The 144,179-nt window shown below is 46.0% G+C and overlaps 2 protein-coding genes across 2 annotated transcripts; both read right to left on the bottom strand.

Moving 5' to 3' along the window:
• Positions 1–59,208: 59,208 nt before the first annotated feature.
• LOC121536387 (interphotoreceptor matrix proteoglycan 2-like) lies at positions 59,209–118,269 on the bottom strand. The gene is made up of 18 exons (XM_045206468.1): positions 117,999–118,269; positions 117,649–117,900; positions 99,541–99,707; positions 99,262–99,287; positions 99,080–99,112; positions 94,185–94,222; positions 92,541–92,752; positions 88,754–88,812; positions 75,567–75,802; positions 72,782–72,840; positions 68,296–70,089; positions 67,831–68,061; positions 67,438–67,657; positions 66,113–66,323; positions 63,447–63,635; positions 62,613–62,814; positions 60,545–60,624; positions 59,209–60,128 (listed from the first exon to the last, which is right to left on the bottom strand). The coding sequence occupies exons 1-18, from the start codon at positions 118,075–118,077 to the stop codon at positions 59,852–59,854; spliced, it is 4,365 nt and encodes a 1,454-aa protein (XP_045062403.1). The 5' UTR covers positions 118,078–118,269; the 3' UTR covers positions 59,209–59,851.
• Positions 118,270–127,161: 8,892 nt separating this feature from the next.
• LOC121536386 (sentrin-specific protease 7) lies at positions 127,162–142,268 on the bottom strand. Its single transcript, XM_045206467.1, has 23 exons — positions 141,959–142,268; positions 140,243–140,404; positions 140,049–140,120; positions 139,696–139,811; positions 136,935–137,180; positions 136,642–136,727; positions 136,181–136,329; positions 135,642–136,032; positions 134,970–135,100; positions 133,252–133,380; positions 132,950–132,983; positions 132,546–132,770; positions 131,293–131,720; positions 131,008–131,138; positions 130,261–130,377; positions 129,887–130,006; positions 129,227–129,319; positions 128,930–129,147; positions 128,350–128,408; positions 128,189–128,232; positions 128,002–128,070; positions 127,686–127,836; positions 127,162–127,425 (listed from the first exon to the last, which is right to left on the bottom strand). The coding sequence occupies exons 2-23, from the start codon at positions 140,303–140,305 to the stop codon at positions 127,261–127,263; spliced, it is 3,237 nt and encodes a 1,078-aa protein (XP_045062402.1). The 5' UTR covers positions 140,306–140,404; positions 141,959–142,268; the 3' UTR covers positions 127,162–127,260.
• Positions 142,269–144,179: the final 1,911 nt, after the last annotated feature.

The raw sequence follows: 144,179 nt of genomic DNA, 5'->3' as shown, positions 1-144,179 counted from the left end.
ACTGGGAAATTATATTGGAGGAGTGGCTTAGTGGGGAGTTACTCAATATTTTTAAGCTAATACAACTCAAATCTGGACCCCCTACAGGGTCACATTGACTCAGTTTTAGTAATGACTACAAAATAACTTTAAGTAACTGTACTCAGATATAATAAGTGCAATGGTTTAAAAAATTTTTTGTAATGGCAGCACATTGGGGTTTAAAGTGCAGAACAGGCAAAGTGTAAATACAGGACTAAGATCAACTCCTACTATGCCGGCTCTGATGCTCGACAGGGCGTGCAAACTATCAGAGATTACAAAGGGAAACCCAGCAGCGAGCCTACCAGATTAGCTAAATGTCTTCTATGCTCACTTCGAGGCAAGCAACACTGAACCATGCATGAGAGCACCAGCTGTTCCAGATGACTGTATGATCTCACTCTCCGTAGCTGATGTGAGTAAGACCTTTAAACAGGTTTAAACAACAACCTGACGACACAACGGTGGTAAGACTGATCACCAACGACAATGAGGCAGCCTATAGGGAGGAGGTCAGGGACCTGGCAGTGTGGTGCCAGGATAACAACCTCTCCCTCAATGTCTGCAAGAAAGGAGCTGATCAAGGACTACAGGAAATGGAGGGGTGAGCACGCCCCCATCCACATCGATGAGGCTGTAGTGGAGCGGGTCGAGAGCTTCAAGTTCCTCAGTGTCCACATCACTATGGAATTAACATGTTCCAAACATACCCAGACAGCTATGAAATGGACACGACAGCGCCTCTTCCCCTCAGGAGGCTGAAAATATTTGGCATGGGCCCTCAGATCCTCAAAAAGTTATACAGCTGCACCATTGAGAGCATCTTGACTGGTTTCATTACCGCTTGGTAAGGCAACTGCAAGGCACCCGACCTCAAAGCGCTACAGAGGGTGGTGAGTACAGCCCAGTACATCACTGGAGCTGAGCTCACTTCCGTCCAGGACCTCTATTACATTTACATTTTAGTCATTTAGCAGACGCTCTTATCCAGAGCGACTTACAGTTAGTGAGTGCATACATTATTTTTTCATTTTTTCATACTGGCCCCCCGTGGGAATCGAACCCACAACCCTGGCGTTGCAAGCACCATGCTCTACCAACTGAGCTACATCCCTGCTGGCCATTCCCTCCCCTACCCTGGACGACGCTGGGCCAATTGTGCGCCGCCCCTTGAGGTCTCCCGGTCGCGGCCGGCTACGACAGAGCCTGGATTCGAACCAGGATCTCTAGTGGCACAGCTAGCACTGCGATGCAGTGCCTTAGACCACTGCGCCACCAGGCGGTGTCAGAGGAAGGCCCCAAAAATTGTCAAAGACTCCAGCCACCCAAGCCATAGACTGTTCTCTCTACTACCGCACAGCAAGCGGTACCAGTGCACCAAGTCTGGAACCAACAGGACCCTGAACACTTTCAACCCCCAAGTGGTAAGACTGATAAACAAGACAGCAAAATAGCTAACTACCTGCATTGACCCTTTTTTGCACTAACTCTCTTGCACTGGACTCTACCCACACACTCACACTTACTTACACTGACACCCCAACACACACATACACACACACACACACTTTCATACTCACCACATACGCTCCTGCTACTGTCTATTATCTATCCTGTTGCCTAGTCACTTTACCCCTACCTACGGTTGAAGTCGAAAGTTGACATACACTTGGAGTCATTAAAACTATTTTTCCAACCACTCCACACATTTCTCGTTAACAAACTATAGTTTTGGCAAGTCGGTTAGGACATCTACTTTGTGCATGACACAAGTAATCTTTCCAACAATTGTTTACAGACAGATTATTTCACTTATAATTCACTGTATCACAATTCCAGTGGGTCAGAAGTTTACATACACTAAGTTGACTATGCCTTTAAACAGCTTGAAAAATTCCAGAAAATGATGTAATGGCTTTAGAAGCGTCTGATAGGCTAATTGACATAATTTGAGTCAATTGGAGGTGTACCTGTGGATGTATTTCAAGGCCTATCTTCAAACTCAGTGCCTCTTTGCTTGACAACATGGGAAAATCTAAAGAAATCAGCCAAGACCTCAGAAAAACATTGTAGACCTCCACAAGTCTGGTTCATCCTTGGGAGCAATTTCCAAATGCCTGAAGGTACCAAGTACATCTGTACAAACAATAGTATGCAAGTATAAACACCATGGAAACACGCAGCCGTCATACCGCTCAGGAAGGAGACGCGTTCTGTCTCCTAGAGATGAACGTACTTTGGTGCGAAAAGTGCAAATCAATCCCAGAACAACAGCAAAGGACCTTGTGAAGATGCTGGAGGAAACAGATACAAAAGTATCTATATCCACAGTAAAACGAGTCCTATATCGACATAACCTGAAAGGCCGCTCAGCAAGGAAGAAGCCACTGCTCCAAAACCGCCATAAAAATGCCAGACTACGGTTTGCAACTTCACATGGGGACAAAGATCGTACTTTTTGGAGAAATGCCCTCTGGTCTGATTAAACAAAAATAGAACTGTTTGGCCATAATGACCATCATTATGTTTGGAGGAAAAAGGGGATTACTTGCAAGCCGAAGAACACCATCCCAACAGTGAAGCACGGGGGGTGGCAGCATCATGCTGTGGGGGTGCTTTGCTGCAGGAGGGACTGGTGCACTTCACAAAATAGATGGCATCATGAGGAAGCAAAATTATGTGGATATATTGAAGCAACATCTCAAGACATCAGTCAGGAAGTTAAAGCTTGGTCGCAAATGGGTCTTCCAAATGGACAATGACCCCAAGCATACTTCCAAAGTTGTGGCAAACTGTTTTAAGGACCACAAAGTCAAGGTATTGGAGTGGCCATCACAAAGCCCTGACCTCAATCCTATAGAAAATGTGTGGGAAGAACTGAAAAAGTGTGTGCGAGCAAGGAGGCCTACAATCCTGACTCAGTTACACCAGCTCTGTCAGGAGGAATGGGCCAAAATTCACCCAACTTATTGTGGGAAGCTTGTAGAAGGCTACCCGGAAAGTTTGACCCAAGTTAAACAATTTAAAGGCAATGCTACCAAATACTAATTGAGTGTATGTAAACGTCTGACCCACTGGGAATGTGATGAAATAAATAAAAGCTGAAATAAATCATTTTCTCTACTATTATTCTTACATTTCACATTCTTAAAATAAAGTGGTGATCCTAACTGACCTAAGACAGGGAAGTTTTACTAGGATTAAATGTCAGAAATTGTAAAAAACTGAGTTTAAATGTATTTGGCTAAGGTGTATGTAAATCTCTGACTTCAACTGTACATAGCTACCTCAATTACCTCGTACCCCTGCACATCAACTCGGTACTGGTACTCCCTGCATAGTATATAGCCATGTTATTCCTATGTTATCTTTAACTCTGCATTAACCCTGCATTGTTGAAAGGGACCTATAGTGAAGCATTTCACTGTTAGTCTACACCTATTGTTCACCAAGCAGATGGTAAATAACATTAGATTTGATTTGTAGTCTAGTGACATTGGAACCCAATGGGAACCCAGCTCTCTCATGCACTGGTGACAATGGTGACACATTACTCCCGTCATAAGAACAGCTGGAATGGGTTGGAAGGAAAAGTGTCGTACTACACACGTCAGTTAGTCGTTGTGTATCAAAAGCTATGGGGAACAAGGAGGTTTCACGTATCGAAGCTCCAACTCTCTGTGAGATCGACTTTTGTGTCTTTAAAGGAACACAACTGAAATTGGTACCATGGCTATATGAAAGACCACAGGCAAGACCATCTTTCAAATCTGCTCCCTCAATGCTTCAAAGCAGTCAATATGAGGCCTTTCTCAGTACACAGGGGAATCCCTGTGAGATCATGTTGGAGAAATCAGCATACATCTGAAGGAAGAAAATACAATATTGGTTCTCTGACGTTTACTGTTCCTCGTTACATTTGTACACTTCAATGTGTTAGGAAAACAGCAATCCTCTTGAGGACAATAACATCCATCTATTTTCTCTCCATGACCAGCCTTATCTCTGGATACACAAACACAAGTTTGGTTTTGCTCTCTCTTTCTCTTCCATCTGGCAATGAAGTGAGTAAAGAATCATTGAGTGATGCTTTGACACAACGTGTTGGAGGGGGTGGGAAACCTGTGGTTAATATGTAACGAAACAGTGATCTACCTCAAGTCCAAAGCACCTGAAACACATCCATGATTCCTCAGCCCTGACTTCTTACAGGGTATATCCACCTCAAACCAAATCAAATCAAATGTTATTTGTCACATGCGCCGAATACAACAGGTAGACCTTACCGTGAAATGCTTACTTACTAGCACTTAACCAACAATGCAGTTCAAAAAATAGAGTTAAGAAAATATTTACTAAATAAACAAAAGTTAAAAATAAAATAAAAAGTACCGGTACCGAGTCAATGTGCGGGGGTACAGGTTTGACGAGGTAATTGAAGTAATATGTACATATAGGTAGGGGTAAAGTGACTATGCATAGATAATAAACAGCGAGTAGAAGCAGTGTAAAAACAAGGGGGGGTCAATGTAAATAGTCTGGGTGGCCATTTGATTAATTGTTCAGCAGTCTTATGGCTTGGGGGTAGAAGCTGTTAAGGAGCCTTTTGGACCTAGACTTGGCGCTCCGGTACCTGTGATCCCTCCTGTGTGGAAACACACACACACACACAGAGATAGAGACACACACAGACACACACACTGGGATCCCTCCTTTTCGTCTTACACACTGCAGGTGTTGCTTAGACAGACTGTGGGAAAGTCAACGCAAAGTTAGTTGACAGATGAATAAATAAAAAGACAACAACAAGAAGTTGAGGTGCCACAGGGAGAAAAGGTATTTAGTCAGTGCCAGCAGTCGTGGACATATCTGTAATGAGCATAAGTACAAGCCTGATTGCACTTAATTTGTGATATATCCAGTAATTTACCGGGTGCAATTATTATTATTATGTTGTTATTACTGAGATGGAGGAGGAAAAATACGCCTGGTGTTTCATATCACACACAACTGTCAATCTCTCAAAATACATCATATATTATTATCATAGACCTCTTTCTCATTTCTCTCTCTCTCTCTCTCTCTCTCTCTCTCTCTCTCTCTCTCTCTCTCTCTCTCTCTCTCTCTCTCTCTCTCTCTCTCTCTCTCTCTCTCTCTCTCTCTCTCTCTCTCTCTCTCTCTCTCTCTCTCTCTCTCTCTCTCTCTCTCTCTCTCTCTCTCTCTCCCTCCCTCCCTCCCTCCCTCCCTCCCTCCCTCCCTCCCTCCCCCCCTGCATTTCTCATTAAAATAGTTTCCAGCCATAGGGGTTTGAAACAGCTGGCCTCAGGTAGCACCTGCTGCAGTCACCACCAGACTGCAGTTTGGTTTCATCGCATTGGCCCCTGACTCCGGAGCTGGCCTCTCACCAAGCAGATTCCTTGAATTCTCTCTTTTCCACTCCACTGCAAAGAGCCGGGCTGCTATACTGCTGTTTTGTATGTGTTTTTGTTCCAAAACACACAAGAGATTGAATGAAATCACTCGGTGTGTAATAGTTGTGCATTTAGGGGAATTGGGGGCAATTGTCACCAAAATTATACAAAGGAAAAACAGAAGTGTATCACATTGTGGCGGGTGTAGGACTTACGCAACACTGGCCTATACAAATTATTTTAGGTTCTAGTTGGTCAAATTTGCAACCATTGTAAAATGGTTAAAAGCCTGACGGTCAACAGCATCTCTGTACTGTGACGTTTTGAAAAACTAGATATCACTGAGTGACGTGACATATTTCTAGTCAGTTGATCTGCCTCTTTGACACTGCCTCAGAACTCACTGTGTCACTGTAACTGTTCCCAGACCAGTGATAGAGTGGCTCGGTCCAGTCCAGGCAGTGATTGCAGGGGCCAATAAGGGGAGAGCAAGGGAGATATCCAGATCCAGCAGCAGGCACTGTTAGGCTATGGTTCAACCCAGCACTCAGAGAAAACAACACGACAAAGGGAGTGGAAGAAACAAAAATATTTAATCAAAGTTAAAATTGTCTTAGTCCAAAAACAACTGAAGTAAAGGAACAGAGTGGGCTAGTCGGCTCCGGAGGAAGGAGAGGCTGAGGCAGGCAGGCAGGCAGGCAGGCAGGCAGGCAGGCAGGCAGGCAGACCGACAGGCAGGAAGGCAGGCAGGTTGGGAGATATGTCCGAAACGCTCTGGTAAGAACAACGATCTGGCGCCGGTGGAGAGCCATGCCCAGGAATAAGTAGTGCAGGTTGATGAGAGAATAGGATGCAGCTGCGTAGGCAGGAATCACTGGAAACAACCCGCAGCTGCACAGGAGAGGCAGATCCTGAGCACGCCCCTGATCCACTCCAGACACACCCACATAAAGGGGACAAACACACATACAGATACAACAGAAAAGAAGGGACAAAACAAGGAGGAAGGGAAACAGAAAAGGGAGAGACAAGCTGCCCACATAACAGTACCCCCTCAATGGTCGCCACCTGGCGACCCACCAGGCCTGTCAGGGTTGTCGTGATGGAAGTCCGTGATCAGCTGAGGATCCAACACAAAACGCTTAGGGACCCAAGACCTCTCCTCTGGTCCATAACCTTCCCAATCGACTAGGTATTGGAGACCCCTACCCCGCCTCCGAGAGTCCAGGAGCCTACTGACGGTGTAGGCCGGATGGTCGTCAATGAGGCGAACAGGTGGAGGTGGATCAGCCGGCGGACACAAAAGGCTGGAGGACACAGGTTTCAGTTGGGAGACGTGGAAAGTAGGGTGTATCTTCATGGCTGAAGGCAACTTCAAACGAACCGCAGCGGGGTTAATGATGGACTCCACCACAAACGGACCCAGGTACCGAGGAGACAGCTTGCGTGATTTGGTACGAAGAGGTACGTTCTTAGATGACAGCCAAACCTCTTGACCAGGATGAAACACAGGTGCGGGAGTCCTGCTCCTATCCGCTGTTGTCTTGTTCCTGTCGGTGGTCCCGCAAGCAATGCTTCCCGAGCGTCGCTCCACACTCTCTGGCAGCGGCGGAGGTTCTCCTGAACCGAAGGAACAGCCAATTCCTTCTCCTGAGCAGGAAACAGAGGGGGTTGATAACCCATGGTAACCTCGAAGGGTGAAAGACCGGTGGCAGAGGCGGTGAGGGAGTTGTGGGCGTACTCTATCCAGGGCAGATGTTTGGCCCAGGATGATGGATGTTGAGCAGCCACACAACGAAGGGTTGCTTCGAGGTTTTGATAGGCTCTTTCTGTTTGACCGTTGGTCTGGGGATGAAACCCTGAGGACAGACTAACGGAAGCACCCAAAGCAGAACAGAAAACCTTCCAAACACGGGAAGTAAACTGTGGGCCTCTATCAGATACGATGTCCACAGGTATTCCATGGGGACGGAATACATGTTGGACTAGGAGGTCCGCTGTCTCACTGGCAGACGGTAATTTTGGTAATGCTATATAGTGGACAGATTTAGAGAATCTGTCCACAATGGTAAGTATAGTATCATTACCTTCAGACTTGGGTAGGCCGGTGACAAAATCCATGGCAATGTGGGACCAGGGACGGCTGGGAACTGGGAGGGGTAGCAGCAGCCCCGAAGGGGACTGATGGGAGGCTTTGCCCCGAGCACAGGTTGAACAGGCTGCCACAAAAGCCCGAACGTCAGTTTCCATTGAAGGCCACCAAAAATGTCTCCTAAGCAGCGTCAACGTGCGTCTCATCCCAGGGTGACCAGCAAAACGGGAGGTGTGAATCCACTGCAACACCTGAGACCGGACCGTCTCGGGAACAAAGAGTAGGTTGGGAGGTCCATCACCCGGTCCCGGGTCCGTGGCAAGTGCAGTCTTCACAAGAGACTCGATCTCCCACTGAACAGCCGCCACGACGCATGAGGAAGGCAGGACTGCCTCAGGCTTGCTGGTCTCCGAAGGGTCAGCAAACTGGCGGGACAAAGCATCTGGTTTAACATTTCTTGACCCCGGTCTGTATGTAAGAATAAAGTTAAACCTACTAAAAAACAGGGCCCATCTGGCTTGGCGTGAGTTGAGTCTCTTAGTGGCTTGGATGTAAGCCAAGTTTTTGTGGTCAGTCCAGACCACAAACGGCAGTTCAGCTCCATCCAGCCAGTGCCGCCATTCTTCCAGTGCAAGCTTGACCGCCAGCAGTTCCCGGTTTCCAACGTCGTAATTCCGTTCTGTGGGTGACAATTTCTTGGAGAAAAAAGCACAGGGGTGAAGCTTTTGGTCAGTGGGGGAGCGCTGGGAGAGGACTGCTCCCACACCTGAGTCCGACGCGTCCACCTCCACAACAAACTGCAGAGAGGTATTGGGGTGTATCAACACGGGGGAGGTGGAAAACAGTTCCTTCAAAACCCCTACCGCCTGCTCCGCCTCAGGGGACCACCGAAAAGGGACTTTAGGAGATGTGAGTCTTGTAAGGGTGCCACCACTCTACTAAAACCCTTAATGAATCTACGGTAGAAGTTAGCAAAGCCCAAAAATCGTTGAAGTTGCTTACGGGTGGTGGGTGTGGGCCATTCCGTCACTGCCCGGATCTTCTCGGGGGTCCGCCTTCACCTGCCCGCTCTCAATTATGAATCCAAGGAACGATGTAGACTGTTTGTGGAACTCACACTTCTCTGCTTTGACGTACAGCTTGTTCTCCAAGAGCCGTTGAAGGACTTGACGGACGTGTGACTCATGCTCCTCGGGTGACTTGGAAAAAACAAGAATATCATCCAGGTATACAAAGACAAAACGGTTAAAAAATCCCTAAGAACATCGTTCACCATGGCTTGGAAAACCGCAGGGGCATTTGAAAGCCCAAAGGGCATGACCAAATACTCAAAATGTCCCAGTGGAGTGTTGAAAGCGGTTTTCCACTCATCTCCCTTTCGGATTCGGACAAGGTGATAAGCATTCCTGAGGTCGAGCTTGGAAAACACTGTGGCGCCATGCAGAGGTTCAAAAGCTGAGTTGATGAGTGGAAGGGGATACTTGTTTTTAACAGTTATGTTGTTTAAACCCCTGAAATCGATACAGGGGCGTAACGACTTGTCCTTCTTTTCCACGAAAAAGAAACCTGCACCCAAAGGAGACGACGAGGACGGATTATGCCCGAGACCAGAGAATCACCAATGTACTGCTCCATTGCCTCTCTTTCCGGTCGGGACAGATTGTATAACCGACTAGAGGGCAAGGGAGCACCAGGAAGCAGTTCAATAGGGCAATCATAAGGCCTATGTGGTGGTAGAGACAGAGCCTTGTCCTTACTGAAAACCTCCGCTAAGTCATGGTATTCTTTGGGGACAGATGACAGATCAAGAGGAGCTGAGGGAGGAGTTGGGTTACACTTAGTGGGGGAACCGCTGACCTCAGGCACTCGGAATGGCAGTTAGTGCTCCAACTGAGAATGGTGTGACGTGTCCAATCAATTTGTGGGTTGTGAAGAGCCAACCAGGGGAAGCCAAGGATTAGGGAGGTAGCTGAGCCAGACATAACTCTTAGCTGAATGCTTTCACAGTGATTGCCAGAAATCACTAGGGAAACGGGGGTGGTTTGATGAGTTATCTCCGCGAGGAGGCGCCCATCAAGGGCTGTGACCCGAATGGGGGTAGGTAGTGGCTCCATGGGGATACGAGCTTGTGTAACGAACTGGTGGCTAATAAAGTTATCTTCTGCACCTGAGTCTATGAGAGCTGAGAGTGGCAGGGAATGACTCTGGAAACATAAGGTTACAGGTACTTGTAATCGGGGAATGATGGGTTCAGGATCTAACTCTGGGCTCGCAAGTAGACCCACCGTTACGAGCGAGCCTTGTCTTTTGGCCGCTTAGGGCATGTAGCCAGAATGTGTGTGGCGTCTCCACAGTACAGGCACTCACCCGCCTGGAGGCGCCGTTGCCGCTCTGCTGGAGGTAGTCGAGCTCGACCCACTTGCATAGGTTCCTCCTCTGTGCTCGGGATGGAATCAGGAACAAGAAGCTGCCGACTCCGGAGAGGAGAGACTCGAGTGGTTGAAGGCTGGGGAACTCGTCCTCCTAGATGTGGCCGATCGCCTCTCTCCCGACGCCTCTCCCGCAACCGATTGTCTAGCTTGATGGACAGGGAAACGAGAGAATGTAAATCATGTGGCTCATCACGAGCAGCCAGTTCATCCTTAATGGCTTCATTCAAACCGTTTAGAAATGCTCCTTGAAGTGCCACATTGTTCCACTTGGAGTCCGCTGCCAACGTCCAGAACTCAATAGAGTACTCTGCCACACTGTTAGAACCCTGCCTCAAATTAAAAAGTATCTTGGAGGAATTACCCACATGGTCAGGATGGTCAAAAACAGTCTTCAATTTAGCAGAGAAATCAGCAAAAAATCAATCCAGTCAAAGTTTGATCTGAGCACACAGCCTCAGCCCAAACCAGAGCTTTCCCTCTTAACAGCCCCAGAACATAATGTACCTTAGATGAATCAGTAGAAAACGACAGTGGTCTCTGCCGAAAAATCAAGTCACACTGAAGCAAAAATCCCCGGCACTTGTCCAATTCTCCATTGAACGGTTCAGGCGACGTGACAGGGGGTTCCCGACGGAACGAAGCCTGCCTAGTGTCCGAGGAAACAACTTGGGGTGCATCAAACTGGGGGTCAGAGAGAGATGGAGAACTGATAACAGACAATTTAGAGACGTGTGTAGTTAACTGAGTCACCTGGTTCAGCAGTTGATGATTATCTTCCACAAGAGTCCGAATCAACTGGTCATGCTGTCCAAGCAACGTTCCTTGAGCCTGGATAGCTTGTTGGAAGCTGTCTTTGTTTGCCCCGTGCTGTTTCTCTGTTGGGTCCATGGCCAGATCGTTCTGTTAGGCTATGGTTCAACCCAGCACTCAGAGAAAACAACACGACAAAGGGAGTGGAAGAAACAAAAATATTTAATCAAAGTTAAAATTGTCTTAGTCCAAAAACAACTGAAGTAAAGGAACAGAGTGGGCTAGTCGGCTCCGGAGGAAGGAGAGGCTGAGGCAGGCAGGCAGGCAGGCAGGCAGGCAGGCAGGCAGGCAGGCAGGCAGCACCGACAGGCAGGAAGGCAGGCAGGTTGGGAGATATGTCCGAAACGCTCTGGTAAGAACAACGATCTGGCGCCGGTGGAGAGCCATGCCCAGGAATAAGTAGTGCAGGTTGATGAGAGAATAGGATGCAGCTGCGTAGGCAGGAATCACTGGAAACAACCCGCAGCTGCACAGGAGAGGCAGATCCTGAGCACGCCCCCTGATCCACTCCAGACACACCCACATAAAGGGGACAAACACACATACAGATACAACAGAAAAAGAGGGGACAAAACAAGGAGGAAGGGAAACAGAAAAGGGAGAGACAAGCTGCCCACATAACAGGCACAGCGCTACAGACAGATCGGAGAAAGCAGCCAGGCATTCCAACTGCAATGGCGGTCCTTACCACCACATTCCCTACGAAGCTAATTTAATTCCTTAATCCACACACACACACACGCATGCACACACGCACGCACACACAGACACACAGTCACACACACCTCACATGACCAACAGGAGGGCACCACCAAAATGCATGATACACACGTAACAAAAAACAGCACTTCCAGGATACCCAGTGACCAGGGGTCTTCATTGAGGTAATACACACGTAACAAAAAACAGCACTTCCTCCAGGATACCCAGTGACCAGGGGTCTTCATTGAGGTAATACACAAGTAACAAAAAACAGCACTTCCTCCAGGATACCCAGTGACCAGGGGTCATTATTGAGGTGAAACCTATTTTTTACTTAACACTTATTTTTCTTAAAACTGCATTGCTGGTTAAGGTCTCACTGTAAGGTCTACACCTGTTGTATTCGGCACATGTGACAAATACAATTTGATTTGATATGATTTGATCAGCAATGTCTACTATAGCATTCCCGTTCTTGGACAGCCATCCAGACAGCCATCCAGACAGCCATCCAGACAGCCATCCAGACAGCCATCTAGACAACCATCCAGACAGCCATCTAGACAGCCATCCAGACAACCATCCAGACAGCCATCCAGACAGCCATCCAGACAGCCATCCAGAATCAGAAGTTGGGCATATGGTTGGCATTGTTCACGATGATGATGGTGATGATGGTGATGATAGTGCTGATGATGATGGTGATGATAGTGATGATGATGACGGTAATGATGATGATGATGATGATGGTAATGGTGTTGGTGATGATAGAGATGATGGTGATAGTGATTATGTTTATGGTGGGATGATGGTAATGATGATGGTGATGATGATGATGATGATTGTGAGGCTCCTTCACTAGACATTGGACTCTTTTCAATGTGTATGCAGTTATTTATTCAAGAGCAAATGTGTTTGTTGTGTTTTATTCATTCATTTACACTAGCGGTGCGTGGGTAAAATCACTGTGGAGGCCAAGCCAGAAAAGAAAGCCATATTACAACCTATGTGTTGTGAAATTTAAAGGCAATGTTTCCACTTTAGAGAAGACTGCAATCGCAGTAAACGCTGTATATGTCGGTGCAATCGGAAATTACCTTTACCTTTACGACTCTGAGGTCAGTATTCCTGTAGTTGGTCAACAAGTGATAACTGTTCACGAGCTGTGGTCGGGAGAGGTTGTGTTTTCTCTAGCAGGAGGTAAGCTTGGCTTCTTATATGGTGTTGAGTAAAGCTTAAACCATGTATTTAGATCGTAGGTAGGTAGTTGTAGTTAGGTATTTTAGGTAGTTTATTTAGGTAGTTATTTAGGTAGTTATTGTAGGTTTCCGTAGGTAATTATTGTAGGTAAGTATTGTTTACGGCGGAGCCCGGCGAAGCACGAGGCTAGCTAGCTAGCGGGTAGCTACTGGTAACGTTTAGCAACGGTGGAGAGTTGTTTCCAATGTTAATGTGCTAGCTAGCCAACGTTTAATTTTTTGTTGCGTTATGAAAGGAACTAGACACGGACACGAATTATCTGTTTAGTGTGTTAACACACTATTGGTAGTTTGTTGTAACCAAGTATTGGTGCTAAACTGTGTGTTATTGGATGCTAGCATGCTAGTTAGCTATGGCGTCATAGTTAGGCATCGTGGGCTGTTGTGGGTAGTTACTGTAGGTTAGCATTGTTTTTCAGCGGTGCCGGGTGTAGCACGAAGCTAGCTAGCTAGCCGTTCTTCAAACAAAGTCAACACAGTAGCCATTGCTAGCTAGCCAACACGACCAGCTAACTGTACTGTAGTAGCTAAATACAATATACTTGTGCTAGCTAGCCAACGTTTAATTATTGCTGTGTTATGAAAGGAACTAGACACGGACACGAATGATCTGTTTAGTGTGTTAACACACTATTGGTAGTTTGTTGTAACCAAGTATTGGTGCTAAACTGTGTGTTATTGGATGCTAGCTAGCTGAATAAAGTGGGTTGAGTCTATTCCTTTAAACATTGAACCGCTGTGGTTCACAACAATTCTGATTTCTAAAGGTGGAAGTTGGGAGAGTTTTTGTTCGGGTGGTTCAGTGAAACAATTATAGTTTCTGAGGTGGAAGTTTTGGTGAGGGAGGCCCTGCTCTCTCCTCTCCCAGATGTTTAGTTCATTTCATTCCGATCTCCTCTGCATTATTGTAGCCATTTGCTACAGCCTGTCAACTATGCCTCTGCCTATCCCTGTTCTCTCCTCTCTGCACAGGCTACACAAACGCCTCACACCGCGTGGCTGCTGCCTCTCTAGCCTGGTGGTCCCTGCACGCACCCCACACCTGGAGTTCCAGGTCTCAGGCAGCCTCTGGAACTGCCGTTCTGCTGCCAACAAAGCTGACTTCATCCCAGCCTATGCTAACCTCCAGTCCCTCGACTTCCTGGCGCTGACGGAAACATGGATTACCACTGAAAACACTGCTACTCCTACTGCTCTCTCCTCGTCTGACCATGTGTTCTCGCATACCCCGAGAGCATCTGGTCAGAGGGGTGGTGGCACAGGAATCCTCATCTCTCCCAAGTGGACATCCCCCCCCCCCAAAAAAAATAATGTGTAAAGTGGTTATCCCACTGGCTATAGGGTGAATGCACCAATTTGTGAGTCGCTCTGGATAAGAGCGTCTGCTAAATGACGTAAATGTGCCCTTGAGCAAGGCACTTAACCCTAATTGCTCCTGTAAGTCGCTCTGGATAAGAGCGTCTGCTAAATGACTAAAATGTAAATGTAAATTTCTATCGCAGAATCTGTAACGCTAAAGCGTTACAGATTGAATTGCCCTAAGTGTCTTAATTGTCTTTACTGTGTTTGGTTCAGTTTTGCATGGCCACACTTCAGGTGTACCTAATTATTTATTTCTCAAACCTGAGTATAAAACAGGTGTGTTCAATATGTTCTAGAGAGCCATGTCTGAAAGGTGAACGGTTGGTTTTTAGCACCTTTGAACTGCCAATCTGTCTGTTATTTTATATTGCTCTATTGGACAATAAATGAAGTATTTTTTTATGCCGTTTTATTCTTAGTCTACTTTTTAATATTTTAAGTGCACAAGGCGACGGCCGTCCTTGTCACGATGATGATGATGATAATGAAGATGACGGTTACAACAACAACAATGCATTACAGAACTACTAACGATGGTATCGAAGTGCTCTTTCTCACAGCAAAGCCCTGGCACATGCATATCCACTGGCACAGGTTCGCTCATTGTCCTGCTGTCTCTCTCTCTGTCTCACTCTCTCACATGAGCCAAGGCCCTCGGAGCCCCTTCCCTCTCCAGCTGCCCTCCCAGAGTGTCTGCTGATCCACAGAATGTCTTCCCTCTTCCACAGCACATGTTGTCTGTCTGTTCACAGGTTGGGCGGCTGTCACAACAGTGTGTAAACACAGTACTCACGCACACAGGATGAGGAGCAGGATCCCAGCGATCACATTCATTTCCACCGAGACAGAAAAGAGTTCAGGTGGGAAGAGCAGGAGCTTCTGTAAGCTGTTCTGACTGAGCAGAACCGACTGGACCTTGGCCTCAGCTCACATAATAGAGGACATGCAGCCTGTGTGCTAAACAAAACCTACTGTATCACACAGAGATGTAGTGAGAGCAGTGGAAGGGATACCCCACCCTAAAACGGGGGTACACCAGTTCAGAAGAGATATGGAAGGGCTGACCGCCAGCTTTAAGCTGAATACAGGGGAACTAGAGAGGGCAGTCAGACAGATAGTGTTGAAGGACTGGGCGGCAGCAAGGGGAAACTGGGTTCCCGGAGATGGGAACGTGCCGGTGTTAGAGTGGGAAGAGGGAGGGGCTTAGGGAGATAAATTGGCACAACTCTGTGATAATCTGAGAGAATATTATCACAGACATGCCGACTTCTCCAAAGTCCACGAGTGTAAGCAGGGAGACAGTGAGACTATTAGTCAATACCTAGAGAGACTGAGAGATGTGTTCAATGCAAACAGTGGGCTAATAGATCCAGGACCAGGGGCGGCACAAGAGGATCCGTATCATCAACAATTAAAAATAGCCTTTTTAAGCGGAATGAGGTCTGAAATTTCTCAAACAATAAAAAAGATCCTGATTGGCTGGGGCACAGCAACACTCATTGAGGTTAAAAGGTATGCTGTTCACCATGAGCAGAACGGAGAGAAAAGAGTTGTAAGAGAGACCTAAAGGGAGTTGAGTCATGCCAACTCTCAGGGAGATAGGAGGCCAGAACAAAGGGACAGTGTCCTGGAAATCACAGTCTGTGTTTTTTGTCAGTTCTGCTGGGAGTATATTTGATGAAGGGGATTTGTGTTGAATGGGAGGCTAGAGATTTCATAAAATAATAATTGGAATAATAATTATATATTAACTTGCTCACCCAAACGTAGACATACGTCAAGGGTGAGACATAATTAATATGGGTTTTCTGAATAAACTGACCAGAAGTAATGTGGTTAAAGACAAGTTATAATATTGTACAAAGCCAATGTAGGATTTCCATTAAGGAACGTCATTTTGTATCAGATGGTAAGACGACAGACCATTGTGATAGTAGTAGGATATATTTATCATTTTAATCACAGAGTGAATAAATCTGTCTTTATGAGTGTAAATGATCTGCTGGTATGTGTTGCTGGAACGGATACTACAGAGTATCTGGTTTGGGGATGTATAAGCGATGGTTTGAAACGTTTGCGTGGTAGTCATTTATTTATTTGTTTCTTTCATTGCCTAAGGGTTTGCTAGAGTAATGTCTATAAATAAATTGGATATTGATAATATGGACGTGTTCGGTGTTACTTGTAGCCTACTTAGAAAGGACAATTGCCTAGATGTGCTGTATTCTAAACAATTACAGTTTGGGGGTTTCATAAGAGGTGGCTATAATTTTAGTAAAAAAAAAAAAAAAAAGGTAATAGAAATTGGGTGATGAGAAATGTTGAATTGCATTGTTTAAGCAGGAATGGTATTACATTCATGATTTCTAGTTATGTGTATGCAAATATGTTATTCGTTTTTGGTGGTGTGTGGATAGAATTTACTAATGCCAGGATTTAGTAAACGAAGCAGAGGGTAATGTGAAGCAGATGTCTGAATAGTTTGTTTATACAACAGTGAGTTATGCAGACAGTTCACGTTGAACAATGGCAGATCGTTTTTACTATTAGGCTGATGGCGTAGTAAACATTTTTCGTAGGTTCTGGATTTATTAAACAATAGGTTTATATTTTAATAAATTAATGCAACAGGTTTAAATCAGTAGATTACTGGAAGGTGGTTATGGGCTTGTTATTTATAGGTTTAGTGAATTTAATGAAACGTGGAGTTATCCGATGTGTTCTGAGGGGGAGTTTTTTTTCTTTATTTCCCAGGACTGAGGAACATCCCATACATTATATGTTAAGGGACAGTAGGAGACAACGTATCAATTTTTTTTTTAAATAGATGCCTGGAATAAAATATAATTGCTTACTTATACGAAGTAAGGGATTATATTGGCAAATGAGTGAAATATGACATTAAGAAGGGTGACAGGAACAATACACGAGGAAACAGATATTTCCTATGTTCTTGATTACATTTTGCATTTTGGCCATTTGGCAGACGCTCTTATCCGGAGCGACTTACAGTTGGTGAGTGCATACATTTTCATACTGTAAAGAAAGGGGCAATCCTACGAGATAATGTCTGGCATAAGGATAAATTATTACATATATTAAAGTCACTGTTTTGATATGCGGAAATATTGACACATGGGTAAAGCAATGTGACAATAGGGGGGATGGTAGAGCAGGTTAGGAAACACTTTGTGGCCTTTGGTATAACGAATTACAAAAAAAAAAAAATTGTGTCATCTGTGCACAGAATAATCACCAAAATAGACAGAGAGCACCCCAGGGGGAATATCCCCCTGGCAAAATATCCAGTCCAGCAATTGGAAATTGATTTTATAGAGTTATAAAGGAGTGAAAGGAAGAAATTGGGTACAATGTCTGCCAATCATACTAATGACTATCCGAATAACACCAGATAAGAACGGATTGTCCCCCTTTGAGAAAGTGTTTGGAAGACCTTACAGAATGCCACAGTTGGCAGGACCAGAACAGGCAGACATAGAACTAGAGAATACACTAGCAGAACACATAAGAAAATTGTTCGTTAACCATACCTGTATGTCTAAGAATTTGTGTCCTATAGGAGAATTAAAGGAGAGGTGACTCATAGTATACAACCTGGAGACTGGGTGTGGATCCAATCATTGAGGAAAAAGGATTGAAAGCAGTCACACTGGGAGGGACCATACCAAGTCCTATTGGTAACTGCCTTCGCTATAAGAATAGCTGAGAGAGCCACTTGGGTCCACGTTACCCACTGCAAAAAGGTAGGCCCACATACCAACACCATTGAACACACACAGAGTTAAAGAGAAGAACTGACCCACTAGGGTTCGGGGATAAACTCTGTTAACGAAGAAACCCTACCCCGACCTTTCATCACTGTGGGGTGTTCGTAGAGGTGTGGGTATGGGAAAGTACCAGGCAGGTGGGTCAGGGACAGGATTGGGATGGCGGTTTTGGGGATTTTGGGGGACTCTGAGCTGCATAATCGTGTTAACCATATTATGGATTAATACAGGTCAACCTAAACAGGGAAATGATGAACAAAATAATACCAAGGCACTGATTCGATCTCGTAGAAATACTGAAACCAAGAAAGACTATTGGGGAAATGATTATTTTATAGTTATAGTCAGTTTAGGACAAGATGGGGGATTCAAGATACTATTCGACTTCTCCCATGAAGAGATAGGAGGTTTTGGGGGCTTTGAAAGTTAGGTCCTAGAAGTTATGGTAAATATATTTGCACTGGGGAACGCTTATGTCCTTGTGCAAAGGTGTTTAAACATACCTGGAGAACGTACTATGAGAATGGGATGGACGCAGTACACCGATGGAGAATTAAACAAACCCATGATAAATGTAAAACGGAACTGGTGATAACGGTAAAGTCAATGCCAGTACCTTCCTCACACCATCATCCGAGAGATAGATGAGCTACTAGGACCAGGACAGCTCACAGGTATGGCAGCCAATCAGACAACATTACCATTCAGTGGTTGGATAGCTGTAGAGTTCAAGCTGAACAGTTCAGGTGTTTCCAGTTCCCGTCTCCAAATACCAGTGCTTGTGTCAAGTGATCCTAATGTAGCAGAGGACCCTCATAGGTTTCAATGTGATAGAGGAGGTAATCAAAGGTCAACAAGAGCAGGGAACGACATCAGACAATGTGTGCACAACCAGTTTTGTAAGTGGGGCTTATGACATTGACTCATGTACAGCTAAGACTGTTATATCAGTCAGACAGTGAGGGGGCCGTCGTGAAAACAGGCAGACGGAAAACAGTTCTTACTCCAGGGCAAGCTACCACTGTTAGGTGTCGAACACACATACAGACTGAGAAAGAGACTATGTTGTTCACCCCTGATAGTATCTCACTTCATCTGCCTGAGGGTTTACACATACAGGAAGCGCTAATCACTATGAGAAAAGTTAATTCCTCCTCCATCCCAGTTTCTGTTGTTAACACCACCAAACACAGTGTCACACTAGGCCCGCGTGCTAGTTTGGGGCACATGCAGACTGTTAAGGAGGTGTACCCAGCAGCAGTGGAGCGCAAGGAGAAAAATCAGACACAGATACAGAAAAATGACACATGTGAGTCAGTACAGGAAGAAAACACAGCGACAACTGAAGAGCCTATCTCTACTACAGACAGCAAACATTGGGACCCTCCATTAGCTTTAGATCACCTGACCAGTGAACAACAGACCACTGCCAAAAGAATGCTCAGAGAACAGTGTAATACTTCTTCAAGGAATGAGGATGACATACAGTTGAAGTCGGAAGTTTACATACACTTAGGTTGGAGTCATTAAAACTCATTTTTCAACCACTCCACAAATTTCAAGTCGGTTAGGATATCTACTTTGTGCATGACACAAGTAATTTTTCCAACAATTGTTTACAGACAGATTATTTCACTTATAATTCACTGTATCACAATTCCAGTGGGTCAGAGGTTTACATACACTAAGTTGACTGTGCCTTTAAACAGCTTGGAAAATTCCAGAAAATGATGTCATGGCTTTAGAAGCTTCTGATAGACTAATTGACATCATTTGAGACAATTGGAGGTGTACCTGTTGATGTATTTCAAGGCCTACCTTCAAACTCAGTGCCTCCTTGCTTGACATCATGGGAAAATCAAAGGAAATCAGCCAATTTCCAAACACCTGAAGGTACGACGTTCATCTGTACAAACAATAGTACGCAAGTATAAACACCATGGGACCACGCAGCCGTCATACGGCTCATTCTGTCTCCTAGAGATGAACGTACTTTGGTGCGAAAAGTGCAAATCAATCCCAGAACAACAGCAAAGGACCTTGTGAAGATGCTGGAGGAAACAGGTACAAAAGTATTTATATCCACAGTAAAACGAGTCCTATATCGACATAACCTGAAAGGCCGCTCAGCAAGGAAGAAGCCACTGCTCCAAAACCGCCATAAAAAAGCCAGACTACGGTTTGCAACTGCACATGGGGACAAATATTGTACTGTTTGGAGAAATGTCCTCTGGTCTGATGAAACAAAAATAGAACTGTTTGGCCATAATGACCCTCGTTATGTTTGGAGGAAAAAGGGGGTACCTTGCAAGCCGCAGAACACCATCCCAACCGTGAAGCACGGGGGTGGCAGCATCATGCTGTGGGAGTGCTTTGCTGCAGGAGGGACTGGTGCACTTCACAAAATACATGGCATCATGAGAAAGGAAAATAATGTGGATATATTGAAGCAACATCTCAAGACATCAGTCAGGAAGTTAAAGCTTGGTCGCAAATGGGTCTTCCAAATGGACAATGACCCCAAGCATACTTCCAAAGTTGTGGCAAAATGGCTTAAGGACAACAAAGTCAAGATATTGGAGTGGCCATCACAAAGCCCTGACCTCAATCCTATAGAACATTTGTGGGCAGAACTGAAAAACCGTGTGTGAGCAAGGAGGCCTACAAACCTGACTCAGTTACACCAGCTCTGTCAGGAGGAATGGGCCAAAATTCACCCAACTTATTGTGGGAAGCTTGTGGAAGGCTACCCGAAACGTTTGACCCAAGTTAAACAATTTAAAGGGAATGCTACCAAATACTAACTGAGTGTATCACATTGAAAGACCTGAAACCCTGTACAAAATACTTACATCTCTGTGCCAGTGCACTAGGAGGTGAAGGAGTACCTGCAGGATTTAATCAACAGGGGCTGGATCACAAAATCAAAGTCACCCTACTCCTCACCCATTGTCTGTGTCAGAACAAAAGGCGGGCGTTTAAGAGTGTGCTGTGACTACAGAGAACTGAACCAGAAATCAGTACCAGACAGACACGCCATCCCTAGAATACAGGACATGCTAGACAGCCTCAGTGGCAGTTCCTGGTTCTCAGTGTTAGACCAGGGCAAAGCTTATCACCTGGGGTTCCTCGATGGAGAAAGCCCCCCTCTCACCACCCTGGGGCTTACAGTGGGGGAAAAAAGTATTTAGTCAGCCACCAATTGTGCAAGTTCTCCCACTTAAAAAGATGAGAGAGGCCTGTAATTTTCATCATAGGTACACGTCAACTATGACAGACAAAATGAGAAAAAAATATCCAGAAAATCACATTGTAGGATTTTTAATGAATTTATTTGCAAATGATGGTGGAAAATAAGTATTTGGTCAATAACAAAAGTTTCTCAATACTTTGTTATATACCCTTTGTTGGCAATGACACAGGTCAAACGTTTTCTGTAAGTCTTCACAAGGTTTTCACACACTGTTGCTGGTATTTTGGCCCATTCCTCCATGCAGATCTCCTCTAGAGCAGTGATGTTTTGGGGCTGTCGCTGGGCAACACCGACTTTCAACTCCCTCCAAAGATTTTCTATGGGGTTGAGATCTGGAGACTGGCTAGGCCACTCCAGGACCTTGAAATGATTCTTACGAAGCCACTCCTTCGTTGCCCGGGCGGTGTGTTTGGTATCATTGTCATGCTGAAAGACCCAGCCACGTTTCATCTTCAATGCCCTTGCTGATGGAAGGAGGTTTTCACTCAAAATCTCACGATACATGGCCCCATACATTCTTTCCTTTACACGGATCAGTCGTCCTGGTCCCTTTGCAGAAAAACAGCCCCAAAGCATGATGTTTCCACCCCCATGCTTCACAGTAGGTATGGTGTTCTTTGGATGCAACTCAGCATTCTTTGTCCTCCAAACACGACGAGTTGAGTTTTTACCAAAAAGTTCTATTTTGGTTTCATCTGACCATATGACATTCTCCCAATCCTCTTCTGGATCATCCAAATGCACTCTAGCAAACTTCAGACGGGCCTGGACATGTACTGGCTTAAGCAGGGGGACACTGCAGGATTTGAGTCCCTGGCAGCGTAGTGTGTTACTGATGGTAGGCTTTGTTACTTTGGTCCCAGCTCTCTGCAGGTCATTCACTAGGTCCCCCCGTGTGGTTCTGGGATTTTTGCTCACCGTTCTTGTGATCATTTTGACCCCACGGGGTGAGATCTTGCGTGGAGCCCCAGATCGAGGGGAGATTATCAGTGGTCTTGTATGTCTTCCATTTCCTATAATTGCTCCCACAGTTGATTTCTTCAAACCAAGCTGCTTACCTATTGCAGATTCAGTCTTCCCAGCCTGGTGCAGGTCTACAATTTTGTTTCTGGTGTCCTTTGACAGCTGTTTGGTCTTGGCCATAGTGGAGTTTGGAGTGTGACTGTTTGAGGTTGTGGACAGGTGTCTTTTATACTGATAACAAGTTCAAACAGGTGCCATTAATACAGGTAACGAGTGGAGGACAGAGGAGCCTCTTAAAGAAGAAGTTACAGGTCTGTGAGAGCCAGAAATCGTGCTTGTTTGTAGGTGACCAAATACTTATTATCCACCATAATTTGCAAATAAATTCATTAAAAATCCTACAATGGGATTTTCTGGAATTTTTTTCCTCAATTTGTCTGTCATAGTTGACGTGTACCTATGATGAAAATTACAGGCCTCTCTCATCTTTTTAAGTGGGAGAACTTGCACAATTGGTGGCTGACTAAATACTTTTTTTCCCCACTGTATATCAGGGGGCTTAGCTTTGTCTTCCTCTCCTCCTGGGGGAGTGTCTGTGGGGGAGTGTCTGTGGGGGAGTGTCTGTGAGGGAGTGTCTGTGGGGGAGCGTCTGTGGGGGAGCGTCTGTGGGGGAGCGTCTGTGGGGGAGCGTCTGTGCGGCCTGAGGGATGATATCTGTCAGCCATATCTAGACGACAACCTAGTTCACAGTCAGTCCTTTGATGAACATGTCAGACACATCCAAACAGTCCTACGTAGATACCAACAGCATGGCATCAAACTCACTTCTAAGAAATGTGAACTGTTCAGGGCAAAAGTGAGGTTCCTAGGCAAGATGGTGTCAAAAGACGGTTACACCATGGATGCAGCAGAGGTGGCTCCTGACCAGGCCTTGAAGGAGAGACACCCAGCTACAGTATGGGAAGTCAAAGCCAAGGCAAAAGCACGGAAAGCAGGAACAGAGGAGCACCAGGAAATATTAAACAACCTCGCCGACAGGCTGTCCAACCCTCCAGTGTTAGCCTACCCAGACTTCAACCAGCCTGTTGTCCTACACACTGACGCATCACAAGTAGAACTTGGAGCAGTGCTGTACCAGCGTCGAGAGGGAAAGTTGAGATGAATAGCCTATAGGTCCAGAACACTCACTCCTCCAGAGAAGAACTACAATCTACACTCGGGCAAGCTAGAGTTCCTGGTGCTGAAGTGGGCTATCTGTGATCATTTCAGAGACTACTTACTTGTTATGTGGGCAGCTTGTCTCTCCCTTTTCTGTTTCCCTTCCTCCTTGTTTTGTCCCCTCTGTCTGTTGTATCTGTATGTGTGTTTGTCCCCTTTATGTGGGTGTGTCTGGAGTGGATCAGGGGGCGTGCTCAGGATCTGCCTCTCCTGTGCAGCTGCGGGTTGTTTCCAGTGATTCCTGCCTACGCAGCTGCATCCTATTCTCTCATCAACCTGCACTACTAATTCCGGGGCATGGCTCTCCACCGGCGCCAGATCGTTGTTCTTACCAGAGCGTTCAGACATACCTCCCAAACCTGCCTGCCTTCCTGCCTGCCGGTCTGCCTGCCTGCCTGCCTGCCTGCCTCAGCCTCTCCTTCCTCCGGAGCCGACTAGCCCACTCTGTTCCTTTACTTCAGTTGTTTTTGGACTAAGACAATTTGAACTTTTATTAAAGTATTTTTGTTTCTTCCACTCCCTTTGTCGTGTTTGTTTCTCTGAGTGCTGGGTTGAACCATAGCCTAACAGAACGATCTGGCCATGGACCCAACAGAGAAACAGCACGGGGCAAACGAAGACAGCTTCCAACAAGCTATCCAGGCTCAAGGAACGTTGCTAGGACAGCATGACCAATTGATTCGGACTCTTTTGGAAGATAATCATCAACTGCTGAACCAGGTGACTCAGTTAACTACACAAGTCTCTAAATTGTCTGTTATCAGCTCTCCATCTCTCTTGTCCCTCAGTTTGATGCACCCCAAGTTGTTTCCTCTGACATTATGCAGGCTTCGTTCCATCGGGAACCCCCTGTCACGTCGCCTGAACCGTTCAATGGAGAATTGGACAAGTGCCGGGGATTTTTGCTTCAGTGTGACTTGATTTTTCGGCAGAGACCACTGTCGTTTTCTACTGATTCTTCTAAGGTACATTATGTTCTGGGGCTGTTAAGAGGGAGAGCTCTGGTTTGGGCTGAGTCCGTATGCTCAAATCAAACTTTGACTGGATTGACTTTCGCTGATTTTTCTGCTAAATTGAAGACTGTTTTTGACCATCCTGACCATGTGGGTAATTCCTCCAAGATACTTTTTAATTTGAGGCAGGGTTCTAACAGTGTGGCTGAGTACTCTATTGAGTTCTGGACTTTGGCAGCAGACTCCAAGTGGAACAATGTGGCACTTCAAGGAGCATTTCTAAACGGTTTGAATGAAGCTATTAAGGATGAACTGGCTGCTCGTGACGAGCCACATGATTTACATTCTCTCGTTTCCCTGTCCATTAAGCTAGACAACCGGTTGCGGGAGAGGCGTCGGGAGAGAGGCGGTCGGCCGCATCTAGGAGGACGAGTTCCCCAGCCTTCAACCACTCGAGTCTCGCCTCCCCGGAGCCGGCAGCTTCTTGTTCCTGATTCCATCCCGAGCACAGAGGAGGAACCTATGCAAGAGGGTCGAGCTCGACTACCTCCAGCAGAGCGGCAACGGCGCCTCCAGGCGGGTGAGTGCCTGTACTGTGGAGACGCCACACACCTTCTGGCTACATGCCCTAAGCGGCCAAAAGACAAGGCTCGCTCGTAACGGTGGGTCTACTTGCGAGCCCAGAGTTAGATCCTGAACCCATCATTCCCCGATTACAAGTACCTGTAACCTTACGTTTCCAGAGTCATTCCCTGCCACTCTCAGCTCTCATAGACTCAGGTGCAGAAGACAACTTTATTAGCCACCAGTTCGTTACACAAGCTCGTATCCCCATGGAGCCACTACCTACCCCCATTCGGGTCACAGCCCTTGATGGGCGCCTCCTCGCGGAGATAACTCATCAAACCACCCCCCGTTTCCCTAGTGATTTCTGGCAATCATTGTGAAAGCATTCAGCTAAGAGTTATGTCTGGCTCAGCTACCTCCCTTATCCTTGGCTTCCCCTGGTTGGCTCTTCACAACCCACAAATTGATTGGACACGTCACACCATTCTCAGTTGGAGCACTAACTGCCATTCAGAGTGCCTTAGGTCAGCGGTTCCCCCCACTAAGTGTAACCCAACTCATCCCTCAGCTCCTCTTGATCTGTCATCTGTCCCCAAAGAATACCATGACTTAGCGGAGGTTTTCAGTAAGGACAAGGCTCTGTCTCTACCACCACATAGGCCTTATGATTGCCCTATTGAACTGCTTCCTGGTGCTCCCTTGCCCTCTAGTCGCTTATACAATCTGTCCCGACCGGAAAGAGAGGCAATGGAGCAGTACATTGGTGATTCTCTGGTCTCGGGCATAATCCGTCCCTCGTCGTCTCCTTTGGGTGCAGGTTTCTTTTTCGTGGAAAAGAAGGACAAGTCGTTACGCCCCTGTATCGATTTCAGGGGTTTAAACAACATAACTGTTAAAAACAAGTATCCCCTTCCACTCATCAACTCTGCTTTTGAACCTCTGCATGGCGCCACAGTTTTCTCCAAGCTCGACCTCAGGAACGCTTATCACCTTGTCCGGATCCGAAAGGGAGATGAGTGGAAAACCGCTTTCAACACTCCACTGGGACATTTTGAGTATTTGGTCATGCCCTTTGGGCTCTCAAACGCCCCTGCTGTTTTCCAAGCCATGGTGAACGATGTTCTTAGGGATTTTTTGAACCGTTTTGTCTTTGTATACCTGGATGATATTCTTGTTTTTTCCCAAGTCACCCGAGGAGCATGAGTCACACGTCCGTCAAGTCCTTCAACGGCTCTTGGAGAACAAGCTGTACGTCAAAGCAGAGAAGTGTGAGTTCCACAAACAGTCTACATCGTTCCTTGGTTTCATCATTGAGAGCGGGCAGGTGAAGGCGGACCCCGAGAAGATCCGGGCAGTGACGGAATGGCCCATACCCACCACCCGTAAGCAACTTCAACGATTTTTGGGCTTTGCTAACTTCTACCGTAGGTTCATTAAGGGTTTTAGTAAAGTGGTGGCACCCCTTACTAGACTCACATCCCCTAAAGTCCCTTTTCTGTGGTCCCCTGAGGCGGAGCAGGCGGTAGGGGTTTTGAAGGAACTGTTTTCCACCTCCCCTGTGTTGATACACCCCAATACCTCTCTACAGTTTGTTGTGGAGGTGGACGCGTCGGACTCAGGTGTGGGAGCAGTCCTCTCCCAGCGCTCCCCCACTGACCAAAAGCTTCACCCCTGTGCTTTTTTCTCCAAGAAATTGTCACCCACAGAACGGAATTACGACGTTGGAAACCGAGAACTGCTGGCGGTCAAGCTAGCATTGGAAGAATGGCGGCACTGGCTGGATGGAGCTGAACTGCCGTTTGTGAGACCACAAAAACTTGGCTTACATCCAAGCCACTAAGAGACTCAACTCACGCCAAGCCAGATGGGCCCTGTTTTTTAGTAGGTTTAACTTTATTCTTACATACAGACCGGGGTCAAGAAATGTTAAACCAGATGCTTTGTCCCGCCAGTTTGCTGACCCTTCGGAGACCAGCGAGCCTGAGGCAGTCCTACCTTCCTCATGCGTCGTGGCGGCAGTACAGTGGGAGATCGAGTCTCTTGTGAAGACTGCACTTGCCACGGACCCGGGACCGGGTGATGGACCTCCCAACCTACTCTTTGTTCCCGAGACGGTCCGGTCTCAGGTGTTGCAGTGGATTCACACCTCCCGTTTTGCTGGTCACCCTGGGATGAGACGTACGTTGACGCTGCTTAGGAGACATTTTTGGTGGCCTTCAATGGAAACTGACGTTCGGGCTTTTGTGGCAGCCTGTTCAACCTGTGCTCGGGGCAAAGCCTCCCATCAGTCCCCTTCGGGGCTGCTGCTACCCCTCCCAGTTCCCAGCCGTCCCTGGTCCCACATAGCCATGGATTTTGTCACCGGCCTACCCAAGTCTGAAGGTAATGATACTATACTTACCATTGTGGACAGATTCTCTAAATCTGTTCACTATATTGCATTACCAAAATTACCGTCTGCCAGTGAGACAGCGGACCTCCTAGTCCAACATGTATTCCGTCCCCATGGAATACCTGTGGACATCGTATCTGATAGAGGCCCACAGTTTACTTCCCGGGTTTGGAAGGTTTTCTGTTCTGCTTTGGGTGCTTCCGTTAGTCTATCCTCAGGGTTTCATCCCCAGACCAACGGTCAAACAGAAAGAGCCAATCAAGACCTCGAAGCTACCCTTCGTTGTGTGGCTGCTCAACATCCATCATCCTGGGCCAAACATCTGCCTTGGATAGAGTACGCCCACAACTCCCTCACCACCTCTGCCACTGGTCTTTCACCCTTCGAAGTTACTATGGGTTATCAACCCCCTCTGTTTCCTGCTCAGGAGAAGGAATTGGCTGTTCCTTCGGTTCAGGAGAACCTCCGCCGCTGCCAGAGAGTGTGGCGCGACGCTCGGGAAGCGTTGCTTCGGACCACCGACAGGAACAAGATGACAGCGGATAGGAGCAGGACTCCGCACCTGTGTTTCATCCTGGTCAAGAGGTTTGGCTGTCGTCTAAGAACGTACCTCTTCGTACCAAATCACGCAAGCTGTCTCCTCGGTACCTGGGTCCGTTTGTGGTGGAGTCCATCATCAACCCCGCTGCGGTTCGTTTGAAGTTGCCTTCAGCCATGAAGATACACCCTACTTTCCACGTCTCCCAACTGAAACCTGTGTCCTCCAGCCTTTTGTGTCCGCCGGCTGATCCACCTCCACCTGTTCGCCTCATTGACGACCATCCGGCCTACACCGTCAGTAGGCTCCTGGACTCTCGGAGGCGGGGTAGGGGTCTCCAATACCTAGTCGATTGGGAAGGTTATGGACCAGAGGAGAGGTCTTGGGTCCCTAAGCGTTTTGTGTTGGATCCTCAGCTGATCACGGACTTCCATCACGGCAACCCTGACAGGCCTGGTGGGTCGCCAGGTGGCGACCATTGAGGGGGGGTACTGTTATGTGGGCAGCTTGTCTCTCCCTTTTCTGTTTCCCTTCCTCCTTGTTTTGTCCCCTCTGTCTGTTGTATCTGTATGTGTGTTTGTCCCCTTTATGTGGGTGTGTCTGGAGTGGATCAGGGGCGTGCTCAGGATCTGCCTCTCCTGTGCAGCTGCGGGTTGTTTCCAGTGATTCCTGCCTACGCAGCTGCATCCTATTCTCTCATCAACCTGCACTACTAATTCCGGGGCATGGTTCTCCACCGGCGCCAGATCGTTGTTCTTACCAGAGCGTTCAGACATACCTCCCAACCTGCCTGCCTTCCTGCCTGCCGGTCTGCCTGCCTGCCTGCCTGCCTGCCTCAGCCTCTCCTTCCTCCGGAGCCGACTAGCCCACTCTGTTCCTTTACTTCAGTTGTTTTTGGACTAAGACAATTTGAACTTTTATTAAAGTATTTTTGTTTCTTCCACTCCCTTTGTCGTGTTTGTTTCTCTGAGTGCTGGGTTGAACCATAGCCTAACATTACTCCACGCTCCTTCCTTTCATGAACCCTGCGTCCTGAGTCTGTTCCTGCCTGTGTTGCCGTTTTTCTGCTCTGAATCTCTTGTTTCCTGAAGGTTCCTGAACGCACCCTGTCCGGTTGCCGGGCGACGTTGCTAGGCGGGTGATCTCTCGATTACCCGCACCTGCTTCTCATCAGCTTCGGCACACCTGGTCCTGATCATCACCCCTTCATAAGCTCTGACCTGACATCCATTCCCTGCCGGATCGTTAGCCATGAACAGTATGTTTTGTCAGCGTATCAGCCTCTGAGTTACTAGCGTTAGTTTTGTTGTTTTGCACCTTGTTGGCCTGCCGTGTACTTACCTCCGTTTTTTTCTGTCTACAGTCATTCTCCCGGGACCTTCACCCAACCCCCTGCCTGGTTGTCGGCGGCTGCCGTGCCATCATTGGATCTGCCACTTCACCTCCACCAACTCATCTCCGCCGCCCGCTCCGTCTCCTGGATTACTCTGCATCTTTTTTGAATCTGTTAATAAATACTCACCTTCGTTCAACTCACCTCGTCCTGGTCTGCTTCTGGGTTCTGTCGTAGTGAACCGTGACAGAACGATCCGGCCAGAAATGAACCCAGCGGACCTGGATTATGTTCGCCATGCCATTACCCATCAGGAAAAGATGTTGGGACAACACAGCACGGCGCTACAGGAGATAGCGTTGTCGGTTCGGAACTTTTCTACCAGTCTGACGAAGATCCAGGCTCAGCTCAGTTTGCCGGTGGAGAATCCACCACCGGTTTCACCCCTCTCGCCTGCCGCTTCTGGAGCTGTGCCCTTCCGTGAGCCCAAGGTTCCGATGCCTGATAAGTATGAAGGGGATTTGGGAAGATGCCGTTCCTTTCTTATGCAGTGTGGATTAGTGTTCGATCTACAGCCCCACTCTTACGCCACAGACAAGGCTAGGATAGCCTTTGTTATTGAATTGCTGCGTGGTAGAGCCCTGGAGTGGGCTTCAGCCGTATGGGAACGACAGGACACCTGCATGGCGTCATACCAGGAGTTCACGGCAGAGATGAGGAAGCTGTTTGACCATCCAGTCCGAGGTAAGGACGCAGCTAAGCGCCTGTTTTCTCTTCGCCAAGGAGCTCGCAGAGTTGCCGACTTCGTAATCAAATTCAGGACTGGCTGTGGAGAGTGGGTGGAATGAAAAGTCATTGCAAGCAGCCTTTTATCAGGGGTTGTCGGAGCAACTCAAGGATGAGTTGATCTCCTATCCGGAGCCTAGTGACCTGGACAGTTTGGTAGCTTTGTCTATTCGGGTGGATAACAGAGTTCGAGAGAGAAGGAGGGAGAAGCAATGGGGCCCGTCCAATCAATCAGCTTCTCGTTCCCAGTCGGGTCAGGAGGTGGACCAGAACGCGTCGATCATTGTCCACCACACGGGATTAGTGGAGAGGTCCTGCCTCCAGATTCTGAACCCATGCATGTGGGGCGGCACGGGTTAACCAAGGAGGAGCGCCAACATACACGTGAGACCAACCGCTGCCTCTACTGTGGGAGTTCGGGACATTACATCTCCACTTGTTCCCAGCAGCCGTCAAACTGCCCGGCTCGCTAAGTTTGGGAGGACTTTTAGCGAGCCGGTTTCAACCTCTCAATACCCCTGTCAGACCCCGTTTCCCGGCTACCCTCATGAACAGGAATCAGAGTTTAGCGATTAACGCTTTCGTCGATTCAGGTGCCGATGGCAGCTTTATTGATGCCGACGTGGTGGAACAGCTGGGGCTTCCCAAGGAGCGATTACCGGAAGCCATTGAAGCTACCACTCTGAACGGCAGTAGTCTGGCACGTATCACGATGAGGACTGAACCGGTTAAGATGCTGTTGTCAGGGAATCATTCTGAGGTTATCTCATTCTTCATTCTGCCTTCTCCCCATGTTCCTCTGGTCCTTGGTTACCCCTGGCTGAAAGAACACAATCCCACGTTCGATTGGGTGACTGGCAAGGTAACTAGTTGGAGCATTGATTGTCATGCTAACTGCCTCAAGACTGCCTGTTCCCATTCTGTTCCCAGTCAGGTCATTGAGGCTAACCCCCAGATTTGTCCCTGGTTCCCGAAACATATCACGATTTGGGGGAAGTGTTCAGTAAGCAGAGGGCTCTGTCATTCCCTCCCCACCGACCATATGATTATGCCATAAACCTGTTCCCTGGAGCTGCCTATCCCAAGGGACGGTTATACAGCATCTCCCGACCTGAACGTGAGGCTTTGGAGACCTACATAAAAGAGTCCATAGCTGCTGGTCTCATTCGTCCCTCGTCATCACCCCTGGGGGCAGGATTCTTCTTTGTGAGTAAAAAGGATGGCTCTCTTCGACCTTGTATTGATTATCGGGGGTTGAATGATATCACGGTCAAGAACAAGTATCCCCTGCCCTTGATGAGCTCTGCTTTCGACTCCTTACAGGGTGCTACTGTGTTCACCAAGCTGGACCTACGCAATGCGTATCATCTGGTCCGGATCAGAGAGGGGGACGAGTGGTTGACTGGTTTCAATACACCGATGGGTCATTTCGAGTATCAGGTGATGCCGTTTGGACTGACCAATGCCCCAGCAGTGTTCCAGAGTATGGTGAATGATGTCCTGAGAGATATGATCGGTCTTTTTGTGTTCGTTTACCTGGATGACATTCTTATCTTCTCTAAGGAGCTTTCCAGCCACGTCCAGCATGTCAAGCAGGTTCTGCAGCGGTTGTTGGAGAATCACCTGTTTGTGAAGGCCGAGAAGTGTGAATTTCACGCCCACACTACATCCTTCCTCGGGTACATCATCTCCAGGGGAGAGATTAGGATGGACCAAGAGAAGGTTAGGGCGGTTCTGGATTGGGCCCAGCCCGGTACGAGATTGCAGCTCCAGAGGTTTCTGGGGTTTGCGAATTTCTATCGTAGATTTATCCGTGATTACAGCCGTGTGGCCGCTCCTTTAACTGCCCTGACTTCTAGTACCAGAACCTTCAGTTGGAATCCTGAGGCGGACCGAGCATTTCTGGATTTGAAGAGGCAATTCGCCAACGCTCCGATTCTCTTTCAACCTGACACTGCCCGTCAGTTTGTCGTTGAAGTGGATGCGTCTGATGTGGGGGTTGGCGCCATCCTGTCCCAGCGATGCTCCACTGACGGTAAACTCCATCCCTGCACCTACTACTCTCGTCGTCTTTCGTCTGCGGAGAGGAACTACGATGTGGGTAACCGGGAGCTCCTCGCGGTGAAACTTGCCTTGGAGGAGTGGCGCCACTGGTTGGAGGGGGCGGAGCAACCATTTGTTGTCTGGACTGACCACAAGAATCTTGCTTACGTGCAATCGGCTAAACGTCTCAACTCCCGTCAGGCCAGGTGGTCGTTGTTTTTTGGACACTTTAATTTTTCCTTGACGTTCCGACCGGGGTCTAAGAACGGCAAGGCGGACGCCTTGTCCCGGATGTTGTCCAAGACGGAGGAGAGTGGGGCCAAGACTGAGACGATTCTTCTCCGGAACCTTGTCGTGGGAGCCGTTATGTGGAGGATTGAGGAGGAGGTTATGGCGGCCCTTCGGACGCAGCCCGGCCCCGGTAACGGTCCACCCGGTCCGTTGTTTGTGCCTGAGTCGGTCCGTTCGGCTGTCCTCCAATGGTCCCACGCCAGCAAGATAGCTTGTCACCCTGGCGTGGCTCGGACGATGGCGCTTCTACGCAGACGATTTTGGTGGCCTGCCATGGGAGAAGATACTCGGAGGTTTGTTGCTGCCTGTTCAGTTTGTGCGCAGAACAAGAGTGCCAATCGGCCCAGCTCTGGACTTCTTCACCCCCTACCGATCCCCCGGCGACCATGGTCGCATCTGGCCCTGGACTTTGTCACTGGGTTACCCTCTTCTGAGGGGAACACGGTCATTCTGACTATTGTGGACAGATTCAGCAAGTTCGCCCACTTTGTGCCCATCTCCAAGCTTCCCTCTGCCTCTGAGACGTCCAAGATCCTGGTTAGGGAGGTTTTCAGGGTCCACGGATTGCCCAGTGACATAGTTTCCGACCGTGGCCCTCAGTTCACCTCTGCTGTCTGGAAATCCTTCTGTTTGTCCATTGGAGCTACAGTCAGTCTCACATCTGGATTTCACCCCCAATCTAATGGACAGGCGGAGAGAGCCAACCAGAAGATGGAATCCATGCTGCGCTGCCTTGTTTCCTCCAACCCCACCTCTTGGGTCTCTCAGTTGCGTTGGGTTTGCCCACAATACTCTCCCTACTTCTGCCACTGGGTTGTCTCCCTTCCAGTGCCTATACGGCTACCAACCCCCCTTGTTTCCTTCTCAGGAGAAGGATCTCTCGGTTCCCTCTGTCCAGGCCCACATTCGTCGTTGCCACCGGACCTGGCATCGGGCCAGAAAGGCCCTCCTTAGAGTTTCTGACCGGTATCAGCTCCAGGCGAATCGTCGCCGTATTCCAGCCCCCGCTTATGCCATCGGAGATAAGGTCTGGTTGGCTACACGGGACCTTCCTCTGCGGACTGAGTCAAGGAAACTGTCGCGAGGTTCATTGGTCCGTTTGTGGTGGAGAGAGTGATTAAGCCTGTTGTGGTTCGACTCAAGTTGCCTAGTACGCTCAGAGTCCATCCCACCTTCCATGTCTCCTGCCTCAAGCCTGTTCTCCTCAGCCCTCTGTTGCCCCCTCCGCCTCCTCCTCCTCCTCCTCGGATGATCGGAGGAGGTCCTGTCTACACGGTGTGCCGCATCATGGATTCCAGACGGCGGGGCCGGGGTTTCCAGTATCTCGTGGACTGGGAGGGGTATGGTCCTGAGGAGAGGAGTTGGATTCCTCGGCGTCAGATCCTTGATGCTGACCTCCTTCGTGACTTCTACCGCCTCCATCCTGGCGCTCCGGGTAGTCCGCCCGGTGGCGTTCGTCGGAGGGGGGGGGGGTACTGTCATGAAGTACTGTCATTAAGTCTCCCGAGTGGCGTAGTGGTCTAAGGCACTGCATCGCAGTGCTAGCTGTGCCACTAGAGATCCTGGTTCGAATCCAGGCTCTGTCGTAGCCGGCCGCGACCGGGAGACCCATGGGGCGGCGCATAATTGGCCCTGCGTCGTCCAGGGTAGGGGAGGGAATGGCCGGCAGGGATGTAGCTCAGTTGGTAGGGCATGGCGTTTGCAACGCCAGGGTTGTGGGTTCAATTCCCACGGGGGGCCAGTATGAAAAATAAAAAAAATTATGTATGCACTAACTGTAAGTCGCTCTGGATAAGAGCGTCTGCTAAATGACTAAAAATTTAATTTAATGTTAATGAACCCTGCGTCCTGAGTCTGTTCCTGCCTGTGTTGCCGTTTTTCTGCTCTGAATCTCCTGTTTCCTGAAGGTTCCTGAACGCACCCTGTCCGGTTGCCGGGCGACGTTGCTAGGCGGGTGATCTCTCGATTACCCGCACCTGCTTCTCATCAGCTTCGGCACACCTGGTCCTGATCATCACCCCTTCATAAGCTCTGACCTGACATCCATTCCCTGCCGGATCGTTAGCCATGAACAGTATGTTTTGTCAGCGTATCAGCCTCTGAGTTACTAGCGTTAGTTTTGTTGTTTTGCACCTTGTTGGCCTGCCGTGTACTTACCTCCGTTTTTTTCTGTCTACAGTCATTCTCCCGGGACCTTCACCCAACCCCTGCCTGGTTGTCGGCGGCTGCCGTGCCATCATTGGATCTGCCACTTCACCTCCACCAACTCATCTCCGCCGCCCGCTCCGTCTCCTGGATTACTCTGCATCTTTTTTGAATCTGTTAATAAATACTCACCTTCGTTCAACTCACCTCGTCCTGGTCTGCTTCTGGGTTCTGTCGTAGTGAACCGTGACACTTCCTTTGTGGCATATAAGTACAACAACCCCCTCATGTATGTGCTGACTACCACTAAGTTGAATGCAACAGGACAGAGGAGGGTTGCTGAATTGGCTGATTTCAACTTCACCATAAAGTACAGACCTGGAAAGGCAAACAGAGACACAAATCAAATCAAATCGTATTTGTCACATGCACAATTGGCCCAGCGTCGTCCAGGGTAGGGGAGGGAATGGCCGGCAGGGATGTAGCTCAGTTGGTAGAGCATGGCGTTTGCAACGCCAGGGTTGTGGGTTCGATTCCCACAGGGGGTTGGAAAAAAAATAATATATGCATTCACTAACTGTAAGTCGCTCTGGATAAGAGCGTCTGCTAAATGACTAAAATGTAAATGTAAAAAATAGACCTTAGTGTGAAATGCTTATTTACAAGCCCTTAACCAACAATGCAGTTTTAAGAAAATATTTACTAGATAGACTAAAGTAAAAAATAAAAAGTAACACAATAAAATAACATGACAATAACGAGGCTATATACAGGGGGTACCAGTACCGAGTCAATGTACGGGGGTACAGGTTAGTTGAAGTAATATGTACATGTAGGTAGGGGTAAAGTGACTATGCATAGATAATAAACAGCGAGTAGAAGCAGTGTAAAAACAAAGGGGGGGGGGGTTACAATGCAAATAGTCCGGGTGGCCATTTGATTAATTGTTCAATAGTCTTATGGCTTGGGGGTAGAAGCTGTTAAGGAGCCTTTTGGACCTAGACTTGGCGCTCCGGTACAGTTTGACGTGCGGTAGCAGAGAGAACAGTCTATGACTTGGGTGACTCGAGTCTTTGACAATTTTTTGGGCCTTCTTCTGACACAGATGGCCTTTTAAGGATGCCATTGGATATGGAGACGTTCATGACACAGTGTACAGAGGGAGTAAGTCACGACAAAGCCAGGTATCCTCATGCAGCAGGAAAAGCCTACTCCACTGTCCAGCTACATCACATTCAACGCCATTTCCAAGAACAAGCAGAGGCAGAGCGGCTACTCAGCACAGCCAATCTCCAGAGATGAGATACGGGAGGCTCAACAGGAAAATCCAGCGATCGGAAAAGTGTTGGAGTACAAGATGAGATACCAGAGGCCAAGCGAAATGTCATTCACACAGAGGACAGTGAAGTGAGAGCCTTGCTAGAGAATCAGGAAAACTAGAGATCAAACCAGATGGAACAATGCACAGGAGAAGTAATTTGGATTTCCTGGGAAAACACACCACGACCAGGGAAGAGAATTTGAAAACCAACTGTTACATCGACTGAAAGAGCTCTGTGGAATATAAGGGTCACACACATACTCTGTTTCACCCACAGGGGAACGGTCAAACTGAGAGATTTAATCGTACCCTTCACTCCATGCTCAAAACACTAACATACTCACCACATCCAATTACAAGAGGGCAACACAGGCAATGTTGAAAAGTAATCTTTAGACATGTTGTACTTTTCTTATATTTAGTTTTGAAATTGACTCAAACAAGCAGACAACAAAAAAATGGTGTTTGAAAAATGTCAACAACGGGTAACCAAGGCAACCACAGGTTGTTTTCCCCACAGACGGACGGGGTAACCAAAACAATGGAATTGCCATGGAAACGTGTTGGGGAAAGTCTCCTCATGGCCTCCCAGAAACAATAGGCTACATTTAGGCTATTGTTTATGTGTATTTTTTAAAACAAAAATCAGAGTATAAAGCTTGTATGGATGTCAACCCCAACACATGTTCATGTCATTGTTACCAATCAACTGCATTAAAGTAGAAAACGACTTTGACTATTATCAATGATTTCTGTATGCTAGCTATGCTAACCAGCTTATACGAACGGGAGTTAGCATTTAGTAATCCAGGAAACGCCTTTTGAAAATCACTTCTTCTAAACCTGATGTTATGCAGCAGAAACAGCCAAATATATCAAAATCGGACTTAGTAAGCACATTGTGGGCCTGACATAAGTCATGACAGATTTGACAAATATCCACTTTGTTAGATCAGATTTGTTGAATGAGCGCCAATCTGGTCAAGGGAACATCTGTGTTCCATTGATACCGCATCTATAGGGCCCTAAAACTATTATGTCAACAAGGGAGAAATACAACTTGAACTTGTACCCTAAAACTATTATGTCAACAAGGGAGAACTACAACTTGAACTTGTACACTAAAACTGTGACTTCACAAATGGAAAACAAATAATAATAATATATACAATTTCTATAGCGCTTTTCATAACAATCTCAAAGTGCTTCAAAAGCAAAAAACAAACAAGCAATACATCATCATGAGTAGCCTTGCTATAGTTAGCTAGGTCAACCAATAGAGGCCAAGTATTTGAGTGCATGCATCCTCCAAAGATGGAGAGGGACAGTTCATGGCTTGATCAGAGGAAGGTGGTCAGGGAGATGGTTGATGAAGATGGAGTCTGGTGATGATCTTGTAGAGGGCTTCTCTGGGAACAAGCCTGAGTCATGTAGCCACTGGACTTCTCCTCCTTCACAATGTATGGCACACCCACTTGGGTGATGCCTCAGAAGCTCTGGGCACCAGAAAGCTCACCAAATACAGTTCAGAGTAGTAGCCAGTCTTCCTCATTACGAGCCCTCTGCCTCAGCACTGCATTCCTCTTCTGCAACTTCCATTCCTCTCAAGCTTCAGGTGACTCTTCAATTGATGTTTTCAAAAGATCATGACCCAACAGCCAGTTGAATCCAAAAAGCTGGTACAGTGTCCAGCTGTATCATTCGAACAAAAACGATAAGCCAGCTAGCTAGCTAGCCAAGCCCAAAAGAGTTGACCTGCCAGTGTATCTGCAAATCTGTGGGTCAAACATGTAATAAAACTCAATGTTTTAAAAAACAAAACAGCTGATAAAGAAAACACTTAGAAACACTAAAAAATTACTAAATATGTACATATTTACAGGAGCTCTCTGCTTAGGTCGTTACTAGGGCACCGTGGCAACTAACGCAGGGGTAATGCACCTTTTAAAGGCATTGTTCCCGTGTTTGCTGAGACTGCATTCATGATAAACGCTGCATATGTTGGTTTTATCGGAAATTACCACATTGACGGCAAAGCGCGATCTGATTGAATTGCGGCCTTAAACTCTTAAGGGCTCTATTCAATAAGACCCTCAATAGTCGACATCCGCATAGCGGTTGTTTTGGCGGTGTCGGAGGTGGGACTACATTAGAGCTGTCAAATCAAAAGGCGTTTCCTGGATTTACAGTGGGGGAAAAAAGTATTTAGTCAGCCACCAATTGTGCAAGTTCTCCCACTTAAAAAGATGAGAGAGGCATGTAATTTTCATCATAGGTACACGTCAACTATGACAGACAAAATGAGAAAAAAAATCCAGTAAATCACATTGTAGGATTTTTTATGAATCTATTTGCAAATTATGGTGGAAAATAAGTATTTGGTCACCTACAAACAAGCAAGATTTCTGGCTCTCACAGACCTGTAACTTCTTCTTTAAGAGGCTCCTCTGTCCTCCACTCGTTACCTGTATTAATGGCACCTGTTTGAACTTGTTATCAGTATAAATGTAACGATCCCGGCAGTCTGAGTCGGGTCCTGTCTGTGGACTAGTTTTTATGTTCGTTATCTCCAGTTTCCCGAGGGTTCTGGAACGCTCCGGGGAGCTCTCTTGATTTCCGCACCTGCATCCCATCAGCAATCTGCACACCTGGTCCTGATCTTCACCCTTCTTAGGCTCTGGCCTAACATCCATTCCCTGCATGATCGTTAGCCATGAACAGTAGGTTTACCAGAGTATCAGTCTTAGAGCCTAGCGTTAGTTTTGTTGTTTTTGCACCTTGTTGGTTTGTTGCTTACTTACCCCCGTTTTGTTCCATCTGCAGTCACCCGTCCGGAACCTTCATCCAACCTCTGCCTGGTGGTCGGCGGCTGCCGACCCAGGATGGGATCAACCACTGCACCCCCCAACAACTAATCAACGCCGCCCGCTCTGTTCCCTGGATTATTCAGCATCACTCTTGAATTTGTAATAAACACTCACCTTCGTTTCAACTTACCTTGTCCTGGTCTGCTTCTGGGTTCTGGCTTAGCAACTCGTGACAGAACGATCCGGCCAGTAATGAACCCAGCGGACCTGGACTCTGTTCGCCATGCCATTACCCAGCAGGAGAAGATGTTGGGCCATCATAGCACGGTACTACAGGAGATCGCGTTGTCAGTTCGGAACCTTTCTACCGGTCTGACGGAGGTCCAGAACCAACGCAAGTGTCCGGTGGAGGATCCACTACCGGTTTCACCCATCTCGCCTGCCGCTTCTGGAAGCCGTGTCCTTCCGTGAGCCCAAGGTTCCGGCGCCGGATAAGTATGAGGGGAGCTGGGAAGATGCCGTTCCTTCCTTATGCAGTGTGGATTAGTGTTCGATCTACAGCCCTACTCTTATGCCACAGACAAGGCTAGGATAGCCTTTGTGATTGAGTTGCTGCGTGGTCGAGCGCTGGAGTGGGCTTCAGCCGTTTGGGAACGACAGGATCCCTGCATGGCTTCATACCAGGGGTTCACGGCCGAGATGAGGAAGCTCTTCGACCATTCCGTCCGAGGAGGGGATGCAGCTAGGCGCCTGTTTTCGCTTCGCCAAGGAACTCGCTTAGCGTGGCCGACTTCGTGATCGAGTTCAAGACGTTGGCTGTGGAGAGTGGGTGGAATGAGGAGGCTCTGCAAGCGGCCTTTTACCAGGGTCTGTCGGAGCAGCTCAAGGATGAGTTGATCTCCTATCCGGAGCCTAGTGACCTGGACAGCTTGGTAGCCTTGTCTATTCGGGTGGATAATCGAGTCCGAGAGCGAAGGAGGGAGAAGCAATGGGTTCCGTCCAACCGATCAGCTTCTCAGGTTCCAGTCGGGTCGTCAAACTGCGCGGCTCGCTAAAGTTGGGAGGACTTTTAGCGAGCCAGTTTCGACCTCTCAATACCTCTGTCAGACCCCGTTTCCCGGCTACCCTTATGAACAGGAATCAGAGCTTAGCGATTAACGCTTTTACTCGATTCAGGTGCCGATGGAAGCTTTCTAGATGCCGAGTTGGTGGAACAGCTGGGGCTTTCCAAGGAGCAATTGCCGGAAGCCATTGAAGCTACCACTCTGGACGGCAGTAGTCTGGCACGTATCACGATGAGGACTGAACCGGTTAAGATGCGGTTGTCGGGGAATCATTCTGAGATGATTTCATTCTTCATTCTGCCGTCTTCCCATGTTCCTCTGGTCCTTGGATACCCCTGGCTGAAGGAACACAATCCCACGTTCGATTGGGTGACGGGCAAGGTAACGAGTTGGAGCCTTGATTGTCATGCTAACTGTCTCAAGACTGCCTGCCCCCATTCGGTTCCCAGTCAGGTGATTGAGGCTAAACCCCCAGATTTGTCCCTGGTTCCCGAGACATATCACGATTTGGGGGAAGTTTTCAGTAAGCAGAAGGCTCTGTCACTCCCTCCCCACCGACCATATGATTGTGCCATCAACCTGTTCCCTGGAGCTGTCTACCCCAAGGGAAGGTTATACAGTATCTCCCGACCTGAACGTGAGGCTTTGGAGACCTACATCAAGGAGTCCCTAGCTGCTGGTCTCGTTCGTCCCTCGTCATCACCCCTGGGGCAGGATTCTTCTTTGTGGGTAAGAAGGATGGCTCTCTTCGACCGTGTATTGATTATCGGGGGTTGAATGACATCACGGTCAAGAACAAGTATCCCCTGCCCTTGATGAGTTCTGCCTTCGACTCCTTACAGGGTGCTACGGTGTTCACCAAGCTAGACCTACGCAATGCGTATCACATGGTCCGGATCAGAGAGGGGGACGAGTGGTTGACGGGTTTCAATACACCGATGGGTCACTCGAGTATCAGGTGATGCCGTTTGGACTGACCAATGCTCCAGCGGTATTCCAGAGTATGGTGAACAGCGTCCTGAGAGATATGATCGGTCTCTTTGTGTTTGTTTACCTGGATGACATTCTGATCTTCTCGAAGGAACCTTCCGACCACGTCCAGCATGTCCGGCAGGTTCTGCAGCGATTGTTGGAGAATCGCCTGTTCGTGAAGGCCGAGAAGTGCGAGTTTCACGCCCACACGACATCCTTTCTCGGGTACATCATCTCCAGGGGAGAGATTAGGATGGACCAGGAGAAGGTTAGAGCGGTTCTGGAATGGGCCCAGCCCGGTACGAGATTGCAGCTCCAGAGATTTTTGGGGTTTGCGAATTTCTACCGCAGATTCATCCGGGATTACAGCCGTGTGGCCGCTCCGTTAACTGCCTTGACTTCCAGTATCAGGACCTTCAAGTGGAATCCGGAGGCCGGATCGAGCGTTTCTGGATTTGAAGAGGCGATTCACCAACGCACCGATTCTCTCTCAACCGGACACGGCCCGTCAGTTCGTCGTTGAAGTGGGCCGCGTCTGATGTGGGAGTTGGCGCCATCCTGTCGCAGCGATGCTCCACGGACAGTAAACTCCATCCCTGCGCCTACTACTCTCGTCGCCTTTCGCCTGCGGAGAGGAATTACGATGTGGGTAACCGGGAGCTTCTCGCGGTGAAACTTGCCTTGGAGGAGTGGCGCCACTGGTTGGAGGGCGGAGCAACCGTTTATTGTCTGGACTGACCACAAGAATCTTGCTTACGTGCAATCGGCTAAACGTCTCAACTCCCGTCAGGCCAGGTGGGCGTTGTTTTTCGGACGATTCAAGTTTTCCCTGACGTTCCGACCTGGATCTAAGAACGGCAAGGCGGACGCCTTGTCCCGGATGTTCTCCAAGACGGAGGAGAGTGGGTCCAAGACCGAGACAATTCTTCCCCGGAACTGCGTCGTGGGAGCAGTTATGTGGAAGATTGAGGAGGAGGTGCTGGCGGCCCTTCGGACTCAGCCCGGTCCCGGTAACGGTCCACCCGGTCGGTTGTTTGTGCCTGAGCCGGTTCGTCCTGCTGTCCTCAAATGGTCCCACGCCAGCAAGATGGCTTGTCACCCTGGCGTGGCTCGGACAATGGCGTTTCTTCGCAGACGTTTTTGGTGGCCTGCCATGGCCGAGGATACTCGGGGTTATGTTGCTGCCTGTCCAGTGTGTGCGCAGAATAAGAGTACCAATCGGCCCAGCTCTGGACTACTTCACCCCCTTCCTATTCCCCGGCGACCATGGTCGCATCTGGCCCTGGACTTTGTCACTGGGTTGCCCGCTTCTGAGGGGAACACGGTCGTTCTGACTATCGTGGACAGATTCAGCAAGTTCGCCCACTTTGTGCCAATTGCCAAGCTTCCCTCTGCCTCGGAGACGTCCGAGATCCTGGTTAGGGAGGTTTTCAGGGTCCACGGGTTGCCCAGTGATATCGTTTCCGACCGTGGCCCTCAGTTTACCTCTGCTGTCTGGAAGTCCTTCTGTTTGGCCATTGGAGCTACAGTCAGTCTCACATCTGGTTTTCACCCCAATCTAATGGTCAGGCGGAGAGAGCCAACCAGAAGATGGAATCCACGCCTACGCTGCCTGGCCTCTTCCAACCCCACCTCCTGGGTCTCTCAGTTGCCTTGGGTTGAGTATGCCCACAATACTCTCCCTACATCTGCCACTGGGATGTCTCCCTTCCAGTGCCTGTATGGCTACCAACCTCCCTTGTTCCCTTCTCAGGAGAAGGAGCTCTCAGTGCCTTCTGTTCAGGTCCATATTCAGTCGTTGCCACCGGACCTGGCATCGGGCCAGAAAAGCACTCCTTAGAGTTTCGGACCGGTATCAGCTCCAGGCGAATCGTCGCCGGATCCCCGCTCCCACCTACACCATCGGAGATAGGGTCTGGTTGGCCACACGGGATCTTCCTTTACGGACTGAGTCTAGGAAGTTGTTACCGAAGTTCATTGGTCCGTTTGTGGTGGAGAAGGTGATCAATCCGGTGGCAGTTCGACTCAAACTCCCGAGGACGCTCAGAGTCCATCCCACCTTTCATGTCTCCTGCCTCAAGCCTGTTTTCTCAGTCCTCTGTTGCCTCCTCCGCCTCCTCCTCCTCCTCCTCGGATGATCGGAGGTGGTCCTGCCTACACGGTGCGTCGCATCATGGATTCCAGACGGCGGGGCCGGGGTTTCCAGTATCTCGTGGACTGGGAGGGGTATGGTCCTGAAGAGAGGAGTTGGATTCCGCGGCGACAGGTCCTAGATGCTGACCTCATCAGTGACTTCTACCGCCTCCATCCTGGCGCTCCGGGAGTCCGCCCGGTGGCGTTGTCGGAGGGGGGTACTGTAACGATCCCGGCAGTCTGAGTCGGGTCCTGTCTGTGGACTAGTTTTTATGTTCGTTATCTCCAGTTTCCCGAGGGTTCTGGAACGCTCCGGGGAGCTCTCTTGATTTCCGCACCTGCATCCCATCAGCAATCTGCACACCTGGTCCTGATCTTCACCCTTCTTAGGCTCTGGCCTAACATCCATTCCCTGCATGATCGTTAGCCATGAACAGTAGGTTTACCAGAGTATCAGTCTTAGAGCCTAGCGTTAGTTTTGTTGTTTTTGCACCTTGTTGGTTTGTTGCTTACTTACCCCCGTTTTGTTCCATCTGCAGTCACCCGTCCGGAACCTTCATCCAACCTCTGCCTGGTGGTCGGCGGCTGCCGACCCAGGATGGGATCAACCACTGCACCCCCAACAACTAATCAACGCCGCCCGCTCTGTTCCCTGGATTATTCAGCATCACTCTTGAATTTGTAATAAACACTCACCTTCGTTTCAACTTACCTTGTCCTGGTCTGCTTCTGGGTTCTGGCTTAGCAACTCGTGACAATAAAAGACACCTGTCCACAACCTCAAACAGTCACACTCCAAACTCCACTATGGCCAAGACCAAAGAGCTGTCAAAGAACACCAGAAACAAAATTGTAGACCTGCACCAGAATGGGAAGACTGAATCTGCAATAGGTAAGCAGCTTGGTTTGAAGAAATCAACTGTGGGAGCAATTATTAGGAAATGGAATACATACAAGACCACTGATAATCTCCCTCGATCTGGGGCTCCACGCAAGATCTCACCCCGTGGGGTCAAAATGATCACAAGAACGGTGAGTAAAAATCCCAGAACCACACGGGGGGACCTAGTGAATGACCTGCAGAGAGCTGGGACCAAAGTAACAAAGCCTACCATCAGTTACACACTACGCCGCCAGGGACTCAAATCCTGCACTGTATAGACGTGTCCCCCTGCTTAAGCCAGTACATGTCCAGGCCCGTCTGAAGTTTGCTAGAGTGCATTTGGATGATCCAGAAGAGGATTGGGAGAATGTCATATGGTCAGATGAAACCAAAATATAACTTTTTGGTAAAAACTCAACTCGTCGTGTTTGGAGGACAAAGAATGCTGAGTTGCATCCAAAGAACACCATACCTACTGTGAAGCATGGGGGTGGAAACATCATGCTTTGGGGCTGTTTTTCTGCAAAGGGACCAGGACGACTGATCCGTGTAAAGGAAAGAATGAATGGAGCCATGTATCGTGAGATTTTGAGTGAAAACCTCCTTCCATCAGCAAGGGCATTGAAGATGAAACGTGGCTGGGTCTTTCAGCATGACAATGATCCCAAACACACCGCCCGGGCAACGAAGGAGTGGCTTCGTAAGAAGCATTTCAAGGTCCTGGAGTGGCCTAGCCAGTCTCCAGATCTCAACCCCATAGAACATCTTTGGAGGGAGTTGAAAGTCCGTGTTGCCCAGCGACAGCCCCAAAACATCACTGCACTAGAGGAGATCTGCATGGAGGAATGAGCCAAAATACCAGCAACAGTGTGTGAAAACCTTGTGAAGACTTACAGAAAACGTTTGACCTGTGTCATTGCCAACAAAGGGTATATAACAAAGTATTGAGAAACTTTTGTTGTTGACCAAATACTTATTTTCCACCATAATTTGCAAATAAATTCATAAAAAATCCTACAATGTGATTTTCTGGATATTTTTTTCTCATTTTGTCTGTCATAGTTGACGTGTACCTATGATGAAAATTACAGGCCTCTCTCATCTTTTTAAGTGGGAGAACATGCACAATTGGTGGCTGACTAAATACTTTTTTTCCCCACTGTATACCTAAACCCAAAGATGTGATTTCATAGAGGGAGCGAGAGAAAACATGTGCATTGTCATGTCACAAAGGGGGAGAGAGAGAGAGAGAGAGAGAGAGAGAGGGGGAGAGAGAGAGAGAGAGAGAGAGAGAGAGAGAGAGAGAGAGAGGGAGAGAGAGAGAGAGAGAGAGAGAGAGAGAGAGAGAGCATTGGACATAGGCTTGTCCCTAAAGAGAGAAGTGGTACTGTACTGTAAACACATCCAAACTCACCCAGCCATTGAAAAATAACTTCCTTTCATATATTTTAGAGGCCTGATCCAGGACTGACCTGGACCTACTTGTCTCCCCCAGTCAGAGACGCACCAGCTGGGCTGCAGACGCACCAGAGGATGGTTCACTGAAAATCAGTGAAAAGCGTTTCCTACACAAAACCACTGAGCTGAGAGCCTTCCTGACAGTGGGGTTGGCAGGGCCATATCTGAAAGTTAAGATCATGTTTTTCACTCTCCTGACGTAGCGCGGCTCAGTGTCAGTTAGAAATATGATCTGGATGATACTCAGTCTCAATCCCTCTGCTAATGGCAGAGAGGACAATAAAATAGGTGTTTTGTAGGGACAGATACACCAATGCATCAAAGCAAGAGGTGGTCTCTCTTTAAATTCATTTCAGAGGTTAAAAGTATATTTACGTCATTGACGATGACGATCAATGACGATCTCACAGGTGAGGTAAAGACTTGAAGTGTCTATGGATGAAGTAGCGAAGTTTGTTCTGTCAACCACGGTCGCATGATGTGTAACATTGTCTGAGACCTGACGAGTTATGTTAGGTCCCCAAAACCAATGCCTAGGCTTTACCGCAACGTAAAAAAGCCCATTGGTCACAGACATCAATTCAACGCCTATTCCACGTTGCCTCAATGTAATTTTATTCAAATGACTAGGAAACAACAGTGTGTGCCCAGTGGGAGTTTTGTGATGCGTACACGACCCTGATTCAACAGTCAGTCATACGCACGTTATAAACCATCTCTTCTCATCGAAACAATCTGTGGTACATTATCAGCCAGTGTACACACCACGGAATGTTGTTTTGAAAGGAAATGTCTCTTTGACTTATTTTACGCTAACTCCGTTGGGTAGCCTTGTATCAGAGCTAAACCCCTATGTTTAAGATGAACAACTGACATGCACCCAAACACAGACACACACATGCACACACACAGAGAGAGAGAGAGAGAGAGAGAGAGAGAGAGAAGACAGAGACAGAGACAGAGAGAGAGAGAGAGAGAGAGAGAGAGAGAGAGAGACAGAGACAGAGACAGAGACAGAGACAGAGACAGAGACAGAGACAGAGACAGAGACAGAGAGAGAGAGAGAGAGAGAGAGAGAGAGAGAGAGGAACATCTGTCTGGTATAAAGCACTAAAGAACAGTTACCTCACCAGCCACTAGGCCTCTGAATAACATGGAGAAGCTCCTTGGCAGCAACCCGGAGGACGTTAGGGGAATTGAATCATCATAAAGAGCTATGAATTACTTTTTAAGGGCCAAAACATAACGTTTAAGGAGAATGAGGAGCTCTGGCACGAGAGGCAGGAGGGTCGTTGACTCGCTGCTGCAGACAGTGGCTGATATCATGTGTTGTTACACAAATGCACTGCCACGGTGAATGTGTCTTAAACACACAGAGATGGAAAGTCGTATGTTTTCAATTTGGAAAATAGGAAAGAAGATCAAAGTTCACCTTTAAGGTCGCTGTGCTCACATTAGCAGTCAGAACATATGCTGTATGTCACTATCTGCCCAAGCACTGTGGGGGGTTTCCATAGAAATGTACCGGAAGAACTCATCTATCAATGTGGAGTCATTGAGGAGAACACAGCCTGCATGTTGCTAACTGGTATATGGCCACTATTAGTGCCATGTCAGAATAGAATAGCACACCACATGGCCTCTGGCTGTGGTTCAGACCTATTCATTGGATGTTCAGAAGGTCTACCCACACTTTAACCTCTTAAACTCAATGGTAAAGAAAAGGATTTAAGATGGTTAAAGTGGTTCTGGCCTGATGATCTAAGACAGACAGACCGACAGACCCTTGTCCCCTGGTGATGACCTCAAGAGCTCTATTAGCCAATGAACTCGCTCTCACCCTGAGACCGCTGCTCTGCTGGCGAGGCACCTGGGCCGAAAGGAGAGCAGTAGTACAGCCACACGCCACTCTCTTCCTCCCTGTTCCTCTTCCTCTCTCTCGCGAAAAACACACTGGAGACATTAGCGGGCCTGCATCAGACAGAGGGAGAATGCAAATAGTGATCAAATAAAAATAAAAAACATTTTAAAAAGATTGATAAAGAGGAAATAGAGAGAGAGAGAGAGAGGGAAGAGAGAGAGAGAGAGAGAGAGAGAGAGAGAGAGAGAGAGAGAGAGAGAGAGAGAGAGAGAGAGAGAGACAGAGAGAGAGAGAAGCAGAGAGAGAGAGAGAGAGAGAGAGAGAGAGAGAGAGAGAGAGAGAGAGAGAGAGAGAGAGAGAGAGAGAGAGAGAGAGAGAGAGAGAGAGAGAGAGAGAGAGAGAGAGACAGAGAGAGAGAGAGAGAGAGACAGAGAGACAGAGAGAGAGAGAGAGAGAGAGAGAGAGAGAGAGAGAGAGAGAGAGAGAGAGAGAGAGAGAGAGAGAGAGAGAGAGAGAGAAAGAAAGAGAGAGAAAGAAAGAGAGAGACTGGCAAAAAGAGGAATAAAACACCTGATGCTTTTATTTTGCACTGAAATGAGAGGAGATGGAACTTCTACATATGGTCCCACTGTTCTCTGTAGCCGTCTATACATAGTCATCAGTCATCTATAGTCAAACAATTAGCCAATCTCTTTTCTATGACCATATTATAAGTAGTCAACAGCAGTCCCTAACAAGACCGCACGTTTCATAGAGTGCTCTCTCTGCAACTATCAGCTAGTTACTTCTGAGAGTTGTGCAGGATCCTGAGCGTTCAGGCTGGTTGTAAATCAGCAGCGTTTTACAGGACACTGAACAGGAGTCTGTCCTGACACCCTGAAATGCGCTGCAGCCTGATTGAGTTATCAAATGACACTTCTGCATCACCGTTACTACAGACAGAGACAGGGGGTTAGAGAGGTGAATCAGTGTCAGAGGGTGGGTGCCTCTTCTCTATAGTTTTATATACATAATCATGCAGTATAGTGTGTGTGTGTATGTACATGCTCCATAGGCTCCATGTATACCCTCCATGTATACACTCTTAGAAAAAAAGGTGCTATCTAGAACCTAAAAGGGTTCTTCGGCTGTCCCTATAGGAGAACCCTTTGAAGAATCCTTGTTAGTTCCAGGTAGAACCCTTTTGGTTCTTTCCACAGAGGGTTCTACATGGAACCCTAAATGGTTATACTGTTTTACCTAGAACAAAAAAAGGGTTCTCCTATGGGGACAGCCGAAGAACCCTTTTGGAACCCTTTTTTCAAAGAATGTAAGGGTCATAAAAACCCACAATGTAATAGTATGTCTCCGAAATGTGCACTGAAAATACCCAAAGATAACAATGAGGGTATAGAGAGGATTCTAGGTTTCTAGGTTTGAAAACACATAGCTACCCAGCATTCCAGGGCTCGGAAGTTGCACTCAGATATTACAACAGATCTAGGATCAGCTTACCGTCTCCAAAACCTAACCTTAACCATAACAGTGGAAAAACAAAACTCACCTCAGATCTGTGTCCAGGGTCAACTTCGTTCTACTTGTACGCAGGGACGGCCTGTTCAATAGGGCGATATGGGCGACGCACTGCCAAACGGGAAAAGGAAGGGATTTTTTTTCTAATCAATTATATCACGGCAACAGTAGTTATCAGTGTTGTAATCTATACGTCTGATCTGCCACAGTGCCACACTGCCACTAAATGTCGAATCAGGCTAAAGTCGTGCTTCAAATGGCTCCACCCCCTTTTGGGGCGATTTCAGTCAGATTGAAAATCGCCCAGAACTTCTGTCATAGACTCCCATGTAAAATTTATTTTTTTCAAATTTCAGAGCCTTCAATACAATCTCAATGGGTGTCTGTGGGCTTGCACTTACGCGCTTTCGTCATACGTTACGTAACCATGAACGTAACTGAGAAAAGAGTGGATTGTTTGAAAGAAGTTCCTCTTTGTCGGCGAACAAATTAAGATAAATTGGCAACGAAACAATTAGGACCTCCCAGACCAAATTTAATAATTCAACAGGTTTCTACTAAAGGCGGAAAGTCCTACACCCGAGGATTTTCCAAAAATTGGTACGAAACGAAAAAGACATTGCCACTCACTCAACTGGATGACGAGGGATACAGGCTAGCTGTCCGCCGCCACAACGATGAGGTTAGTGTTGATAATCACAAGTTTACTGGATGTGGATATGGTGTAATAAAGGCAGTTTATTCAGAGGTAAATATATCTGGAATCGCGTTCACGGACCCGTTCGTCAAACTCTTAGGGAGCTATAAATTAAGCCCCATTACTTACCATATCAGATAAGAGAAATTGCTGCAGCTACATATATTTTACATCCTGGCCCTACATAGTTCACTATTTGCATCACTTACCAAAATATTACATGTGGTCATATATGCTTGGAAAGTGGAGATGCCATAGAACGTCAAAAAAGTAAACATTGCTGGAGACACATTGCCGTTTTGGAGAAGACATCGCGTTTGCTAGCGAAGAGATTTGTTGTGGCAAATGAACTTGGGCTGGGAATTGCCAGGAACCTCACGATAAGATATATGCATCAGCATTGCGAGTCTCATGATTCTATACGTATTGCGATTCGATACTGTGATTTTATTGCGCACCATATGTCTGTTGCAGAGGGATCAGAAAGCCATGAGAACGAGTTTTGATCAGTCATGGAAATAAAAGTGCTGAAAACAAATTGGCTCCCAATGTGAAAAGATTGAGAACAAGCTATGAAGGAACAATAATGGTGTTTTGGTGCAGGTACAGCCAACTAGCGCTAAAATATTGCGATATTGTCAATACAGTATATCGTAAAGTATCACTATGTAACTCGATTTCTTTCACCCCAATCCCTCAAATTAACGGTAAATAACTGAATTGTTTGCCCCACATTTAGCTAAGATGATTAGCTAGCCAGCTAAAATGTTTTAGTTAGTTAGCAGTCGCATCTACAATAGTTTACTGTCAATAACATGTCTCCAAAAATGACGTGGTGTCTCCAATTGTGTTGACATTTTACAATTGCAATGCGCATCCATGAGTATCCACTTTCTGTAGCTCAGCTGGTAGAGCATGGTGCTTGTAACGCCAAGGTAGTGGGTTCGATCCCCGGGACCACCCATACACAAAAATGTATGCACGCATGACTGTAAGTCGCTGGATAAAAGCGTCTGCTAAATGGCATATTATTATTATTATTATTATTATTATTATTATTATCTGAAGAGAGCCCCGAAACATTGTGTGCAGACATTTTATGCAATAAATGAAGTAGGTTCAATCTAGTAGTTCTGATCTTCTGATTGGTCCTGATGAGTTGGGCGAGGTCCCCTGCAGGCTACTGTCACTGTTGCATTGGCTCTGAGTCGGGTTCTCTGTCTTCAAATGTTCAGCCTAAGAGAGGGGATTTTTGTGTGTGTGTGTGTGTGTGTGTGTGTTTAACAGTGATGATGTGTGTGTGTGTGTGTGTGTTTAACAGTGATGATGTGTGTGTGTGTGTGTTTGTGTGTGTGTGTGTCCTCAGAGCAAGAACTCGTGAGTTGGAAGAACTGAGAGGCCTATGGCGTGGGTGTTGTCCTTGGCCACCTGCTGACAAGGCTGACAAGATAGGACCCTTTTGTCCATTGTTATTGGATAGGAACAGAACTTATAACCAGCTCCTGACCTAAATAGATCTTAGCACAACATTTTACTCAACATATCATATTCCATATTCACTATAACAAATATATTTACTACGACATTAGCAAGAACCGCCACATCCTCAGCCGGCTAATCCAGTGTGTGAAGTTTTGCGGAGTGTTTGAGTTAGCTTTGCGAGGCAAAGATGAAACTGAGGGCTCCACCAACCCTGGTAAGCCAACACTTTTGAGATCAGTCAATAAATGCTTCTGGTATTGACTTATATGCTGCCCCTGTCTTCATGTTGTTGCTGGACATATCTTTTTTTAAATGTGTGTAGGTCACCTAAATCATCAGAAAAATTGCCCCTCCTGAGAATTTTTTCAGGAGCCGCCACTGCTTGTACGGAGATGGAGGCGTCAATCTTGGACCTCCACACACAGACAGGGCCCCCCAGTGGTGGCACAGAGAATGTCAATATTCACGTTATAACGTGTGGTCACATTCAGGGTTCAAAGTCCACATTGATTCTCGGTGGTTCCTGAGCTGGTCCAACATTGCCACAGTATTCTGAATGATTATGGGGGGTTCCACATTAATAGGTCAAGCTTGGGGGTGCCAGGATTTGTTATGGGCAGTCATGCTGGGGAAAAAGCTGTCTGTCGCCACAGTAGGTGCCAACCCTAACATTAGCTAACAGCTTGAGTAAATCCTGGGATTGTGGGACAGGACGCGTCCAGAGTCATCGCTCACCGAGACCAGGCCTTACTCCAGGCAGTAGACATCTCTCACTGAGACCAGGCCTTACTCCAGGCAGTAGACATCTCTCACTGAGACCAGGCCTTACTCCAGGCAATAAACATCTCTCATCACTCCTCATATTGATCCGTTGGTCTGTTCAGCAACACAGATCTTTCATTGCTTTTGACAATGATGAGAAAAACAATGTGGATGATATGAGATAGGAGGATAGAGGACAAATGAGAGCAGAGCAGAGTAGAGTAGAGCAGAGCAGAGTAGCATAGAGCAAAGCAGAGAAGAGTATTGTAGAGTAGAGCAGAGTAGAGTAGCGTACAGTAGAGAAGAGCAGAGTAGAGCAGAGCAGAGCAGAGCAGAGTAGAACAGTGTAGCGTAGAGCAGAGCAGCGTAGAGTAGAGCAGAGTAGAGCAGAGGAATGTAGAGTAGAGCAAAGCAGAGTAGAGTAGAGTAGACGAGGGCTTCAGAATCCCACTGTGTTAAAACCTGATGAGAGCAGCTCACTCATTACCTCCTAAGTTTCTCATTCAGACCTTAGTTAACACACTGATTCTCAACATCTCCCAGTTATACTATTACTGAGGGAAAGAGACTAAATTACAATCACAATCTATGTTATGTGGTGATATTCATTATGTTGACATAAAATTAGATTGCTGTTTAACAATTGGATTAATTCTAGATCAATCTGTCAGTAATTAGTCAATATCCAACTTCTCAGAAGTTAGCTGTAGTCATGTAGAAGAGGGAAACAGATCTAGAGGAGACAATATCATAATGGCAGTAAGCAGAAAAGTGAGAGTGAACTAGAGAGAGAGAGAAGCAGGCAGAAGAGAGAGAGAGAGGGGAAGGGAGAGAGAGAGAGAGAGAGAGAGGAGAGGGGAAGGGATAGGATAGATAATAGCCATGCGGGGGGCCTTGATGTGCCTCTAAAGCTCCTCCTAAATCAAGGTCCCAGCATGCATTGCAGCTCCATGGGGTTTCCTGTGAGCTCCTGTCCTTCCTACACACCCCTCTGTCTGCTCCCTCAGCCCCAGTCACTGTACTATCCACTACCCAGCTGCAGTAGGCAGCAGGTACAGTGGCTTGCGAAAGTATTCACCCCCCTTGGCATTTTTCCTATTTTGTTGCCTTACAACCTGGAATTAAAATGGTTTGTATCATTTGATTTACACAACATGCCTACCACTTTGAAGATGCAAATTATTTTCTATTGTGAAACAAACAAGAAATAAGACCAAAAAAAAAACAGAAAACCTGAGCGTGCATAACTATTCACCACCCCAAAGTCAATACTTTGTAGAACCACCTTTTGCAGCAATTACAGCTGCAAGTCTCTTGGGGTATGTCTCTATAAGCTTGGCACATCTAGCCACTGGGATTTTTTCCCATTCTTCAAGGCAAAACTGCTCCAGCTCCTTCAAGTTGGATGAGTTCCGCTGGTGTACAGCAATCTTTAAGGCATACCATAGATTCTCAATTGGATTGAGGTCTGGGCTTTGACTAGGCCATTGCAAGACATTTAAATGTTTCCCCTTAAACCACTTGAGTGTTGCTTTAGCAGTATGCTTAGGGTCATTGTCCTGCTAGAAGGTGAACCTCTGTCCCAGTCTCAAATCTCTGGAAGACTGAAACAGGTTTCCCTCAAGAATTTCCCTGTATTTAGCGCCATCCATCATTCCTTCGGTTCTGAGCAGTTTCCCAGTCCCTTCCGATGAAAAACACCCCCACAGCATGATGCTGCCACCACCATACTTCACTGTGGAAATTTCACTTTACATTATAGTCATTTTAGCAGACGCTCTTATCCAGAGCAACTTACAGTTAGTGAGTGCATAAATTTTTCATATTGCGCCTCCGTGGGAATCGAACCCACAACCCTGGCGTTGCAAGCGCCATGCTCTACCAACTAAGCTACAGGAGTTCTCGGGGTGATGAGAGGTGTTGGGTTTGCGCCAGACATAGCGTTTTCCTTGATGGTCAAAAAGCTAAATTTTAGTCTCATCTGACCAGAGTACCTTCTTCCATATGTTTGGGAGTCTCCCACATGGCTTTTGGCGAACACCAAACGTTGTTTGGTTATTTTCTTCTTTAAGCAATGGCTTTTTTCTGGCCACTCTTCCGTAAAGCCCAGCTCTGTGGAGTGTATGGCTTAAAGTGGTCCTATGGACAGATACTCCAATCTCCACTGTGGAGCTTTGCAGCTCCTTCAGGGTTATCTTTGGTCTCTTTGTTGCCTCTGATTAATGCCCTCCTTGCCTGGTCCGTGAGTTTTGGTGGGCGGCCCTCTCTTGGCAGGTTTGTTGTGGTGCCATATTCTTTCAATTTTTTAATAATGGATTTAATGGTGCTCCCTGGGATGTTCGAAGTTTCAGATATTTTTTTATAACACAACCCTGATATGTACTTCTCCACAACTTTGTCCCTGACCTGTTTGGAGAGCTCCTTGTTCTTCATGGTGCCGCTGGCTTGGTGGTGCCCCTTTCTTAGTGGTGTTGCAGACTCTGGGGCCTTTCAGAACAGGTGTATATATACTGAGATCATGTGTCAGATTATGTGACACTTAAATAAAGTCCACCTGTGTGCAATCTAACTAATTATGTGACTTCTGAAGGTAATTGGTTGCACCAGATCTTATTTAGGGGCTTCATAGCAAAAGGGATGAATACATATGCACACACCACTTTTTAAAGGAAGTAATATTTTTCTTCCACTTCACCAATTTGGACTATTTTGTTCATGTCTATTACATGAAATCCAAATAAAAATCAATTTAAATTACAGGTTGTAATGCAACAAAATAGGAAAAAATGCCAAGGGGGATGAATACTTTTGCAAGGCACTGTATGCTCATGTCCCAGACACAATGACACAGCGCAAGGAACTGTGATGTCCTGTTAGGGTCAGGGTTAAGGGCTGTGGATCATGTGACAGGATCATGTCCTCTGGGCATCACTGCCTGCTGTAGCTGGGTGGGTAGAAAATAGACACAGATCTAGCATCAATTTACCCTCTCAAAATCCTAAACGATACCAGGTCATTGTAGGTCAGTGTTTAGGGGCACCCTACTATTGTGAGCCAGTCCCACCCTGTGAGTGTGTGTGTGTGTGTGTGTGGGGGGGGCTGACAGAGAGCCAGGGATCACCCAGAGTGACTGTAGCCAGAGAACAGAGCCCAGACTAAGACTGAGCCATCTGGAGGGCTCTCAGTGTGTTGGGTCTAACTAATGACAGAAACACACACTGTGGTCACAGAGACGTCCCACAGGGATGACAAGTGTAGTGGAGCTGTCTAGCTGTGTGTGTGTGTTTGTATGTGTGTGTGTGTATGTGTGTGTGTGTCTGCGTGTGTGTGTCTGAGTGTCTGCGTGTGTGTGTGTGTGTTTGTGTGAGCGTGCGTGCGTGCGTGTGTGTATGTGCATGTGTGTGTGTGTGTGTGTGTGTGTGTGTGTGTGTGTGTCTGTGTGTGTCTGTGTGTGTATGTGGGTGTGTGTATGTATGTGTGTGTGTGTATGTGGGTGTGTGTGCCTAAGGCAGGGCGGTGAAGGTATAACGTCTACAACTGGTATTAAGTCATCTGGGTCTCATGCATCTGATCCAAGGTGAGTCACTCTCTACACGGCCAAGGTTTGAGGAGGTTTTCAGGACAATATTGTGTTGCAATTGCACTTCTTTTTCCCCCTGTATGTTTTCCTGAGTTTTGTTGTTTGGAGGCAGTATGCTCATAAATGATGTGGACATTAAGTTGGCACGGGCAGGACAAGGAACTGGGGCTAATGGCAGATAGCCTCCAAATAACACTCACATGGCTAAACCATTTCCAAATGTGGGTGTGAACCATGATGAATCAGAGTTAGGAACCCAAAGTTCAGTAGAGGTTCAGTAGAGGTTCAGTAGAAGTTCAGTAGAGGTTCAGTAGAGGTTCAGTAGAAATTCAGTAGAGGTTCAGTAGAAATTCAGTAGAAATTCAGTAGAGGTTCAGTAGAAGTTCAGGAGAGGTTCAGCAGAGGTTCCACCAAATTACAGATCATACGTCTTGCATGCATTATGGTGTGTGTGTATGACCGTGCACGCATGCATGTGTCACATACAACCTTGCTAAAGATAGGCGGGCCCTGTTAATGGCAGTGTGTGTGAACGCAAGTGGATTACTGGTACACACTCTTTTATGTAACAGTCCTGGCCTCAAGCTGGCTGGCCTAATCCACAGCTCCTAATGCGAATACGTTTTTTGGATTAGTGCTCATCAACCCATCAATACTGGATCAATCGATGAACAGATTGAAGAGCTGAACAGCTCCAATAGATTCAATCAGGTTGAGCATTAACCAGCGTTAACCAGCGTTGACCAGCGTTGACCGTCATCCGCATATCAGATGTTTTGGCGGTGTTGGAGGTGTAACAGCGGTATGAGCTGACACATCGGTGAACGGCTGCTCGTGTGTCACAGACCACTCCTTTAGTATCCCTATCGTGTTAGAAGTTCAAAACAGCACTAGAAGGTGAAGGCTCTGTCGATGATAGAATTGATGACTCTCAAATGTCAAACCATTGATGTTAGGCTAATGCATGTTTTCATGTTCATTTGGATGGGGGGCTTTATGGCCTATCAGTCTAATTCGAGTGTTTGAACTTGTAACGCGGCTGCATGAATTTCTAACGCGGGCTGCATGGAATTTGTCGGATCATAGTGGAGTGTGGTTTTCGTTGCATCCAATGGTAGTGTCCTCGATAAGGTAATGGATTTAACAGCTCTAACACAGTTCCACCTCTGACACCACCAAAACAACCGCTATGCGGAGGTCAATCTGATTGAATCTAGCCCTAAATTGAAGCCCTCAGTGAAACTGTTCTAAACAGTTCAGTTCTTGATACAAGCACGTCAACGGGAGACTTCTGTAACAAACATAGCATAAGTCATAATTTAGTATAAAACATGTCTTTTTAATAATTGCTTCATTTTATTCTTTATTTTTTAAGAATAAACATTGCCAAAACTGCAAGTAGTAATGTAATATTGTAAAAATAATAAACCAGAGCTTATGTAAAAAATAAACAGACTTTGTACAACAAAACATTTCAAAATTTCAAACACATTCAATTGACATTCTATTGTAAATTACATACCACAACTCTTAGATAGTATTTACATCACAGAGTTCTGTATCCAACCGTTGACTATGTGTCCCGATGGAGGTGGAGAATGTCGAGAAAACCACTTTATGCACACGAGAAAATTGATATAAAAATGCTTACACAGATTGCAAAGGCATGACGTTGTCATAAGTGGAAGGTTAGTATATACTTTACCAGAGTAACCTGTGTTTTCTCTTGTGTGGGGCCATACAGAGGACTGAGAGAAGAGGACAGTATAACATGAAATGTAAACATGAACCTAAAACATGAAATATCTCCTATATGTCTGTGGCTACGACCCAAATGGGACCCTTTACCCTATCTAGTGCACTACTTTAGGCAAGTGGTGCACTAGATAGGGAATAGGTTGCCATTTGAGATTCATCCTGTATATTCTTATGACCTATGAATATTCACAGTCAAAACAAAGTGATAAAGTAAACCTATACATTTTTTACATTTTAGACATTTAGCAGACGCTCTTATCCAGAGCGACTTACAGGAGCAATTAGGGTTAAGTGCCTTGCTCAAGGGCACATCGACAGATTTTTCACCTAGTCGGCTCGGGGATTAGAACCAACGACCTTTCGGTTACTGGCATATATAGCGTGAAGAGTTGCAACTTTGAGGATTCACTATGGACATAAGAGAGGTCAAGCATGTGACCCCGTGGAGGAACAGATGAATATAACAAACAAACAACATGGAAACCCCTCATCTCAATGTGAAATGCTTCCAGGTTGAGAATCATGGATGATGGCCAAACTAGTGGTTACAGAATGGACCTTTTTCACATTGCTGGTGAATTCAATTTGAGTAAAAGCTGCAGCTAAGAGTTTGCTTATCCACAGAGCACATGTTGTTTACCCGTTCACATTTAATACTCTTTTTTGAATGTTTTCTATCACATTATATGTGAAAACAGACAGCCTGATGAAATCTTTGGTTTGCTTTCTTTCCCCTTGAAGATTGTTTCCATTCTAAATGTGTTTTCTGTTATATTTTGGTCCTTGGGCAAAATCTCTCTCTCTCTCTCTCTCTCTCTCTCTCTCTCTCTCTCTCTCTCTCTCTCTCTCTCTCTCTCTCTCTCTCTCTCTCTCTCTCTCTCTCTCTCTCTCTCTCTCTCTCTCTCTCTCTCTCTCTCTCTCTCTCTCTCTCTCTCTCTCTCTCTCTCTCTCTCTCTCTCTCTCTCTCTCTCTCTCTCTCTCTCTCTCTCTCTCTCTCTCTCTCTCTCTCTCTCTCTCTCTCTCTCTCTCTCTCTCTCTCTCTCTCTCTCTCTCTCTCTCTCTCTCTCTCTCTCTCTCTCTCTCTCTCTCTCTCTCTCTCTCTCTCTCTCTGATTCCTGATGTAGAGTGAGAGATGGAGGGGGAGAGAGAGGAAGGGAGAGCGACGGAGAGAGAGAAGAAGGAGATTCACCCTACATTGTCCACTTTTCCTGAAAGATAGTGCACTACTTCTCACCAGAGCCATATACAGTGAGGGAAAAAAGTATTTGATCCCCTGCTGATTTTGTACATTTGCCCACTGACAAAGAAATGATCAGTCTATAATTTTAATGGTAGGTTTATTTGAACAGTGAGAGACAGAATAACAACAACAAAATTGAGAAAAATGCATGTCAAAAATGTTATAAATTGATTTGCATTTTAATGAGGGAAATAAGTATTTGACCCCCTCTCAATCAGAAAGATTTCTGGCTCCCAGGTGTCTTTTATACAGGTAACGAGCTGAGATTAGGAGCACACTCTTAAAGAGAGTGCTCCTAATCTCAGCTTGTTACCTGTATAAAAGACACCTGTCCACAGAAGCAATCAATCAATCAGATTCCAAACTCTCCACCATGGTCAAGACCAAAGAGCTCTCCAAGGATATCAGGGACAAGATTGTAGACCTACACAAGGCTGGAATGGGCTACAAGACCATCGCCAAGCAGCTTGGTGAGAAGGTGACAACAGTTGGTGCGATTATTTGCAAATGGAAGAAACACAAAAGAACTGTCAATCTCCCTCGGCCTGGGGCTCCATGCAAGATCTCACCTCGTGGAGTTGCAATGATCATGAGAACGGTGAGGAATCAGCCCAGAACTACACGGGAGGATCTTGTCAATGATCTCAAGGCAACTGGGACCATAGTCACCAAGAAAACAATTGGTAACACACTACGCCGTGAAGGACTGAAATCCTGCAGCGCCCGCAAGGTCCCCCCTGCTCAAGAAAGCACATATACAGGGCCCAATAACACCATCCCCACCATCAAACATGGAGGTGGAAACATTATGCTAAGGGGGTGTTTTTCTGCTAAGGGGACAGGACAACTTCACCGCATCAAAGGGACGATGGACGGGGCCATGTACCGTCAAATCTTGGGTGAGAACCTCCTTCCCTCAGCCAGGGCATTGAAAATGGGTCGTGGATGGGTATTCCAGCATGACAATGACCCAAAACACACGGCCAAGGCAACAAAGGAGTGGCTCAAGAAGAAGCACATTAAGGTCCTGGAGTTGCCTAGCCAGTCTCCAGACCTTAATCCCATAGAAAATATGTGGAGGGAGCTGAAGGTTCGAGTTGCCAAACGTCAGCCTCGAAACCTTAATGACTTGGAGAAGATCTGCAAAGAGGAGTGGAACAAAATCCCTCCTGAGATGTGTGCAAACCTGGTGGCCAACTACAAGAAACGTCTGACCTCTGTGATTGCCAACAAGCGTTTTGCCACCAAGTACTAAGTCATGTTTTTACTGAGCATGTCTTTGTCAGTGGGCAAACGTACAAAATCAGCAGGGGATCAAATACTTTTTTCCCTCACTGTAGGGCTGAGATGTGAGATTTGCCAAAAGAGCCTGAGTTACCTGAAGGCCTGAGTTACCTGAAGGCCTGAGTTGCCTGAGGGTCTGAGTTACCTGAGGGCCTGAGTTGTGCACCCCTGGTATAAACCATCCCTTTGAGAACTGGCTCTAGTTCATACATAATATGTACTTTAACCATAACAGTCCATACAACATTAGCAGATGCAGTGACAATCACTGCATTACAATGGATCAATATTTACATGTTCAGAGTGTTATGTTCTTCCCTCAACAACAACGGGCTGAGATATGACGTTAAATGCAAAGGTAATACTCTATTATGTCTTATGTGCTACCTAAAGAACAGGTATCCTGGAGAGCATTGCATTTTGTATGTCATCATTTCAGGTAACAAATATGATTCCAAATGGAGGGAGGCGGGTCTTCCCCGAAAGGAAGACATCCAATGAGCAGAGGATCTGCCCACAGCCACCACACTCATTCCAGCAGAGCTCACCCAATCGAGAGAAGGCACTGACAAAGGAGGAAGAGCAGGGCGGGACAAGAGCAAAGACCCTCCGGTGCTTACAAGTTAAGGATAGGGTACCTTGTTTTTCGCAGCATACAGCTGAGAGTCCCATACAGGTCTATGTGGACACGCTCTCTCTGCATGTATCAAGGGTGCTCTCTCTGCATGTATCAAGGGCGATCTCTCTGCGTGTATCAAGGGTGCTCTCTCTGCATGTATCAAGGGCGATCTCTCTGCATGTATCAAGGGCGATCTCTCTGCATGTATCAAGGGCGATCTCTCTGCATGTATCAAGGGCGATCTCTCTGCATGTATCAAGGGCGATCTCTCTGCATGTATCAAGGGCGATCTCTCTGCATGTATCAAGGGCGCTCTCGCTGCGTGTATCCAGGGCACTGTGGAAGACACACACATGCACATACACACACACACACACACTGATTAGACTGGGCAGTGTGGGTACTGGGCAGCAGACACTCTAACTGTGAGTGCCATGCTTTCCAAGCAACTAAATACAGTACCTCACACACAGACTAGACACACAGTCGCCCATGATCACACTAACACTAATATGACTGCAAAATCACCACGCAATGCCAACTCATGCAAGCCAACACCTCACACACTTATTTTCTCTCACACAGACATACGCTGCCAGTCAAAGTGACACCAAACAGAGTGACTGTCTGTCTCCACTAATGTGGCCTGTCTCTCTGGGACAGACATACTGTAGCTCGTTAGATGTTTCTGGGAGTAAAATATCTCCAAGATCTCAAGTTAAAGCAGACAGAATGAATTGAGCCACACTCACGTTTGATGCTGACGCACAAAGTCTGCAAACTGCCGGTCCTTCGCGTAGAGCTCTATGATGCGTATCCTGTCCTGGATTTCCTGTGGAAGAAGAGTGGGTGGGGTTAACAGGGTGAGTGTTACATGACAGACAGACGTTGTGTCCAATCGGTTGGTCTATATCCAGATTGTACAGATTAGATTAAGGAAGGCAATGATATGCAGTGGGGGGGAAAAGTATTTAGTCAGCCACCAATTGTGCAAGTTCTCCCACTTAAAAAGATGAGAGAGGCCTGTAATTTTCATCATAGGTACACGTCAACTATGACAGACAAAATGAGGAAAAAATATCCAGAAAATCACATTGTAGGATTATTAATGAATTTATTTGCAAATTATGGTGGAAAATAAGTATTTGGTCAATAACAAAAGTTTCTCAATACTTTGTTATATACCCTTTGTTGGCAATGACACAGGTCAAACGTTTTCTGTAAGTCTTCACAAGGTTTTCACACACTGTTGCTGTTATTTTGGCCCATTCCTCCATGCAGATCTCCTCTAGAGCAGTGATGTTTTGGGGCTGTCGCTGGGCAACACAGACTTTCAACTCCCTCCAAAGATTTTCTATGGGGTTGAGATCTGGAGACTGGCTAGGCCACTCCAGGACCTTGAAATGCTTCTTACGAAGCCACTCCTTCGTTGCCCGGGCGGTGTGTTTGCGATCATTGTCATGCTGAAAGACCCAGCCACGTTTCATCTTCAATGCCCTTGCTGATGGAAGGAGGTTTTCACTCAAAATCTCACGATACATAGCCCCATTCATTCTTTCCTTTACACAGATCAGTCGTTCTGGTCCCTTTGCAGAAAAACAGCCCCAAAGCATGATGTTTCCACCCCCATGCTTCACAGTAGGTATGGTGTTCTTTGGATGCAACTCAGCATTCTTTGTCCTCCAAACACGACGAGTTGAGTTTTTACCAAAAAGCTCTATTTTGGTTTCATCTGACCATATGACATTCTCCCAATCCTCTTCTGGATCATCCAAATGCACTCTAGCAAACTTCAGACGGGCCTGGACATGTACTGGCTTAAGCAGGGGGACACTGCAGGATTTGAGTCCCTGGCGGCGTAGTGTGTTACTGATGGTAGGCTTTGTTACTTTGGTCCCAGCTCTCTGCAAGTCATTCACTAGGTCCCCCCGTGTGGTTCTGGGATTTTTGCTCACCGTTCTTGTGATCATTTTGACCCCACGGGGTGAGATCTTGCGTGGAGTCCCAGATCGAGGGAGATTATCAGTGGTCTTGTATGTCTTCCATTTCCTAATAATTGCTCCCACAGTTGATTTCTTCAAACCAAGCTGCTTACCTATTGCAGATTCAGTCTTTCCAGCCTGGTGCAGGTCTACAATTTTGTTTCTGGTGTCCTTTGACAGCTCTTTGGTCTTGGCCATAGTGGAGTTTGGAGTGTGACTGTTTGAGGTTGTGGACAGGTGTCTTTTATACTGATAACAAGTTCAAACAGGTGCCATTAATACAGGTAACGAGTGGAGGACAGAGGAGCCTCTTAAAGAAGAAGTTACAGGTCTGTGAGAGCCAGAAATCTTGCTTGTTTGTAGGTGACCAAATACTTATTTTCTACCATAATTTGCAAATAAATTCATAAAAAATCCTACAATGTGATTTTCTGATTTTTTTTTCTCAATTTGTCTGTCATAGTTGACGTGTACCTATGATGAAAATTACAGGCCTCTCTCATCTTTTTAAGTGGGAGAACTTGCACAATTGGTGGCTGACTAAATACTTTTTTTCCCCACTGTACATGAGATAAGTATGGGACGGGATCCCAAACATTGGCTTTCACCTTCCCTCCACCCCACCAGCCTACACACACACAGACACACACAGAAACACAGACACACACACAGACACACACAGACACACACACACAGACACAGACACACACACAGACACACACATAGACACACACAGACACAGACACACACACACAGACACACACACAGACACTCACACAGACACACACACAGACACACACACAGACACAGACACACACACAGACAGACATAGACACACCTCCTTGGTCAGTTCGCTGTTCTCGTAGATGTGGCGTATCTCCTCGCTGCTGAAGTCTGTGGAGGCCTCTGCACTGGTGCTGCTGTAGACCGGGGCCTCTGGGTAGCGGCGGTAGTAGTGGCTGTAGCCCATCGTAGCCTCACTCTCATACATGGGGTTGTACTTAGTGGCCCTCTCTAGAGACGGGATACTCTCCCCTCGCCTGGGGGGCCAGACAGCCACAGAGAGAGAGACAGAGAGAGCGACAGAGAGAGCGACAGAGAGAGAGAGACAGAGAGAGAGCTAAGCTTAGTCTACTAAAAGGAGCAGGAGACCGACAAGTCTTCTGATATAATCATGTCTGACCCAGGCTTGAATATTGGATATCCTCTTACAGTAAATATTCAGACAGGTTCAATCTGTAGTGGTATTTACTACTAACATAACTCCTCTAAAGCCGCTATATTGTACTGTAGTGTAATGTAGAGGCTATGGCTGTTCCTGACAGGATTAGAGACACCTACACTTTGTTCAGCTACTAACACACATCGTTTTTCTTTTTTTGTCATTATCCAGAGTGACTTACAACAGTGACTGCATACAATTTCGTTATTTTTTTGTACTGGTCCCCCATGGGAATCGAACCCACAACCCAGGCATTGGAAGCGCCATGCTTTACCAACTGAGCCACACAGGACCTCCACACACACGTACTCTGTACACACACGTACTGTACACAAACACACCTCTTAGTACTAGTATGACTGGATTGCAGTCCCTATCCAACAGGTGAGAAAATGTACCATCCCATTGCGAGGCTATGTCAAAGCAGGAGTGGTGTGTGTTGACTCTCACCGTATGGGGTCCTCTGTCTCATCCTTATCATACTGATCCCGTAGTGTCCTTGCCAGGAAGAAGATCACACCGGAAGCCACCAATAGGAAACCTGCTACGGAGGCAATCGCTATTCCGACCACCAGCGGTTCTGACACGTACTCCTCACAGTGTTCTCCACGGTACCACCAGTTCTCCCCTACACGACATCTAGAACCACAAAGAAGAACAGTCAGTGCCACTCACACACACACACCTAGAACACTCCCAATACTCAACTAAACACACACACACACACACACACACACACACACACACACCTAGAACACTCCCAATACTCAACTAAACACACACACACAAACACCTAGAACACTCCAATACTCAACTAAACACACACACACACACACCTAGAACACTCCCAATACTCAACTAAACACACACACACAACACTCCCAATACTCAAGTAAACACACACACACACACACCTAGAACACTCCCAATACTCAGCTAAACACACACACACACCTAGAACACTCCCAATACTCAACTAAACACACACACACACACCTAGAACACTCCCAGTACTCAACTAAACACACACACACACACACACACCTAGAACACTCCCAATACTCAACTAAACACACAAACACACCTAGAACACTCCCAATACTCAACTAAACACACACACACCTAGAACACTCCCAATACTCAACTAAACACACACACACCTAGAACCCTCCCAATACTCAACTAAACACACACACACACACACACCTAGAACACTCCCAGTACTCAACTAAACACACACACACACACACCTAGAACACTCCCAATACTCAACTAAACACACACACACCTAGAACACTCCCAAAACCCAACTAAATGACAGCTAGAATAGTAAGAATGATCTGTTAGAGCAACACAATAACACATACAGTGAGGGAAAAAAGTATTTGATCCCCTGCTGATTTTGTATGTTTGCCCACTGACAAAGAAATGATCAGTCTATAATTTTAATGGTAGGTTTATTTGAACAGTGAGAGACAGAATAACAACAAAGAAATCCAGAAAAACACGTCTAAAATGTTATAAATTGATTTATATTTTAATGAGGGAAATAAGTATTTGAACCCTCTCAATCAGAAAGATTTCTGGCTCCCAGGTGTCTTTTATACAGGTAACGAGTTGAGATTAGGAGCACACTCTTAAAGGGAGTGCTCCTAATCTCAGCTTGTTACCTGTATAAAGACACCTGTCCACAGAAGCAATCAATCAATCAGATTCCAAACTCTCCATCATGGCCAAGACCAAAGAGCTCTCCAAGGATGTCAGGGACAAGATTATAGACCTACACAAGGCTGGAATGGTCTACAAGACCATCGCCAAGCAGCTTGGTGAGAAGGTGACAACAGTTGGTGCGATTATTCGCAAATGGAGGAAACACAAAATAACTGTAAATCTCCCTCGGCCTGGGGCTCCATGCAAGATCTCACCTCGTGGAGTTGCAATGATCATGAGAACGGTGAGGAATCAGCCCAGAACTACACGGGAGGATCTTGTCAATGATCTCAAGGCAGCTGGGACCATAGTCACCAATAAAACAATTGGTAACACACTACGCCGTGAAGGACTGAAATCCTGCAGCGCCCGCAAGGTCCCCCTGCTCAAGAAAGCACATATACAGGCCCGTCTGAAGTTTGCCAACAAACATCTGAATGATTCAGAGGAGAACTGGGTGAAAGTGTTGTGGTCAGATGAGACCAAAATCGAGCTCTTTCGCATCAACTCAACTCGCCGTGTTTGGAGGAGGAGGAATGCTGCCTATGACCCCAAGAACACCATCCCCACCGTCAAACATGGAGGTGGAAACATTATGCTTTGGGGGTGTTTTTCTGCTAAGGGGACAGGACAACTTCACCGCATCAAAGGGACAATGGACGGGGCCATGTACCGTCAAATCTTGGGTGAGAACCTCCTTCCCACAGCCAGGGCATTGAAAATGGGTCGTGGATGGGTATTCCAGCATGACAATGACCCAAAACACACGGCCAAGGCAACATAGGAGTGGCTCAAGAAGAGGCATATTAAGGTCTTGGAGTGGCCTAGCCAGTATCCAGACCTTAATCCCATCGAAAATATGTGGAGGGAGCTGAAGGTTTGAGTTGCCAAACGTCAGCCTCGAAACCTTAATGACTTGGAGAAGATCTGCAAAGAGGAGTGGGACAAAATCCCTCCTGAGATGTGTGCAAACCTGGTGACCAACAACAAGAAACGTCTGACCTCTGTGATTGCCAACAAGGGTTTTGCCACCAAGTACTAAGTCATGTTTTGCAGAGGGGTCAAATACTTATTTCCCTCATTAAAATGCAAATCGATTTATAACATTTTTGACATGCGTTTTTCTGGATTTTTGTGTTGTTATTCTGTCTCTCACTGTTAAAATAAACCTACCATTAAAATTATAGACTGATCATGTCTTTGTCAGTGGGTAAACGTACAAAATCAGCAGGGGATCAAATACTTTTTTCCCTCACTGTATATATACACACACACACACACTCACTCACTCTGGAGGCGATCAATACTCCCCCCCCCCCACACACACACACACACACACACACACTCACTCTGGAGGCGATCAATACTCCCCCCCCACACACACACACACACACACACACACCGACCTGCAGATGGCCCCTTGTCCAGGTATGATGTCACACTTCCCGTCGTTCAAACAGAAGTCTGTCTGCAGGTCACAGATGCTCTGACAGGGCAGTCCGTCCACGCTGAAGTATCCAGCATTACACACACATTCCGCCTCGCCAGACCAGCGGTTCACAGAACACTGGGCAAACTCGTTACATGCCTGGAACTTACACTGGTTCGCCTGGTCACCTGGCAACAACACACAGGAAGTGTTAGGGCAGATACAGTCAACTCCTGATAAGTGCACATTGTCCAGTTCACCAGTTCCAATTCAAATACATTGTTTTGAATTGCTCTGGATATTTATGGTAAGTTTAGTCCTGAGTCATAGCGTACAGTATATCCTGCATAGTTTCTCCTTGCATTAGAAGAGGGGGATATTACAATTAGTAGATGTAAAAGGTTATTAATAAGAATAGAATAGAATCCTAGAAATGTAATGTTGGGATATAATCATAATAAGGCTTAGCTATTTTTGTTGTGATTGGCTCAGACAGATTATGACGGCTCATCTGTCATGATGAGACATGAACAGAGGGGCGAGTGAGTCATCAGTCTGATATTATCTAAGGCCTCATATGATCCCCATACTGTCACACACACAAACAAACACTGTCACATACAGTCACGCTAGTCTCTGAGCCTCTAGGAGAGAGGAAGAGATTACACACATACAAACATATTGCAGGACTGTATATTGATGCATGTGTCATATGTTCAATACCTTAATAAACTTAACTTAATAATGTAATATACTGTGTAACTTAATATAACTTCACTTCATAAAGCCAATAACAAGTATCACCAAAGAAAATACAAATGTCCCATGGGAGGGAAAAGGAAGTGGATGTTTTCTCACGGTTTGCTACTCCAAAGTGTGATATGGATTATCTTGCTGTAGTTACACAATCAGTGTGACCAAGACATTGAGTAATGGAAGGAACGCATGACAACGCCCTGAGACATTTAACACCTTGCCTACACACACACACACACAGACAGACACACACACACACACACACACACACAGAGAAACACACACACAGATACCCTCAGTCTCTGCCTTTGAAAAGTGACTCTGTCTCTTTGTCTTCTGTCTAGAACAGAACCTCCCTGGAGAGCGCTTTCATGACAAAATGGATCCGTTGTGCCATGCTTTAAACTGACAATTCATGTGGCTATGTACATTTTAATGCATTTGAACTCCCCAAAACCTAAAGGAGGAGTGCCTAGGAATCATTTGGGATAATTAGGAGCCCTCCCTTGTGTCTCCGGTGAAATATGTGGTAGTTGTCAAACTTACCTGACTCTACGTCCAGTGAGTACTTGTCGATGGCCAGGTTCATGGTCTGGTAGGCTGTGTTAGCGAAGTCTTCCAGGATCAGGTAGACTGCAGTGTTGACGCCGCGAGGCACCGGCTTCCCGAACTTCATTCGGCTGTTGACCACGATACTCCCTTTCCGGAAGTTCAGGATCTCCAGGTTCTGGAAGTTACTAAGGTTGGACTGGAGGTAGGGGACCAGCTAGAGGGGGGCAGAGTGTGAGGGAGAGAGAAAGAGAGAGAGAGAGAGAGAGAGTGATATACAGAGAGTGAGCACCCTCTACATACAGCACAACACTTCAAGTGAAACATGTATTTTCAAATTAAGTCTACAGGGGGAAAGGGGGGAATAAATGCTAAAACGTAACAGCTCACCAGCTCTATGAACCTTTGTTCCAGGGCCTTGTATTCCGGGGAGCTCTTATTGAAGAGGTCATCTGAGAACTTCATGTTGGTGACCCGCAGACTGAAGAACACCATCAGCGCCCGCCCAGGGTTGATTGGCATGGCAACGCTGTGGTCCATACCATGTACCCCTCCAGAGGGGTGCCCGCTGCTCCCCTCCTCTGTTTGGTCATAGTCTGTCACAGGGTCTATCGTCTGCAGCTGGTTTAACAGATATTAAACAATTCATGGTGCAATTGGTCAGTGTGGAACAACATTTGGTAACATTCATGATACAACAAGGAAATATCTGTGCAAACAGATGAATAGACTGAGTAAAGTACTATAACATGGGGAGTTTATCCTAGTCAGGTCACATGGTCACTCAGACAGGAAAAACTCAGGGCCCTGACTAACATACATTACAACCATCATCTCTCCGTCATCTTTTATTACCTCCAGAGTGATGGAAATGTCTGGGCCAGGGTAGTACTTTGCGGGTCTGAGAGCTGGGGTGACCCCCTGGTTCCCTGATTTTGCCTCTGGTTCTGGGGCTGTGTCCAGGGCCGTGGCCTCTGTAGCCTCCTCCACTACTATGGCATCAGAGACTCGGGTGAAGGGCAACTCCTTCTCTGCAGAGAGAGGGGTGGGATGAGCGGCCTCTGGAACAGCCTCGTCAACCAATAACATCTCATCTTCTACCAGATCCTCCTCCGAGATCTCAGTAATGTCCGGAGGTTCCATCACCACTTCTTCTTCTGCCACCTCCAAGGCATCCTCTCCAGTTACTGGCTGCTCGATGATTGGTCCCTCCTCTACGCTCTTAACTTCCTCTCCATATTCTGTTATTTCTGGATAAGCAAACACCTCGTTAGCTTCTTCTTCAGGCTCATCTGGGGGTACAGTCTCGATGGCAGGGGGATTCTCGGGGACATTAAGGTTCTCCACTGGCTCGGGAGCTTCCGTTGTTTCCACAGGGACGAAGGCAGGGGCCTCTTCCTCCAACTCTTCTATGGTCTCTGTCTCTATGATGGAGTACTCAAGGTTTTCTGAGGGTTCAGCTTCTTCTTCTAGAACCTCTGCTGTATCAGGGACCTCCACTGCTTCCTCCTCTACCTCCTCTTCCTCAGGGACCTCCACTGCTTCCTCCTCTACCTTCTCTTTCTCAGGGACCTCCGCTTCTGTTTCCTCCTCTACCTCCTCTTCCTCAGGGACCTCCACTGCTTCCTCTTCCTCAGGGACCTCCGCTGCTTCCTCTTCCTCAGGGACCTCCACTGCTTCCTCCTCTACCTTCTCTTTCTCAGGGACCTCCGCTTCTGCTTCCTCCTCTACCTCCTCTTCCTCAGGGACCTCCACTGCTTCCTCTTCCTCAGGGACCTCCGCTGCTTCCTCTTCCTCAGGGACCTCCACTGCTTCCTCCTCTACCTTCTCTTTCTCAGGGACCTCCGCTTCTGCTTCCTCCTCTACCTCCTCTTCCTCAGGGACCACCACTGCTTCCTCTTCCTCAGGGACCTCCGCTGCTTCCTCTTCCTCAGGGATCTCCTCTACCTCCTCATCCTCAGGGACCTCCACTGCTTCCTCCTCTACCTTCTCTTTCTCAGGGACCTCCGCTTCTGCTTCCTCCTCTACCTTCTCTTTCTCAGGGACCTCCGCTTCTGCTTCCTCCTCTACCTCCTCTTCCTCAGGGACCACCACTGCTTCCTCTTCCTCAGGGACCTCCGCTGCTTCCTCTTCCTCAGGGATCTCCACTGCTTCCTCTTCCTCAGGGACCTCCACTGCTTCCTCTTCCTCAGGGACCTCCGCTTCTGCTTCCTCTGTTAGGATCTCTTCCTCTATAATCACCTCTTCCAGAATTACCTCTTCATCTACGGTAAGTTCCTCATCTGCAGCTGGAGCTGGCTCTTCTTCTACAGCCTCCTCTTCCTCGGGCTGGAAGGACAGGACCTCGAGTCCGTCAACACCTGACCCAGAGGCCTCTATCTCCAGAGGTGGCTCGGGGAGCGTAGTGCCCTCTGGCTGCTCGGGGGAGGTAGGGTCTGCAGGGAGGTGCTCCAGGGGAGGGCTCTCTGTAGCCACAGTGTTCCCCAACAGCAGACCCTCCTCCTCCATGCCCGTGTCATCGATGGTCACCTCAGGCTCAGGGGGGAGGGTCACACTCTCCTCCAGAATGATAACATCATTCTCTCCCGTCGCCACATCCTCAGCTTTAACCTCAGGGGCATCTAGGGTCATCTCAGCAGCCAATATTTCCTGCTGGACAACAGAAACATTAGAGGAGAAACACATTGGAACCTAAACTGTTACACAATCAGGTTGGGGTTCCATTCCATTTCAGTCATTTCAGGACATGGAATTGACCCCAACCCTGAACTCCATACTATTATAATCAGTAGTCTTCAAAATTGCAAGGCCAGGGAATTATAGGTTTCCATGCCTTAATGACTGACAAAAATGATTTACTGACATACACATGCTCTGCGTATTGTCATTAAGTTTAGTCTACCTACATGGTGTGACAGCTACTCCAAGGCATAATACTGCCTGATAAAACTTTAATGGCTTCTGTCTGGCAGAATCAAGAAAGATCATAGGGTCCTGCATTCACAAACTGTTTGAGTCTCTCTCTCTCTCTCTCGCTCTCTCTCATCCCAGAATAGTAGTGGATTATTATATCAAGAGCCAAGCTAATCTTCAAAGCCTTCCCCCTCATCCTTTACTTCCACCGAGCAGCAGTCTCAGCGCTGGACAGGAGAGTCCTGGTTAACACCACATTTACATTTACGTCATTTAGCAGACGCTCTTATCCAGAGCGACTTACAGTTAGTGAATACATATTTTTTTTTTATATACAGTGGGGCAAAAAAGTATTTAGTCAGCCACCAATTGTGCAAGTTCTCCCACTTAAAAAGATGAGAGAGGCCTGTAATTTTCATCATAGGTACACGTCAACTATGACAGACAAATTGAGAAAAAAAAATCCAGAAAATCCCATTGTAGGATTTTTAATGAATTTATTTGCAAATTATGGTGGAAAATAAGTATTTGGTCACCTACAAACAAGCAAGATTTCTGGCTCTCACAGACCTGTAACTTCTTCTTTAAGAGGCTCCTCTGTCCTCCACTCGTTACCTGTATTAATGGCACCTGTTTGAACTTGTTATCAGTATAAAAGACACCTGTCCACAACCTCAAACAGTCACACTCCAAACTTCACAATGGCCAAGACCAAAGAGCTGTCAAAGGACACCAAAAACAAAATTGTAGACCTGCACCAGGCTGGGAAGACTGAATCTGCAACAGGTAAGCAGCTTGGTTTGAAGAAATCAACTGTGGGAGCAATTATTAGGAAATGGAAGACATACAAGACCACTGATAATCTCCCTCGATCTGGGGCTCCATGCAAGATCTCACCCCGTGGGGTCAAAAAGATCACAAGAACGGTGAGTAAAAATCCCAGAACCACACGGGGGGACCTAGTGAATGACCTGCTGAGAGCTGGGACCAAAGTAACAAAGCCAACCATCAGTAACACACTACACCGCCAGGGACTCAAATCCTGCAGTGCGAGACGTGTCCCCCTGCTTAAGCCAGTACATGTCCAGGCCCGTCTGAAGTGCATTTGGATGATCCAGAAGAGGATTGGGAGAATGTCATATGGTCAGATGAAACCAAAATATAACTTTTTGGTAAAAACTCAACTTGTCATGTTTGGAGGACAAAGAATGCTGAGTTGCATCCAAAGAACACCATACCTACTGTGAAGCATGGGGTTGGAAACATCATGCTTTGGGGCTGTTTTTTCTGCAAAGGGACCAGGACGACTGATCCGTGTAAAGGAAAGAATGAATGGGGCCATGTATCGTGAGATTTTGAGTGAAACCCTCCTTCCATCAGCAAGGGCATTGAAGATGAAACGTGGCTGGGTCTTTCAGCATGACAATGATCCCAAACACACCGCCCGGGCAACGAAGGAGTGGCTTCGTAAGAAGCATTTCAAGGTCCTGGAGTGGCCTGGCCAGTCTCCAGATCTCAACCCCATAGAAAATATTTGGAGGGAGTTGAAAGTCTGTGTTGCCCAGCGACAGCCCCAAAACATCACTGCTCTAGAGGAGATCTGCATGGAGGAATGGGCCAAAATACCAGCAACAGTGTGTGAAAACCTTGTGAAGACTTACAGAAAACGTTTGACCTGTGTCATTGCCAACAAAGGGTATATAACAAAGTATTGAGAAACTTTTGTTATTGACCAAATACTTATTTTCCACCATCATATGCCAATAAATTCATAAAAAATCCTACAATGTGATTTTCTGGATTTTTTTTTCTATTTTTGTCTGTCATAGTTGACGTTTACCTATGATGAAAATTACAGGCCTCTCTCATCTTTTTAAGTGGGAGAACTTGCACAATTGGTGGCTGACTAAATACTTTTTTTCCCCACTGTATACTGGCCCCCCGTGGGAATCGAACCCACAACCCTGGCGTTGCAAACGCCATGCTCTATCAACTGAGCTACATCCCTGCCGGCCATTCCCTCCCCTACCCTGGACGACGCTGGGCCAATTGTGCGCCGCCCATGAGTCTCCCGGTCGCGGCCGGCTGCGACAGAGCCTGGTCCCACCACATAGCAGCAGTCTCAGCACTGAACAGGAGAGTCCTGGTTAACACCACATAGCAGCAGTCTCAGCACTGGACAGGAGAGTCCTGGTTAACACCACTTAGCAGCAGTCTCAGCAAGACACTACCTCAAACACAACATTCTAATATACTCCATGCTGACAAGCACTCCTATGTGGATTTGTTTTGATATTTCTAAAGCTGAATGCTCAGCATACATCATCACAGCCATATAGGACTGTGCCTCTCACTGTTTCCCAGAAATAACATCTGGACCAACAGGAGAGGTCTAGGGTTGTTGTCATGGAGATGACCTCTGACTTACCACGCTGTCATCCTTGGTAATTCCAGCCGTGGGCTCGAAGGACTCAGGAACAATGGACACTGTGGAACCAAAGAGGACACAGAGTCAATACTGTGAGTCATAGGGAGGCCTAAAACAACAATCAACAACAACATGTTCTTCCCCATAGGGGTGGCAGGTAGACTAGTGGAGCGTTGGGCCAGTAACCGATGACGTCCACTGATTTAGCGGGGTTGGGTTAAATGCGGAAGACACATTTCAGTTGAATGCATTCAGTTGTGTAACTGAGTACATATCCCCTTTCCTTTCCCACACTTGATTCAATGCACCCAACAAAGTTTGCAGTTGGAAGCCAAACTTAATTGCATAATAAGTCAAACTTTCTCTCATAATGTACAGGAGGAACAACGTTTATTCACTCTCCATCTTTTCTATAGAATCCATTCTCCCTCTCCCCAGTCCTGAGAGCGATGGTGCCGACTGTGTGTTTACATAAGGGGAGCCCTACTAATCACGCTACAGATCTGGACCCTATACCTGCCACTATGGGCCAAGATCATTACTGCATTACCATCAGGCCTGGAGCCTGTGGCTGGAGCCTGGAACCAAGCAGTGCCTGTAAGTCACCACACACCGTGGCAGGCAGGCATCTGACAGTATTTACCCCTCATATCAGATGTCTCGGCACATAATGAATCAGGCCGTCAGATGGCATCCATCTTCAGGGAAACACAGTAAACTAATGACACCAACTCTTTTACAACACTGTCAGGGAGAATTCCCATAGACCAGGGAGATGGTATAATCATCATTACCATAGAACGTGTTCCATTCGCTGGAAGAAAAAACCCTGCCAGGAGTTAGAGCTAACCTACTTACTGACTATGTGTGTGTGTGTGTGTGTGTGTGTGTGTGTGTGCAAAGGTCATAGATGAAGTAGAGAGAGAGAGAGAGGTAAGGGCTACACAGTCCCTATAAATGATTAGTCTGTTATTTGTTCATCAAAAATTACCCACAGAAATCTCTTCACCACAAAACACTGCGTAAGACAAAGTGCTGCTGAGTAGAATGAAGGAAATGAGGCCTCAGAGAGCCAGTGTCAGGATAGGTGGAGGTGGGACAACTAGGGTAGGTTAGGGCTGGCTCTGGTGGAACTAGGTGTCTTACAATCAGATACAGTGATCCAATTGGTGTCGTTGGCTTCATTGTATTGTGTTTGGTCCCATGGAATTGTGTTGTATATTTAAGCAATAAGCCAGAGGTGCCTTATTGCTATTATAAACTGGTTACCAACGTAATAACCAGTAAATAGTACGTTTTTTGTCATACCCATGGTATACGGTCTGTTATACAATGGGTGGGTCTAATCCTGGATACCTGATTGGTTAAAACCGCATTTCAGCCGGTGTCTATTCCACAAATTACCACAGGCTAAATCTATGAGGTTAAAATGCCTATTTACTCTGTTCCATCTGACTGCGCAATCCACTGTCTCGTCAGCCCAGTCAGGCAATTTATAAACTAGATCTACACTGTAAAAATAATCTATACATTATCTTCCATTTCATTTAGACTAGCATTTGGATTTCAACAAAGGAGATTTGTAATAACCTTGCTATCTGTCTCTCCGACATTTGCAACATTGTTTCAAAATTCGATCTCCAGCTGTCCTATGTAATGAACGTGTCAGGAGTCAGGACGAGACAGACAGGCTGGCAGCTTTTCTCAGCCAGTCGAAATCATGAATCAGCATCATTTTTATGGATACATACAAAAATAAATAAATAGAAAAACACGAAATGCAGCTAGTTTGCTGTCATTACAGCTTCAGTTTGAAGTGATTGTGTAGTTCTGTCCTTGAGCTGTTCTTGTCTATTAATGTTCTGTATTATGTCATGTTTCATGTTTTGTGTGGACCACAGGAAGAGTAGCTGCTGCTTTCGCAAAAGCTAATTATAGTGGTTTTGCTGTGTATGGTAGTGTACATAGACAGTGTATTGTACAGTAGTGTTGGGTAGTGCTGTATGTCTTACCACTCCTAATAAAATACAAAAATACAAAAATGGTGTTAGCTGAACAGTGGCCTGGCGAGAGAGCAAATGTTCTATGCCAGGCGAAATCGCACGTTGTTATGGATGTATCCCAAAAAATCACCAGAAAAAAGCTTAAACAACGCAAATGCAGCTACTTTGCTGTTACTCCGGCTGCACTGTTTGACATAACTGTGTTAGCCGAAGTTGGCTAGCTAGCAAGCAAGGGATAAGAATGTTGCCAGCCATCATGGCAACGGAACATTTAGAACGAATGACAGGGTCGCGTCCATAGATTTAAAACAAAAAGACTTAACGACTGTGTCACATCTCTGGCAACCGAACCGATAGAACGAACGACCAGCCGGCTTGGGTAGTAACCCTAGATTTGTGTCGGGACTATATCTCATGGAAGGATGAAATATATGAATAAATTCATAAAAATATAATTTTTTATAAAAATGTTTCAATCATTATTTGAATATGTTGGTAACCCTTTAAAAGTGATAATGCCCTCGACTTTGTCTCAGGCCTAACAACACCCGTGCCAATATATCCTCCAAACACCGGCTTCTCTGGCATTATCACTTAAATATATCAAGGCTTTCAGCTAATCAGCATTCAGGGCTCGAACCACCCGGTTTATAATGTATATTTTACCACTCATAGTTAGTCTGGCTACAGTGCCAGAGTACTGTGTATAGCGGTTTTGCTGTGTATGTTAGTGTATAGACAGTGTATTGTAAGGTAGTGTTGGGTAGTGCTGTATGTCTTACCACTCTCTACTTGGGCCAGGGTTGTGTCACTGATGATGTTGTCATTTTGCAGGGCCTCAGTGATGTAGTTCCTGAAGTCAGTGATAGTGTAGACCACTGTGGGCCTCTCCTCCACCTCTCTGTAGGAGTTCTCCACCAGGTTGGACTGCAGGGTCAGGTAGTCCAATTGCTCACTGCTCACCCACTCCCCTTCCACCTCCACCGTCACTGCATAGACCACCACCACACCATCCAACCTGCACAGGCAATACATGTATAGATAAATCAGTCAGTTAATATTTCAGTTGATCTGGCTATCAATCAATCTATCTATCTATCAATATATCAATCTAGCAATCTATTAAATATACGTTTGGACACACCTACTCATTCAAGGGTTTTTCTTTATTTTTACTATTTTACATTGCAGAATAATAGTGGAGACATCTAAACTATTAAATAACACTTATGGAATCATGTAGTAACCAAAAGAGTGTTAAACAAATTAAAATATATTTTATATTTGACATTCTTCAAATAGCCACCCTTTGCCTTGATGACAGCTTTGCACACGCTTGGCATTCTCTCAACCAGCTTCATGAGGTAGTCACCTGGAATGCATTTCAATTAACAGGTGTGCCTTTTTAAAAGTTAATTTGTGGAATGTATTTCCTTCTTAATGCGTTTGAGCCAATCAGTTGTGTTGTGACAAGGTAGGGGGGGTATCCAGAATATAGCCCTATTTGGTAAAACACCAATTCCATATTATGGCAAGAACAGCTCAAATAAGCAAAGAGAAACAACAGTCCATCATTACTTTAAGACATGAAGGTCAGTCAATACTGAACATGTTAAAGTTTCTTCAAGTGTAGTCGCAAAAACCATCAAGCGCTATGATGAAACTGGCTCTCATGAGGACCGCCACAGGAATGGAAGATGCAGAGTTACAGTTGAAGCCAGAAGTTTACATACACTTAGGTTGGAGTCATTAAAACTCCTTTTTTAACCACTCCAAACATTTCTTGTTAACAAACTATAGTTTTGGCACGTCGGTTAGGACATCTACTTTGTGCATGACACAAGTAATTTTTCCAACAATTGCTTACAGACAGATTATTTCACTTATAATTCACTGTATCACAATTCCAGTGGGTCAGAAGTTCACATATACTAAGTTGACTGTGCCTTTAAACACCTTGGAAAATTCCAGGAAATGATGTCATGGCTTTAGAAGCTTCTGATAGGCTAACTGACATCATTTGAGTCAATTGGAGGTGTACCTGTGGATGTATTTTAAGGCCTACCTTCAAACTCAGTGCCTCTTTGCTTGACATCATGGGAAAATCAAAAGAAATCAGAAAAAATAATGGTAGACCTCCACGTCTGGTTCATCCTTGGGAGCAATTTCCAAATGCCTGAAGGTACCGCATTCATCTGTACAAACAATAGTACGCAAGTATAAACACCATGGGACCACGCAGCCATCATACTGCTCAGGAAGGAGACACGTTCTGTCTCCTAGAGATGAACGTATTTGGTGCGAAAAGTGCAAATCAATCCCAGAACAACAGCAAAGGACCCTGTGAAGATGCTGGAGGAAAAAGATACAAAAGTCTCTATATCCACAGTAAAACGAGTCCTATATCAACATAACCTGAAATGCCGCTCAGCAAGGAAGAAGCCACTGCTCCAAAACCGCCATAAAAAAGCCAGACTACGGTTTGCAACTGCACATGGGGACAAAGATCGTACTTTTTGGAGAAATGTCCTCTGGTCTGATGAAACAAAAATATAACTGTTTGGCCATAATGACCATTGTTATGTTTGGAGGAAAAAGGGGATAGCTTGCAAGCCGAAGACCACCATCCCAACCGTGAAGCACGGGGGTGGCAGCATCATGCTGTGGGGGTGCTTTGCTGCAGGAGGGACTGGTGCACTTCACAAAATAGATGGCATCATGAGGAATAAAAATTATGTGGATATATTGAAGCAACATCTCAAGACATCAGTCAGGAAGTTAAAGCTTGGACGCAAATGGATCTTCCAAATGGACAATGACCCCAAGCATACTTCCAAAGTTGTGGCAAAATGGCTTAAGGACAACAAAGTCAAGGTATTGGAGTGGCCATCACAAAGCCATGACCTCAATCCTATAGAACATTTGGGGGCAGAACTGAAAAAGCGTGTGCGAGCAAGGAGGCCTACAAACCTGACTCAGTTACACCAGCTCTGTCAGGAGGAATGGGCCAAAATTCACCCAACTTATTGTGGGAAGCTTGTGGAAGGCTACCCGGAACGTTTGACCCAAGTTAAACAATTTAAAGGCAATGCTACCAAATACTAATTGAGTGTATGTAAACTTCTGACCCACTAGGAATGTGATGAAATAAATAAAAGCTGAAATAAATCTCTCTCTACTATTCTGACATTTCACATTCTTTTTAAATAAAGTGGTGATCCTAACTGACCTAAGATAGTCCATTTTTACTAGGATTAAATGTCAGGAATTGTGAAAAACTGAGTTTAAATGTATTTTGCTAAGGTGTATGTAAACTTCCGACTTCAACTGTACCTCTGCTGCAGAGGATAAAGTCATTAGAGTTACTAGCCAAATAAATGCTTCACAGAGTTCAAGTAACAGACACATCTCAACATCAACTGCAGAGGGGACTGTGTGAATCAGGCCTTCATGATCGAATTGCTGCAAAGAAACCACTACTAAAGGACACCAATAACAAAAAGAGAAATGCTTGGGCCAAGAAACACGAGCAATGGATATTAGGCCGGCGGAAATGTGTCCTTTGGTATGGAGTCCAAATTGGAGATTTTGGGTTCAAACCGCCGTGTCTTTGTGAGACGAGGTGTGGGTGAACGGATGATCTCCGCATGTGTATTTCCCACCGTAAAGCATGGAGGAGGAGGTATTATGGTTTGGGATTTATTAAAAATTCAAGGCACACTTAACCAGCATGGCTACCACAGTATTCTGCAGCGATACGCCATCCCATCTGGTTTGGGCTTAGTGGGAGTATCATTTGTTTTTCAACAGGACAATGACCCAACACACCTCCAGGCTGTGTAAGGGCTATTTTACCAAGAAGGAGAGTGATGGAGTGCTGCATCAGATGACCTGGCTTCCACAATTCCCCGACCTCAACCCAATTGAGATGGTTTGGGATGAGTCGATGGCAGAGTGAAGGAAAAGCAGCCAAAAAGTGCTCAGCATATGTGGGAACTCCTTCAAGACTGTTGGAAAAGCATTCCAGGTGAAGCTGGTTGAGAGAATGCCAAGAGTGTGCAAAGCTGTCATCAAGGCAAAGGGTGGCTATTTGAAGAATCTCAAATATAAAATATATTTTCATTTGTTTAACACTTTTTTGCTTACTACATGATTCCATATGTGTTATTTCATAGTTTTGATGTCTTCACTATTATTCTACAATGTAAAAAATAGGAAAAATAAAGAAAAACCCTTGAATGAGTAGGTGTGTCCAAACTTTTGACTGGTACTGTATATCCATCCATCCCTCCACCATCAACATCTATCCACCCATACACCCAAGGAAAAATCAGCAAATTTCACATTCAATTGATACATCATTTTATTGATCAGTTTATTAATCTACTGTATATAATGTGATTAGCTAGAAACATAGTCTCTAAGAGGAAAGCAGTTTCTCTGGAAAGAGTAGAGTTCCAAACACAGTACTTTGATTTACTATTCTCACATGAGAGATGGTAGTGTGATAGATTTACGCCAGATTTACACCCGCATGGAGCATCGTCTATAACTTCCATGACTTCCATCCAACCAGCCCAGCCACCCAAGTGATCAATATGGTCATAAACATGACAAAACACCCAGAAAAGACTCTTGATGTGGAACCTGACAGTGTGGAAAAAGCCATCTATCAGACTTCATATGGCTTCAGGGAGCCCTTCTATTCTCCCTGTGACCTAGATCTCTCAGCAGGCTTGTCTTGGCCCAGTATGAGGCACGTGCCTGTAATCGCCCCACTGCACCACCACATCCCAGATCCCAGTTTTCCTGCTGTCAGCTCAAACTGGGAAAAGGATATGACAACATTCAGAATCCAAGTGTTTAATGAGTTGATGTTCTTTTATACTCTTCTGCTGCACCTGCAGATACCAGGTGTGCAGATGGCCCTACTTCTCAGCTCGTGTCAGTCCCATACTGTAGCACTGCTGACCTGGGAATCTGGGATCACAACTCAGAAGAGGGCAAGGCTTTTCTTAGTAAAGTCCCACGTAATTGCATGAGCAGAGGACTGCTGCATGACTCGAGCATGTGTGCGTGCATGTGTGTGTGTGGGTGTGTCTGTGTGTGTGTGTGCTTGCATCTCTCCATATCTGTCTCTCCCAATGGTTGACAGTGACAGGCCAGGGAGTTGATTGCAGTGGGCATAAAGCCTCAGAGATAAGCTCCTCTCCTGGGTTGGGTTTAGGTAGCAGGCATAAAGCCCCAAAGATGAGCTCCTCTTCTGGGCTGGGGTTAGGTAGCAGCCATAAAGCCCCAGAGATGAGCTCCTCTGCTGGGTTGGGGTTACGAAGCAGCTGGTTAATTGTCAAACCCTGCCCTTATCCTTCTTACCAGGTGACCGACCCCCCTAACACCATTAAAGGGATACTTCAGGATTTTGGCAATGAGGCCCTTTATCTACTTCCCCAGAGTTAGATGAACTCGTGGATACCATTTTTATGTCTCTGTGTCCAGTATGAAGGAAGTTAGAGGTAGTTTCGCAAGCCAATGACTGGAAGTCTATGGGTATCACCACAGCTTCACATAACTTCACACGAACCTACCCACACTTACAGATAAAGCCAGCATGGATCCCGCATGACCCTCAGACACACACACAAACACATATACACACACACAAACACACACATTTAAATAGGTGCTCCAGCACAAAATGCGTATCAGCCAATTAAAATCGTTGATTTACTTGCACGTGACAGAAGGATAAATTGTAGCTGGTCCCATCAGTTAACATGGCACACGTTAGCCCTATGCTAACCTCACCAAGTAGCACTGATTATGTACTCATATAATATATAATCGTTGACGTGGTTGGACATGGAAGTGTCCTTAACATACCTCAGTCAAACAGCACATTCTGATCATCAAAGCAACTATCAGGTGTATTTGACTGACTGAAGTGCCTAGTCCATGTAATTGTCGCAGATTGTGACAAGGGTTCGAATCTCACATTAGTTTTTTCCCCCCCTTTGAAATGTAGATTTACATGTATCGTGTTAGTGTGTTGAAAAGGGATGCCTATACAGTCAACAGCTTGAAGATGAAGATTATGAATTGATTTAATAAGGAGCTATCTCTTTCTTCAGCTTTGCACACAACACATTGCTAATGTGTTTCTCGTGGTCAGTGATTTTAATGCAGGTAAACTGACATTTTTTTACCTCGTTTTTACGAGCATGTCACCTGTGCAACTAGAGGTGACAAAACTCTAGATCACCCTTATTCCACACATAGAAAAGCATACAAGGCCCTCCGTCACCCTCCTTTTGGCAAATCAATCCATAACTCTATCTTCCTGCTTCCAAGAAAAAACTCAAACAGCACGTACCAGTGATGTGCTCAATACGGAAGTGGTCCAATGAAGTGGATGCTAAGCGACAGGATTATTTCACTGGCACAGATTGGAATATGTTCCGGGATTCATTCGATAACATTGAGGAGTTTACCACATCAGTCACAGACTTCATTAATAAGTGCATTGATGACGTTGTCCCCACAGTGACCGTACGTACATACCCCATCCAAAAGCCATGGATTACAGGCAACATCTAAAGGCTAGAGCTGCCGCTTTCAAGGAGAGGGACACTAATCCGGATCCTTATAAGAAATCACGCCACGACCTCTGACGAGCCATCAAACAGGCAAAGTGTCAATACAGGACTAAGATCGAATCCTACTACGCCGGTTCTGACACTCAACGGATGTGGCAGGGCTTACAAACTATCACAGATTACAAAGGGAAGCCCAGCCGCAAGCTGCCCAGTGACGCAAGCCTACCAGATGAGCTAAATGCCTTCTATGCTCGCTTCGAGGCAAGCAACACTGAACTATGCATGAGAGCACCAGCTGTTCCGGATGACTGTGTGATATTGCTTTCCGTAACTGATGTGAGTAAGACCTTTCAACAGGTTAACATTTGCAAGGCCACGGGGCCAGACGGAATACCAGGACGCGTACTCAGAGCATGAGCTGACCAGCTGGCAAGTGTCTTCACTTACATTCTCTACCTATCCCTGACCCGGTCTGTAATGTCAACTTTTTTCAAGCAGACCACCACAGTCAGGAAGTGAAAAGATTTGGCATGGGCCCTCAGGTCCTCAAAAAGTTCTACAGCTGCACCATTGAGAGCATCTTGTTGGTTAAGGGCTGTAAGTAAGCATTTCACTGTAATGTCTGCACCTGTTGTATTCGGTGCATGTGGCCAATAAAATGTGATTTGATTTGATTTGACTGGCTGCATCACTGCTTGGTACGGCAACAGCAAGGCACCCGACCGCAAGGCCCTACAGAGGGTGGTGAGTACCTCCCTGCTCCCTGCCAGCCAGGACCTCTATACATGGCGGTGTCAGAGGAAGGCCCAAAAACAATGTAAAAGACTCTAGCCACCCAAGCTATAGACTGTTCTCTCTGCTACTGCACGGCAAGCGTTACCAGTGCACCAAGTCTGGAACCAACAGGACCCTGAACAGCTTCTATCCCCAAGCCATAAGACTGCTAAGCAAGGCTGCTAAATAGCTAATTAAATGGCTACCTGGACTGCCTGCATTTACCTTTGTTTTTTACTAACTCTCTTGCACTGACTCTATGCACACACCCTTTGTTTTGTTTTTACATTTACGTCATTTAGCAGACGCTCTTATCCAGAGCGACTTACAGTTAGTGCATACATTATTTTAATTTTATTTTCATACTGGTCCCCCGTGGGAATCGAACCCACAACCCTGGCATTGCAAACGCCATGCTCTACCAACTGAGCTACCTCCCTGCCGGCCATTCCTTCCCCTACCCTGGACGACGCTGGGCCAATTGTGCGCCGCCACATTGGTCTCCCGGTTGCGGCCGGCTATAGCAGAACCTGGATTCGAACCAGGATCTCTAGTGGCACAGCTAGCACTGCGATGCAGTGCCTTCGACCACTGCGCCACTCGGGAGGTTACACACACTGAACACTACCCACACTCACAAATTGTAATGCTCATCCTCCTCGAGTCAAAAGACGCATATGTGACAAAGCAGATTATAAATGTTTTTCATATAAAACGTTGTAGGCCTACATTTAGGTGTACTCGTCCATGTAATATTGCTTATGCTACAGCTCAGTCTATCATCTATCCTGTTTCCTATTCACTTTACCCCTACCTACAGTGGGGAGAACAAGTATTTGATACACTGCCGATTTTGCAGGTTTTCCTACTTACAAAGCATGTAGAGGTCTGTAATTTCCAGAAAATCACATTGTATGATTTTTAAGTAATTAATTTGCATTTTATTGCATGACATAAGTATTTGATACATCAGAAAAGCAGAACTTTATATTTGGTACAGAAACCTTTGTTTGCAATTACAGAGATCATAAGTTTCCTGTAGGTCTTGACCAGGTTTGCACACACTGCAGCAGGGATTTTGGCCCACTCCTCCATACAGACCTTCTCCAGATCCTTCAGGTTTCAGGGGCTGTCGCTGGGCAATACGGACTTTCAGCTCCCTCCATAGATTTTCTATTGGGTTCAGGTCTGGAGACTGGCTAGGCCACTCCAAGACCTTGAGATGCTTCTTATGGAGCCACTCCTTAGTTGCCCTGGCTGTGTGTTTCAGGTCGTTGTCATGCTGGAAGACCCAGCCACGACCCATCTTCAATGCTCTTACTGAGGGAAGGAGGTTGTTGGCCAAGATCTCGCGATACATGGCCCAATCCATCCTCCCCTCAATACGGTGCAGTCGTCCTGTCCCCTTTGCAGAAAAGCATCCCCAAAGAATGATGTTTCCACCTCCATGCTTCACGGTTGGGATGGTGTTCTTGGGGTTGTACTCATCCTTCTTCTTCCTCCAAACTCCCGAGTGGAGTTTAGACCAAAAAGCTCTATTTTTGTCTCATCAGACCACATGACCTTCTCCCATTCCTCCTCTGGATCATCCAGATGGTCATTGGCACACTTCAGACGGGCCTGGACATGCGCTGGCTTGAGCAGGGGGACCTTGCGTGCGCTGCAGGATTTTAATCCATGACGGCGTAGTGTGTTACTAATGGTTTTCTTTGAGACTGTGGTCCCAGCTCTCTTCAGGTCATTGACCAGGACCTGCCGTGTAGTTCTGGGCTGATCCCTCACCTTCCTCATGATCATTGATGCCCCACGAGGTGAGATCTTGCATGGAGCCCCAGACCGAGGGTGATTGACCGTCATTTTGAACTTCTTCCATTTTCTAATAATTGCGCCAACAGTTGTTGCCTTCTCACCAAGCTGCTTGCCTATTGTCCTGTAGTCCATCCCAGCCTTGTGCAGGTCTACAATTTTATCCCTGATGTCCTTACACAGCTCTCTGGTCTTGGCCATTGTGGAGAGGTTGGAGTCTGTTTGATTGAGTGTGTGGACAGGTGTCTTTTATACAGGTAACAAGTTCAAACAGGTGCAGTTAATACAGGTAATGAGTGGAGAACAGGAGGGCTTCTTAAAGAAAAACTAACAGGTCTGTGAGAGCCGGAATTCTTACTGGTTGGTAGGTGATCAAATACTTATGTCATGCAATAAAATGCAAATTAATTACTTAAAAATCATACAATGTGATTTTCTGGATTTTTGTTTTAGATTCCATCTCTCACAGTTGAAGTGTATCTATGATCAAAATTACAGACCTTTACATGCTTTGTAAGTAGGAAAATCGGCAGTGTATCAAATACTTGTTCTCCCCACTGTATATGTACATAGCTACCTCAATTAGTACCCCTGCACATTGACTCAGTACTGGTGCTCCCTGTGTATAGCCATGTTATTTTTACTCATAATTGTTGTTCGTTATTTATTGTGTATCTATTCCTTGTGTCACTATTTCTATTTGATCTTTAACTCTGCATTGTTGGAAAACCTGTAAGTAAGCATTTCACTGTTAGTTGTTTACGAAGCATGTGACAAATAACATTTGATAAGCTAATAATATTGCATAAGCAATATTACATGGACGTGTACACCTAAATGTAGGCCTACAACGTTTTATATGAAAAACATTTATAATCTGCTTTGTCACATATGCGTCTTTTGACTCGAGGAGGATGAGCATTACAATGTGTACAGTAAGATTGTAGTTTACACTCTTGTTACCATCCTACAGATGGCAGTATTGTGCCCATAGAAAAGTTTGAAAGAGTTGGGAACCCCTCGCCATAGATGACTGCTATTTGACAAATCCACAAGGCTCTTTGTTTTTTTTATAATGAACGATAAATGTACATGTTGTAAGGACCTCATTTATCTTTTTTTCCATAAAAGCACATGAATGTGTGTGAAACAGATAAACAAAAACGTAGTATTTTGTCATATATGCAAAAATGTGAAAGTGTTGTCTACCGTTAGTAGTAGCTAGTAGCCTAGTCAAGGATGCATCAATGCAATATTGGCACACAACATTTTGTCACAGACCAACGGAACAAAAGTAAACCTTGAATTTGTAGGTTTAAAATATCCCTCTAGTGGCTAGGATTGACCTATTTTAAGAAATGCCATTGGTTGGTGGATACAAAGTCTAAGATCTTTGATAGGCTGATGAAGAATTTGTGCCAGGATATAATCAGTGTGTCACGGATCCCCCCGGTACTGCTGCTCATTCTGTTCACCAGCTCCGGAGGTCTACGTCACCGGCCTTCTAGGCGTCACTGACCTGGTTCATTACCACATTGTTTTACATTTTAGTCATTTTAGCAGACGCTCTTATCCAGAGCGACTTACAGTTAGTGAGTGCATACATTTTTCATACTGCCCCCCCCCCCGTGGGAATCGAACCCACAACCCTGGCGTTGCAAACGCCACGCTCTACCAACTGAGCTACACGGGGCCCACCAACCCCAGACTGTCTTGTCTCATTACGCACACCTGGTTCCCATTCCCCCTGATTAGTATGTGTATATATGTGCCCTCTGTTCCCCATTGTCCTCATCGATTATTGTCCTATGTCCGTTGGTCTCGTGAGTACATTGTATTACAGTTTACATGCCGAGTAATTGGTTTACACCTCGCTCTTTTGTTTGGGTTACAGCCCTGTGATATATATATATATACGTTTTGGGCTTCGTCCATGTCGTTTTCCATGACATACCATATGTTGGGTTGAATAATAAAAAAAACTATTACGTATTCCTGCGCCTGTCTTCTATCAGTATACAACGTGACACAGTGACATCTTTAGCATATGGCTGACGTGTGCCATGTTATCTGATGGGACCAGCTACAATTTAGCTTTCTGTTGCCTGCAAGTAAATCAACGATTTGAATTGGCTGATACAGTGAGGGAAAAAAGTATTTGATCCCCTGCTGATTTTGTACGTTTGCCCACTGACAAAGAAATTATCAGTCTATCATTTTAATGGTAGGTTTATTTGAACCGTTCTCATGATCATTGCAACTCCACGAGGTGAGATCTTGCATAGAGCCCCAGGCCGAGGGAGATTGACAGGTCTTTTGTGTTTCTTCCATTTGCGAATAATCTCACCAACTGTTGTCACCTTCTCACCAAGCTGCTTGGCGATGGTCTTGTAGCCCATTCCAGCCTTGTGTAGGTTAACAATCTTGTCCCTGACATCCTTGGAGAGCTCTTTGGTCTTGGCCATGGTGGAGAGTTTGGAATCTGATTGATTGATTGCTTCTGTGGACAGGTGTCTTTTATACAGGTAACAAGCTGAGATTAGGAGCACTCCCTTTAAGAGTGTGCTCCTAATCTCAGCTCGTTACCTGTATAAAAGACACATGGGAGCCAGAAATCTTTCTGATTGAGAGGGGGTCAAATACTTATTTCCCTCATTAAAATGCAAATCAATTTATAACATTTTTGACATGCATTTTTCTCGATTTTGTTGTTGTTATTCTGTCTCTCACTGTTCAAATAAACCTACCATTAAAATTATAGACTGATCTTGTCTTTGTGAGTGGGCAAACGTACAAAATCAGCAGGGGTTCAAATACTTTTTTCCCTCACTGTATGCATTTTGTACCATAGTACTGTATCTGTTTAAATGTAAATTGTTGCTTATGTACACAAGTACGGACACACACAAACAGACATACACACTCTCAGGACTAGGTTATCCTTAACCACAGACCTAGGGTTAGATTACTAGCCTACTGACTATACACATACAGGACTGCTGTTAAGGGCCTATACTCACCCTTGGGCATCCTTCTGAAGTCTGCATGAAAACAAATAAAAACTAGATCACAGGCCTCCCGAGTGGCACAGCGGTCTAAGGCACTGCATCGCAGTGCTAGAGGTGTCACTACAGACCCGGGTTCAATCCCGGGCTGTATCACAACCGGCCGTGATCGGCAGTCCCATAGGGCGGCGCATAATTGGCCCAGCGTCGTCTGGGTTAGGGGAGGGTTTTGCCGGGGGGGCTTTACTTGGCTCATCGTGCTCTAGCGACACTTTGTGGCGGGCCGGGCGCCTGCAGGCTGACGTCGGTCGTCAGGTGAACAGTGTTTCCTCCGACACATTGGTGCAGCTGGCTTCCGGGTTAAGAAGCGCGGTTTGGCAGATCATGTTTCGGAGGACGCATGACTCAACCTTTACCTCCTGAGCCCGTTGGGGAGTTGCAGCAATGAGACAAAATCGAAATCGGGGAGAAAAAGGGGGTAAAATACACACAAAAAATACAATAAATAAATAGATCACAGACTCTAAATATGACCTCCCTGTTTGACCTCTAGATTTTATGGGTATTATGACTCATACTGGGGTACTCTATCAGTGGAGGCTACTGAGGGGAGGACGGCTCATAATAAAGGATGGAACGGAGCTAATGGAATGGGATCAAACACATGGAAACCACGTGTTTGATGTATTTAATACCATTCCACTCTTTAAACTCCAACCATTACTATGAGCCCGTCCTCCCCAATTAAGATGCCACCAACCTCCTGTGTACTCTATAGGCTTGACGTTTATGCATTCCAATGGCCGTCGGGCTTCCTTCCATTACTTATTTTTATTGTAATGCCAGACACTCAAGATTGTAAAACGCTGGCAATTGCGCAAAAATTTGAGTTGAGAAATAAACCATACAGCACTGAAAAGCTGGGATCCTGCTCTTTTTAATAATTGCAATCGAAACTGTTGTATTTTCTCGAGATTATGTTTAGGAATGTTGTGCAGTGACTGGGCTTATTAGAACACATTTCTTTCTGTGCACCAATCAGCTGTGTGCGGAGTTGCGCGCACTTACTACCAGACAGTTGATATTAAGCTGATAAATAAACGACATAGCTCATGAACAGCTTCGGGAATAAATCTGGTTTCTAAACAATTATATAGGCCAAGACTACATAATAGTATTATTAGGCCCTTTGTATTTTACCAACAAATGATTTGTGTAAATAATGTTAATGTCTTGACAAGCAAGCAGCTCAATAGTGTAGGCCTGTGTAAATCTTGAATGTCGAGCCCTGCAGTCTCTTTAGCTAATCCACTCCCTGTAGCCTACTCCACGTCATGTGTCAAAGAAATATCGCCACCTGCTGGAGAAGACAGATTTTGGGCCCAGTTATTCCTCTCGCTTTGTAAATGCTGGATCGCTCTGACAAGACGCATGAAAACTGTAGTCAAAATCAGGCCAGTGATGTATGAGATATCGCGTGTGAATAACGAATGGACAGACGGACGGAGACCAATCCACAGTCCCCTCCCCGATTTCATGGAGGGGGACTACTAAACATACTTTATTTAAATAAATTATGTTTGACAAAGATCAGGTGTGAAGGTCAGGTCAATGTATCAAATCAATGGCCTACACCACACAGCTGTGTGTGTTTTAGCCAACTCTTCAGATTATTGCGGTCATGCCATACATATGTACAGTATTGCATTCCAATGATAGTTAATGGAGTTGGCTAAACTAAATCACATCCAAATGTGACCAGGCTAATACACCACTACAGTAGAGACTGACCTGAACTCCAGCACAGCCACACTCTTCAAGCCTGGCAGTCCCTCCAAAGCATCTTCTATCTGCAAACACAAAGAGGTCAACGTGAGTTCAACAGTTAACATCAGCATTCACCTCACTCTGGGCAAGACCACTGGTCACCTCTGTTGGGTGGAGTGTCCAGCAAGGCCCTTAAGAGTGGTCATTGTTGTGACCTTACCCCTAAACCTAACCCTAAATTTAAAAAAACACCCCATCTTTTTACGCTGCTGCTACTCTGTTAATTATTTATGCTTTTTTTTTTTTTTGCATTGTCACTTTAACTCTACCCACATGTACATATTACTTCAACTACCTCAACTAGCCGGTGCCCCCGCACATTGACTCTGCACCAGTACCCCCCTGTATATATAGCCTCCCTACTGTTATTTTATTTTACTTCTGCTCTTTTTTTGGATATTGCTAGTTTATGTCCGCTTTAATTCCATTATTTTCCTTTTAGATTCTTGTGTATTGTTGTGTATTGTTGTGTATTGTTGTGTATTGTTGTGTATTGTTGTGTATTGTTGTATATTGTTAGATACTACTGCACTGTTGGAGTTGTTAGTGAGCGTTTTGTGAAGAGAACCATTGTTTTGCTGACTCATTGACCCAGCATTGTGGAATACCTCCTCAGTGAAAAAGTTCAATTACGTTTAATAGTGTCAACAAGCCTGCCATTACACCCTCTTCTACCTTTCCCAATCAATGCGGCAAATACCCTGCCTTCGCAATCACTATTATTCTGACACACTTGGTGACACAGCCTACTTCTTCAGTTGTCAGATTGTGTTTTTCCAAACATGTCCGTCCCTCTTTTATCTCTCTCCTTCTTTCCTTGTCAATCTCTCTCCTTCTTTCTATACACGGAGGGATACAGTTTAAGACAGAGTCATAGAGTCACCCCCTGAAAAATCATAATAATAATAAATAATATTTCAAAAAAGTTATATCTTTTTTTACACAAAACTAGTGCACTGGGCTTTTAATAGTCCGTTATTAAAAGCTCAGTCCATAGCCCCCCCAATCATTCTCAGAACCCTCATCTGCAAACGACTTCCCGCGGCTATGGACAGAGTAATAATGAGTACATTAATGGCTTCCAGGGGAGAGTCAAAAACATCTTATTTTCCCAGCAGCAGTAAAATGTCTGACCCAATTGTTCTCAGTCAAAAAGCCTCGATGGTGGAGGAAAGTTATCTGTGTGTGTGTGTGTGTGTGTGTGTGTGTGTGTGTGTGTCCTGCCTCTCTTGTGGCCTCAAACCACATTATAAACTGTAACTTTCAGCATCTTTTCACACAAAGTATGCCTAGTTTGAAATCCTGCCCAACTGTGTGGGTTCTTTATAGTGCCCTGACTGTGTGTGTTAAAATTAACAATAAATAACTATAGCCTCAAAGCCTACAAACAAAGTGAAGGGTTATGAGAAGCCTGAAGAGGAAAAAGAGGAGGGAGAGAAGGGGTGAGGGAGGATGAGGGGAGATCTGGAATGACAGGAGGAACGAGATGAAAGGATTGTGAGAAAGGAGGAGGATAGAGTGGAGGAAATAAGAGGTGTACTGTAAAGGAGTGAAGTGGAGAAATGCGAGAGGGAACAATGAAAGAGAAAGGAAGAGCCCATTAGCAGCCTTAAAACGTCATTCTGGCACGTTTTTTGCACAAAGAAATGCAGCTAACGTTTTTCTCAATACATTGCTGTTAATGGGAAAAGACGAGTGTCACAGGGTTTACATTTTTCTCAGTACATTGCAGTCAGTGGGAAAGTATGATTTTCACAGGGTTGATGTTTATGTCAATTAATTGCAGTCAATGGGAAAAGACGAGTGTCACAGGTTTGATAGAGAAAGGCTTCACAGACATGACACCCTCCTCTCTCGCTCTCTTCTATCTCTTTCTCCTCTCGCTCTCTCTTTCCCCCCTCCCTCCTTCACCCTCTCTCTCTCGGTCTCCCCTCTATCTCTCTCTCTCCCTCCTCCCCCTCTCCATTTTATCTCCCTCCTTCTTTCCCCCCTCATCTATACTATTTCTCTCCCACCTCTCTCTCCCACCTCTCTCTCCCACCTCTCTCTCCCTCCTCTCTCTCCCACCTCTCTCTCCCACCTCTCTCTCCCTCCTCTCTCTCCCTCCTCTCTCTCCCACCTCTCTCTCCCTCCTCTCTCTCCCACCTCTCTCTCCCACCTCTCTCTCCCTCCTCTCTCTCCCACCTCTCTCTCCGACCTCTCTCTCCCTCCTCTCTCTCCCACCTCTCTCTCCCACCTCTCTCTCCTACCTCCAACTTTCTCTCCACTTTCACACCTTCACAGACAGGATATTGACGCATAGATATGCATCAAGGGTATTGGCGCATAAGTCAATACATTGCATTCAAGGCAAAAAAGTTGGTAATAGAGCTGCAATGGGTAAATTGGTGACTCAGACAGACAGACATTCAGACAGACAGACAGATCCACAGACAGACAGAGAGAGAGAGAGAGAGAGAGAGAGAGAGAGAGAGAGAGAGAGAGAGAGAGAGAGAGAGAGAGAGAGAGAAGAGAGAGAGAGAGAGAGAGAGAGAGAGAGAGAGAGAGAGGCAGGCAGGCAGGCAGGAAGACAGACAAACTCTAAACCTAACCCTAACCCAGCTGTCCACATCCTGGCTGAACCCCAAACTGAACCCCAGCCATAACCCTAACACGTAGCCCTCCACATCTTGGCTCAGCTTTTGGAGTTAGGGTTGAGCCGGGATGTGGACAAGAAGTTCATGTTAGGGTTATGGCTAGGATTAGGGTTGAGCCAAGATGTGGAGATGAAACAAGGGTTAGGGTCAGGGTTAGAATTAGGGTTGATGATCAATTCATTAATTTGCCCCTTTCCCCACTACATGGCAGAAAGGTAGGCCTCACTTGAAGACTGACCTAGAGTTAATGTGCTTTTGAGTGACATCGGCAGAACAGTTGAGGCTAGAAGCAAAATTCACGTATGGTATGTTCAACAGATGCTCCCGATGAACGCAAGCCTACCATGTGAAAACAGTGAAAACTTGGTCCCACCGTGAACAAGGCCTTTCTTCCATAGAAAAGTATTACCTCCAGCCCTCACATAACTATAATACCCCCGTTGACTGCGATTGAGCTAGCTAACCATCCTTGCACACATCCAATCGTGACCTTATAGGGATGCCCAGTGTTGAGGTTCAGCTTCCTGTGGCAACAGGAAGTGTCTTAATTAATCCTCAACATTGTCCTTCATTCTCTCCCTGCAGTTACACAAAAACACTGTCTTCCATCCTCTGTAGAACGGTAAATGCTTAATGTAAAGACTTGAAACGCAGGGCATCGTTAAAAAGTGTCCCATTGAATTTCAGCTTCCTGCGATTACAGGAAATTACTTAATTGTGGATCATAGGGGTGGTTTCGATGGGTTAAAAAGGTTTAATCTTCCCAAATTGTACATACTCATGACCAGTGGACCGTAATGACCCGGCACATGAAATTTGAAGTCACTCGACCCAAAATAAATGTTGACCTTCATTGGACACAATGGTCTTGCAGTTCAAGAAACTAAGAGCCTTGTTATGAATTATTGAATATTGACTTGAAACTGTCTGCCTGTCTTTCTGTCTGCCTGCCTGTCTTTCTGTCTGCCTGCCTGCCTGTCTTTCGGGGAGAGAGATTAGATAAACCAGAAAAATGTCAACCCTGTGACACTCGTCTTTTCCCATTGTATGTATTGGCATAAACATCAAACTGTGACACTAATCTTTTCCCATTGTAGCAATGTATTGAGCCGTACCTTGTCAGTGAACTGCTGGTTGAGTGTCTGGTACTGGAGGCTGGCAGGGTCTCTGAGAGCATCGCTGTACCTCTCTCCCTTCAGCAGGATACTCAGCTCCACCACCTGCTCCAGCTGGGCCCGCGTGGGCAGAGCCAACACCTCTATGTCATTGGTGGGTTCTGTAGGAAGCTCCACCTCTGTCCCTTCTATGGTGAACTCACTGATGACCTCTGGGGGTTAGGGAGTGAAAGGGCAAAGGTTGGTGTTTTTACGAAAGCAACACTTTTCTTACAGCACTGGTGTCTGATTCAACTTAATCAAGCTCTTTATAATTAGTTAATTAGCTGACTCAGGTACATTAGTAATGGTCTGGAACAAAAAAACTGCACAAAGTTGTGGGACCCCCGGATTGAAAAAAACGGATTATCGTCAACTTCAATACTGGTCTGTGCTTTCGTTTTAATGCTAAGAATTCAGACCAGTAGCATGGACCCAGATCAGTATGTTCTTTAGACAAATCCTGGTATGTGTACCTAGGGCTGTTGAGGTGACCATATTACTGCCACACAGGGAGTCATGAGTCATGACCGCAGCAAAATTCCACGTGACCATTGAGTCATGGTAATCTCCTCTTATGCACTCTGGACATGTGTTGGTAGTACCCAACTTGCTAACGGCCATCAGGTCCTAATAGCCTGGTACTCAGGGCTCTATTGTCCCTCTAACCACTCTGACATCAATGCAAATGCAATCGAAAATCAAGTAAAACACTTAGCATCAAAACAGTATCATGCTTTTAAAACTCACCTCACTGTGATTGATCAATTTAAAGAAAGATCAACAGGTTGAAACTGAGTGGAAAACATGGTCATTGTGGATGTTGTTTCAAAGCTAAACAACTAAATGGACAGCACTTTCTAAGGTGATGATTCATTCAAAACACCCATATGCATATTAGAACTTATGCATACGCAAAGGCCTATACAGTATATGAGTCCAAGCCCCCCCCCAAAACCTCAATAAAAATAAATGATTGTGCCATTATACAATACATAGCCTACCGCTGTTTACACACAGCAGATTTGCATTCATTTTTTTTACTGATTTAAGATGTCTTTGGTACTTAATTGGTCTAGCCTTCGGAAAATATTCAGACACCTTGACTTTTTCCACATTTTGCTATGTTACAACCTTATTCTAAAATTGATTGAAAAAAAACAAATCAGCTTATCAATCTACACACAATACCCCATAATGCATATATTAAATTGATTTATTAGACTTTTGTATGCGGCTTGCATGCATGGAGGCCTGGAGATGCTAAACGTGTTTATGTTAATTGAAATGTCATGACCGCCACAGCCCTATGTGTACCGCAAGACGTCGATAGTCAGAGGCATTGCTTGGCTTAAGCCCATATGCAAGACATCAATAGCCAGGGGGGTTGGCTGGTGTGAGTGAACTCTGTGGATGCTCTGCTTACTAATGTGGATTAGACAGCTATAGTGGGCTATTACTGGTCTGTACACGTCACACAGCAGAGAGAGGGAGATGGGGGAGAGAGAGAGGAAAAGAGAGAAAGAGGTAACAGAGAGAAAGGATAGAGGGATAAAGAAGGGGTAAAAGAGTGTGTGTGTGTGTGTGTGTGTGCATGACACTGACCTCCTAGAGCCTCCTGTTCTGTTGCTGGAGTCGGGGTGCTGTGGAACAACAAGAGTCACTCACAGTTAAGAAGTTTCACTCACAGATCCAATCAAATCAAATTATATATTTTTTTTCTTAAAATAGTTTAAGAAGCACATAACGATGTGTGGTGTTCTTCTACATGTATCTGCAGCCATAGAGATAGATACCGTGTATCTGCAGCCATAGAGATCGATACCGTGTATCATCAGCCATAGAGATAGATACCGTGTATCTGCAGCCATAGAGATGGATATCGTGTATCTGCAGCCATTGAGATAGATACTGTGTATCATCAGCCATAGAGATAGATACCGTGTATCTGCAGCCATAGAGATAGATACCGTGTATCTGCAGCCACAGAGATAGATACCGTGTATCTGCAGCCATAGAGATGTATACTGTGTATCTGCAGCCATAGAGACAGATAATGTGCATCTGCAGCCATAGAGATAGATACCGTGTATCTGCAGCCATAGAGATAGATACAGTGTATCTGCAGCCATAGAGATAGATACTGTGTATCTGCAGCCATAGAGATAGATACCGTGTATCTGCAGCCATAGAGATAGATACTGTGTATCTGCAGCCATAGAGACAGACACTGTGTATCTGCAGCCATAGTGATAGATACCATGTATCTGCAGCCATAGAGATATATACCGTGTATCTGCAGCCATAGAGATAGATACCGTGTATCTGCAGCCATAGAGATAGATACTGTGTGTCTGCAGCCATAGAGATAGATACCATGTATCTTCAGCCATAGAGACAGATACCGTGTATCTGCAGCCATAGAGATAGATACTGTGTATCTGCAACCATACAGATAGATACCGTGTATCTGCAGCCATAGAGATAGATACCGTGTATCTGCAGCCATAGAAATAGATACTGTGTATCTGCAGCCATAGAGATAGATACCATGTATCTGCAGCTATAGAGATAGATACCGTGTATCTGCAGCTATAGAGATACAGTGAGGGAAAAGTATTTGATCCCCTGCTGATTTTGTACGTTTGCCCACTGACAAAGACATGATCAGTCTATAATTTTAATGGTAGGTTTATTTGAACAGTGAGAGACAGAATAACAACAACACAATCCAGAAAAACGCATGTCAAAAATGTTATAAATTGATTTGCATTTTAATGAGGGAAATAAGTATTTGACCCCTCTGCAAAACATGAGTTAGTACTTGCTGGCAAAACCCTTGTTGGCAATCACAGAGGTCAAACGTTTCTTGTAGTTGGCCACCAGGATTGCACACATCTCAGGAGGGATTTTGTCCCACTCCTCTTTGCAGATCTTCTCCAAGTCATTAAAGGTTTTGAGCCTGACGTTTGGCAACTCGAACCTTCAGCTCCCTCCACAGATTTTCTATGGGATTAAGGTCTGGAGACTGGCTAGGCCACTCCAGGACCTTAATGTGCTTCTTCTTGAGCCACTCCTTTGTTGCCTTGGCCGTGTGTTTTGGGTCATTGTCATGCTGGAATACCCATCCACAACCCATTTTCAATGCCCTGGCTGAGGGAAGGAGGTTCTCACCCAAGATTTGACGGTACAAGGCCCCGTCCATCGTCCCTTTGATGCGGTGAAGTTGTCCTGTCCCCTTAGCAGAAAAACACCCCCAAAGCATAATGTTTCCACCTCCATGTTTGACGGTGGGTATGGTGTTCTTGGGGTCATAGGCAGCATTCCTCCTCCTCCAAACACGGCGAGTTGAGTTGATGCGAAAGAGCTCGATTTTGGTCTCATCTGACCACAACACTTTCACCCAGTTCTCCTCTGAATCATTCAGATGTTCATTGGCAAACTTCAGTCGGGTCTGTATATGTGCTTTCTTGAGCAGGGGGACCTTGCGGGCGCTGCAGGATTTCAGTCCCTCACGGCGTAGTGTGTTACCAATTGTTTTCTTGGTGACTATGGTCCCAGTTGCCTTGAGATCATTGACAAGATCCTCCCGTGTAGTTCTGGGCTGATTCCTCACCGTTCACATGATCATTACAACTCCACGAGGTGAAATCTTGCATGGAGCCCCAGGCCGAGGGAGATTGACAGTTCTTTTGTGTTTCTTCCATTTGGGAATAATCACACCAACTGTTGTCACCGTCTCACCAAGCTGCTTGGCGATGGTCTTGTAGCCCATTCCAGCCTTGTATAGGTCTACAATCTTGTCCCTGACATCCTTGGAGAGCTCTTTGGTCTTGGCCATGGTGGAGAGTTTCGAATCTGATTGATTGATTGCTTCTGTGGACAGGTGTCTTTTATACAGGTAACAAACTGAGATTAGGAGCACTCCCTTTAAGAGTGTGCTCCAAATCTCAGCTCGTTACCTGTATAAAAGACACCTGGGAGCCAGAAATCTTTCTGATTGAGAGGGGGTCAAATATTTATTTCCCTCATTAAAATGCAAATCAATTTAAAACATTTTTGGCATGCGTTTTTCTGGATTTTTTGTTGTTGTTATTCTGTCTCTCACTGTTCAAATAAACCTACCATTAAAATTATAGACTGATCATTTCTTTGTCAGTGGGCAAACGTACAAAATCAGCAGGGGATCAAATACTTTTTTCCCTCACTGTAGATACCGTGTATCTGCAGCCATAGAGATACAGTTGAAGTCGGAAGTTTACATACACCTTAGCCAAATACATTTAAACTCTGTTTTTCACAATTCCTGACATTTAATGCTAGTAAAAATTCCCTGTCTTAGGTCAGGTTGGGGATCACCACTTTATTTTAAGAATGTGAAATGTCAGAATAATAGTAGAGAGAATTATTTATTTCAGCTTTTATTTCTTTCATCACATTCCCTGTGGGTCAGAAGTTTACATACACTCAATTAGTATTTGGTAGCATTGCCTTTAAATTGTTTAACTTGGGTCAAATGTTTCGGGTAGCCTTCCACAAGCTTCCCACAATAAGTTGGGTGAATTTTGGCCCATTCCTCCTGACAGAGCTGGTGTAACTGAGTCAGGATTGTAGGCCTCCTTGCTCGCACACGCTTTTTCAGTTCTGCCCACAAATGTTCTATAGGATTGAGGTCAGGACTTTGTGATGGCCACTCCAATACCTTGACTTTGTTGTCCTTAAGCCATTTTGCCACAACTTTGGAAGTATGCTTGGGGTCATTGTCCATTTGAAAACTCATTTGCGACCAAGCTTTAACTTCCTGACTGATGTCTTGAGATGTTGCTTCAATATATCCACATAATTTTCCTTCCTCATGACGCCATCTATTTTGTGAAGTGCACCAGTCCCTACTGCAGCAAAGCACCCCCACAGCATGATGCTGCCACCCCCGTGCTTCACGGTTTGGATGGTGTTCTTCGGCTTGCAAGCATCCTCCTTTTTCCTCCAAACATAACGATGGTCATTATGGCCAAACAGTTATATTTTTGTTTCATCAGACCAGAGGACATTTCTCCAAAAAGTACGATCTTTGTCCCCATGTGCAGTTGCAAACCGTAGTCTGGCTTTTTTATGGCGGTTTTGGAGCAGTGGCTTCTTCCTTGCTGAGTGGCCTTTCAGGTTATGTCGATATAGGACTAGTTTTACTGTGGATATAGATACTTTTGTACCTGTTTCCTACAGCATCTTCACAAGGTCCTTTGCTGTTGTTCTGGGATGGATTTGCACTTTTTGCACCAAAGTACGTTAATCTCTAGGAGACAGAACACGTCTCCTTCTTGTGCCGTATGACGGTTGTGTGGTCCCATGGTGTTTATAGTTGCAAACTATTGTTTGTACAGATGAACGTGGTACCTCAGGCGTTTGGAAATTGCTCCCAAGGATGAACAAGACTTGTGGAGGTCTACAATTTCTTTTCTGAGGTCTTGGCTGATTTCTTTTGATTTTCCAATGATGTCAAGCAAAGAGGACATGAGTTTGAAGGTAGGCCTTGAAATACATCCACAGGTACACCTCCAATTGACTCAAATTATGTCAGTTAGCCTATCAGAAGCTTCTAAAGCCATGACATTATTTCCTGGAATTTTCCAAGCTGTTTAAAGGCACAGTCAACAAACTTCTGACCTACTGGAATTGTGATACAGTGAATTATAAGTGAAATAATCTGTCTGTTGTTGAAAAAATTACTTGTGTCATGCACAAAGTAGATGTCCTAACCGTCTTGTCAAAACTATAGTTTGTTAACAAGAAATGTGTGGAGTGGTTGAAAAATGAGTTTTAATGACTCCAACCTAAGTCTATGTAAACTTCCGACTTCAACAGTAGATACTGTGTATCTGCAGCCATAGAGATAGATACCGTGTATCTGCAGCCATAGAGACAGATACCGTGTATCTGCAGCCATAGAGATAGATACCGTGTATCTGCAGACAGATACCGTGTATCTGCAGCCATAGAGATAGATACTGTGTATCTGCAGCCATAGAGATAGATACTGTGTATCTGCAGCCATAGAGATAGATACTGTGTATCTGCAGCCATTGAGACAGACACCGTGTATCTGCAGCCATAGTGATAGATACCATGTATCTGCAGCCATAGAGATAGATACCGTGTATCTGCAGCTATAGAGATAGATACTGTGTATCTGCAGCCATAGAGATATATACTGTGTGTTTGCAGCCATAGAGATAGATACCATGTATCTTCAGCCATAGAGACAGATACCGTGTATCTGCAGCCATAGAGATAGATACTGTGTATCTGCAACCATACAGATAGATACCGTGTATCTGCAGCCATAGAGATAGATACCGTGTATCTGCAGCCATAGAAATAGATACCGTGTATCTGCAGCCATAGAGATCGATACCATGTGTCTGTTTTAATGGCCAGAGCAATGGGGGAGTGGATGAGGACTAATATGGCCAGGTAAGTTTGAAGAACCTTCAGAACTTTACCTGCACATATGCAGCCATGAGTTGGTGGGCTCACTACGGTTGGTGGAGCAGGAGTAGACAGAGAGAACAGCAATGGGGAAATGAATGAGACACATGTAAGACATGGGTGATACACAGTGAATATGCTCAAAGAGATGTTACAATGTAAATGAAAGTAAATACGATAGGATGAAACACTTTACCTGTTTAACCCTGTCAGCAACATTCTCTGAAATGGGAAAGATGGAAGACAGAAATGACACAACAGCAAGTAACGTTTGAAGTGTATTTTTTATTCTATTTTATTTTGCCTTTATTTAACTAGGCAATTGAAGCGTGAATTTAATAGTCACACACACACAAAATAACAGCTGAAAGCCATCACTTTTTGGATTAATGTTGATGTAGAAGTTGCAGACATACATGATGATGGTAATTTCATGGAGACTGGAGAGACTCATATCTCCTATGCACACACTCACACTCTCAATCAGGGCCAGGTGCTCCTTTGATTGGCTGAAGTTGTTGCCCATCGCCAGAGCGGTGGCTGTGCCATTCAGGCATTGGCTCATCCAGGTCTGGTACTCTTCCTGGTTCGGGAGGCGGTCCCAGAAGATCTTGAAGGCCTCCCACACCGTCTCCTGACACACTGAACACACACATCACTGATTGGCGAAAGAACCCATTCACTTGGTAGAAATCTTTCTCTTAGGATTACAAGGGGCAGGGATGGAAACTACTGTACGCTGGCTGTCGCCGCCCAGTTCTAGAGCTGTGACCCATGTGGTGGAAATTTTAGTCAAGTGAGAGAGACTTTGCTATTTCTTCAAACAATCATCTTTATTTGTTATCGATTAATTATTGCAATAATGGAGCTGGTCAACGACCACCCGTAGGTGATTCGTTGAGAGCCCAACAAACAGGAAATGTTGACGTCTTATATAGTGGACCTGAAAATGCTTAGTCATGGCTGGTTCCACCCCTCCCCGGCAACTCAGGGCATCATAAGCTACCTTGTTTTCTTCTTGTAGCTATGTGTATCGGGTCATAGCGCACAAACAAGTGATGATGTTAGTTCCGTTACTCCTCTGTTCAAGCCAGCCTTTGTGCACCTCATATCTCCACACAGCTGTGCCCTTGAAAGATATGAGTAGAAACAGGATGGGCTGAGACACTGTGGTCACTCTCAGAGGGTCTTTGTCTTGACCGTGTGACTAAGTTGAACAGAGGCAGAGTGGAAAAATACCAGCTCCTTCTTACAAGACCTTCAAACAGACAGTGGAAATGTACAGGTATAAGTCTCATACAGCGCATGTGCATAACAAAAGTAGTAATTTTGCCACGACACCCCCTGAGGTAAATCTTAGCTGGCATATTAGCTCATGTGTCGATCACAGTGTGACAATGAGTGTTACAGTCCATACCCCCCGCCAGGTCAGAGTGAACTGATTCCATGTTTAGCCCTGCCATGGCAGGGTTGTGATTATGCAGACATGCTGTGTGCCTATATGTCTGACCTCAGTATCACTCTCCACTGTCATGCCACTGCCAAACCAGTGATGTAACCCTTCTCCATAAGTCAGCTTACAAGTCACCAACCCAATGACCTGCAGCTACCTACCCAACCCTCACTGCTTTCCCCCTACATCTACAATCTAAGGAAAAAGGGTTCCAAAAGGGTTCTTCGACTGTCCCAATAGGAGAACCCTTTTTGGTTGCAGGTAGAACCCTTTTGGATGCCATGTAGAACCCTCTATGGAAAGGGTTCTACATGGAACCCAAAAGGGTTCTACCTGGAAGCAAAAGGGTTCTACCTGGAAACAAAAAATGTGTTATTCAAAGGCTTATCCTATGGGGACAGCCAAAAAAACCTTTTAGGTTCTAGATAGCACCTTTTTTCTAAGACTGTACTGTCTCATCCCTGGACCCAAAGTATCTCCCCAATCCCCATATCATCAACCTTCTCCCTGGGTTAATAAGGTTCTCCCCAATCCCCATATCATCAACCTTCTCCCTGGGTTAATAAGGTTAAAGATGAGTTCCTACAGCAAAGTATCTCCCCAATCCCCATATCATCAACCTTCTCCCTGGGTTAATAAGGTTAAAGATGAGTTCCTACAGCAAAGTATCTGCCCAAACCATAATGCTGTCCCAACTATTCTCTTCCCAATTCAACTCACCTACATAATATTGCACTATATTTCCCCAATCATTGTGTTCACCTCACCTACCTACATCTATACTCTCACAATCACCAACCACGGCCCTGGTCTAAAGAGCTACAGGGTGGGATTTGTTCCAGTCCAGCTGGAATAAGGTCTTGATGAGCAGATGTTTAGCTGAATCAGGTGTGTTAGTAAGTGCTGGGCTGAAACTAAAGTATTGGTTGCCAAATTGGACCAATCTCTTGAAAGTCATTACTTTATTTATTCATTTCATTCAAGCATACGTAAATACTGTACAAAGAAAACGTCCTGGAATAGCTTGGTAGCACTTTATAATAACTCCACGTAATAAAGCATTCATAATGGATTAGTAAATAATGTATTAATAATGTATTAATCATTGCTCCATTCATAAGATGTTTATTATAGGTCCTTATAAACCATTTACTAATTTTTTACATTTACATTTTAGTCATTTAGCAGACGCTCTTATCCAGAGCGACTTACAGTTAGTGAATACATATTTTTTTATACTGGCCCCCCGTGGGAATCGAACCCACAAACGCCATGCTCTATCAACTGAGCTACATCCCTACCGGCCATTCCCTCCCCTACCCTGGACGACGCTGGGCCAATTGTGCGCCGCCCATGAGTCTCCCGGTCGCGGCCGGCTGCGACAGAGCCTGGATTCGAACCAGGATCTCTAGTGGCACAGTTAGCACTGCGATGCAGTGCCTTAGACCACTGCGCCACTCATCATTAGTTAAGTCTTTTGTGGTCTGTTCATAGTTTATAGATGTTTTGAGTGGCCAGTGTAATATTTCACAAAAAGATGGACATGCCATTGGTAGACATTCCAGCAGTACCAGATGCTTCTTAAGGTCTCAAAATATTCTAGAACATATCAATGTTAAAAGAATAAGCACACAACACAGGCTGTTAAAGGAAATATATCTAACATTTTATTCACAGAAACTGTTGAGAAATAACTGTTGCAAGGACTTGAGGAAGTGTTGTAATGTGAATGTTTTGCTAATGTTTTCAACCTCGTGACCGCAAACTAATCATGAAACAGGGAGATGTAGCCTACACACAACAGCTGGCTGGACCGGACAGTTTTTCTGTAGTGGGTTTTTATTATTTCATTACTACTGTTTGATGTATGATTTGCAGGTAGAAATGTTATATACAGTGCATTCGGAAAGTATTCAAACTTTTTCCACATTTTGTTACATTACAGCCTTATTCTAAAATGGATTTAATAAATAAAAAAATCCTCATCAATCTATACACAATACCCCATAATGACAAAGCGAAAACAGGTTTTTAGAAAATGTTGCTAATTTATTAAACAGAAAAAACAGAAATACCCGATTTACATAAGGATTCAGACCCTTTGCTATGAGACTCGAAATTGAGCTCAGGTGCATCCTGTTTCCATTGATTATCCTTGAGATGTTTCTACAACTTGATTGGAGTCCACCTGTGGTAAATTCAATTGATTGGACATGATTTGGAAAGGCACACACCTGTCTATATATGGTCCCACAGTTGACAGTGCATGTCAGAGCAAAAACCAAGCCATGAGGTCAAAGGAATTGTCCGTAGAGCTCCGAGACAGGATTGTGTAGAGGCACAGATCTGAAGAAGGGTACCAAAAAATGTCTGCAGCATTGAAGGTCCCCAAGAACACAGTGGCCTCCATCATTCTTAAATGGAAGAAGATTGGAACCACCAAGACTCTTCATAGAGCTGGCTGCCTGGCCAAACTGAGCAATCAGGGAGGTGACCAAGAACCCGATGGTCACTCTGACAGAGCTCCAGAGTTCCTCTGTAGAGACGGAGGAAGGACAACCAGAAGGACAACCATCTCTGTAGCACTCCACCAATCAGGGCTTTATTGTAGAGTGGCCAGACGGAAGCCACTCCTCAGTAAAAGGCACACAACAGCCCGCTTGGAGTTTGCCAAAATACACCTAAAAGGACTCAGAAATAAGATTATCTGGATTGAACTGAATGCCAAGCGTCACGTCTGGAGGAAACCTGGCACCATCCCTACGGTGAAGCATGGTGGTGGCAGCATCATGCTGTGGGGATGTTTTTCAGCGGCAGGGATTGGGAGACTAGTCAGGATCGAGGGAAAGATTAATGGAGCAAAGTACAGAAAGATCCTTGATGAAAACCTGCTCCAGAGCATGCAGGACCTCAGACTGGGGCGAAGGTTCACCTTCCAATAGGACAACGACCATAAGCATACAGCCAAGACAACGCAGGAGTGGCTTCGGGACAAGTCTCTGAATGTCCTTGAGTGGCCCAGCCAGAGCCCGGACTTGAACCCGATCTAACATCTCTGGAGAGACCTGAAAATAGCTGTGCAGCAACGCTCCCCATCCAACCTGACAGAGCTTGAGAGGATCTGCAGAGAAGAATGGGAGAAACTCCCCAAATACAGGTGTGCCAAGCTTGTAGCGTCATATCGAAGAAGGCTCGAGGCTGTAATCGCTGCCAAAGGTGCTTCAACAAAGTACTGAGTAAAGGGTCTGAATACTTATGTAAATGTGATATTTCAGTTTTTTATTTGTAATACATTTGAAGAAGAAATCTCAAAACCTGTTTTTGCTTTGTCATAATGGGTTATTGTGTGTAGATTGATGAGGGAAAAACAACAATTTAATCAATTTTAGAATAAGGCTGTAATGTAACAAAATGTGGAAAAAGTCAAGGTGTCTGAATACTTTTTGAAGGCACTGTATATAACCTTTAAACACTTCCAGTGCTTCAGTCTTTTAACAGCAGACTATTATCACACATGGCTTTATTTGGCGGCACCTTTACTGGGCCTTTAAAGGTAGTAACTATTTAAGCGTAATGGGATAGTTCAGTGAAATAATGTATTCCAATATTTGTGGCTAAATAACAGTGGTTTCCTTAAAAAGGGGAGAATTTTTGCTTTACAAAAATGCCAGTAGTATTACTGTACTACTGTACTCTTAATATTCAACAAATAGCAACAAAAAAGACAACCGCAACTTGCATTTGCGGACCGTGGCAACAGAGATGAATGAATAACAGTGCACATGGGAAAATAGAGCTTCTGATGTGATCAAAGCAAAAATAGCCTACATGAAAGTAAAAGAGAGAGTAAACATTGTTTCAAGTTGAGGTTAGTTACAAGTCAAGTGTCCTGGATTCGCATCAGTTCAAAAGATTGACTAGTGACTGAAGTGACCACCTGGGAGCTGTGAGGGAGAGCCGGGCAGATCAGCTCAATTAGACAACACAACTGAAAAATGTCAATTCTTCCAAATGAGAGGATTGCATGAACTATTCTGCATGCATGCTAAGCATTGGACAAAACTGATGAAAAGGAGCTTCATGTCAAATATAATGTCCATTAGTATCACGTGGAATTCTTGTCTCATCCCATTTTCGTCAACTAAAATGAAAAGTAATTTGTAATAGTTATCCTTTTTTTCCATAGTAGGTTGTTGGCAAGTATTTTTCAACATAGTTATTGTTGACGAGATTAACACTGCCATGTCAGCTAAAGCTTTAGAGATTGGTAAATTAGTCTAGTAAACTATCTAAACTTGTAGTGATCATGGTCGAATTACCGACCAGGCACGCAGGGCACCTGCCCAGGGGCCCTGACTTCCAGGGGGCCCCCATTGATATTGTTAGTCATTCTCACTCAGATTAGCTTAAAAACTGCAAATGTTTCTCTCTGCCCCATGGAAAAATGAGTAGGATTGCATGAAATTAGTTATATAATTGCTAAATATTTTCTCTGCCCCTTGGTAAAATGTGTAGAATTGCAGGAAATGCACTCTAAAACAAACAAATATTATCTCCGCCATCAAGAGGGGGGTGTCACGGTTTCGGCCGAGGCTGCCTCTCTTCCTTGTTCGGGCAGGCTTCGGCGTTCGTTGTCTCCGGAATACTAGCTGCCACCGTTGTATGTTTCATGTTCGTTTGCTTTTGTCTGTTTGTTGTGACACCTGTTCTCGTTTAGTGTAATTAGTGTCCTATAAGTTTCTCGTTGTGTTTGTCTAGTGTTGTGTGTTATTGATTTTGGTCTGTCGTGTGTAGGGCTGATTTCGCTATTTCGCTCGGTTGAGCTTCCCTCCACTGCGTTGGAGTGTTTACGCACCTGTTTAGTGCGCTTTTGTTTGTTCGCCTTCGTGCGTAATTTCGCCTTCGGGCAAGTCGTTTCGTATTTTTCCTTGTTGGAGATTTACTAAAGTCTGTTGGACTATACTTCGGTGTCCTGCGTTTGATTCCACCACTACACCCACCTACAGCACTCGTGACAGAATAACACACCTTAAAGAATGGAATCAGCAGGAGCCGCAGCAGCCCAGGCGACGCTGGAGGACAAGGTCCGGGAACAAAGGGACCAGATCCTGCAGATGGGGACCGCACTGCAGGAGGTGATCACCACCATCCGAGGCTGGGGGACGCCTCCACCGCCACCCTCCCTGCCAGCACCATCGGCCAGTCAGCCCATTCCCGCACCGGAACCCCGAGGAGTCCGACTCTCGCTCCCGAGGGCCTACGATGGGACCGCGACCGGGTGTCAGGGATTCCTTCTCCAGGTGGAGCTGTACCTGGCCACCGTGCACCCGGCGCCCTCGGGACATGAGAGCGTGTCCGCCCTGATCTCCTGCCTTTCCGGGAAGGCGTTGGAATGGGCCAACGCGGAGTGGAGGAAGATCGACGCGGACACCATCACTTACGACGAGTTCTCCCGCCGCTTCAGGGCGGTGTTTGACCATCCCCCGGAGGGGAAAGCGGCGGGGAGCGTCTGGTCTTCCTCCGGCAGGGAGGAGGAGTGCCCAGGAGTTCGCCCTCGAATTCCGTACTCTAGCGGCAGATGCAGGGTGGAATGATCGGGCTCTCGTCGATCACTACAGATGTAGTCTACGAGAGGACGTCCGTCGGGAGCTGGCCTGTAGGGACACCAGCCTCTCGTTCGACCAGTTGGTCGACATGTCCATCAGGCTGGATAACCTGCTAGCTACCCGAGGACGTCCCGAGGGGGTCCGTCCATTTCACCCTCCAGCGCCTCCGAGCCGTGCCCCATGGAGCTCGGGGGCGCTGGCGCTAGAGAGAGGAGGGGTCGGCTTACTAGGGGGTCCATCTCCTGCACCAACTGTGGTCGGGGAGGACACACCGCGGCTAGGTGTTGGGGATGGCCTCCTAGGGGAGAGGACGACAGGTCCCGCACTGGGGATTCCTTCCAGGTGAGTAGGCGCCCCACTCACCCAGAGCTCTCTGTTGCACATTTCTGTATACCTGTGAGTTTTCCACAGGTAGCACCTCATTCCCAGCATAAGGCGCTGGTAGATTCAGGCGCGGCTGGGGATTTTGTTGATAAGAAGTTTTGTTTAGCCTTAGGGATTCCCCTTCTTCCTGTTGATGTCCCTTTCCCCGTTCATGCCCTAGATAGCCGTCCGTTGGGTGCGGGCTTGATCAGGGAAGTCACTGCGCCACTTAGGATGTGTGCGCAGGGGGGTCATCAGGAATTAATTCAGCTATTTCTGATTGACTCGCCTGCGTATCCGGTGGTGCTGGGCATGCCCTGGTTGAGTACCCATAACCCATCTATTTCGTGGCAGGAGAGGGCTCTGATGGAGTGGTCTGCCCAGTGTGTGGGTTGATGTTTGGGCGTTTCCGTAGGGGCTACCTCGGTGGAGAGTCCAAACCAGGTGCCCGCATTGCACGTTCCCCCTGAGTATGGGGATTTGGCTATCGCGTTTAGTAAGTCGAGGGCGACGCGGTTGCCACCCCATAGGCAGGGAGATTGTGCGATAGACCTCCAGGCAGGAGCTGCGCTCCCACGGAGCCATGTGTATCCTCTGTCTCAGGAGGAGAAGAAAGCTATGGAGACTTACATAGACGAATCTCTGAGACAAGGATACATACGGCCTTCCACTTCCCCTGCGTCCTCGAGTTTCTTTTTTGTGAAGAAGAAGGACGGTGGTTTACGCCCGTGCATCGATTACCGTGGTCTCAATCAGATCACGGTGAAGTACAGTTATCCACTCCCGCTGATTGCAACCATGACTGAGTCCTTGCATGGGGCGCGTTTCTTCACTAAATTAGATCTCAGGAGCACGTACAACTTGGTGCGCATCAGGGAGGGCGATGAATGGAAGACAGCCTTTAGTACCACCTCGGGCCATTACGAGTATCTTGTCATGCCATACGGGTTGATGAACGCTCCGTCAGTTTTCCAATCATTCGTGGATGAGATCTTCAGGGACATGCAGGGGCAGGGGGTCGTTGTGTACATAGATGACATTCTCGTGTACTCGCCTACCCGTGTCGAGCATGTGGCCCTGGTGCGCAGAGTGTTGCGGAGGCTGGTGGAGCACGACCTGTATGTTAAGGCAGAGAAGTGTCTGTTTTTCCAGGAGTCGGTCTCCTTTTTGGGGGTATCAGTTGTCTGCGTCAGGGGTGAAGATGGAGGTAGACCGGGTGTCAGCCGTGGCGTAATTGGCAAACACCAACCACTGTGAAGGAGGTGCAGCAGTTTTTGGGGTTTGCGAATTACTACCGGAGGTTTATCCGGGGTTTTGGACAGGTGGCAGCTCCCATCACGTCTCTTTTGAAGGGGGGTCCGGTGCGTCTGCAGTGGTCTGCCGAGGCGGACAGGGCGTTTGGGAGGCTGAAGGACCTGTTTACCTCGGCTCCGGTGCTGGCGCATCCGGATCCCTCTTTACCATTTCAGGTAGAGGTGGACGCGTCTGAGGCCGGTATAGGAGCCGTGCTTTCACAACGGTCAGGCGCGCCACCTAAACTCCGCCCCTGTGCCTTCTATTCCAAGAAGCTCAGTCCGGCGGAGCGAAACTATGACGTAGGGGACAGGGAGCTGTTAGCCGTGGTACAGGCCCTAAAGGTGTGGAGGCACTGGCTCGAGGGGGCTCAACACCCTTTCCTCATTTTGACAGACCACCGTAACCTGGAGTACATCCGGGCAGCGAGGAGGCTAAACCCTCGGCAGGCAAGATGGAATATGTTTTTGACCCGGTTTACATTTAAGATCACGTACATCCCTGGGTCACAGAACGGTAAGGCAGATGCGCTGTCTCGGCGGTATGACACGGAGGAGAGGTCCGTGGAGCCCACTCCCATACTGCCGGAGTCGTGTCTGGTGGCACCGGTAGTGTGGGAGGTCGATGCTGAGCTCGAGCGGGCGTTACGCACCGATCCTAGTCCACCGCAATGCCCGGAGGGTCGGAAGTACGTTCCGCTCGAGGTTCGGGATCGATTGATCTATTGGGCTCACACGTCACCCTCCTCTGGACACCCGGGTATCGGCCGGACAGTGCACTGTCTTAGTACCAAGTACTGGTGGCCCACGTTGGCAAGGGATGTGAGGGTTTATGTTTCCTCCTGCTCGGTGTGCGCCCAGTGTAAGGCGCCTAGACATCTGCCTAGGGGTAAGTTACTACCCCTGCCCGTTCCACAACGACCATGGTCCCACCTCTCGGTGGATTTCCTTACTGACCTTCCTCCTTCACAGGGGAATACCACTATACTGGTCGTTGTGGACCGGTTTTCTAAGGCCTGTCGTTTGCTCCCCATGCCGGGCCTTCCTACCGCCCTGCAAACTGCCGAAGCCCTATTCACCCATGTGTTCCGGCACTACGGGGTACCCGAGGATATTGTGTCTGATCGAGGTCCCCAATTTACCTCCAGAGTCTGGAGAGCTTTTATGGAGCGGTTGGGGGTCTCGGTGAGCCTCACCTCGGGTTACCACCCGGAGAGTAATGGGCAGGTGGAACGTGTGAACCAGGATGTGGGTAGGTTTCTTAGAACATACTGCCAGGACCGGCCGGAGGAGTGGGCAAGGTACGTTCCCTGGGCCGAAATGGCCCAGAATTCCTACGCCATTCCTCCACTAACCTAACCCCTTTCCAATGTGTGTTGGGTTACCAGCCGGTTCTGGCACCTTGGCAGCAGAGCCAGATCGAGGCTCCTGCGGTGGATGAGTGGGCGCGGCGCTCGGAGGAGACATGGAACGCTGCACACGTCCACCTGCAGCGGGCCCTCCGACGTCATAAGGCGAGCGCCGATCTCCACCGCAGTGAGGGACCGGTGTACGCACCTGGTGATCGAGTCTGGCTCTCTACCAGAAACCTGCCCCTCCACCTGCCCTGTCGGAAACTGGGTCGGCGGTTTGTAGGGCCATTTAAAGTCCTGGGAAGGTTGAACGAGGTGTGTTACAAATTACAACTACCTGTTGAATATAAAAGTATTAACCCCTCGTTCCATGTGTCCCTTCTCAGGCCGGTGGTAGCTGGCCCACTCCAAGAAAGTGAGATCAGGAGACTCCTCCGCCCCATTGGACATCAAGGGGGCACCGGCGTACTCCGTGAGGTCCATCTTGGATTCGAGACGTCGGATGGGGGGTCTCCAATATCTAGTGGAGTGGGAGGGGTACGGTCCGGAGGAGCGGTGCTGGGTGCCGAGGAGAGACATTTTGGACCCGTCTCTCCTGACGGAATTCCATCGTGGGCACCCGACGCACCCTGCTCCGCGTCCTCCGGGTCGTCCCCGAGTCCGAGTCGGGCGCACGTCTGGAGCCGCGCGTCAAGGGGGGTACTGTCACGGTTTCGGCCGAGGCTGCCTCTCTTCCTTGTTCGGGCAGGCTTCGGCGTTCGTTGTCTCCGGAATACTAGCTGCCACCGTTGTATGTTTCATGTTCGTTTGCTTTTGTCTGTTTGTTGTGACACCTGTTCTCGTTTAGTGTAATTAGTGTCCTATAAGTTTCTCGTTGTGTTTGTCTAGTGTTGTGTGTTATTGATTTTGGTCTGTCGTGTGTAGGGCTGATTTCGCTATTTCGCTCGGTTGAGCTTCCCTCCACTGCGTTGGAGTGTTTACGCACCTGTTTAGTGCGCTTTTGTTTGTTCGCCTTCGTGCGTAATTTCGCCTTCGGGCAAGTCGTTTCGTATTTTTCCTTGTTGGAGATTTACTAAAGTCTGTTGGACTATACTTCGGTGTCCTGCGTTTGATTCCACCACTACACCCACCTACAGCACTCGTGACAGAGGGCCACTAAAACGTTTTGCCTGTGAGGTTGGGGGGCCCCACAACTAAATGTATCTTTGAGTCCCCAAAAGGCTAGGCCCTAAGACAATGCACCCATCCACTGCTGCCAAGAAACACTTATGTTAGCATTTTTGGACTAAAAACTTAATTTTACTCAGCATAGTGTGTCTGAAGTTACATATCACACTATTACAACAGTGTGACTGTTTTGGAATAAAAGGTTCAATATATTTTCTTAAACATCTTCTGTATTGTGTGCTTATTGTTTAACCATTTATATGTTCTAAGGGCCTTTTTGAGCATTAGGTACTGCTGGAATGTCTACCAATGGCATGTCCATCTTTTTGTGAGAAATTACACTGGTCACTCAAAACATTTATAAATATTTATAAAGTATAAATAGCCCACACTTTAGATGAGGCCACACAAAAAAACGTAACTAATGACTATTAAATAGTTCATAAGGACCTACAGGTAACTGCCAAAATAAAGGAAACGCCAACATAAAGTGTCTTAATAGGGCGTTGGGCCCCCATTATCTAGCACACCTTCAATGCACCATGGTATAGATTCTACAAGTGTCTGGAACTCTATTGAAGGGATGCGACACCATTCTTCCACAAGAAATTCCATCATTTGTGGTTTTGTTGATGGTGGTGAAAAACGCTGTCTCAGGCGTCACTCCAGAATCTCCCATAAGTGTTCAATTGGGTTGAGATCTGGTGACTGAGACAGCTATGGCATATGGTTTACATTGTTTTCATGCTCATCAAACCATTCAGTGACCATTCATGCCCTGTGGATGGGGGCATTGTCATGCTATGGGGCATAGCCATGGTAGCCAAAATAATGGCCTACCCAGCATTTTTATACATGACCCTAAGCATGATGGATGTTAATTGCTTAATTAACTCAGGAACCACACGCGCCTGCTTTCAATATACTTTGTATCCCTCATTTACTCAAGTGTTTCCATTATTTGGGCAGTTACTTGTATATTTAACATCTTGTGAATGATCTTATGAATCGTTATTAAAAACTTTAAAAGTTGTTTATAAATGTATGAATAACTAGGTTACCAACTGTAGGACTTTGCCTGTGCTTAGCTCTATTCCATTTATTTTTATCCTAAAAAATGTCCTAGTCCTTGCCAATGACAAACATACCCATAACATGATAACGCTACCACCATGCTTGAAAATATGAAGAGTGGTACTCAGTGATGTGTTTTGTAGGAGTTGCCCTAAACATAACGCTTTGTATTCAGGACATAAAGTACATTTTTTGCCAAATTTTTTGCAGTTTTACTTTAGTGTCTTATTGCAAACAGGATGCATGTTTTGGAATATGTTTATTCTGTACAGGCTTCCTTCTTTTCACTTTAGGTTAATATTGTGGAGTAACTACAATGTTGTTGATCCATCCTCAGTTTTCTCCTATCACAGCCATTAAACTCTGTAACTGTCAGAGTTTAAGTCACCATTGGCCTCATGGTAAAATTCCTGAGTGGTTTCCTTCCTCTCCGGCAACTGAGTTAGGAAGGACGCCTGTATCTTTGTAGTGACTGGGTGTATTGATACACCACCCAAAGTGGTGTATTTATTTTTACCAATACATTGAGGGAAAAAAGTATTTGATCCCCTGCTGATTTTGTACATTTGCCCACTGACAAAGAAATGATCAGTCTATATGTCACGCCCTGACTCAGGGGATGCTTAAATGTTGAGTCAGGGTGTGTATATTCTTTGTTGTGCGTTTTCTATGTTTATTATCTAGTATATGTATTTCTATGTTGGCCGGTGTGGTTCCCAATCAGAGGCAGCGGTCGCTCGTTGTCTCTGATTGGGGACCATACTTAGGCAGCCTATTGGCACTGTCTAGTTGTGGGATCTTGTTCCGGGTAAGGTTCGTTGTATGTACAACCTTAGGACTTCACGTTTTCGTTTGTTTGTTGTTTGTCGTGTGTTTATTCAGTGTAAATAAACATGTACGTATATCACACTGCGCCTTGGTCTGTCCCGTCATTCAACGAACGTGACAGAAGATCCCACCAAACGAGGACCAAGCAGCGTGCCCAGGCGGAGCGAATAGCCATGACACAGGTGGGCAATTTGTGGTCATGGGAAGAGATATTTGCGGGGAGAGGACCATGGGCTAAGGTAGATGCCCAGGCAGGAGAGGAGCAACGGCAACACGGAGGAGGCCGGTCGAGGAGGAAGCCCGAGAAGCAGCCCCAAGAAAATGTTGGGGGTGGGGGCACACAGGGTGGTTGGCAGAGCCTAGTGTCAGAGCAGAGCCAACTCCCTGTACTCACGCGAAGAGGCGTATGACTGTGCAAGCTCTGTGTTATGTGGAGCTACGTACTGTGTCGCCAGTGCGCCGGCACAGTCCTGTACGTCCTGTGCTTGCACCACGCACATGCCGTGCGAAGATCGGCATCCAGCCAGGACGGGGTGTGCCGGCTCAACGCTCCTGGTCTCCAGTACGCCTCCTCGGTCCCGCATATTCTGCGCCAGTTCTACGAACTGTATCGCCAGTGCGCGTGCACAGCCCAGTGCGTCCTGTGCCAGCGCCCCGCACGTGTAGTGCGAAAGTGGGCAGCCAGCCAGGACGGGTTGTGCCAGCTCTCCGCTCCAGACATCCAGTCCACCTTCACAGTCCGGTCCGGCCCGTTCCTGCTCCTTGCACCAAGTGGAGCGCGTCGCCAGTCCGGCCCGGCCTGTTCCTGCTCCTCGCACCAAGCCAGTGGTGCACGTCGCCAGCCCGGCCTGTTCCTGCTCCTCGCACCAAGCCAGTGGTGCGCGTCGCCAGCCCGGCCCGGCCTGTTCCTGCTCCTCGCACCAAGCCAGTGGTGCGCGTCGCCAGCCCGGCCCGGCCTGTTCCTGCTCCTCGCACCAAGCCAGTGGTGCGCGTCGCCAGCCCGGCCCCGCCTGTTCCTGCTCCTCGCACCAACCCAGTGGTGCGCGTCGCCAGTCCGGCCCGGCCCTATCCTGCTCCTCGCACCAAGCCAGTGGTGCGCGTCGCCAGTCCGGCCCGGCCCGTTCCTGCTCCTCGCACCAAGCCAGTGGTGCGCGTCGCCAGTCCGGCCCGGCCCGTTCCTGCTCCTCGCACCACTGGCTTGGTGCGCGTCGCCAGTCCGGCCCGGCCCGTTCCTGATCCTCGCACCAAGCCAGTGGTGCGCGTCGCCAATCCGGCCCGGCCCGTTCCTGCCCCTCGCACCAAGCCAGTGGTGCGTGTTCCTAGTCCGGTCCGGCCCGTGCCTGCTCCTCGCACCAGACCAGTGGTGCGTTTGTCCAGTCCGGCACGGCCCGTGCCCGTTCCACCGGTGCCTGATCCAGTTCCGGTCAGCCGTTCCACTCCGGAGCCAGAGCAGTCCGCTCCACCGGTGCCTAGTCCAGCTCCGGTCAGCGGCTCCAGTCCAGACCATGACGTCAGCCCCTCTCCAGGTTCGGGGTCTCCCACACCAGGGTCCAGACAGGGCCTGGCGTATCGTGGGAGGAAGGAGAGGGGAAGCAGCGCGCCGAGGTCCAGACCAGGGGCGCAACAGGGAGGCGGAGAGTGAGAGGTCTTCACGCCCCGAGCCGGATCCGCCTCCGAGGCGGAATGCCCACCCGGCCCCTACCCTGTTATGTTTATGTTGTGCGGTCGGAGTCCGCACCTTTGGGGGGTACTGTCACGCCCTGACTCAGGGGACGATTAAATGTTGAGTCAGGGTGTGTATATTCTTTGTTGTGTGTTTTCTATGTTTCGATCTATTATGTGTATTTCTATGTTGGCCGGTGTGGTTCCCAATCAGAGGCAGCTGTAGCTCGTTGTCTCTGATTGGGGATCATACTTAGGCAGCCTATTGGCACTAGTGGGTTGTGGGATCTTGTTCCGGGTAAGGTTCGTTGTATGTACAACCTTAGGACTTCACGTTTCGTTTCGTTTATTGTTTTGTCGTGGTGTTTAATAGTAAATAAACATGTACGTATATCACGCTGCGCCTTGGTCTGACCCGTCATTAAACGAACGTGACACTATAATTTTAGAGAGAGACAGAATCACAACAAAAAAATCCAGATAAACGCATGTCAAAAATGTTATAAATTGATTTGCTTTTTAATGAGGGAAATAAGTATTTGACCCCTCTGCAAAACATGACTTAGTACTTGCTGGCAAAACCCTTGTTGGCAATCACAGAGGTCAGACGTTTCTTGTAGTTGGCCACCAGGTTTGCACACATCTCAGGAGGGATTTTGTCCGACCTTCAGCTCCCTCCACAGATTTTCTATGGGATTAAGGTCTGGATACTGGCTAGGCCACTCAAGGACCTTAATGTGCTTCTTCTTGAGCCACTCCTTTGTTGCCTTGGCCATGTGTTTTGGGGCATTGTCATGCTGGAATACCCATCCACGACCCATTTTCAATGCCCTGGATGAGGGAAGGAGGTTCTCACCCAAGATTTGACGGTACATGGCCCCGTCCATCGTCCCTTTGATGCTGTGAAGTTGTCCTGTCCCCTTAGCAGAAAAACACCCCCAAAGCATAATGTTTCCACCTCCATGTTTGACGGTGGGGATGGTGTTCTTGGGGTCATAGGCAGCATTCCTCCTCCTCCAAACACGGCGAGTTGAGTTGATGCCAAAGAGCTCGATTTTGGTCTCATCTGACCACAACACTTTCACCCAGTTCTCCTCTGAATCATTCAGATGTTCATTGGCAAACTTCAGACGGGCCTGTATATGTGCTTTCTTGAGCAGGGGGACCTTGCGGGCGCTGCAGGATTTCAGTCCTTTACGGCATAGTGTGTTACCAATTGTTTTCTTGGTGACTATGGTCCCAGCTGCCTTGAGGTCATTGACAAGATCCTCCCGTGTAGTTCTGGGCTGATTCCTCACCGTTCTCATGATCATTGCAACTCCACGAGGTGAGATCTTGCATGGAGCCCCAGGCCGAGGGAGATGACAGTTCTTTTGTGTTTCTTCCATTTGCGAATAATCGCACCAACTGTTGTCACCTTCTCACCAAGCTGCTTGGCGATGGTCTTGTAGCCCATTCCAGCCTTGTGTAGGTCTACAATCTTGTCCCTGTCATCCTTGGAGAGCTCTTTGGTCTTGGCCATGGTGGAGAGTTTGGAATCTGATTGATTGATTGCTTCTGTGGACAGGTGTCTTTTATACAAGTAACAAGCTGAGATTAGGAGCACTCCCTTTAAGAGTGTTCTCCTAATCTCAGCTCGTTACATGTATAAAAGACACCTGGGAGCCAGAAATCTTTCTGATTGAGAGGGGGTCAAATACTTATTTCCCTCATTAAAATGCAAATCAATTAATAAAAAATGTACATGCGTTTTCTGGATTTTTTTGTTGTTATTCTGTCTCTCACTGTTCAAATAAACCTACCATTAAAATTATAGACTGATCATTTCTTTGTCAGTGGGCAAACGTACAAAATCAGCAGGGGATCAATTACTTTTTTCCCTCACTGTAGGTGCCCTTCTTTGCTAGGCACTAGAAACTCAAAAGGACTCATCCCCCTAGGCTATTTTGTTGCATTACAACCTGTAATTGAAATTGATTTTTATTTGGATTTCATGTAATGGACATACAGAAAATAGTCCAAATTGGTGAAGTGAAATTAAAAAAATAACTTGTTTCAAAAATTCTAAAATAATTAATAACTGAAAAGTGGTGTGTGCATATGTATTCACCCCCTTTGCTATGAAGCCCCTAAATAAGATCTGGTGCAACCAATTACCTTCAGAAGTCACATAATTAGTTAAATAAAGTTCACCTGTGTGCAATCTAAGTGTCACATGATCTGTCTTATGATCTCAGTATATATACACCTGTTCTGAAAGGCCCCAGAGTCTGCAACACCACTAAGCAAGGGGCACCACCAAGCAAGCGGCACCATGAAGACCAAGGAGCTCTCCAAACAGGTCAGGGACAATGTTGTGAAGAAGTACAGATCAGGGTTGGGTTAAAAGAAAATATCCGAAACTTTGAACATCCCACGGAGCACCATTAAATCCATTATTAAAAAATTGAAAGAATATGGCACCACAACAAACCTGCCAAGAGAGGGCCGCCCACCAAAGCTCACGTACCAGTCAAGGAGGGCATTAATCAGAGAGAAAACATAGAGACCAAAGACAACCCTGAAGGAGCTGAAAAGCTCCACAGCGGAGATTGGAGTATCTGTCCATAGGACCACTTTAAGCCGGACACTCTACAGAGCTCGGCTAATGGAAGAGTGGCCAGAAAAAAGCCGTTGCTTAAAGAAATAAATAAGCAAACACGTTTGGTGTTCACCAAAAAGCATGTGGGAGACTCCCCAAACATATGGAAGAAGGTACTCTGGTCAGATGAGACTAAAATTAAGCTTTTTGGCCATCAAGGAAAACGCTATATCTGGCGCAAACCCAACATCTCTCATCACCCCGAAAACAATGTTTTTCCATCGGCAGGGACTGGGAAACTGGTCAGAATTGAAGGAATGATGGATGGCACTAAATACAGGGAAATTCTTGAGGGAAACCTGTTTCAGTCTTCCAGAGATTTGAGACTGGGACGGAGGTTCACCTTCCAGCAGGACAATGACCCTAAGCATAGTGCTAAAGCAACACTCGAGGGGGGTTGTGAATAGTTATGCACGCTCAAGTTCTGTTTTTATGTCTTATTTCTTGTTTGTTTCACAATTAAAAATATTTTGCATCTTCAAAGTGGTAGGCATGTTGTGTAAATCAAATGATATAAACCCGCCAAAAATCAATTTTAATTCCAGGTTGTAAGGCAACAAAATAGGAAAAATGCCAAGGGGGGGAAATATTTTCGCAAGCCACTGTACTGCTCGACTGAGGGACCTTACAGATAATTGTATGTGTGGGGTACAGAGATGAGGTAGTCATTAAAACATTATGTTAGACACTATTATTGCACACAGACTGAGTCCATGCAACATATTATGTGACTTGTTAAGCAAATTTTTACTCCTGAACTTATTTAGGCTTGCCATAACAAAGGGGTTGAATACTTATATACTCAAGACATTACAACTTTTAATTTTAAATTAATTTGTTAAAATGTCTAAAAACATAATTCCACTTTGTCATTATGGGTTATTGTGTGTAGGCCAGTGACACAAAATCTCAATTGAATCAATTTTAAATTCAGGCTGTAACACAACGAAATGTGTGAAAAAGTCAAGGGGTGTGAATGCTTTCTGAAAGCACTGTAGGCCTTCTCTATGGTCTGGGTAAGGGTTGACAGAACGTGTCACACGCGCAGACTTGCCACCTCAGATTTGGGGAGTGTAAATTGATTCCAGATATGGGCCACTTCTTCCTCCATCAGTATACATACAGGTGAGTGGTAGTGGTCTTACCTCGCAGGTGAAAGTAGCTGAGGTGATTTGCAATGGATTGTTGCACACTCTCCTCAGCACAGAGTTTGACCCCGCTGGGGAAAAGCACGTTGCGCTTCTTCCGGGGGATAGCGTCATGGTCCTTGTGTGAGATCTTGATGACAGGTGAATTAACTATGCTTTGAGGAGCTGATAGAATAGGTAATATTCTAAATGTTTTGTAATATAGATCATGTCCATCAGCAAGAATAGGTCCTTCCCCAGATGCAGCATCTGTGATAAAACGATAAACACATAGTCTACCATTAGACATCAACTCCATCTTAATTGCAAAAGTGCAGCTTGACTATTTATTAGGCCTACATACATACCTGTTCTTATTCCCAAGAGTTCAAATGCTAAAATGAATGCAACTGTACACAAAAGGCATTTCAATGAAGAGTCCGACATCTTAAATCCGTAGTAGTTTTAACTCCAAAGGGTTGAAAAGGGGTCACGTCGACACGACAGGTACTTCCTTTGGAATCGTACAACAACGATATTAGGCCCTCCTTATGAGTTTGCATAGTTCGGAATCCAGAAAACGTATCTGTTTTTTTAACCAGTAATTATGAAGTGATTCTCTCCTCCTTTCTTCCGTCAGCTGAGGAAGGTGAGTCCCGTTGTGCTGCAGAACAGCTCCCGGCCAGGGCTCAGGCTCAGCTAGGCAGATGGCCCATTGAGAGATTTTTTTGGTTCTCTAATCTTGTTTGCTAAGCCCTTTAGAGCAGCTCGTCAAGAAGATACCGGTGTAATACTGGTAAGGGTGCTTAGTGCGAGGGAAACGTGGAAGGAGAGAGAGAGGGGAAAGGGGGGAAGAAGAGAAAAGAGGCCCCAAGCAGAGAGAGACGGCTTCAAGTGCAAAGATAGGCTCCTCAATTAATGAAGACGGGTAGCAGACAATCCTGGTCAAAATGAACCTCAACTCAAGGCTGGGGCTGGCTTAGGCCTATTTTTTCAGACTGTCATTAGAACTAATGCATAGCCTACATCACCAGTCATTGAATTGAGAATCATCCTGCAGACTAAATCTGCACTTGGGGGTAATGTTAATTCAGGTGTGTGATCTGAGCACTCTCTCATATAGCCTATAGGGTCAGGAGTTCTTCTTGACCATGTGACCTGGACGAGGAAACTGAGCTCAACCATGGGAGAATCGCAATTGCGTACTCCTCGCGTCCTCTTTCCTTACCTCCTTCTCAAAACCCATTGGAGGAGAAGGTCAGAGGGACGAGACCTCTGGCTTTCTCATCCAATGAGTTTTGAGAAGGAGACGAGGAGAGAGGACGCAAGGTGTATGCAATTGAGATCTTCCCCATAATGCCATAGCCAACTCCTTGATCATTCATTCAGCTCATCATCAGGGGCGAATTAGGTGCCGTCTGAATTTAGGGAGCCTCACCTCAGATAAGGTCAAGCAGGTCAGATCCCAGTATTACCACATATGTTATTAATACACAACCTGGGTACACACACACACAGAATTTAGAAATTAGATTAGCATCGCAATGTGATGTCAACCTTTGACCCATAGATGCCATGGCTTCATGCTATACATACATACATACATACATAGGCACGGACGTCACATTACGTAAGCTACACACATTAATGCATATCAGGTCATACGCATGTTTAGCACGCGGGGATGTGTGAAACTTACTCCTCAGCCAGAAGTGTGCCCACTTGCTTCAGTGAATAGCTAGCTTTTCGTGTGGTGACGACTGGTAAGCCGTTTCAGTAAGAAGGTCACGTGTGCTAGCAAGGCAGAGGTCCTTGGTTTGAGCCGAATCAGGAGGAAGTGGTACTCGCCAAGCAAGCAGCGTGACTCCCTTTACACATGCATGTGTGTGTACAGCCACACATGGGAGTGATTATGGAACAGGTGGTCTAGGAACTAGGAGATGATGGGCTGCAGATGAAATCCTCACAGTGTCTGTGTGTGTAAAGCTGGGACCTTAGGTTCACACTACCACTTTCACCCTTCACTCTCCATTGTGGATATGGATCCTGTTAGACACCCTCACCTTTGTGTGTGCTTTCATTCAAACTTCTGATTCCGAGCTTTCACAATATGGCGTTTTTATGTGCTCTCACAATAGCTTTAAATAACCAGTGTTGGGGTCCAAGAATTTAATCTGGTCAATTCAGAAGACCTGAAATTCCAAATCAATAAAAAAAGAAGACTGTGACCTACTACTGTACATGGGAGGAATCACCTCATCCACTTCAGGGTTAAAAGGGGCAGTGCAGTTAAAAATGAGATTTTCCTGTTTTTTTGGATGATATTTCCACACTATGAAATTTTGAAGATTATGATAATACCCTTTTTGTGTAAGAGCTGTTTGAAAAAAATGCCTGGAATTTCTAATCAAATCAAATGTTATTTGCCACGCGGCGAATACAACAGGTGTAGAACTTACAGTGAAATGCTTACTTACAAGCCCTTAACCAACAATGCAGTTTTTAAGAAAAAAAATATAAAAAAATAAAGTAAAGAATAGATAAGTAAAAAATTTAAAAAAAGCAAATAACTAAAGAGCAGCAGTAAAATAAAAGAACAGTACGGAGGCTATATACAGGGGGTACTGGTACAGAGTCAATGTGCTGGGGCACCAGTTAGTTAATGTAATTGAGGTAATATGTACATGTGGGTAGAGTTAAAGTGACTATGAATAAATAATCAACAGAGTAGCAGCAGCGTAAAAGAGGGGGTTGGGGTGGGGTGTGGGAGGTAATGCAAATAGTCCGGGTAGCCATGATTAGGAGTCTTATGGCTTGGGGGTAGAAGCTGTTAAGAAGCCTTTTGGACCTAGACTTGGCGCTCCGGTACCGCTTGCCGTGCGGTAGCAGAGAGAACAGTCTACGACTAGGGTGGCTGGAGTCTTTGACAATTTCTAGGGCCTTCCTCTGACACCGCCTGGTATAGAGGTCCTGGATGGCAGGAAGCTTGGCCCCAGTGATGTACCCTCTGTAGTGCCTTGCGGTCGGAGGCCGAGCAGTTGCCATGCCAGGTGGTGATGCAACCAGTCAGGATGCTCTCGATGGTGCAGCTGTATAACTTTTTGAAGATCTGAGGACCCATGCCAAATCTTTTCAGTCTCCTGAGGGGGAATAGGTTTTGTCGCGCACTCTTCAACGGTCTTTTGGCCAAGATCATGACGTCAGAATCTGATCTGATTAGAATAGACCAATTACCGTTTATCTGGGTAAGGGGGTGGGCTCTAGACCATCAGCCAATCATGTTTGTGTATATAAATATCTTCAAATTTGTTTCCTAAAGCCCATAGGATCAGACTGAGCATTTTGGCCAAAAGTTTAAAAGACTACAGGGGGGCTTTAATAGTTACACAATGGAAAATGTAGGTTAACCTGTTAAGGATCGGACCCTTTTTTTCAATTTTCGTCTAAAATGACATCCCCAAATCTAACTGTCTGTAGCTCAGGACCTGAAGCAAGGATATGCATATTCTTGATACCATTTGAAAGGAAACACTTAAGTTTGTAGAAATGTGAAATTAATGTTGGAGAATATAACGCATTAGATCTGGGTAAAGATAATACAAACCAAAAAACATGTATTCTTTATTTATTTTTGTATCATATTTGAAATGCAAGAGAAAGGCCACAATATAATATTGCAGTTTAGGCGCAATTTAGATTTTGGCCACTAGATGGAAGCAGTGTGTGAGCAAAGTTTCAGATTGATCCAGTGAAGCATTGCAATACTGGACTATTTTGTATCAAGTCTGCCCAAATGTGCAGAATTGGTCAATTGATACATTTTCAATTACATAACTATAGAGAACATACAAAAATGATATGGTAATACAAAATGTAAGTTTACACACTCCCAGAAATGTCATACATGATGGATCATTAGCTTATACACTAACTTTCACACATCTAGATGGCCCGGGCGGGGTGAGTGTGGAGCCAGAGACAGCAAGGGTTCAAACTGTAGAAACCAGTTTCTACATTTGAATATAAAAATTGATTTTATCAAACAAAACTATGCTACATTTTATCTCTGGGACCCTCAGGATGACAAATCAGAGCAAGATTACTGAATGTAAGTAAATTTTTTACCTTCAGAGGTGAATGTATCAAACCAGTTGCCGTGATAAGTTTTTTGTGGTTGTGCACTCTCCTCAAACAATAGCATGGTATTTTTTTACTGTAATACCTACTGTAAATTGGACAGTGCAGTTAGATTAACAAGAATTTAAGCTTTCTGCTCATATAAGACATGTACAGTGAGGGAAAAAAGTATTTGATCCCCTGCTGATTTTGTACGTTTGCCCACTGACAAAAACAAGATCAGTCTATAATTTTAATGGTAAGTTTATTTGAACAGTGAGAGACAGAATAACATCAAAGAAATCCAGAAAAACGCATGTCAAAAATGTTAGAAATTGATTTGCATTTTAATGAGGGAAATAAGTATTTGACCCCTCTGCAAAACATGACTTAGCACTTGGTGGCAAAACCCTTGTTGGCAATCACAGAGGTCAAACGTTTCTTGTAGTTGGCCACCAGGTTTGCACACATCTCAGGAGGGATTTTGTCCCACTCCTCTTTGCAGATCTTCTCCCAGTCATTAAGGTTTCGAGGCTGACGTTTGGCAACTCGAACCTTCAGCTCCCTCCACAGATTTTCTATGGGATTAAGGTCTGGAGACTGGCTAGGCCACTCCAGGACCTTAATGTGCTTCTTCTTGAGCCACTCCTTTGTTGCCTTGGCCGTGTGTTCTGGGTCATTGTTATGCTGGAATACCCATCCACGACCCATTTTCAATGCCCTGGCTGAGGGAAGGAGGTTCTCACCCAAGATTTGACGGTACATGGCCCCGTCCATCGTCCCTTTGATGCGGTGAAGTTGTCCTGTCCCCTTAGCAGAAAAACACCCCCAAAGCATAATGTTTCCACCTCCATGTTTGACGGTGGGGATGGTGTTCTTGGGGTCATAGGCAGCATTCCTCCTCCTCCAAACATGGCGAGTTGAGTTGATGCCAAAGAGCTCGATTTTGGTCTCATCTGACCACAACACTTTCACCCAGTTCTCCTCTGAATCATTCAGATGTTCATTGGCAAACTTCAGACGGCCCTGTATATGTGCTTTCTTGAGCAGGGGGACCTTGCGGGCGCTGCAGGATTTCAGTCCTTCACGGCGTAGTGTGTTACCAATTGTTTTCTTAGTGACTATGGTCCCAGCTGCCTTGAGATCATTGACAAGATCCTTCCGTGTAGTTCTGGGCTGATTCCTCACCGTTCTCATGAACATTGCAACTCCACGAGGTGAGATCTTGCATGGAGCCCCAGGCCGAGGGAGATTGACAGTTCTTTTGTGTTTCTTCCATTTGCGAATAATCGCACCAACTGTTGTCACCTTCTCACCAAGCTGCTTGGCGATGGTCTTGTAGCCCATTCCAGCCTTGTGTAGGTCTACAATCTTGTCCCTTACATCCTTGGAGAGATCTTTGGTCTTGGCCATGGTGGAGAGATTAGAATCTGATTGATTGATTGCTTCTGTGGACAGGTGTCTTTTATACAGGTAACAAGCTGTGATTAGGAGCACTCCCTTTAAGAGTGTGCTCCTAATCTCAGCTCGTTACCTGTATAAAAGACACCTGGGAGCCAGAAATCTTTCTGATTGAGAGGGTGTCAAATACTTATTTCCCTCATTAAAATGCAAATCAATTTATAACATTTTTGACATGCGTTTTTCTGGATTTTGTTGTTGTTATTCTGTCTCTCACTGTTCAAATAAACCTACCATTAAAATTATAGCATGATCATGTCTTTGTCAGTGGGCAAACGTACAAAATCAGCAGGGGATCAAATACTTTTTTCCCTCACTGTATATGTCCTGGAAAGTTTGCTGTTACTTACAACAGTCATGCTAATCACATTAGCGCGCCTTAGCTCAACTGTCCTGTATACGGAACACCGATCCCGTAGAGGTTAATGACCTTTAATTCAGCTGTCCTCTGTAGCTCAGCTGGTAGAGCACGGCGCTTGTAACGCCAAGGTAGTGGGTTCGATCCCCGGGACCACCCATACACAAAAATGTATGCACGCATGACTGTAAATCGCTTTGGATAAAAGCGTCTGCTAAATGGCATATTATTATTATATTATTTAATAATGGGAAAGGGATACCTAGTCAGTTGCACAACTGAATGCATTCAACCAAAATGTGTCTTCCGCATTTAACCCAACCCCTCTAAATCAGAGCGGTGCAGGGGGCTGCCTTAATCAACGTCATCAGCAACCGGGAGCAGTTGTTGTTGGGGGTTAACTGCCTTGCTCATTTTTCCACCTTGGGGATTCAAACTAGCAACCTTTCGGTTACTGGCCCAACGCTCTTAACCGCTAGGCTACCTGCCACCCGTAAAATTCAGCGGGTGGACAGACAATGAACTTCAACTAATCAACTTAATGTAGCACTTACTGTTGCACGCAACCACTCTGTTGTCCAATAGTAGCCTACTAGGCCATCACCTGTGTGTAAGGTACATAGAAACCTTTGATTTTGGGGAGGATTTGTTCACCATAGTTAAGGTTCTTAGTTGCAATGCAATTGTTTTGGAACCTCCATTGCCAACTTAGCAGGAATTCCACCTAGCCAATCAGAGAGCAAAGTGGAGCTATTCTATATTGCTACCCATCTGATCTCATCAGGTCACCTCAGGGGCCAGCGTCTTTGAACTATTAGTGGCAAGTGGCTAAATAGTCTCCAATTGTGTACCAGGCGTTGGGCCAAACAATTAGCTGGAGAGTCAGGACTATTGTGCTGCGACATGGTGACTCACTCTGTAATGTCCTGCATAGCCCCACTCGCTCTGTAATGCCCTGCATAGCCCCACTCGCTCTGTAATGTCCTGCATAGCCCCACTAGCTCTGTAATGCCCTGCATAGCCCCACTCGCTCTGTAATGCCCTGCATAGCCCCACTCGCTCTGCAATGTCCTGCATAGCCCCACTCGCTCTGTAATGTCCTGCATAGCCCCACTCGCTCTGTAATGCCCTGCATAGCCCCACTCGCTCTGTAATGTCCTGCATAGCCCCACTCGCTCTGTAATGTCCTGCATAGCCCCACTCGCTCTGTACTGTCCTGCATAGCCCCACTCGCTCTGTAATGTCCTGCATAGCCCCACTCGCTCTGTAATGTCCTGCATAGCCCCACTCGCTCTGTAATGCCCTGAGCTCTTTACCCTGTAACCTGAGATCATGGCAGGACAACTAGCTGGGCAGACATTGAGAAGCACAGCATCTTGCACTGATAGCTGGCTTGTGGACAATGTTTTGGTACAAAATGACTGCCATGGATCACTGAGTAAAGAGCTACACATCTGTGGTGTATGAGGCGGGTTACCCCATACAATGACCTAGCCACTATCGCTAAACTGACTAAAACTAGAAAATGAGTAACAAAAGAGTCATTGAATCGAATTAGTGTTGAATGTTAACTCTTTCTGACAGTTTAATGTTTGTTGTTCTTTATCGTTCTAACATAGGTTTGGAACATTGTGGTCCTTATCCGGTTCCATTTCACCCACTCTAGAGCTGCCTGGGACCATCAACAGGAGCTTTTCCCCACGCTGGTCTAAACTGGGATGGGGGTACAGTGGTATTACAGGGCATCAGATGGGGGTGAGGGAGGGTCCGTCTGAGACAGAGAACATAAAAATAATTAATCTGGGTTTATGTTGGAGATTCAGGTAATTAACAGGTTAAATAGAGCCTTTCCCCTTCTCAGAGAGGGACAGTGAGACCTTGACTGGTGTCTGGACAGCCTCATGTCAACAACAATCTGGGATGGTACCAACAAAGACAGTGATGTCATAATTCCTAAGAATCTTGAGGAAGTATATCTGCATAATGACTAGAGGGACCTCCCAGTGAATGGGAGTGATTGGGACAGTTGGAACCCATGTAGAAGTTAGAACTCAATGTTTCTTATGAGACATAATCCATCTAATCATCCTTCCAATCAGGTTTGTTTTCCTCTTACATTCCCTTACTGACACAAACACTTACAGTAGCACTAAACAAACTAAGGTTGCTAACCTTTGACCTGGAATCGCCATTCACCTCCCGGCAACCAATAATACTATTCCTGGAGGATTATATCCGCCCACCACAACCTTAGTCCATCCAGTTCGGGCTGAAGTGTTGTTTAAATGTGAGCGCAATCTCACACTAACCAGGAGGTTGTGTAACCCTCTTACAAGACAGCAGGGGGTCCTACAAAATGTTGAAGTATAATACCCCATACACCTGAATACACACCACATAAATCAGACCAGCACAAGTGCTTATGGCTAGGGGTTCTTTCTGGACAAGCCAGAGTCTCTTTCCTAAATCCTACAAAATCCCTGTCAGCATTACACAGAAATCTTAGGTCTCTTGGCATCCATGTGTGTATGTGCGTGTATGTATGTATGTATGTATGTATGTATGTATGTATGTATGTATGTATGTATGTATGTATGTATGTATGTATGTATGTGGGGTGTTCTACACTGAGGGTACTTCAGCCAAGCGCAGTAGGATCCCCTGCTGGGTGTGGACGAACAGTGGTGACTCAACATGTCGGAAAATTCCAGAGAATCGGCAATGAATTGCTGTAAATCAGACTACAAATGTATTTATTACATTTTATATTCAAAACAGTCATGAAAATTTACATTTTAGAAACAAAATCCATATGTAAAAATCTAACTGACATAAAAGTTACAATAAAATCACCTAGGGAAAAATAAATAGTAAAACACAGGTAAAATAATAAAATGCGAGACCCTGTTCAGTCTGATCTCGTGTTAAACGAGGCTATAGTGGTGGGATGTAGGGCCTATCTATAAGGTGCAGAGGGGACAGACTCTTTAAAGGGACGTTCCACTGAAACAGTGAAGAAGAACCTGTTAAACTTCAGTGGAAGGCCCCTTTAATGCCCCTGCTTAAAACAAGCACCTAAGCAGACACTCAACAGCTACTGCAGCAAGTCCTTCATATTCATCCCCGGAGGGATTAACATCATTAATGCAACATCCTTTGACGTTAGTGACTAATTTCAGGTTGACATGATGAGACATCTGCATGTAATTTGAAAGGCCCTGCTGGCCTGTGATACAACTATAAAAGCTTAATTAATATTTTAATATAACGGGCTGAAATGTCAATTTCCTGGTTGCTCAGCATGAGCAGAATCTCAAGGTGCTTACCGTGCCTGACTACATTTCCCATGTTTCCTATACTACCCACTTGTGCCCGACTACATTTCCCATGTTTCCTATACTACCTAGGGCCAGGACAATACCAGTATCGCGATACTCGTTAGTATCGTGTCAAGGAAACAAAACATGAAGCAGATTTGACTTCTTTAGGAAAACAGCCCTAATGTTGGAAACAAACATCATTATGTTGTCATCCAGAGTCACATTTATTTATTTTCCAAGCTACAGCACACAATATTTTACATACGGTTGGTTTTTAAAGGACCAAAGAGTTGTCTGCTTCGTGTTTTCATTTTTGCCATGGAAAAAATATTGGGATACTGGTATCATCCCGGCCATAATACTACCCACCATGCCCTAACTGACTACATTTCCCATGTTTCCTATACTCCCCACCGTGCCCCTCTGGTGTCTGTAAAGGTGCAGCACCAGGTCCCTGATCTCGTCTCGTTTCCTCCTCACCTGTTGCCGTGAGAACCAGCGTTCTAGGCACAGGGGGAGGTCAAAGTGCACCACAGGGTCCTAAAGGGAGAAAGGTCAGGAGAGAGAGAGAGAGAAAAGTTGTATTTAGGTGTATGTCATATATTGGTTTGGTGAGTATGTTCTCATAAGAGAAACACGTGAGCAACCTCGCCTTAGACCTGAAGACACGAGCTTTAGCTCCGTTGGCTAACGTGGTTTTGAGTTGATAAGACACGACAAGAGTTCAATCCCCGGCTGGTTACAGGTGGGAGCATGTCAACTCCTATGCATGCGTGTTCTTATTCCATTTGTATTGTTACCTGCAGGAAGCTCTCGACATACTGCAGCAGGTAGAGGCCGCAGTCGCTGCTGTTGTCCTGTAGGGGGACCTTACAGTGGGAGCCTCTCATCTGCTCAGAACTGAACTCGCGCACAGAGCCCCGACGCACCTCCCACTCCGACTGCAGGTACCTGACACACACACAGACAGACAGACAGAGAAGAGAGTTGGTACATTATGGCTACAACACACCCATAAGGCACGTATTCACACACCCACAGGCAAACACACAACATTCCATTCAATTTGTAGATATGTAACACACACACACACGCAGATAAAGTGAACAGACTCACTCCCGTAAGAGTTTGAAGACGCGCTCATGGAGGGAGAACTTGAGGGAGTCCATGAGGAGAATACAGGGTCTGAGGAGAGAAGAAATGTGCATATAAACATCTAGTTAAGAGCTCTAGAACACACCTTCTTTGTGTGTGTGTGTGTGTGTGTGTGTGTGTGTGTGTGAGTGTGTTGTCATCCACTCCCCTTTTACAGATGGTCTCTCTGTGACAGGTCTTCTCAGTGCAGTCCTAGTGAGAAGAACGACAGAATGTAAGAAAGACAACGACAGAGTGAGAGAGAAGGAAAACAACTGAATGTGAGAAATAGAGAACCAACAGAGATCCCTAAAGAGAGTTGTGTCTTACCAGGGGACCAGGAGGTGGCTGGAGTACTGATTCACCCTGTACCACGCTATTTGACACAACTAGAGAGAGAAAACATCAGCAGCATCATCAGAATTATGCTCCTCATGCTAAATCCCAGGACTTCAGCACTAGTATTTCTGCTGCTGCGGTTATTTCCTAACAGCAACCCTGTTCATATTGTAGTTGTTGCTATTGTCATTGTGGATGTTATTGCAGCACAGTGATATAAAGAATGGAATGCATCATAAAAAGTCTAATAGAAAACCCAGTAGATGAAAGCCTCTTAAGGTCCAGCCTCATTCTGTGTTTCTGTCTGTGACTGGTGTTGTGATTGTTTTTTTTGATGACAAAAAGCCAGAGCAGCTTGTAAATAACTCTCCCCCTCACTGTTCTGGCTCCATCCTACCCACAGGCCACAGCCCTAGTTTTTCCACTCTGCCTATTTATCTAAAACATAGATTATAGTCATACTCCTAAACCTATGCACATTTTCACTAATGTTTGACTATTAAGGAAGTTTGACATAAAGATATGTAATGTCCTGTGAGAGACAGGATGACAGGACTTAAGTCACACATACCTGTAACTGTCAGTTTGTCCTGGTTGTCAGTGCTAGTCGATTCAGGGGTGACTTCACTGATGCCATTTAGCTTTTTGGACCCAGAGGCCTCCTCTTCAGCCTGGGCCTCGCCTGGCTTCTCTCCCCCTGTTCCCCTCAGCGAGGCTGGGCTGCTCCCCTCCTCACACTGGGGCTCCTCCAGGCCAGGGAAGCAGATCACCACCAGGTACCAGTGGGCTCTGTCATACGAGGAAGAAAGAACTATGAGCCACACGGTTTATTTATTGATGTGTGTGTGTGTGTGTGTGTGTCACTCACTCCTGATTGACAGGCACAAACAGGAAGTCTTTCTTGAAGATGTCCACATGTCGTGTCCACGTCTTCACCCGCTGATGCCGCCTCTGCTGCGCTCTGGGGAGAGACAACACACGTCAAGACACACACACACACACAAAGAAACAAAAAAACACACAACACAAAAGATACAAATGCATAATTGATCAACTGAAATAGACACTGATATTACATCTTTTATACAGGATTAGTTAATGTTTGATATTGTGAGCTGCATAGGATTTGGAGGATGAGGACATTCCATGTATTTATTTCTGTCACTGGTGGGTGCCAGAAGGTATGCGTGCCAAGATAGCTGGGTGCCACTGGTGCATGATGGAATGTCCTGACTAGGGTGCAAGACAATACCATATAGGGTGATGCTATTGTGGTGAGGAGTACCACTCAATAATGATTGGCAACTGTTGGATAGAATTAGCTTGCAAACAAGTATATAAGCTAAGAGATTTCCTTTGTTCAGGAGTTCAGATAGCAAAATGGGCCACACACGTGCCGTTTGCTATGTGAATTCGGTACCGCAATATTAAATACTTTGCATCAACTCTCCATGTAAGTGTTTAAGTCTCTTCTTGCATACTGAATTACTTGATGCCAGATAAACTCATAACAGACAAACACACTTACGAGACGCTGGCAATGTCCTCACTGGCGTTGTCTCGGCGTGTGAGCTGCTTGTAGAAGAAGCTACTGAAGACGTGAGAGCGTTCAGCCACATCCTGTGGAACCCTCTCCAGAAGCAGATACCTGTTGGGACAGAGACGGAGACATGCACGGGTTGAAACTGTCCCCCATGTTGGCACCAAACTGAGGATGTCACCCTTATGTGATAATAATAATAATAATATGCCATTTAGCAGACGCTTTTATCCAAAGCGACTTACAGTCATGCGTGCATACATTTTTGTGTATGGGTGGTCCCGGGGATCGAACCCACTACCTTGGCGTTGCAAGCGCCGTGCTCTACCAGCTGAGCTACAGAGGACCACGATGTCACTTACTTGAGGTAGAAGTCGATGATGACATCATTCAGGAACTGGCCGTTGTCAAGGCACTCCAGATCTTCTGTTGTCACGGCGATCCCTCCTTTGGAAGGCGGTGGAGGAAACTGGATCAACCTGAGAAGGATCAGAAAGAAAAAAACTAAGCGTGAAAGCACATCCCTACACTAAGTATTCTCTACAGCTGGGGTTCCCAAACTTTTTCACTCAGGCCCCCCTTCCAGCATTGGGGAACATAAGGGCTCCTCCCTGCGAAACGTCTATTTCTATGGGCACAATCACTGTTCATGACACAAACTGTTCACACCCCTCTTGTTGGCGGAGAGAACATTTTGCAGTTTTAAAGCTAATTTTCTTGCAATTCTATACATTTTGCCATGTCTAATGTGCATTCATGTGATAAAAAACGTTAGCTGACACGGGCTAGTTGATCTGGACATTTCTGACAAGTTATAAATAGCTCTCTAAGGTACAAGACGAACTGATGATGCACTACCCAATTCCGTAATTGCACCTTGTGCATTCTTCTCTTACAACTTTCAAGAGTACGTTTTTAAAGCCGGACTGAGTTCCTTATTTTTATATGCACCTACCCTGCCAACCCCACAGTTTGGGAACCACTTCTCTACAGCAAGGGTCTCCATCTCAGGTCCTGGAGACCAATAGGGTGTGCAGGCTTTTGTTCAAGCCCAGCACTAACACACCTGTTTCAAAGATTCCACAAATCATGGGAGTTGTGTAGCTTGCCTGTGTGTGGGGCCCTGGTGCTTGTATCGGGTCCAGTTGGAGCCTGGCTTCGGGCCCAGGGACACGGAGTAGGAGCCTCTGGTTCTGCTGTGACACACTGTGTACACGGGTCTGGGCTGGACTGGACTCTCCTGGAGGGGTGACACATGACAGAGGAAGTGTAATAGGGTACACGTTATTAATTTGATCATTCATGTTAGAGCTTTTGTTATGGTTCAGCTTGATGACATCAGTCACACACACACAAGTCTCCACACCCAAACACACACACAAAATACTACCAACCTCAGTGAGGGGCACGCTCTCTGCCTCCCTCTGCTCCTCCTCCTCCTCTGTCTGTAGCTCTGCCTGTACCTCTGTCTCTGTCTCCAGTGGTGTCTGTGACTCTCCCTCCACAGTGTCCAGATTCGGCCCAGGTGTGTCTCTGTCCTGGTCGGGTTCTATGACAGGCTCGGCACTCTTCTGTCCCAGTAGGGAGAGCAGCTGGTGGTCCAGTCCAGTTCTACCGATCAGCGCCAGACTGTCGTCCAATGACAGGAGGGGACTGTGGAGGTCCACCGCCCAGTTGATGGGAGCGTTGCCACGGAGACGTGCGGCATCGAAGTGCGGGGCATTGTTGAGACAGATGATGTCGAGGATGGAGCGAAGTAAAGCACCCTCCACCCCCTCCAGAGGGGCACGCAGAGTCAGCAGGAGGAAGGGACTGGCCTGGCCTGTGAGCGCACACACACACACATATTCAAAACACATTTGCATAGCACATGGGCATACACATGCTTGAGCAAACACCCACCTACCCACACACTAGTGTTGTCACAAGTCCAGAATTTTGACATTGATACCAGGTTTAGTATCACGATACTTGATACCAAAACAACACAAAAAAAGGCGTAATAGAATGGCACTTGATCCAGACAGATCTGTAGAGTTCAATATCACTACACAGTGAGAGAGACAGGAGAGATGTGAATGAATAACGTTTTTGACATTGACTATGGTTTTTGGTGACAATCAGCTTTGAAATCAGCATATTTTGCATAATGGTACTAGGGTAGTGAATTGACGTTAGCTTCAGCTGTTAGCTAGCAAGAAAAGTTAGCCTACAAAGCTGTAAGCTACCGGTATCTCCTTGCATTGTAAAGTGTTCTAGCCTGTAATGGACATTGTTTTGCGAACAGATTCTACATGCTGTGTTGCATTATTCAAGTGTGTTAACTTGTGTGCAGCCTGAGTGGGGAGCTAGCATGATGCAGCCCAGACTCCCAGTGAGTGCAGTGGTTCCTCAGGACATGCTAGAGCTAGCAGTGAGTAAGTGGAGCAGGCAGGGAGCAGACACTGTGCGCTAGCGCTATTAGGGGACATCGGCTACGCTGATAGACAGACCTGATCCTTTCTCAATCAGTAGACGACGTGAGACAAATTGAGACGATTCCAGCACTGAACCGTTTTTCACGTTCTACTATCGAAAAAGTACAGAAGTTTCGGTATACCGTGCAACACTAACACACACACTTTGGTTCCAAAAGGCAGGCTCTCACCAGTGGGTGGTTCTAAGGCCTGTTTGATTGACAGCTCACTCAGGTCTTCTTGGACGGCGACTGCCTGGGCGTCTGACACGTAGAGGAGGAGGAGGGCGGGGGGAGGCTGCCCCATCTCTTCCTTGACCTCCCACCCCAGCCCTCTCTCCTGTAGCTCCTCCCTGTCCCAGACGCTGTACCGCCACAGCTGACAGCGCTCCACAGTCACCATCACCTCTACCTGGCCTACAGAGAGGGGTCAACAGTCTGGGTCACAGAGGGGCTAGCGACCACACACGGTCATGTTCAGGTTGGACCAAGTAATAATGGAAAACGATTAACGATTCAAGTATAAATAGAGGACCAGGACTGCATGGTCAACGGTGTGGCGAGAACACAAGCAAAGTCCAGGGGTGCTGGGTTACCTTTGATTGGTATGATGATTCTTTGGTTTGTGATCTGCAGAGGAAAGAAAGGGCCCCATGTCACATGACCACTGTATTGCATACCTATTCTAGTATGTACGGCATCTATTCTCCACAGTTCGAGCACGGTGTGCAGAACCTTACCCTGAGGTTTCCGCTGGCCTCCCCTCGGACCCCCCCACAGTGCAGAACCTTACCCTGAGGTTTCCGCTGGCCTCCCCTCGGACCCCCCACAGTGCAGAACCTTACCATGAGGTTTCCGCTGGCCTCCCCTCGGACCCCCCCACAGTGCAGAACCTTACCATGAGGTTTCCGCTGGCCTCCCCTCGGATCCCCCCACAGTGCAGGGCAGAGAACGGTAGGCCCAGACCCTCGGAGTCCTCAGTGCTGGGGAAATCGGCCCCAAACCCTGTCACCACCACAGGCACCACCTACAACACACACAGATGAGTAACACACACACATTGATGAGTAACACACACACATTGATGAGTAACACACACACACATTGATGAGTAACACACACACACATTGATGAGTAACACACACAAATACATGTATGCAAGCACATAACAACCATGCTTTCTGATCACGAGGACACAAGAGAGTCCGGATAAGCAATGAGGCATAGAAGGGGTTCGTGTGAGAGACTTAGTTAATCAACGGATAGGTTTAAATGATGTGTGTTCACCTGTATGTGTTGCAGCAGAGGGCATTTGGCTTGTCCTCCTATGTTTTGGCTGACTGCAGTATGTGGGAGCTATAGTATCCCCACTCTGGCCTATAAACCTTGACAGGTAGCACGTGGTGGTTCTGCCCCCTGGGGCCAGTCTAATCATGAAACACCTGCCTCTACCCTGATCCCTCTGTTAGCAGCCCTTTGTGATATCACCCTAATCTATTTGCTTTCTTATATGACATCTTTTAACCAACTCAGCCCTTTGTGATATCACATCCATCTGTGCTTTTCTTTGTGATATCATCGAAGCCAGGTTAAGCCCTTTGTGATGTCACAGAATCTGCCCAGTTCCCAACCCTTTGTGATGTCATCCATTGTGAGCTCCCCCTGTTCTGCCCTTTGTGATGTCATCCATACATGCGGTAAAGAGGTCAATGGAACGCAGACGGTGGGGGAAAGAACATCATTGGTGCACATTCAAAAAATCTGACCTTACAAAGTGGATATTTGTCAAATCTGTCATGATTTCTGTGTTCTAACATGTCCACAATGTGATGACTAAAATCTGATTTAGATATATTTGGCTGTTTTCACTGCATAATATTTAGAAATAGTCCTTTTCGGGTTAGAAAAAATGTCTGATAAATGCCAACTCCTGTTCATATAAGCTGGTAGCCATACAGAAATCAGTGGTGGTACTTGAAGACGTTTTTAATTGTAATGTAGTTGACTGGTGACGATAACATGAACATGTATTGGGGTTGACATCCATACAAGCATTATACTCTGATTTTGTGAATTGCACATATAAGCAATAGCCTAAATGTAGCCTAGGCTAATTTTGATGGGGGCAATGAGGGGGGGACGCCTGAGTGGCATTGCCATGGAATTTCCATTGTTTTGGTAGAATTCGATTTCTCTCTTTGCCGCTTCTACTGTGAGACCCCTATTCTGTCCTTTGATGCGTCATCCATCATGAGATCCCCAATTCTGTCCTTTATGGTGTCATCCATCGTGAGATCCCCCTATTCTGACCTTTGTGGTGTCATCCATCATGAGATCCCCCTATTCTGTCCTTTGTGGTGTCATCCATCGTGAGATCCCACTATTCTGTCCTTTGTGGTGTCATCCATCGTGAGATCCCACTATTCTGTCCTTTGTGGTGTTATCCATCGTGAGACCCCCCTATTCTGTCCTTTGTGGTGTCATCCATTATGAGACTCCCGTCCTTTGTGATGTCATCCATTATGAGACTCCCGTCCTTTGTGATGTCATCCATTATGAGATCCCCTATTCTGTCTTTTGTGATGTCATAATATGTAAGAAGTTGTTTTTGCCCACCTGAAAGTCCATCTCTGCCACCACGTTGTCTCCCTGAGCATGGTTTCTCTGGGACTCACACTCACTAGTCTGTGGCCAAAGGACTGAACTGTGGGACGGGGTGACTACCTCCTCATCACTGGAGAGAAGGACTAAAACACACACATTAAACATACTGCAGTGAAATACTGGATATCAGCCTAATTATACTCTCTCTCACACATACGATGACTGTGGTGTAATGAACTTTGAAGGAAAGACGGGGACAGCAGTAATGCTGCTATGTTGGGGCTGCAGTAACTATACCAATGCCATAGTGTTGTAAGGCACAGCTAGTGCTATCACACAGATACAGATACAGATAAGACACTACATAAAATATTAAATACTTGCAGAGTCAGATACATGCACAGAAACACACTCAACACACACTTGGCATACTGACAAAGACAGTCACAAGCACTCACCCAGTGGTCAGTGTTACAGACAGACACGTAGTGTGTTTGTGTGTGACCGGGCTTAGGGTCGGTGCCCGAGGCAGAGAAATAGACTACATTATGATGTAACCATTCCAGGAGGGGGGGGTTATTTTAATGAGAGTCAGGAGAAAACACACACACAGATAGACACACCAGGAGTGAGTGCAGATATGCATTGTACAGTATGATAGCCTATACGTAGCTCTATACTCACTTGGTTCAACAGGGCTGGGTTTGGGCGTCCTATCCTGGCTGGAGGACAGGCTCAGCCTCAGGGTTCCTCTCCTCTCCTTAACCCCTCCACAGCTGGGGTTAGAGGGGCTAGCAACTTCCCCGTCTTCCCCCACAGTGACTACCATCATGGTCCCGTCAAAGTCTGAGGGGTCCACCTCTACTTCTATGGATGCTACATTGGTGTCTCTGCCCCCCGTCCCCTCCAGACACAGCTGTTTGGGGGTCAGTCCTCCCTCGTCTCTGGGCTCCCTGGAGAGGCGCAGCACGCTCCCCCTGGAGCTCCTGGAGGCGTCTGTGGTCAAGCCCTCTGCCACTCCATCCTTCACCTGTCCATTACAGTAGAGCCCAGACTCCCTTCTCTGACTCTCCCTCTGGAAACAAGGAGAGATAAGGTGTTGCTTTAGCCCCATGGCAGGTTGTCTAATGGTTTGGTTAGCAGCTTGCAGGTTTTTGGCTTCAGCCTTAAAGTCAGTCAACTTTAATGTCAGTATTTAAGTAACTACTTCCCGAAGAGTCTACCTCAGCATGTGCGGATTCGCTTGAACCTGAATCTGCCTTCCTAGTCCTGGTGGATTGTGGGTAAGACTTTTCCTGGTGCCTGTCCCCCTCAGTAAAGGTCACCTCCTCCAGGGGTTCCCGTGAACTGCGCCTCCCTGACACACCACTGTCTACAGAGGAGAGAGACAGTGATAAAGATATCAAGCCAGATACAATAAATGTGTTGCTACTCTCCAGAAAGTAGGGCAGCAGATATGGAAAAACAATTGAACATTATTAAATGAACTTTGCCTGTGTGTGTGTGTGCATGTGTAAGAAATGCACATTCAGCAGGTCTTTGTTTTACAGCTCTACAAAAGTAAAAGGGTTTGTTTATGTACAACAGGAATACTGCAGAGCCTTTCCAATAAGGATAACCCTCAGAGAGGGGGGGGATAGGGAACGCGGTAGCAGGGGGAGTGTGTGTGTGTTGGGGGACTCACTGCATCTCTGGTCCTTGCTGTTTTCCTCTCCTATTATAAGTTCCTTCACCTCCTCGTCTTCCTCTGACCCCCCTCTGTGGTGTGACCTAAACAAGAGCGAAAGAGAAAGTCACCAGAAAGCAATTATTCCACTGCATGGTTACCCTGTGCAGTGTTTTAACTCTTAAATCACTCACTGGCATCCTAAAGGGAAGATATGTTCCCTACACTTAACCATCTACAGACATCATCGGCATGCAGTGTCCACTCTCCAACAGCCAATCGGAATTCAGCAACATTTAACCGAGGATTACCTCCTCTCCTTGCGGGTCGAGGTGGGTGTGGGGTGGTCGTGGGGTCTCTTTCGGTGTACTGTGAAATCTCTACAATCCTCCCTCCCCTTTCTCCTGCTCTGAGACACTCTCCTTTGCCCACTCCCCATCCGTGACTCTCTCTTCCACTCTCCAATTCCTGTCATCTTGCCAAGCCGCTTCCTGTCCAGGTAGTCCTGCCCCTGTTCCGTCTTCAGAACGTCCGTGAGGACCAACTGGAGCTGCGTGCTGAAGGAAGGAACAGAACCAGTCAGAACCTTTAGAGCCCTACGACCCGTATGTGACATTGTGACCCCATCTGATAAGCATCTATTAAATGACTTAAATGTAATATCTTGACCATTCTGGGTCATCTCTTTAAAAGTGAACCAATTGGGAAACTGCGCGTGAGACTATAGGGGGGAGGGGCAGACAGATGGAATGGGGTTGATCTGACCAGGCAGTGTGTCTGCGTGATAAAGATAAACGCTGCTGCTGCAGCTATAGCTCCACAGTATCAGTACTGGCCATTTTAGCTACAGTGCCTTCGGAAAGTATTCAGACCCCTTGACTTTTTCCACATTTTGTTTTATGTTACAGCCTTATTCTAAAATTGATTAAATAAAACATTTCTCACTAATCTACAAACTGTACCCCATAATGACCAAGCGAAAACAGGTTTTTAGAAATGTTTGCAAATGTATATAAAAAAAAAAAAAAAAAACTTATTTACATAAGTATTCAAACCCTTCGCTATGACACTCGAAATTGAGCTCAGGTGCATCCTGTTTCCATTGATCATCCTTGAGATGTTTCTACAACTTGATTGGAGTCCACCTGTGGTAAATTCAATTGATTGGACATGATTTGGAAAGGCACACACCCGTCTATATAAGGTCCAACAGTTGACAATGAATGTCAGAGTAAAAACCAAGCAATGAGGTCAAAGGAATTGTCCGTAGAGCTCCGAGACAGGATTGTGTCGAGGCACAGATCTGGGGAAGGGTACCAAAAAATGTCTGCAGCATTGAAGGTCCCCAAGAACACAGTGGCCTCCATCATTCTTAAATGGAAGAAGTTTGGAACCACCAAGACTCTTCCTAGAGCTGGCCGCCCGGCCAAACTGAGCAATCGGGAGAGAAGAGCCTTGGTCAGGGAGGTGACCAAGAACCCGATGGTCACTCTGACAGAGCTCCAGAGTTCCTCTGTGGAGATGGGAGAACCTTCCAGAAGGACAACCCTCTCTGCAGCACTCCACCAATCAGGCTTTATGGTAGAGTGGCCAGACGGTAGCCACTCCTCAGTAAACGGCACATGACAGCCCACTTGGAGTTTACCAAAAGGCACCTAAAGACTCTCAGACCATGAGAAACAAGATTATCTGGTCTGATGAAACCAAGATTGAACTCTTTGGCCTGAATGCCAAGCGTCACGTCTGGAGGAAACCTGGCACCATCCCTACGGTGAAGCATGGTGGTGGCAGCATCATGCTGTGGGGATGTTTTTCAGCGACAGGGACTGGGAGACTAGTCAGGATCGAGGGAAAGATGAATGGAGCAACGCACAGAGAGATCCTTGATGAAAACCTGCTCCAGAGCACTCAGACTGGGGCGAAGGTTCACCTTCCAACAGGACAATGACCCTAAGCACACAGCAAAGACAACACAGGAGTAGCTTTGGGACAAGTCTCAATGTCCTTGAGTGTCCCAGCCAGAGCCCGGACTTGAACCCGATCGAACATCGCTGGAGACCTGAAAAAAGCTGTGCAGCGACACTCCCCATCCAACCTGATAGAGCTTGAGAGGATCTGCAGAGAAGAATGGGAGAAACTCCCCAAATACAGGTGTGCCAAGCTTGTAGTGTCATACCCAATAAGACTCGAGGCTGTAATCGCTGCCAAAGGTCCTTCAACAAAGTACTGAGTAAAGGGTCTGAATACTTATGTAAATGTAATATTTCCAGGTTTTTTTTTATAATACATTTTCAAACGTTTCTAAAAACCAGTTTTCACTATGTCATTATGGGGTATTGTGTATAGATTGAGGTGGGAAAAAACAATTTAATACATTTTAGAATAAGGCTGTAACGTAACATAATGTGGAAAAAGTCAAGGGGTCTGAAAACTTTCCGAATGCACTGTACCTCTGAGGAAAGTACTTAGGGGAAGAGCCCCATCTGGTGAATGTTCGGAAAACTGCACTCAATGAAATACAGTGGCTTAATTCGTCCTTACCGTGCAAAGGGACGGAATTAGTTCACAGATAAAGACAAAGGCTGTCTCAAAAATGCACTATGCAGAAATCGCTCCGCTATATACTGGTTGCTAAAATTCTAATAGTACGCCTAATTTCAGTTTATGTGACAAAACAAGCAAGTATAGTGTAGAAAATCATTGTACCATCTAAACCGCTGTGAAATATATTTTCCATAACCAAAAATATTGTATTTTCAGCTGTTTGGAGCTGGTGTACAAAACTGAAAGTAAGACTTAACTAAACATAAGAATGGGAAGCATAGAAATAGCACACATAGAACAAATCTACTGCTTCTTAGACTTTGTTTCAATGAGAATGACATATCTATAACATATTTCTATGTGAATTTGGTCAGGCCGCCCAAAAAGTAACTTATTGCAGCTTTAATAACTGACCGTGTTATAGAGCAAGATCATCTATGAACAGTCAACAAGTCTAACCTAACCAGACTAATTATGTTTGCTTCCTAACATAACTCCATCTGTGGCTCCATAAATACTGCTCCTCACCAGTCCATTGCCGCTTGGGCTAAAGCCGCCTGGCCGTGATCAAAAGAGATGGATCCATTCTGCTGACAAGAATTTTGGAGTTTGATTCTGTTTCCAGCAATCTGGGTCCAGTGAATCTGTTGGGAGAAATGGAGGGAGAGTTACTGACCCACTGCGCGGATCACAATAACAAAACCTCATGGAACAAAGTTGAAGGCGCAGTCTGTCGTTTCATTACTTTTCTATCATTTTAATATTTGGGTGTATGAATGTGGTGTACACTTTGTGGAGAGGCCACAGGGGGGCAAAAAAAGTTACCCGTTGCACTTTCAAGAGGAGAAAGAGAAAGGTGACCCGTAGAGAATAACATCTACCTGTGACTCTTCATTCCCACATCTCAACTCTGAAGAAAGAAGGGTCTTGGGAATTTTTAGTGGACTTCCCTTCTAAAAAGCAGAAAGGGGCACTGTTAAAATGCTCACAGTTGTTGATTATAGTAATTGCATAATGGCTGAGAAAAAGACTAGGAATCCCAATGGACGAATATAGCCAGGCAGGCCAGACATACTTGAGAGTTATCCACCTTGTCAACAGCCAGTGAAATGGTTAGTGCTCTCTTATGGTCCATCATGACCAGGCTCTGGTGCTTTAGGGGTTGACCTCAGGCCACTCCTTCTCCAGGGCTTCCTGTCACCAACCCAGGCAGGGATGGTGATGCAGCAAACAAGCTCTGCAGCAGACACACATGATATGTACAGTATACATTCACCTTCATACCTGTTAGTTCACAAGTGCACAATCACACATACACTACATGACCAAAAGTATGTGGACACCTGCTTGTCAAACATCTCATTCAAAAATCATTAGCATTAATATGGAGTTGATCCCCCCTTTGGTGCTATAACAGCCTCCACTCTTCTGGGAATGCTTTCCACTAGATGTTGGTACATTGCTGTGGGGACTTCCTTCCATTCAGCCACAAGAGCATTGGTGAGATCGTGCACTGATGTTGGGCGATTAGGCCTGGCTCAGAGTCGGCGTTCCAATTCATCCCAAAGGTGTTCGATGGGGTTGAGGTCAGGGCTCTGTACAGGCCAGTCAAGTTCTTCCACACCAATCTCGACAAACCATTTCTGTACGGACCTCGCTTTGTGCACAGGGGCATTGTCATGCTGAAACAGTAAAGGGCCTTCCCCAAACTGTTGCCACAAAGTTGGAAGCACAGAATCGTCTAGAATGTCATTGTATGCTGTAGCGTTAAGATTTCCCTTCACTGGAACTAAGGGGCCTAGCCTGAACCATGAAAAACAGCCACAGACCATTATTCCCAAATGGTGAAGCGTGATTCATCCCTCAAGAGAGCGTGTTTCCACTGCTACAGAGTCCAATGGCGGCGAGCTTTACACCACTTCAGCTGACGCTTGGCATTGCGTATAGTGATCTTAGGCTTATGTGCAACCTAGGACAGACGGTTTTGAAGTGCTACGCGCTTCAGCGGTCCCGTTCATTGAGCTTGTGTGGACTACTACTTCGCGGCAGAGCCGTTGTTGCTCCTAGATGTTTCCACTTCCCAATAACAGCACTTACAGTTGACCGAGGCAGCTCTAGCAGGGCAGAAATTTGACAAACTGACTTGTTGGAAAGGTGGCATCCTATGATGGTGCCACGTTGAAAGTCACTAAGCTCTTCAGTAATGCCATTCTATTGCAAATGTTTGTCTATGGAGATTGCATTGCTGCGTGCTCGATTTTATACACCTGTCAGCAACGGGTGTGGCTGAAATAGCCGAATTCACTCATTTGAAGGGGTGTCCACATACTTTTATATATATAGTGTACATTGGTGATGTAGCATCACCAGGTACGTGCAAGAGCTATTATTTTTAGTCTGTACTTTAAACTTAATACTTTTGCCAGGAAAAGTAAAACCATTGTTTCTATGTTTGTAATAGCAGCACAAGAATAGCAGCATCTTGACACGTGTGGTGCTGGTGCACATTTTTTCCCCCTGCATTTGCATGCTATGCTACTAGCAATTTGTAGCTAGTCCTCAGGTCGCTAATCATTTGCATTTCACTCAAGTTAAATACTGCTCGTGCAATGGTTCTCTTCGTGTGTGCCCTTTGACATTCTACAATATCATTCAGCAATGCACAGACACGCTAGCTAATAAAACCTGGCAAAAAGCTTCCTGTAACTTCACTGAAATTTAGCCAGCAAGGTAGCTAACTTAGCTAGCTAACTAGCAGATATCAACTTTTGTTCCCGATTCTTATACTTACTCAATAATACAGCGAGTTAGTACAACATACACAAACGTGACCAAAGAGCGAGGATAAGGGAAATGTAAACAGCTACTGTACACTCCAAATCATCTCGCTGATTAACTGTAACGCCCATAAATAGCTACACCTTGCGTTGTTTGCACAGGTTGCCGATGTTTTCACGCTTTCCTGGTGTTTCCGGAAGTGGACAATCTAGCCGCTTTAGCGCCTATAGAGAGAAATTAATAATGGTATCTTTTGGCTGGCACTTAAACCAAAGATGTTTTATAACTAACCCAAGCTAGACCACAGCCTGTCTTTTCCAATGGGAGCAAATTAATCATAGTGGGCAGAACAAGCATATATTTGCATATTTCCATTAGGGAACGCCTACTCTGTGAAGTACGCATGTGCAATAACTCAATTCATCCTTGCACTCCTTCTAAACAACGCAATCTTTAAAGACTTTGGCAAATGGTAAAGTCTACAAAACTTAGTCCACTCTGTTCGTAACAGATTCAAGTTTTGAAAATAGAAAACTGTATCGAGATCAAATGATTCATCAATGAGAAAATTAGCAGAATGTCGGGCAAAATCCATCTTGCTCCATCTTCTCCCACTGCCGGCCACTGGGCTTCCTCTCACCACCATATTTGGTAGTATGTGGAAACGCCAACCAAATATCTGTCTCATTGTTCTATCTGTGCTTAAACTCCGCCATGGGTCGTTGGACAAGGCCTATTGGGAAATTAATCAAGTATGGGTAGCTGAGAATGAAGAATCTTTCCCCAGTTGCCTCAGCTATAAAAATTTTTTTTTAAAAAGTTCAACTCATGGTTAGGCAGAGATGTGTCCATTCAAGGAAGAGTTTTTCTGACTAAGGCTTGTCTAGAGCCTCTTATTTGTTCTCTTGTCTTGACAGTCCCATATCTATTCGCTCCCAATTAGATAAGACACTGTTTAACTTTATATGGAAAAATAAAGCTCACAAAGTGAAAAAATATGTTCTTACAAACAGTGTGGGCGGTCCTAATATGTTGTACTTCACCACTTTTAACCAAGTCTTAAAGATTTATTGGATAAAGAGTTACTTTAAGGACCCAAACAGCTTTTGGTTTACAAAACCAAATCTTATTTTCAATTAATTTGGTGGCTTAAGTTTCCTTTTGCAGTGTCCTTAAGCAGGTTAAACACTTCCTGTTAAACTGGCTGATTTCCACAAACAAATGCTTAATTGTTGGTCCCTTCTATACAAACATAATTTTCCCCCTCATATGTATGTTATATGGAATAATCTTATCATAAAATATAAAAACAAGTCACTGTTTTTAGAACATTGGTTTAGGAAGGACATTTTACTTGTGGGCCAGCTGCTCAACTCAGACATCATACAATTAGTTTTTAAGAATGTATGAGCTCCCTGTCTCACCAAAGGAATATGAAATGGTGTGTAAAGCAATACCAGATGGTGTTCTAACCCTTTTGAAACAAACTGTGTTCAATACAGATCCATCACTTTGAACTATAGTAGTTAACAGTGTCTCAATTACTGATAAACAAAAAAATCTATAATTCATTCATTAGAGAAGCTTTTTATGACAGTGATGTTCCAATAGCTAAATGTAGGTGGAACATGCAATCTGTTGTAAATCGGCCAAAGGAATTGACTTTATCATACAAATATGTGCTCACAAACAAAGTGAGGGAAACACTCTTTAAATAACTCACAGATAATACCCATCTAACTCACAGATAATACCCATCTAACTCACAGATAATACCCATCTAACTCACAGATAATACCCATCTAACTCACAGATAATACCCATCTAACTCACAGATAATACCCATCTAACTCACAGATAATACCCATCTAACTCACAGATAATACCCATCTAACTCACAGATAATACCCATCTAACTCACAGATAATACCCATCTAACTCACAGATAATACCCATCTAACTCACAGATAATACCCATCTAACTCACAGATAATACCCATCTAACTCACAGATAATACCCATCTAACGAAAGTATCCCTTGGGCATTTGTTTTTCCAATGTGTCTATGTGACTATGTTCTGGGTGGATCTTCGACTGGATTTGGGTAAAAGATTTAGTAGGGACATCCATCTGCAAGCTTGTGATCTTCTTTTTGTTTTTGATAGTCCAAGATTCTCCACTAACGAAAAGTATGTGATAAATTTGATTATAATTCTTCCTAAATACCACATCCA

This window comes from Coregonus clupeaformis, chromosome 23 (assembly GCF_020615455.1).
Source record: "Coregonus clupeaformis isolate EN_2021a chromosome 23, ASM2061545v1, whole genome shotgun sequence".
Classification (NCBI taxonomy): domain Eukaryota; kingdom Metazoa; phylum Chordata; class Actinopteri; order Salmoniformes; family Salmonidae; genus Coregonus; species Coregonus clupeaformis.
The sequence above is the reverse complement of the archived record's forward strand: the minus strand, read 5'-3'. Positions and strand labels throughout refer to the sequence as shown.

Excerpts from the sequence above, each read along its gene's own strand:
- LOC121536386 (XM_045206467.1), bottom strand. The coding sequence starts at position 140,305 with ATGATGGACCATAAGAGAGCACTAACCATTTCACTGGCTGTTGACAAG. Across the intron at positions 127,837-128,001 it reads GTCTTCAAACTCTTACGGGA|GTACCTGCAGTCGGAGTGGG; the intron begins GTGAGTCTGTTC and ends TGTGTGTGTCAG. Across the intron at positions 127,426-127,685 it reads ATGTCGAGAGCTTCCTGCAG|GACCCTGTGGTGCACTTTGA; the intron begins GTAACAATACAA and ends TTCTCCCTTTAG.
- LOC121536387 (XM_045206468.1), bottom strand. The coding sequence starts at position 118,077 with ATGTCGGACTCTTCATTGAAATGCCTTTTGTGTACAGTTGCATTCATT. Across the intron at positions 88,813-92,540 it reads ACCAGCAGTTCACTGACAAG|ATAGAAGATGCTTTGGAGGG; the intron begins GTACGGCTCAAT and ends TTGTGTTTGCAG. Across the intron at positions 72,841-75,566 it reads CCTGGCCCAAGTAGAGAGTG|TGTCCATTGTTCCTGAGTCC; the intron begins GTAAGACATACA and ends TTGGTTCCACAG.